At 34.9% G+C, this 144179-nt stretch overlaps 1 protein-coding gene across 1 annotated transcript; it reads left to right on the forward strand.

Annotated features, from left to right (window-relative positions):
- Positions 1–51293: 51293 nt before the first annotated feature.
- LOC149538593 (ubiquitin-like-specific protease ESD4) lies at positions 51294–106222 on the forward strand. The gene is made up of 13 exons (XM_089799897.1): positions 51294–51523; positions 51637–51902; positions 62907–63042; positions 93617–93678; positions 102916–102995; positions 103109–103202; positions 103356–103454; positions 103616–103705; positions 103798–103929; positions 104049–104152; positions 104994–105066; positions 105197–105369; positions 105457–106222. Exons 2-10 carry the CDS (start codon positions 51750–51752, stop codon positions 104115–104117), a joined length of 915 nt encoding a protein of 304 aa, XP_089656023.1. The 5' UTR covers positions 51294–51523; positions 51637–51749; the 3' UTR covers positions 104118–104152; positions 104994–105066; positions 105197–105369; positions 105457–106222.
- Positions 106223–144179: the final 37957 nt, after the last annotated feature.

Below are 144179 nucleotides of genomic sequence, written 5' to 3' on the forward strand. Positions count from 1 at the left end.
CTAGCACTGTGCCACATGCCCAAGTCTAGCCATCTTGATATATAATCTTATAAAGCTCATGATACATGTATGCTAGGATGGTGGGTCCCCATACCATCTATCTCAATTGACCTATCAAATTAACAACTAGTTGACCCATCCTAGAGGGAAGCCCTTTTGGCCCCTATCATTGACAAGTGCCTAGACAACTAGTGAAAAAATGAGGTAGGGAATGGATATTGGTCTCCATACTCGTCTATGATTCTCTCCCACCTCAAGTGGTAGTTTAGGATGGTGACATCCTCAAATAGTTGTTGTACTACCAACCTCCCCTCTATCAGGGTCTGATCATAGTAAACCTGTGACATGATCAAACTCACATTAGCACACCTCATATGGCTAGCAAAAACTTGAAACAAATGAATATCAAAACATAATGATCATACTCACAGGGTCTCTATGGCATGGCATGTGAAGGATGCAGTATACATCCTCTAGAGTAATAGTGGCCTCACTAGTAGGCAAATGAAAGGTGTTATGCTCACTATGCCACTGTTCATCTAATGAGGTCAACAATCTGTTGTTCACCCATATATGGGGTATATGTAGAAACTGCCTAAATCTCATGCTATTAATAGAAGCCTTCTTGTCATCCTCTAGGTGAAGGAGGACTCACAACTCCACCACCTTGGGGGCTCCGATCAATAGTGCGGGAAAGACAATCTGGATTACCAAGTCAAGCAAACATGGATGCATTAGTATCAATCCTAAATTATCATGTGACATCATAAATAAATCAAACCGATAGAAAACAACAATACACACCCAAAATCTACCTTTATACATACAAAAATGCTTTAAATATACTCATGCGATTTTTTTCCTAATATGCAAGCAATACAATTTGTTTCTTAAATCTCGTGTGACATTTTTTATTCTATACATGCAATTCTTTTAATTCATGTGATAGTTTTCATAGTGTTGTGTGACACTTAGGTGTGCCTGATACTATAAACTCTTACATTATGTGTGATACAATTTGTGTAGAAGAAGAATCATGCGATACTTCTCAGTATAGTTGTGCGCTACTTTTAAAGTACCACATAATAATTTGAAAAGACTAAAAAAATACATTAAAAATGTGCTAAAATGCCTCAAAAAGTCCAAAATTTTTGAAGACTCGTTGGGGCCTCATAGTCAGGTGGTCGGTTGTGCAACTGGCTGCACTCAAAACAATATCTATGGGTCGGAATACTAGCTAGAGCCATGATCTCTCTCAAAATCACTCAAGAGCTCTCTAAAATCACAAAAGACAAAGAATTTAAAATGACCCTTGGACCCCTTATATAGTCCTCTAACCTCATTTTGGCTCATTTTTTAAACTCCTTAGGATCTTACAAAAATTGCACCCCTAATAATTTTGATGTCTTGGATCCATTTTCGGGATCAAAATCAAAATTTGAGTTCATCTTGATAGTCAAAATCACATTCCAAAATTCTATCTTCTTCTATGTAATTAGCTAACCTTTTGAGGTCTAATCTTTGAATCCTTGCTAGGGCATCTTCATTTCTTCATATCCTCATCATTTCTACACTTTGTACCACTTCAATTCACATCTATCACTTCTAAATCATCTTTATACTTTATTTGACCTAGTTTTTATGCTTTATCCTTCTTGGTCAACCCTAGCCAAACTGGGGCATTCTATACTTCTCTATAGTCATTCTTTAGTTTTAATCACATATCTATCATCATCAACTTTGCTATATCTCAATTTTCTCATATCTTGCACATTTTTGTATTCCCTTTACCTCATTTCGATATCGATCCTGAGGGGACAAAAATACTCTATCATTGCTTGCTATAACTATCTATTTCTTAGGAGCATATGCTTGATCTCTTCATTTCCTCTAAATCTATCTACTTTTCCTGACGTTAGTCCTCTTCTTGATTCCTACTATCATCTCTCTCCTAGTGTTTAGTACTATCGATATCAGGTTGTGCATTAGGGTTTTGCTACCTCTTTCTGCATTTCGTTCTTCAGAATCAGATCTCTCTATCTATTTTTTCCTACTTGGCTCCTATATTATTTGAAGTAATGTATTCCCATATCAAACACACATTAATCAAAGAGGGGCAACTGTAATCACCTAAAAATGGTCATGTAGACTATTAGGCTCCTTCTTAGCATTTTGGCTAAATTAATTAATTATTTCCCTAGGCCAAATTACTAAAAATCAAATCATCTAATTTTAAGCTATAGTTTGACTATAATATCCTAAGTCCATATTTGATTAAACAAATATGTCCCCCTTTAAATTAAATAAAAGACCCCATTCTCCTAACCCACTCAATGTGCACACATAAAGTATTTTTCCTATTTTCAAATTAAAAGAAAAGGCTTTTGTCTCACATGAAAAGTCAACTCATTTTCATTGGTTGACTTTCTCTTACACATGGATCATTCCAAAAGTCAACCTACACCCTTTGTAGTACTTGCCCCTAGTTTGCATTTTTGTTATCATTGCCAAACTCTTTTAGGCCAATTTTATGCTTGATTATTAGTAGTGTTGTTTAGAGATTATCATATATTATTTCAAATTCAATTTGTATATGATGAGATTACTTGATACTCCTTACTTCATGTATGTATGATGATTATTACAGTGTTTTTAGTTATTGATGATGATTAGTTAGATGGTTTATTATACGTGTTTTCTTATGGATACTTACCCCATACTGCATGTGTATGGTGTGTGTGTTTGTTTTCTTTATGTATGGTGTTTCTGATGTGGTTAAGGAAGGGAGTCATAGTCACTTGCTAGTCAGGATCTACATAATGCACCACTTCTTGCCATTGCCTATTTAGCTTAGAATATTGTGTTTGTACATGCGTGGTTTTTATGCAGGTTGTAGGTATCGGGTATCAACTTCCCTAAATTTCTAGGATGAGTGTACCCTATGGCATTATCTCAATGGTAAGAGAGGGTAGATAAATTCTTAAGTCCAAATCCTAAACCTTTAAGCCATTTGTCCTAGAAGATTAGGACAAGTATCTGAGTTGACTGCCCTTTGAATGCGTTGAATGATGTTAATTCGTGATTATAACCCTTTGGTTTGATTTTGTATGTGTTTTGCTATGATGGGTTTTTATATTTAGTTTTATGAGTCTTTGGTGAATTTTCCATTAAATTAAGTCTAATTAAAAGATTAAATTAATGATTTAATTTAATGAAAAATTGTCATGATATTTTAATATTTAATTATATTTAATTAATTGGGAAATTAATTAAATAAAAAGAATTAAATTTGAACATAAAAGTTATAAGAATAAATTTAGAACATGATAATATTTATTTAATTTAATAATAATATATTTAAAGTTCATTTTTAAATAAAATGCTAAATAATATTATTATTTAAGTTAATAAATAGTTTATCAAATTAAACATTTGAAAATAAATTAAGAAGTGGAAAAAGGAATTAATTTATGAAAAAGTTTTAAGTTCGCATGATGCGTGCATGAGATTAAAATATAAGAAATTAATTAAAAAGATAAAACAAGTAAATTTAATAAAGATATTTTAACTGCATAAAGTGCGCATGAGATTAAAAATTAATAGATTAATTAAAAGAGAAGTCAAGTGAAAATTAAATAAAGTTATTTAATAATGTAATTAACGTGCATGGAAGAGATAAAGAAAAGATTAAGAAAAGTTAATATAGAGTTCGAGTCTGTTGAGCAAGGAGTTCTCTCGGGTGAATGCACAATTAGTGCCCCGATTTGAGGAGAGAACTCCATATCACAACTTGGGGGGGGTTCATTTTCAGGGGATGAAAGTCTTGGGAAGGACTGCAAATTCTCGAAGAGGAAGGAATTTTTTAAAAAGAGAAGGTTCTGTGAGGAGGGATTTCTCTTCAATCTTCTTGGGTGTAGTGATTAGCATCAATGTCCAAGTAGATGCTTGTGATTATTCCCACAATTTAATTATGCAATTTTCTTTACATCTTCTTCGTGCCTATGAATTGTAAATCTGAATTTCTCTGTGATGAAACCTTGAACATATCAATGTTGTAAATTATTGAATGCATGTCAATATCTTCTACATATGTGGAGATTAGAAAAGTAATCAAAAAACCCTCATTTTGTAGATTAAAGGATTTAGTATTTTTATTCGCAAAGGGTTTGAAATAAAAAGAATATTAAAAATTAAAAATTTGAATAGTTGATTGTATTTCTCCTATCAGACTAAAATTGTAAATGTTTATTTTAAAAAAGAGAAAATGAAATTATTTTAATTAAATTTTATACTAATAAAATTATATAAAATAAATTTATTAAAAAAAAGTATTACAAAAAAAGATATAAATATAAAAGAAATTTATTTTTTAAAGGGTTGGGGGAAGACCCCACACCCCACCATCTCCTTTATTTCTCTCTTGCATGTGTACAGGTAGTGGACTCTGCTACTGACGCAGTAGGTATGGCTATTGACACAACATACTCTGTTGCAACAGCAATAAAATATTTGCCAAGACAACGTGCATGGCAGATCATAGGCCTTTATAAATGTCGAATGTTTAAAAATTAAATTAAATTTTTTTTTTATAATTTTATTAAAGTGTTAACTTATGTTATGATTAGAATTTAATTCATATAAAATTTAATTTATTAATATAACTATTAATTAACAATATTATTATTAAATGTTAATTAATTTATTGTTTAATATATTAAATATTATTAAATGTTAATTAATATATTGTTTAATATAGTAAATATTAATTTATGAAATGTTAATAAATCATTACTAATTAGCATTTTGTTTTTTATTAGGAAAACAGGTTTTGAGAGGACTTGAAACCCCATATAGATGGATTTTGGTGAGGATCCAGAACCCACAAGATGGGACGATTCCTAGGATAGGGACAGATTCCCAAATCTAGAAGAAAAGAACAACAGCCAAGAGAAGAAGAACATCTATAGAACAGACTGCAAATAGAGGTAATAAAGGAGCCAAAGACCCCAAACTATTACCAGATCAGCATAGAGAAACAACCACTAACAAACTGCTCACCCGGGCAGCATCCAGGGCCAACAGACAAGCTAACCACTGAAACAACTGCACAAAGATAGGAAGATAAAGCTAGAGCAACACGTAGGGCCAGGAGGAAAGAAACCCCCCTTTCACACTGATACAACTTGCCAGACAATGGATGAGAAAGTTAGAGATCACTGGCATACACACAACTCTCCAAATTTGGACAAGCCCAAAAGGGTTTTGAAAGGCTCCCCCAACCTTTAATGAAGATGAAGGAGAGAGGAACACTCCCCTCACCACCTATTCACGGCCAGCTCGACAAAAAATAATACGATCAATGATCATAGGCTTTAAAGAAAATCTCCAGCAGTGGCCACCCAAACCTCCAAATCTCCAGCCCACCTCTTCCAACCAACTTCTTGCCACCTCTATAGGTTGAGCCTCCACCTCTAAAAGAACTTCCACCTCAAAAGGAAGTATGAAAGAGGAGTGAAGATTCAGGGAACAAAATCTAAAGGTCAGGAAGAACCACCATAGAAGCCAGGGGACAGCCCCGCAAAGGCCTCCCCCCGAAGGGATATGAGAATGAACATCTCCTTCCAGCAAAACAAACCATAGAAAAAGATAAATAACAAGAAATGGAGCAGCTGCATCATAACACTTTGGGCATAACCCAGATAACTTCCCCGTAGAAGAAAACTCACCTGGACACAACCAGCCACCAAAAGACAATATGAAAAGAGGAACCTTCCAAAGCAACTGAGATCCCTCCTACAACAGCAATCCTCCTCTATCAGACTTGTGTCCACCTCCATAGGAGCTTTCACCTCAAAGAAAGCCAGAGTAAGGGAACCAAGTGGCAAGAAAAGCACCCCCACCATATTGCTTAAAGAACAAAGCCCACCTCTAAAGGGTTTGAACCCACCTAAATAGGGGCAAGGCTGGAAGAAATCCAGGAGGAACACAATTTTTAGGACCAACAAGGAGCCCGAGCCAACAGAAAAATCCGAAAGACCAAGATCCACAAGCACCCTTGCCCCAAAAGCCACAACCCCAACAGCCTCCTTCACCCCTGCAGCGTCTGAGGCTAAAATCTCTGCAAGAATGGCAGAGGACCCTGTGAAAAGGAGCCCGAGCACAAGCAGAGAGAGAGCAGCCACTGAGACCTGATGAGAGGTAGCCAACCCACTCTCCAACTCCTCGACAACCCAAATAATAGGAAAAGTAACCTCCCCACAGCAAATAAAATCTAGGAGAGCAGAACCCCCTGCATAAGGAGACACAGAGGAGGAGAGAGGAGATCCCCAAACACAAAGCCAGCAGCCCCCATCCTCAAGACCACCCACAACCCCATCTCGGTCAACGAATACAATGGCGATGCCACCATCACCAACGGAAAAGCCAGGGAAAACTCCTGCTCTGCATCCTCCCACACTGCCATCTATGTAGTCAACAGACAAAGGGGGTGCCCACAAGGAAGTCCCAGTCGTGAAGCAACACTAGGAAGGCCAAGAAAGGGCCTGCAGACCCAAGCTCCTGATGCTAGACATAGCAACAACCTGGGAGACCAACCTTGTTGCATCTTCATCTGCCTCACCATCATCTTCTTCCTCCTAATCAACATTCAAAATCATGCTCCCACTCCCGCTCCCGCTCGCCATCCCCGCACTAATTTTTGTTTTAACTTCTTGCACATTAAAAATTTATTAACCCTTCGTTGTAAGCACTACAGGAAAGAAGCCCCACTATTTCACCAAGGGTCAATGGAAAAACATTCTCAATTAAGATCCACAGTAGAGAATGGCCTTGTGGGGACTTGAACCTTGGTTGTAGGCCCTACAGGCAAGAAGCCCCACCATTTCACCAAAGGGACAAGCCTAAATTTATTAACCCTTGGTTGTAAGCACTACAGGCAAGAAGCCCCACTATTTCACCAAGGGTCAAGGGAAAAACATTCTCAATTAAGATCCATAGTAGAGAATGGCCCTGTGGGGACTTGAACCTTGGTTGTAGGCTCTACAGGCAAGAAGCCCCACCATTTCACCAAAGGGACAAGCCCACTAATTAGCATTTTGTTAATAAACTAATAATTGTATAGTAATAGTTTAATGTAAATTATTTTTTTAAATAAAAAATTATTATCGATAATAATTTAATGATTAAGTGGTTTTATTTTTAATAATATTTAATTAAGATTTTATTTAAGTTATTATTAAAATGATTTAAAATTGTAAATTGTGAAAGGGTACTAGAAAACTACTTTTATGCTATTAAGGAGTTGTTAATCATTATTTAATTACTTGAATAATTACTATTTAATCTTGTTCCATGAGCCTAGGAGGGACGTGATATTAAGAATTATGATTTGGAAAAAGACGTTCAATTTTGAGGAACTTGAATTTTGCCCCAGAAAAGTCAATTTTAAATATAAAGGATGTTTACCAACATTAGAGGAATTTATGATTTGAAAACCCTAATAATTATTATATTCTATATATACACATATTGGTCTCTGTTTGAAAATGAGAACTTTAGTGAATCTGGTAATTAGCAACATAGATTCTTGAAACCTATAGTAAAATTAAACCTTTGTGTTTTCAAAACGTAATGTATTAAGAAAGCTACTTGGTTTATGTTTTGTATGTGATGCGTATTTTATGATTTAGGTTTCAGAGTTTGACCTAGCTTTGACTAGTATTAGGATGTTACCAGAGGCTCGGAGGTTATGTGAGTGTGATGTTATGATGATTTGTTTTCAATCATTTTAACCCAACCATGGTAATGTGTCTGGTATGCTCTATGATGTGTGTTTATCTTTTGATTATTACTGTTTTCCAATGTTCTTGTGTGACGCTAAGGTGAATGTATGATCTACTTGACTTAACCATTTTTGAGTCATCAATCAGTTATAAGTGAATTGCTTTCCAGTCACTTTGATAGGACTAAGATGTTTTTTTTCTTGTTCTTGGAGATGTCATGTAGTGACATGTATGACTTAACCATTATGAGTCTTCGTTCAGTATTACTTTTGGGATGCTTTCTAGTTGCTTTTAGAGGACTGATGTGATTATTATGATTATCTTTTTTATTCTTTCCAGTCACTTGTATAGGACTGAGGTGATTTTTATATGATTATTTGATTACTAATTTTATGAGCCTGGGGTAGGTAATCTATATGTAGTGTCGAGAAGTGGCTTGCAATGGGGGTTGGGGCCCTAAGTGGTTCCCAGGGTAACCCATTGTAAGTTGTTTAATAAGTGAAAAAATTAAATTAAATGGGGATTAAAATGAACCTAATAAGAGTCTTTGTATGTTCTTGCCCATGCCTTGAGTGCTAGTATAGACTAGGATGGGAGTAGAGAGAATGTTTGGTTGTGACCTTGCATTCCGTAGTATGCTTTGTCAGTACGAGAGGATACTAGTGGCCACATAGGGATCACTAGGGGGTCAGGGTCTTGAGAGATTCCTAGGGTAACTCTAGCATGATTCATGCGATGATACTTGCCCACTTACATAGTAGGTTTCCTATGTGTCTTTTGTGCCTCTGGCAATTAGATGTCGATCTATCTTAGAAACTTTGAGTTAGAATACTTTTAGGATTTCCTAGACTTAGAGTGTGCTTTTGATATCTTATTTGGGACTTGAGACTATCTCCTTAGTACGGTGGGAGTGGGCCATTTAGGTTCTACACAGTCAAGTGGTAGTGCTTTTTCACTCTTACCATTGAGATCTGTCTGTTGCTACCATGGCTAGAGTATCCTTGTCTACATTTCCTTTCATTCTATCTATGTATCATTATGATGGATGGTTATATTTTATGATGGATGTTTATATCTTTTATGATGGATGGATATATCATGTATGGTGCAAGGTTTCATTTATTTTATTGTACTTGTATCATGGATCCGAGGAGGATGATGTATTTCTAGTTCTACATATGTATATTCTTTTAGCCTTTCATACCTTATGACATGTATAGCAGATGATTGAGGATTTCAAATTTCATTTGCCAAGAGGCATTTAGAACAAATGTATATTATTTAAATGGACATTAGACTTTTTAGTTATTCTTTCATGTGGATGTGACATTTATTAGACTTAGTATTAATTAAATTAAATGTGATTCAACGTCTTGGGATCCTTAAAAAATATAAACTATTATGTATACTTATAGATGATTGTATGTTATTGCTTTCACTACTTTATGTTTGATGTGTACGTTATTCTTCTTGTAAAAAAAAAGTTTGGCAAACTTAGTAAAACTTTAGGTTATTTCTTTTGGATCCCTTAGTGGGGCGTTACACCTTTGATCATCCACTTCTTGATCTTGATCTCAACCATTCGTACATCTTTAAAAGGGAGATCTTTATCCTTCTCAAGGGATCCTGAATTTGAGCTAATGTTATGTTGTAGGTTTCTTGACAAGTTTTCTTGAGAATATTTGTGGAGAAATCCTTTCTTCTTGTCTCATTCTCTCATTATCATCCTTAGATTAGCTTAGAGTCATTTACAATTAGTCTAGTCTCTTTTGTAATAGCTTAGATCACCTAGTTTAAGTAAAATGGTTGTAATATGCTCATCTTGCTTAGTTTAGTTGTATTCTTGTATTTCATATTAGCATAGTTCATTCTTTCATTCCATGCTCAAGAACTTCTTTGGACATTTACATTCTTGTTCTTGTCTAAGTAATCTCCCTTTACATGGTTTACTAGCAAGGGTTGTTCTCTAAGGCTTAGATAAGAGCTTCTCGTATGCACAAACACACACCCTTTGCACTCCATGGATAGGGAGCTCTAAGCCAACATTCAAATTTTCCAATCGATGGGATAACTTGGATAGAAGAGTCTAGAGAAGTGAACAAACTAAGTGTACATTATGTTGCCCCTACATTCTTTAGTATGAAGGGAGTCATAATTTAATAGAAGGTCATCCATGGGGTTTTAAACATTGTATTATGTTTATCTTCATCTACTATGTAGATCTAATTATGTATTAAAAATATATCCATGAGAGACAACATCTCATGTCCATTTGTGAGGTCTATAATCGTGTCAATATTTGGTAATGGAAAATTATTCTTTGGATGCACTTTGTTGAGATCCCTAAAATCACTCCATATCCTAATATCACCAGATGGTTTGGTGATGGTAACCCTATTTGAGATCCACTTTGAATAGTCGATGGGTCTAATAATTTTTTCTTGGAGCATTTTCTCAAGTTCTACCTTCACTAGTAAGGCTACTTTTGAATACATCTTCCACAACTTCTATTTGACAAGTTTAGCATTTGGATCTTCTGTCAAGTTATGTAAAACTAATGTTTGATCCAATCCAGTCATATTGTTATATGACTAGGTGAATCTTCCATTTTTTTCTTGAAGGACCTCGACAAGGTCCTCCTCTTATGGTTAAGGTAAGTTTGTTGATATGTGGGTGATCCTAGCAAGCTCTATATTAATAATGTTAACTGGATGGATGATACTTCCAATGTATAATCATGTAGTGGAAGGAAGAAAACTCCAACTTCAAGTGCCTCAACGAGGTTTTCACCTTCAGTTACGTCATGTATTTTGCCTTCTTTTTTTTATTGGGTCTAATGGCACCCAGAGAATTTTTTTACCAAGAGACTCTTTTGTTTTGTTTTTTGGCTTTTTTAATTTTCATTTTTGTGAATAGAGATTTATTCTTCCCCAAAGTATCCCTTTGGGTCTAGCTTATAAACATATGTGGATGACAGTTTTTCTTTCTAGTATGGTATCTCTTCTCCCATGAATATTAGGAATGTGTCCTTGTGAGCGAACTCATCAATGTATAATACACTTAGTTGGCCCCAATCTATGTGTTTGGGATGTACAAGTGGGAGGTCAAGTAGCTTAATGGATAGTTCTCAAAGGAAAAATTCTCCTAGGAAGATGTCATTGGGGATATCAACATAGGCTACCTCTTCTGGGATGTCTTCAACTTCAACGAGTTCATTATGGATGTTGAGGAAAGTGTGGTCATTCTTATTAGTTCCCCTAGGTGTGGGCAGCCCCAAACCAAGACCTTTGAATTTTTCTTGATTATATGCCTCTATATTTTATGCAATTATTGTTTATTTTCAGCCTAGGCCTCCTCCTTGATAATCCCACTATTCTATTGCAAGTCGATGTGAATGGGGATATTTATCTATTAGATAGTCAAGCATGCCTTCTTATTTTGGAGGTGGTTCCTTGTATAACTAGGTTTTGATTTTTGTGGTTATTTATTTCCAATTTAATATGCCATTGGAGATAAATGTGCAAGGTCCAACATCCTTGAGTTTTGGTGTGGTGTCCTTCTCCAATCTTTAATACGATGGGTGCCCTTGCATATGTGGATCAAGGGGCAAGGAACTAACTGAAAATGCATATGTTAGGCTATATTTATCACATTCTTGGTGATTGATCTTAATGCTATATGGGGTGGTTGTAAGGATGGCGTATGAATCATGATAATTAATGTAAGAGATGACATTAGAAGTGTCGATCTTGATCCCAGGAAAATGATTGGTATTGGATGTTTCTAATGCATGTAGTATATGAAAGGTTTAGGATCAACATGGATGATTATATCAGTGCCCTGATGTAGAAATTTTATACAATGATTCAATATGAAAATGGTATGACCTTCATTATATGATTCCAAGGTTAGAAGAGGAGGATTTTGTATGGTAGGTTCAAAGCAACCATGTAGAACATTGTCTTTTGAATAATTGGGCAAACTTTTATAGGAAATATTATAGTACCCTCTGATGTTTTTTTGAGGTTATCATATGCCTTGATTGTGATTATTTTGTTCATGATTTCTATCTTAGTGTATCTTACCTATTTGATGAATTTCAGAGTGCATAAGTTTAGGGTTGATCCATTACCTATCATAACTCTTTTAATGAAAAAGTTGGCAACCACGATGGCTATGCAAAGTGGAAGTATGTGATCTAGTTCTACTTTAAGGATGTTAGAGGTTTCTAATGAGAGGGTGCATGATGAAAATAGATGTTCCATAAGATTCCTAAATTTGATGGCATTGATGTCTATGGGAACAAAGGATTCATAGAGGGTGTTATTTAGGATTTTTTGATGGAGTGGGCAACTGCAAAGAGGATCTAGGATGGAGATTTGGGCTAGTGTCTTCCCAACGTGTTCCAAGATGTTGTATTGGGCTCTTAAGGGAGAAATAGTAGGTAGACCCACAACATTTATTCGGCCACATCAAATTGTAACAACACATTGGCACTCAACGCATTTGACATGTATGACAGTGACTAAAGGTTCTTCTTGGAATATACATTTGATTGAATTTATATAATTGATATAGCATGTGGCGTAATCTTTATTGTCTCGAAAGTTTCCATTTTTGTGTAAATAATTATCATTATTATTATTTGTAATGATGTTGTTGTTGTTGTTTTTGTTGTTGGTAGGTGCCTTTCTTGTGTTTTTTATGTGGTGGAAAGGTATTTTGTGTTAGGATTAAAGAGAGAGAAATAACAATTACATGCTAATATAACCAATATCAAAAAAATAATAAAGCTCTAAGAAGAGAATACAAGATGTAAAGATTTAATGTGGTTCACCCAATCCATGGGCTACATCCACCAACAATGAGTCCATGGGCTACATCCACCTAACTAATTTCTATAATCCCTTACAACTCAATATTGTTGCAAGAGGATACAATGTCATCACACATCATAAAAACCCTAACCCTAAGCCATTTTATAAAAGCTTTTTATTGCTTGCAAAATTAGGGCTAGAATAAGTTGACCAATAGAAAAATATACTTCCAACACCTTTTACAATAGTAAATTCATTTTTTGGCTTTGGGGGAGTCGCCTCTCGACCCCATAAGGATGTGTGGATTGCTAACCCTAGGACTTTGCAAGAAGCCCTACTCCTTGATCCTACCTAGGATGCTACCCCATGACCCCCCCAAGGGGTGCTGCCCCCAAATCCTCGTAGTAAAATCTAGGGGGGAACTATGCCTAATGAACAAGGGAAAAATTAACCTTCAAGTCTGATTAGGCTCCATATAACTGTTGTCTTGCATTTTCTCACCACAAAATGTAAGTAATAGTAAAATAAAATTTCAACTTAGTTTTGCATTTCTCTAAAATAGTTCACTATATAATTGGCCAACATTGATCAACCATTCGACTCTAATTTGTATAGTGAATCATTTTTCTGAAGGTTTTCGTCAAGTCCTTTTTGTTTTTCATTTTATTAAGGATATGTTTGATTTTTGAAGCCTTTAACATCCTTTTTGTATTTTTGAGTGTGTTTTTTATTTTGGTCTTTTCATTTTGTTCAATCCCTTGCTTTTAGTTTTCTTTTCAATTCAATATATCTTAGGGCTTAATTGGACTTGATAGTCAAAAGATGTGATCATTTAGGTAACCAAAAGGTGGATTCTCTAGATGCAATTGCATATTTAAAATATCATGATATATTTTAATGTTGACATTCACTTTTTGAAAAATATAACATAAATTAACATTATGTTATGTTTTAAAGTTACTTTATCATTTAAATTTATCACTTAAGTGACTATAGAGCATTTTATGTTATATTTTCATGTTGAGTTATTTTTTGATTTTTCATTTAAGTGACTTTATTAACTATGTAATTTGATTTATTCTTTTTAGTTACTTTATGTTTTATTTCAAAACATCTAAGTTAAATTTTGTTTTTTGAATCATATTTGCACATGATATATTAATTATCTAGTGTAAGTGTTAATCTCCTTTAAAAATAATTAAACATGTGCTTAATTGATCACTTAAGTTATGCAAAAACAACTTTCAACCCATTTACATGTTTACATGTATTTGCCTTGAGAGTGTGATTTGCACTAAAAAGACAATTCTAAAACACTTAAAATAAGTAAAAGCCAAGTTTTTAAATCATGTAATGGACCTCCAAGAGTGCAATTTGCATGAAAATGGCCTTTTACATGTTAAAGTGTTACATGTAAATGCATTTAGTCCACGATTTTGCCTTCCAAGGCCAATAATTTCTCAATACATATTTTTAAAATATGTAATGGAGGCTAGAGAATGTGCATTGCATTCTTATTCATATTACATGTTTTTAAATATGTAATGGAGCCCAGAGAGTACGATTTGCATTGTTCGTTATATGTGTGCATTTTAAAACATGCAATAGCACATGGAGAATGTGATTTCCTTTCATTCCCAAGAATGCCTCCATTTTAAAACATGTAAACTCTCCATTACAGTACAATTTTCCTCTTGACTCCATTTACATACTTTTTAATACAGGCAAAAGGGCCTAAAGAGTGTGCTTTGTCTTCTTGACCTTCAAATGTATGCATTTTGAATATGTAAACTCTTCCATAGAGTGATTTTGGGAATTTGAATACATGAAAATATTATTGGAGACCACAATTTTGCATTCCCAAGCCAAAAATGACTCAAATACATGGATTTTAGGGCACATTTTTGCTAAAAACATCTAGAAAAATAGATTTTCATCCATGTTTTTGTATCTTGGAGCCACATTTTTGCTTTCGGATCCATGTTTTATCATTTAGGGAAGATGTTTTTGCCCAAAAAATGGCATTTCTAGCCCATGCATTTGGATCTAGATAGTACATTTTTGAGTTTTAATGCATACTAATGCATTTGAAATCCACGTTTTTGAACCTTTTATTTAAAAATGACCCATACTCATGCATCTAGAGGGAACTTTTTTACCCAAAAATTGTCCCGTAAACACGAGTTTATCAAAAATGTTTTACACTTGGAGGTTTTAAGAATCACATTTTTTTAATCCACATGTAAAACACCCTATATATTTGACATTGGAGGATCACATTTATAAGCTTTGGAATAGTCAAAGAGTTGTTTAGCGAATTCAAATTTGGAGGAAATTAATTCATTCCAACTTCTTAATCTTTCACATTTTGCTCTTCGAGATCCAAGTAGAATATTTCAACTTTCCTTGTCTTTTCTTACTTACTTTGCTATTTTTTGCATATTTTAGCTTATTTTTGTCCATTTGTTCAAAGTCATGCCATATATTTTACAAATGTTCATTACATAAAATGAAATTTTCTCTATTCAAGTGCTTGAAACTTCCCCAAACTCCAAAAATAAAATTACATGTAGAGAGCATCTTGGTATTTGTCATGTCCAAGTCAATAGCCAAAGCTATGTTTTTTTGTTTTGTGCATAGTTTTTCTTGTTGTTTTCTTTCTTGTTTGGAAGAAAGTTGAGGATTCTTTCCTGAGAATGTGAGAGTATTTCACATCATTTCACATTCCATCTCTTCATACAAGTACTTTCAATCTAATTACATGTTTACATCGAGCAACAATTACATGTAAATTACTTTCTTGTAATTACCTCCAGAGAACCCAATTTTTGTAAAAGGCCATTCTTTTAAACACCAAAGTCGGCATTTGCACACATCCATATGTATCCCAACTTGCATTCTTGGCCATACCCATAAAAGCCCACCTTTTCTCACATGCAATCCACCCTTGAGAGTCCAATATTGGCCTTTTTCACCCAAATACATATGCTTCCAGTTCATTTCAAGCCATCATATGTGTTTCATAAGTATCTAATCCATACTTTGAAAACTAATCCCTCATGGATTCGTCATTGCAACTGAAATCCCAAAAAAATTATGAATCCAATCTCATTGGAATTTTTTTCATATTCATGTTGTAGTGCACTCTTCAAGATATGTCAGAACTTCTTCAAAGGACAATGACATCTCGTTAATAAGACGTGCTTCAAATTCAAGGAAGAAATCATTCATGTGGTCTCCACTTTCGTAGTGGCTAGCCTAGAACCTGAGTTTGTGTGGGAATGTGCCAAGCACTTTTCTTCAAAAAAAAGTTAAGGGTGCTAATGAAAGTTATTCTAAGTTTACATCCAGACATGATCAAGAATGTTTTAAAAGTGTTAGAAACTACTAAATGTGCTAATCTAAAAAGGAGAATGCACTAAAACCCAAATGAGAAAAAGATTGATAACATCAAGTTTTTAAATAAAATCTAGAAACTCATAAAGAGAATGCAGTAGTGCAAAATACAAGAATTCTCGATCCAATGATCATCACAAAATATAATGCTTTCACTGATAGTCTACAAGATTGATTCATTCATAATCAACAGTTTCAACATTTCCTTCAAGTGTTTTCCATCTTTGTAGATGCAAAAGACGGATTCCATTTAATCGAGTTGCATGTCACTCAAATGCATATAATGCAATCACATGTACTCTAATTACATGTCCTAATGATAATCCAATAATTCTCCTCACTTAGCTTGTTTTACCGGGTCAACGTTGGTTGAGTTACTCCCACTTTTTCCTCCTTCTTTCTCTCACTTCTTTTCCTATAAAAGGAGTGCTCTGCTCATTGTAAAAGTCATCATTGGTTGTACATAATAAATCTTTGCCAAACTTGTGCAAGCATATCTTTGATTGTGTAGTACCAATTTGGGAGAAAAGTGAATAAAGGAAGCAATTGGATTTGAAGCTTTGACTTTAATATGTGCCTATTGTCTCTTATTCATGTTATTATTGTGTTTAATCATTGAGCATAGTGAGTTGAGAAGTAATCAGAGTCAAAGCTTTGACTAGGAGTGGTTGGGGTAATACATAAACAGAAGCTTTGACTGTATCTTATATTACCTTCTCAATTCACAAAAATACTTAGAATTCCCTACTTTTGGAAGTCTTTGTGTCCCAATGATAGAGGTTATTCTTATAGAATCGATTAAGTAGGACTTAGAGCCAAATCGATACACTTTCAAATACCCTCTAAGTTAGTTTTGGTTCAACAATATTACCATTTCCAACTATTAGATAGAAGTGTAGTTAGAGATTTCGTCTTGCCTATTACTCACTCTCTGGGTAGGTGAATTTTTTCTTGAAAGATAAGATGAAAGAATATTGGTAACACCCCTTACAAATATCTCAACTTCTTGCTTACCTTGAGTTGATCCAAGGAACAGTGAGAAGGAGGAGCCTTCCCTTTAAGGTAGGAGAGATTGTGTCTCATACATTGTGTCTAGTCATCCTATTTTGTGACTAGAGTTTAATAGAAATATCGATTGCAAAATATCCACCCAAAAATAACAACATTTTGGTAGATTTTTAAGCTTGCATTCAGAGAGGTTTTTGCATTTCCTCCCACCATTATTTCTTTGTGTTTGATAAGTTCCTGCACATAGTCTTTGATTTTCAGGCATTTGATTGTCATGTGTCATTTTACTCAATGATAGGCACATTTTTTTTTCTCTATACCAAGTGGGTTTAGGTACCTTGTCATCAAGTTGTTGTCTGTGTGGGAAGACCACAAGAATATTTTTTACTATCGTGTCAAATAAAACATTCAGAGGTTCACCAAGAGGAGTAAAAACTCATTTAAGATTGTTTTGGATGCATGGTTTTTGTCTTGCTATGATAGATATGGTATTTTTTTGATTTATGGGCACTTATTGAAGGTGTGCCCGCACATTTTGTTGACATTCTTATTTTTGATATGTATGTTGGTGATATGGTTGTTGTTGTTGATATTGTTGTTGTTGATAAGATTGTTGTTGTTGGTTTATAGGATTTGGTTGATTTTAAGCAATGCTTATCACATGAATATGCTTTTTGTCAGTAATGTCATTAGACATTGTGCTCTTTTTTTTTTCTTGTAAGAAACGATAAGATAGAGCAAGGAAAGAAAATAAATCCAAGTAAGTTAAGTGTGAAACAATGTTACCATGAGATAAGAAAAATCCAAGAGCATACACCAAGATAGTTCAACAATGGAGACAAAGATTTGAAAGGAGAAAGCAAAGAAAACCCCTTGTGAGTATTATGAATGAAGGCAAATGCCTAGAGAAGAGAGAAAAGAGAGAGAGGTGGAGCAAAATAGCTCAATACAATAACATAAAAATGATGTGTAAAGAAAAAAGAGAAAGGAGCATCTCTTTTAAAGAGATGAGAAAGGAGTTGCATGTGTTTGCATGTGTAACTCCCATTTCTATGAATGCCACATTCATAATAGGTGTGTGCAAAGTGTCAAGGTCCTCTTAAGGAGGATAAACTAAATTCCTTAATAAAGGAATTATAAAAATGAGTTGTCCTCACATGTGGACTAAAGGATAAGTAAATGATATGTCCTCTACATGTGTACAATAGGACAAACTACATTTAGGGATCCTTGGAATATCCCAATTAAATACATCCAAGGGAAGATTAATATTTCTAACAGTTCTAGTGTCTAGATTTTTCATTGGGATGACTACGATCCTATGTATTCTCTTTATATAGTTTTATGACCCCATCTTCAATGAGTCCCTTCTCTAGGTCCATATCTTTCTCTCCAATGTCCTTGCATATTTGTAGATAGTTCATTTACATGTGATGGATAATTTTTGGGTGTGCATTACTCATAAATATTTTAACAAGTTATTTTTTCGACAAGTTGCATGATACTTGAGTTGTGAGGGCTTTCCTCCTCTATAAGAAGTCAACAAGGATTTCAACTCCCTTATGTTTGGTGTGGACTAGGTCCACCATTGACAATTCTATCTCAACTAGGTATGCAAGTTGTGCAACAAATGTCTTAGAGAGTTTGACAAATGTGTTTAAAGTTCCATTAGGTATCTGATAGAACCATTCTATAGAAGCCCCCCCCCCCCCCCCCCCACAAGACTCTTCAAGAATATGTTACTATATGCCACTTCCTATCAATGCATGTATAATTCTTTCACATGTTTTACAAGGTCTCTCGTCCCCCTAAATTTGTTGAATTTTGGTATCTCTTAATGTTTTAGGAAGGAGGTCGTTGTGATAGACCTATCGAAAGCACAGGGGCATACATTCTCAAATTTGAAAGTCTTAGTTCCATTGCCCACTTTTAATTCCCTAATGGCATTCCTCAATTCTTCCCACTTAGGATTTATAGGTGTTATAGGAAGTGTCCCTAGTGTATGGTACATATATGATAGAACTATTGAATATAGCTTTTTTTTTTGGAATGAAATGAGGTGATTGGGATGATTACTAGCCTACAACTTGGAGATAATTTAGCATTTTCTATGAAGGTGATTGAATGAATTGTTGTTATGGTGGTGGATTTTTTGCATACTATGGTGCCAGGTAATTAGGGAGTGTTATGTAGATGGATGGGTTTTTTTTTTTTGCACATATTGCATGTATTGTTTGTATAGATGCTATTTGAGGTGGATGTTGTTGCACATTAGGTTGAGAGATTATAGGTTTCCCACTGTATGATGGTCATGTGCCCGCATAAAGAGGTATGTGGCTATTAGGCAATGCAAATTGGTTGATAGCAGGGGTCATCCCTATCTATTGCTAATGTGGTAGGTGAATCTTGTGGTTACTTCCAAGTAGTGACATGGTCAAATAGTTAGCGATAGGTGGAGGTAAACTTGCAAGTGGTGGTGGTGGTGGTTGATGTTGCACATGGAAGGTTATCTACAATTGAGTTGGTACAATGAGAGTGAAAGTAGGGATGTCTACAACATACATTTGTGATTGACCAAATCCACATGGTACAGGTGGAAATGATGTGGGAATTCCTTAGGTTATCATAAATAGATCGGTAGCAGTATTAGACGGTGGAATGGGATGAGTAGTGGGCCCTATAGATGGCATCCATGTAGTATATCAAGGTGTGGATTGTGAGCCTTGTTGAGATGTGATAGTAGTACTGCTAGTAGGTAGGATGTTGGATGGAAACATGTTTTATTAGATGGTGATATTTTGACCAAGTGTTTGGTTGATGGTAGGCCCTGCAATGTTAAATGGTGTGGATATAGGTTGTTTAATAGCAATGGTGCTAACAAGGATACTGGTAGATGTGACGTGTGGTGTGATACTTTGTTGTGGTGTGGTATGGATTACTGATCATGTGATGGAAGATGGGTTGTTTTGGGGTATGGGGGCACTAAGTTGTGTAGATCCTACAATAGGGTCTAAAACCTATTGTACCACTAATTTAATTTCTCCTCTAGGAGTGAAGAGAGGATTTTTGGGTTCTATGGGTCCCCGTGATTTTGGCATTCCAAAATGTGTATGAGTGGTATCTATGATAGTGATGGGTGGTGGTGTTTTCCTAAAGTCAAAGGCCCCAAAATTGTCTCTTTGCAAATTTTTCATGATATTATCCCTATTCCTATCAATGATTGTGTTGACAAATGTTGCATTCCCAAATTTATCCATGAATGCCTTTATGACCAATGACATAGGTTGTAAACTCATGATGTTTTCAATGTTTTTTCTTGGGTTTTGAGATGTTGGGTCATGCATGTTTATGGTACTCTTGGGGTCAAGATGTGACCTAGTTGGTCCACCGTTGATATTTGGATCCATGTACTTTTTCTCCTTTTTATTTCTATTTAGATGTGTGGTTGGTGGCATGAAATGACAATATACCTAGATGTGGGAGTAAGAATGATATGATGATGGATGCAAGATGTAAGGTGAAGTCTAAGATTTTCTAGTGATGATAGGATAATGTAACAACCTAAGATGTGTGTATTTTCTAAGAACCTAAAGATGATGGCTAAAGTGAAAATAGATAGGATATGTAAACGATAAACTAAGGATGATGGTGGAGGATTAGTTCTAAGGAAATGATGTTGGTAATTTGGCTAGGTTAGACATTTTGATGTTGTCATTTATGGAAACATATTAGCTATATGAAGTGAGAAAAACATGAAGATAAAGTTATGGCATGTATACTTAGGAATTTCTCTAAGTATTACATAGTTTATCTATCATAACATATCAAGCTTTTATCAACATGGTTTTTAGAGGCCATATTAGCATGTGCGCACTTGAGGACATATAGTACAAGGTATGAGGATTCTACAGTCAAGTTTGGAAGATAGTACGATCAATACAAACAAAGTTATGACATATTTACTAGTTACAGTAGTATACAGGAAGAATAAAGCATGAGGAGGAAATGAGTATTTTTGGGTTACGAAATTATTTTGTTTACAAAATAATTACTTAACTAATTAGGGATGACATCCTAGATGTTAACCCTGAGAGTGTAAAAGTTAATTTTGTATTTTGATAAAGTATATAAAGGTATGAAGATCAACTGGGAAAATATTTAATAATTACCAAGGTATAAAGGAAGATTTCTAAATGTGAAGTTATGTCTGAGTGAATGCAATATTGGTGTAATGTTTTGTGATGCAAGTTCTGATGTATGATCAAAGGAATGTGAATTGAGATAATTTTTTGAAGAGTAGTAAAGGCGGTATTAGATATTGAAGATATCAACAACAATGTAAAGAGGTTTTGTATTTATCTCTTTTTATTGAAGAATTTGATTATGCATTGCATGTTTGGGAAGTGGGCTCATCTTGCACATATTTTGCAATTGTATATAACAACTCCTAATAGATTTGATCTTCTAACAAGGAACAAGACACTTTATGGATGTAATAGACTCCTAATAGGGTCAATATCTTTAACCAGATACTTTTGGTTAGTCTACTTTCTTATGCAAGTTATAAAGTTGTTAAAGATATCCAGTTTTGGGCTAAAGTTTATGAAATACCGATTCATCCCTTGCCTCTTAGTATTTTCTATTTCTAACAATTGGTATTAGAGAAAAATTACTCAAATAAGGCTTAACAACTTGACAAATATCCCTATGGATATGGAATAGTTACATAAGAACCTAAAAGAAGATCTTAAGCATATTGATATTCTTACTAAAGAAAGAGATGCCTTGAAAGAAATATACAAAGATGTTAAAGACTACATTGGAAAGTTAAAAGATAAGATAGATCATGTCAAGTCCAAGAAAGAGCCTAAAGATCAAATCAAGTAAAGTAATGAAGTTTCAAGACTGAAGAAAGAAAATGAGATCCTGAAGCATGAACTTAAGATTACAAATCTAAAGTTGAGCTTGAAGGATGATACCTGTAAAGTTGAAACATATTTGAAGTATAAGAATGTAAGTCTGAGATATAACCTCACCAAAGTGACATTTGAGCTTGATTCTACAAAGTAGCAGTATGCAGAACTTGAGAAGTATAACACTATTGTGAAAGGAGAGTTAACCTAGTCTAAGAAATGACTTGACAAATTGTATTCTAGCAGTGAGAAGCTTGATGATTTTTTTTCTCAAAGACCTCATAATAAGACTAGTCTTGGATATTACATTGAAGGAAAGTCTGCTAATTAGTTTGAAGCAAGAAAGGAACCTAATCCTAAAATCATCATCCTATGCAAGAAAAGGTATATCTTAATATGATTGAGTTGATGATACACCTAACGAGGTTGAGCAAGTTGATGAACCTAAGTAGCTTGAGCAAATTGAATCACCTAAAGAAGTGAGATATGAATTCAAAGGTAAATGTTATGCATGTAATGAAATTGGTCATATGAAAAGGGACTGCACACGTTTTTCATTAAAACTTGTTACTAATCTTTATTGTTTTAATTATCATGGTTTTCGTCATAAAGCAACTAATTGTAAAAAGCCTAAATTTGATGATAATAATAGTGAATTTTTAGAGGTACTAACCCCATAGGAAGAAGATATGATGAAGGAAATAATGTAATGTGAAACAACATTGTATGTTACAAATACAACAACTTTGGACATATTGCCAAAGATTACATAGCACCTGTTAACTAGCCTGGACCTAGATTTCAAAATAATGCACTGGTATGCCAGCTATGTAACAACTTTGGTCATATACAAAGATTTTTTTGAATGGACATGAGGAACAATTCAAGGAATTCAAATTTTAGAAGGAACATGAACAGGAATGTCAAAATAAATGATAGCACCAATAACAACCATAAAGACAATATAGTAGAACATGTAGAAGAAATTAGAGAAGTATTTGTCAAAGCCAAAGATCCATCAAGTTCACATGTGGTGTTGGAAGAATAGTCAAAGGAAGCACTTGAAAATAGATTAAAGTTAGCTGTAGTGATTGATTCATCCTACTTGAATTAAGCACTTTTATAAAGGAATTAGCATCAGAAAGGTAGAAAAAGAGTCAAAGGAAGAGTAAAGGCATGCATAGTTAGTATGAGACATAACATGATGTGTTGAAGCTATGGTTAAGTGCACAAAAGATCTAGAATTCATATGTGAGTGCAAAAAGGAAAACAAGTCTTCTAGTAATCAGAAACAAGTTTTGTTAATTGTGCACTTGGACAATTAATGCAGAATTGAATTGGATGTGATTTAAGGGTCAAAATTGAGTTATTGAGAACCATTTGATCATGCAAGAGTTAAAGGAGAGCTTTGGAGTGAATTTGATTAAGGTGAATTTGAGGAGTCTTAAGAGAAATTTTAAGCAAGCCCTAGTTTTGTGAAACCAAGGTATTTATCATGTGCGTAGTCATGATTTGAAGTTTCAATTTGAAAAATGGCAAATCCTATATAGTGTGATGTAAGTGAGAGGCCTAGGTACAATTTCAAGAAACACCCATATATTTCTATGAAATATTATACTCTAGGAGCCTTTTCACATGTTCCCCAAAATGTTTTACACGTTGAGGATGTTAGAGCATATATTTACTATAAATTTGAGAGCATTGGTGACAGTGAAATCCATAAGGACTTAGACCTAGTCTGTAATAGTGACATGTCATTAAAAAAAGAGTTTGAGCATTTGAATGAGTTAAAAAAAAAATTAAAAAATTATCATGTATTTTGATAATCATGAGTGGACCAAAATCATACTGAGCAAAATTTATGAGGATATGTTTTGGGTAGGTGACATCCCTGTCATTATTGATAATGAGCTAATTCATAAGCTTATTGGTTTGAGAAATGAGGTCAGTAATCTAGTAAATGAGAAAACATGAAGAAACTCATAGAGGCAATCCTGAAGACTAAATTTGATGGAAGGAATATGAGATTAGACATGATAACTAAGACATAAGTAAGACTAATAAGTAAAATCATTGGTTACAAAATGAATTATAGTTCAGGACTAAATTTGGTTCCTACTGGATTTATCCATCCAACCTATTTGATGACATTGAAAAGGGAAAAGGTAAATATGTGTAAAATTCTAAGACAACAGTTGTTGGACAACATAGATAGATTAAAAAAGACTAAGAATGCAGTGTTCAAATTTGAGTCCTTGATAACACACTTATTCTTTCAAGTAATCAAAAGATTCCCTGAAACACCTATCATGAATGGGATATTTATAATTGCACAATGAACATGATTACCTATCACTACACAAAACAATCAGAAGATAAGTTGACAGAAGATATTTCAAGGATGAAGAAAAGTTTTCAAGCAACTATGAAGCAAAGGTATAGAATACCTCCATATTTGGTGAAAAAAAATAAGAATGACATCTATTTCATGGTTGAAACTAATGTAACATGCATGGATTTAGTTGAACCAAGGGTCAAGTTCATTGATCCTATGGGATATGAAATGACATGAGAGCTGATAGAGGGTTATGCAAAGATAATCTTAGAATTTGAGAGAGACAAAGAGTTTCCTAGACGGGGCACTTATGAGGAGAAAGTGAAGGAAGTTCATGGTGAACTTCATAGCAAAGGGATAAAGAAGAGAGTGGAAAATAAGATTGATACAATTATGAAGGAAACATGTATGACAAGAGAAGAATATAAGGAAGCAATGGGAATTACTCTAGAGATGAGAGCAAGTGGTCAATCTAAGATAATGATGGCTAAAACTTTGGAAAATAATGTTGGATCAACATAAGGGGTCATAGTAACTAGACCATCAACTCGTGCACCTTATGCAGCAGTATCACAAGTACAACAATCTAGAAATAAAAAGATGTCAGCATCACCAAGGTTCAAATAGCTACCCCGCCTAGAACTAGGAGGTCTACGAGGTTAACCAAGAGTAAATGGAATCTCTTTCACATAACAAAACAAAACAAATAACAAGTGGACTAGGAAAGAAAAGGAAAACCTTACATGGCACACAAACAAGGAAGGCTTAGGTAATTGAGTCTAAATCAGATGAATCTGAAGAAGAGGAAACAAAGAAAAGATAGGTTGAGAAAGTAAAGGAAGAGATGAAGGAACCTACTTGAAGGAATCCTTGGAGACCTAAGGTAGAAACACTTAATGTTGCAATCATAAATAATGGTAATTTTGTATAGCTAAATAAATTTTATGACTTGTATGATAGTATGGACATACTACAGTTAGAAAATGTTGTAGTGACACACATGATTTTGTCAAATAAGAGGTTTGAAGATATACAAAAGAAGATACCTAAGTATTTGTATGATAGATTAATAAATAGAAAGAGAAGAGTAGTTAATGAAGATAAAAAAATTAGGGAACATATGATACATAAACTATGTGAAGTGAAGAGTGATGAAAATTGTGAGAGCATAATGAAGGGTATTGAGCCCTTATCGAGGAATAAAATAAGAGAAATTTTAATAATGGGAAGAAATTATGAGGAGGTGAATGAGGAAACAAAGCAAGCAATTGTAAAATTCATGACCCTTGCACCTGGCCAAGAACATGGAAGCAAAGACTTAGGGAGAGCAATCACTATAATTACAAAACCAACAAAGAAAAATGATAAAGAGACACCATCAATAGAGCTAGTAGCAACAATAACTTTTTCAGAGGAACAATCTACAACACCATCAATGAAAGTATTAGTGGTAGAGTATGGTAAAGACACAGTGGTGCCAAAGTCTACACCGTAGCTAACTATTGTTACTAATACCATGCAAGTGTTAAGTACAAGAATTACCTTAGACACAAAAGAAGAAGATCCATTCAAGGATTAAAGACCATCCATTGTTGGAAATTTGGTGAGCACCATCATCTATAAGGATCAGGAAGAGAAAAAGAGAAAGAAAGATTAGGAAGAAAGAAAGAAAGAAATAGAGAAAAAGAAGAGATTAGAAGAAAGAAAGAATCAAGAAGAGGAAAAGAAGAGAATATAAGAAGAAGAGAAGAGGAGAATAGAAGAAGAAAAGACAAGAGAGGAAGAAGTAAATAGGAAGGAACAAGAGATATTGAAGAAGAGAGAAGAAGAAGAAAAGGAATAAAATGAGAAAGAAGAGGAGGAGAATCAAAGGAGCAAAAACAAGAAAAGAAGATTAGAAGGAATTTGATGATAGTAATGAAAGAGTTAGCATTCTTGCCCCAACTGAAGTATACTAAAATTGAATTTGATAGAATTGAATTTCAACGTGAAGAAGAAGATGTTTTACTATAGACCGATGTGAAGACCAAATATCCATTAGAATCAACATTGGAGAACTTGTCTAGAGATGATGATGATTAGTTAGTTTGATATCACCTTTGAGTAATTTTTTTGAAAAGAACAAGAAGGTGAAAAAGTCTAGAAAATACCTTGGAAGAAGTTTATGAGAAACTACAAAATGCAATATCAATAAACATAACAGAGACAAAACCCTAATTAAGAGTAAAGGAATTGATAACAACTTTTGATAATGAGTTTTCTCATTTACTAGAAGTGGCAGTGATACAAGCACATATCAAGCATGATGCACAATTATTTGTTATAGTGTGCACTAATATTAGAAATGACATGTTAACAGTTGATGCTTGCATCAAGGAACTAAGAAGATGCTTGACAGAAGGAAAGAAATTGTGTGGGTAGTGCACTCTATTATACAATTATGTCAACAACATAAATGATGAGATAAATGGAAAATTGAATGACTTGTAGAATCTAGTGAGCAAACTCCAACAACCTAACACAATGATTGAAGATCTTGAAGCAACCATTACAAACATTCATGATGACATCAAGATCACTGATCTAAAGGAGAGAGTAATAAAGAGGTTCTCTTTGTTGAGAGAACATTTAACTCTAAAGATAAAAAATGTATATAAGTAGTTGGATGAGTGCCTTGCATCAAAGACATCTTATGAGAAATTTGTGTATTCTGATCTTATTGCAGTTGAAGTAGCATCATATGGATTATGTGCTCTTATCAATATATCAAAGGAAATGAAGGACACATTGAAGAAAGAGTTTGAGAGTTTGAAGTCAAACTTTGTAGACCATATCTCCAAGATGACAAACTCAACATGAAGAGAAAGGTAATACAATTTTGACTTGTACATAAATTTTGACACCTTTGCCATTGATGTCAAAGGGGGAGATATAAGGAAAATTGTATGTGTATATATGGAAGGGGGAGTATTGTATAAAATTGTATATGTATTGAGGAGAAATATAATTAGGATAAATAAGGAAAGATGGTAAACATATATGATCCACAACTTTTTGAAATTTTGTAAAGGCCAAATTTTGAAGATTTTGTTTAGGACTTAGCCAATTTTCCCATATGTGGTCATCAATGCCAAAGGGGGAGATTGCTGGAAAATTTTCCAAGTTAGACATTTTGATGTTGTCATTTATGGAAACATATCAACTATATGAAGTGAGCAAAATAGAAAGATAAAGTTATGTCATGTATACTTAGAAAATTGTCTAAGTGTTACATAGTTTATTTGTCAGAACATATGAAGCTTTGATCAATGTGGTTTTTAGGGGCTATATTAACATGTGCACACTTGAGGACATATAGTAAAAAGTACAAGGATTCTATAGTCAAGTCTGTAGGATAGTACAGTCAGTACGAACAAAGTTATGATGTATTTACCGGTTGCAACAGTGTATAGGCATAACAAAGCATGAGGAGAAAATGAGTATTTTGGGGTTAAGGAATTATTTTGTTTATGAAATAATTACTTAACTAATTAGGGATGACATGCTAGTTATTAACCCTAAGAGGGAAAAATTTAATTTTGTATTTTGATAAAGTATATAAAGGTATGAAGGCTAACTGGGTAGATATTTAATAATTAACAAGGTATAAAGGACGATTGCTAAATGTGAAGTTATATATGAGTGAATGTGATATTGATGTATTATTTTGTGATGCAAATTTTGATGTATGATTAGAGGAATGAGAATTGTGATAATGTTTTGAAGAGTAGTAAAGGCAATATCAGATATTGAAGATATCAACAACAGTGTAAAGAGGTTTTTGTATCTATCTCTTTGTATTGAAGAACTTTATTATACATTGCATGTTTGGGAAGTGGGCTCATCTGGCACACATTTTTCAATTGTATATAATAACTCCTAACAAATTTGAGGCTTCTAATAAGGACCCAAACACTATATGGATATAATAGACTCCTAACAGAGTCAATATCTTTAACCAGATACTTTTGATTAGTGGATTATTTTGTGGGTACCATCCCCACCAGGGTTTTCCCTTGGCAAAGGTTTCCCTAGTTCACAAAATATTTTGTTATGAGTTACTTTATTGCATGGTTGTGTTTACTATTAAGTATAGTTAGTTTACTTTCTTATGCAAGTTATAAAGTTGTTAAAGATATCCAATTTTCGGCTAAAGTTTATGAAATATTGATTCATCGCCCCCTCCCCCCCTCCCCCAGTATTCCCTATTTTTAACATGTTATTCTCATAGGACCATAAGGATTATCTTGGTAAAAGGATGGATGTGATTAGATTCGTGTGGTAGCTTCAGAAATGATGATAGATGTGTCAACCTAAGGTAGACTAAATGACCTTTTGGAAGATGTGAGATAATCAAAGATGGCGATGAGTGGCATAAGTTATGAGATAAAACACCTTAGAAAAGTGTATTAGCAAATGGATAGTCATAATAACTTCATGGATATGAGATGTACGATAGATGTTTCTTAGGATAATGATACCAATGATAGGATGTGATGGATGATGTGATTCAAGATGTAAGTGCACGAGGATTTTGGATATGATTCTAACAATGATACATCTAACAATTTTTAAAGGATGATAACCTATATGATGGTTCCTAATAAGAAATCTAAGGTAAAAAATAGTACAAAGTGTGTGAGGAAGGAAAACGGGAATATAATCATAGTGGTTTTAGGTCATGTAGTTGATAAGCTTGTTAGGATTTGACAGATTTAGAATAATATACAAATAAACAGTTAAATGCAGAAACAAAAGAAGAAAACCATAAGAACATAGATAACACATAGATTTAACATGGTTCACCCAAATTGTGGGCTACATCCACCTACACAACCATCCAACCTTTCTTATTATTCAGTGATTATAGTACAAACCCTTACAACTCAATACTGCCGCAAGAACAACCTATCTCATTATACATCGCATTACCAAAATCCCTAACCCTAAGCTATCTTATATAATATATTCTCACTTGTTGGTAAACAAATTTGTCAATTAAAAATGGCCCAATGGAGTGTATGTGGCAAATTTTTCACGACAGTTGGATAGGCCCTTGATATGTGGCCTTCCTCTATATTTAGAGGGACATCTCCCTCATATGATATAATTTTTGAAGTTTTTCAAATAAAAATGAAATTAAACTTTAAAATATCAATAGAAAGCCATTGATGACGAGTGCATTAGACGACTTCAAAGCTTTCCTAGACTAACGTAAACCACTAATTATAACAATCAAGATCTATGCTTAAGAATTATCACTGGCACAATGTTCATCAAAAGATTCATACACATCTGCACAATACCATGAAAATTCTCCCTACAAAGAGAATCAATATTTCTAACAATTTAGATTTTGAAAGAAGAGAACTTGAATAGCATTTTCCTTTATTTCTTGCACCAAGAACATAACGAAGATTTTTAATACCAAAGACAAAATATGTACGTACTTTCCAAAATTTGTCTTCTTATCAAAATTGTAGCATAGGAGTTCCCTTTTTCTAAAGTCCAAAAAGTCCCCTTACAAAGCCAAAAATGACTCCTTATATAGACATGGAGGTTATGAACTGCTCCTTTGTGGTTAATAACTACCTCAAAAATATGTAATTCGGGAGAGGTTAATTAAACTCACTAAAAATAACCTATACAAGGAAAACTCCAAAAACATAACTTAAGCTAAAATTACTAAGAATGCATATATATCCAATCACTAGTATTCTAGCTATGAACTCTATCTATCTGGACATGATTGACTTATCCCAGAAAGTCCTATAAGCATCAAGGATGATCACCATTGAATCATAATTGGGAATGAACACATTTTCCATCCTAATTTTGGTCGTAAACTATTTATCCTAGATCTCTTATGGCTCTTGTTAATAGGCTGAAATGTTGCAATCTTCTAGAGTGACTGAAACTAGACTAAGCTTCATCATAGTTTCAGCATCTAACACTCAATTCTCCATTTCTGAAAGAATTTTGATACTGAAGGAATCAAGAAGAAATTGGCAATCAATATGTTGAAGATCATTTACAATTGTTCCACCTATGATAATAGAGACTAGTTCATTCGCAACTTTCATTTTCAACTATTCACATGAAGATATTAGTTTTTCAAATTCAATGATTCCTTTGCTGATATTTATCATCTTCTAGTTAATACTTTTACTATAGATACATTTTTGATTCTCACTTGGATCAGCAATAATTTTCTCAAGAGTCAGGGTGTTTATATCAAACTTAGACATTTCTTGTAGTTCATCAACTACTTTCTGCCAGATGACTTTCTGCTCCTTACTGCTTTCTAGCTCTTTAGACATCTCTTGTATCTATTCAATGGCTTTTCCACATATTTCCTTCACCCCAATTATGAGTTTTGAAGCATCTTATATCATTCTATTTATCCAAGCTTCAATTATCATACTATGTGACTTGTATTTGTTTACTCTTTCAATAATGACATGATCAAGAATACCATCAAGGCCTGCTAAGGCCGGTGAAGTAACTATTGCCTTCACATTAGAAGAATTTCTAATCGAATTGATGTAAGTCACTAGCATCTAAACTTGTTCTTTGAGTTTCTCCTTTGATATTTTCTCTTTCTTTACTCTTTGTAACATTTGGGCAATAGTCACTTCAAATTTCTGAAAATCTCCTTCGGCACTAAATGGACCAAGATCAACCTTATTCAGAATGAAATCTGACTCTGATGCTTCATCAACATTCTTCTCTATTATGAGCTTTGTTATTTCTATGCATAAATTGCCTGAAGTTTTATCAATAGCCAACCTAGACATAACTTTAGTCTTTTTCACTTTAGGAGCTTGCTTAAGAAAACTAGAGATTACTACAAATGGAGTTGGGATCATCTGAACAACTTTCTTCTTCTTTTTAAACTAGTTTGGAGCCATGAATGTGTAGTAGTTGAAAGTGAAACTTGCATGTCACCTATTTTTCAGTAATCAACATCAAATATTTTGAATTAGATAATTGATTATCTATTTGCGTGATGTCTAGTAATGATATCTCAAGAGGAGAGAGACTTGAAGGGGAAATTACTATGTCATGTGAGGATATAACTAGAATGTGTTGTTTAATAGTTTGAGGGGTTCTTTGATCCTTCTCATTAGGTTCATTTCCTTCCTGATTTACTCTATTAGATTTACCTTTCAGTTTTATCCTCCTTCTTTTGACTGTAAACTTAGCTGGTTGATTTAGATCTTCATCTTTATCTAGATCACTGGTATCCAATTGATGCATTTTTACACTTGAAGTTACCTCCAATTCCATTCGAGATGATTCTCTTTGATTACTTCTCCTCCCTTTACTTTGAAATTCATCAGTCACTTTTTCTGCTATGATTCTACTGACCCATTCCCTTGTTCTTTTAAGGACATAGGCAGTTCTTTCCTTCAGGATTTTTAACTCCTAAACTGACCAATCAATAGGGGGCAGATCTAGTAATTCAATTTTCTCATAGTAGAAGGGATCGACCAAGGAAGCTTCATCATCATTTATACCTTTCACATCGATATCCACCTTGAAAGCTATCACTTGCCTTATAGTAAGTTGCATCCAATCTCTCTTCCTGACTTTGAAATCACTCTCACAATCTTCCCAAAAATATTCTAGAGCTAGAAAGTGACCAAGGTTGGGGTTAGCTTTAACTCATTAATTTCATAGCCTTTACTATCATAAGGGAAATGCATGGTATAAGGATGTAAATTAATTGTGGTGACAGATCTCTCTATGTTCCTCACATCTGATGCAATATCATAACTATAATGTCTAATGCCGATAGGGAAAGGTATTTCATCTATCCTCCTATTCTTGCAAAGCTTATTAACTTGACTAATCTATCCGCACATTTCTATCAAGACTAATTTATCATCGAAAAATCTAGGTAGCATAAGGGGATACCCATCATAGGTGGCTAACCTGATATAAGTGAACTTCGAGAACTGTATGAAAACACTTCCATACTTTTGTACTTCCATCACTGCTTCTAGTGAAATTTTGAGTCCCATGTTTCCCTGAATTTCTCTTGCCATCAACATTGTGAATGCATCATTCACTCTCCTTAAATAGTGCAAACTATTGTCATATTGTATATGAGGAAGATGGTTGTAAATAATAGCCACATCATCACATATACCCTTTTAGTTAAGCCCAGACCAACTTTTGGTGCTTGCAATAGTGTAGAAGAGATAAGAAGTCATGAAATAATAATCATTTGCTTGGAGTTCTATGAGTTTCTTATGCAGTGAGTCACTGATAATTTCAGCCCAATCAATGTGTTGCTTCCCTTCGCAGACCATGTTAATAAATAGGAACATCCAACCTTCAAACTCATGTGAATCCCAAAGTCCTATTATCCTAATTAATAGAGTTACCATATTTGTTATATCTTCTTTTAACAATGATCTGTGGATAGACTTAGCTAGTTGAGATTTCCCTTTCCTTGGTTACGAGAGCCATGATCTGGCAATGATGTTTAAACAATGAGTTTGATTTTCCATATAGTACTCCTTGGTAGTTCTTAAATTGATGTTGGCATATTGCACTTTTGTAGGTAATCAAAAAGCAATGGCAATAGAAATAGGATCTAGATGGACAATCACTTTATTATTTGATGAAATAACTTCCCTAGTATTTGGATGATAGGCTTTCATGCATTCCAACACTAGATCAGGATACTGTGCTGAGATGGGGTGCCCTCCTACTTGAGCTATGATGCTTTCTAATATTTTTTCGGCTAAAGGGGTCATGTCCTTGTTCTCAAGAGATGACCAAAAGTCTTGAAGGAAAACACTTCCTAAGATGGTATCACCAATATCATGAAGTGTACTTTTTAAAATGGGAGCATAATTGGGCCTTTGATATTTATACTTCATGATCTACCAGCTGATCTTTCTATGGATTACTTTAAATGCTTTCAACTTCCTCAATGTACTTTGCAAATTGGAGACTTCACAATTCAATGAAAACTATTCATAAAATATCTATGCATCAATCAAAGTTTCCTATTGAGGTAATTTGATGAATATTTGTGGCTTTCGGCATGTACTAAAGGTTGGATTTTCCTTCAAGATATAACTTCTTCCTTTATTTATGATTAAACCAAATTTGGGGTAAGTCTATGGTTTCAGGTCTAATGTATATTAAGTTGCCACTTTATTTCAAAGCATACATGTCTACATCACATTCAAAGTATACCACTCAATCCTTCAAAAATTGGTGTGCACATTTACACAGATATTTTGGCAAACAGTTTGTGTGCTTTGTCTATGCCATGCTTTGCATTTATGTTATGTTCCCATTGAGTGTTGTGGGTTGGGAGATGAACGAAGGTTGATCAGACAAACCATGCACCTTGTCTTTGCTAGGATGAGGATAAAATCAAACAATTCACATGCTTTGTCTATATTTCTATTCATATATCACTGATCCCCAGATGTGTGGGCTAATCAATAAACATTATGTCAAATAGTTAACATGCCTCTTTATTGTTGTATCCACCACCAATTTGAATACTCTGGGCTTGACTATGTGGGTTGTCAAATCGGTGGTGAAAGCCATTAACAACTTCTTTACTTCTTTGTGTCAAACCAAGACTCAATAAGCACACATTTTGGAGCTCATATATCTCATTCAAGGATCAAAATTTTTGTCACATATGGCCTGAAATATCTAGCTATACTAGAGTGCATACATGCCCTATCTTTCCCTTATGGACATTATTATACCATTGTTCCTATCCATGTGGAGTGTCTAGGTATGTTGGAGATTATTATGCTACTGACTAGACCAGTTGAGGTTTTTGACCAAATAGTTCACATGCTTGCCTATGCTTCCAGATCTCGCATTTACAACTACAAGCAATATGTCAAGCAATTACCAACCAATAAAATGTCATTTCCTCAAATAGATTGTATGCTTCATCATTTACTATGCTTTATGGGTTCTTTATAGAGAAATCTTCTAATACACCAAAACCATCACAAATGTGAATTTCCAGTAATCTGTAGCATGTAATATCATAGACTAGAAGAATTCCTTATACCTCTGAGATTCCAAAATCCTTTAACAATATCCACTGTTTGGACACATATCCATAAAGACAACTCGCAAATACATTGAGACTATTCAATGTTTGTATTGGAATAAACTTTTGACTGTGTGGAGCATTAAATTTAGTAAGAAGGTGTTCCAATCTTGTGAGGTCACTGCAATTATTCGAAGATTGGAAGGTGCATTAAATTTATCTGTCTATTTGTTTAAGGTAGCTTCACTTTTGAAAATCTTTCATAACATCTTGTGATACCACGACTTCCAATCTTTGAACTATCAATTTTATGCTTTCATGTCTATTATGTAATTTTCCACCTTACACCTACCTCTATGATGATCTTCCTTCCAATTTTTGACCTGTATTAGCTAAACAAAGAGGTTGATAACAATCTTAGAGATACATGTTTTGAGCCTCTAACCTTAACCTTTTTGGATGAGAGGCTAAGGTAAATGGAATGGAATTCGTATTTTGGAAATTTATCTTAACCCTTTTTACATGGAGAGGTTAAGATTTCAAACTGAAACACGTGTTTTGGGCCCCAAACCTTAACCTTTTTAAAGGTTAATGGTTAATGATTTGGTTGAAAATACATATTTTGGTGTCTTTCATTAACCATTGATAATTTGAGACTCTGGAACTAGCTTTTAAAAATTCAAAGTATTGGACAGAACCAGAGACAAAACAGATGCATCAAGATCAAGAAGTCATTAAAATACAATAGATAATGGGCCCTTTCAAGGCTTGAATTTTGATACAATTGAACTTGTTTTCACTCAAAATAGAGATGAAATTTTTGTGATTTGGTAGATATAAGAACCATGGAAACCCACTTTAGGGTTATAATATGCCTATCTAAATAAGGCACGATAAAATTATGGATTATGAAGTATGTACAGTACTTCTCTGATTAGTCACCACAAACTAACAATCTCCCACTTGGGGACTAATCAAACTCCACTTCTAGACAATAATCTCCCACTTGGAGATTGATCCTTCCACATGGGGCTCCCACTGGATAAAAGCCTTTGTTGTGTATTAACTCCATGATCATCAGTCAAGAAGCCCAATAGAAGCTAAGTAAGAGACCAACTTCTCCTTGAGGACTATCTTCGTGAACATGTCTACAGGATTATCACTTATGTGAATCTTTTGAAGTCGTAATTGGCCATCCTCCAAAATAGACCATATAAAATGGTACCTGAGCTATATGTGCTTTGTCCTTGAATGAAAAGCAAAATTATTTGCAAGATGAATGGCACTCTGTCTATCATTGTACAAGGGGTGTTCTTCCTACTTCTAACCCAATTCCTCTAGAAAACATTGTAACCAAATCATCTCCTTGCTAGCTTCCATAACATCTACATACTCAGCTTTGGTGGTTGAAAGTGCATTAACCTTCTGCAACCTAGAAATCCAACTGACTGCAGTACCCCCAACAGTAAAAAAATACCCTATAGTACTCCTCCTTGTATCAACATCTCTTGCCAGATTAGAGTCAACAAATCCACTCAAAGTAGAACTGGATCTTGTGAAACATAATGCCTTTGTAGAAGTACCTCTCGAATATCAAAGTATCCATTTGACAATAGTCCAATGTTCCATACCTAGATTATTCATATACTTGCTGACAACTCCCACTACATGGGAAATATCTGGTCATGTGCATACCATTGCATACATTAGATTGCCAACTAGTAATGAATAGAGATGTTAGATATTTTATCTACCTCTTCCTGTTCCTTTGGGCACATTTCCTTAGTCAATCTGAAATGACTAGCCAAAGGTGTACCAATTACTTTTGCATCCTATATATTAAATCTTTTCAACACCTTCTTTATATTAACACTTTGGGACAAATTCAAGGTTCTTATTTTTCTGTCCCACATGATCCTCATACCAAGGATTTGCTTAGCAACACCCAAATCCTCCATAGAAAATGACCTTGCTAATTTTTTTTTAAAGTTCATTTATCTGTTGCATATTAGACCTAGCAACAAGCATGTAATCAACATAGAGTAACATAATAATGTAACTCCCATTATCCGATCTATTAAAATATACACAATGATCGGAATGACATCTATGGTAACCTTGTTTAGCCATGAAACTATCAAATTTTAAATACCATTGTCGAGGTTCCTTCTTTAGGGCATACAAACTCTTCCTTAACCTACACACCAAATTCTCCTTACCCTTGACCTCATATCCCTCTAGTTGCTACACGTAAATTTCCTCCTTCAAATTTCCATGGAGAAAGGTTGTTTTCACATCTAGTTGTTCAAGATGCAAGTCATCTGCAACAACAAGACTTAGTACAGTTCTAATTGAAGTCATTTTTACAACAGGGGATAATATTTCATCAAAATCAATACCCTTTATCTATGCAAAACCTTTACCACAAGTCTGGCCTTATACTTTTCTTTCCTCCATCTTCCTCCTTTAGCCTATAATCTCATTTTTTAGGCAAGGCTCTTATTCCTTCAGATAAAGGGGATAAGTCCCAAGTCTTATTTTTAACAAGGAGTCCATCTCCTCTTTCATGCCCAGTTTTCATTGTTGTCTGGCATTTACCTATATCGCCTCTTTATACTTCTCTGGTTCACTAGAATCAGTCAATAAAATAGAGTATAAAGAAGGAGAAAACCTTTCAAGCAGTCTACTCAACTGAATAGAATGTCAACACTTGTAGGAGTTTGAGGGATAACCTATTGTTGCTAAGCATCAGATATTAGTGCCATTTCTTTTTCAAGAGTCTCATTGAAAACCACATAGTCTTCTTTGACTTGTTCATGCTTCTTTTCTTGTAACTGTTCTTTATACATGACCTTCTCATTGAATATAACATCTCTACTTCTAATTATTTTTAGATTTTCAAAATCCCATAACCAATAACCATAGTCATCTATTCCATATCCAATGAAGGTATATTTCTAAGATTTAGCATCAAGCTTGGTTCTATTTTCTTTATCAACATGGACAAAAGCTTCACAACCAAAATTTTTCATAAATGAATAATTTACATTTTTACTAGTCCATGCTTCCTCTAGAATACCACCATCCAAAGGAGTTGAAGGTCCTTTGTTTATCAAATAGACAATAGTGTTTATAGTATCTATCCAGAAATCAAGTGGCAACCTAGCATGCAATCTCATGCTCCTTGCACATTCCATGATTGTTTTACATCCTCTCAGACACACCATTTTCTTGTGGAGTTCCTATAATAGTCTTCTACCTTTTGATTCCATTAACTAGAACAATAATATTCAAAGTACTTGCTATAATACTCACCTCCATTATCTGATCTGAGACACTTTAGCTTCTTTCCTGTCTCATTTTCAACTAAAGCTTTCCATTTCTTGAAAGTTTCAAAGACATCATATTTTTTCTTCAAAAATACACCTGTGTCTTTTGAGTTGAGTCATCAATGAAAATAACATAGTAATGAGAGCCACCAAGAGATGATACCTGAACTGGTCCCCACACATCTGAGTGCACTAGCTCTAATTTCTCACTATTCTTCTCTTTTCCAACTTTGAGAAATCTGACTCTTCTCTGTTTACCATAAACACAATTTTCATAGTACTCTAAATCAATATTTTTCAACCCTAGCAATAGATATTTAGAGTGAAGGATTTTCATCCCTCTCTCACTCATGTGCCCAAGCCTATGGTGCCAAACAACCAAATCAGTTCTTGCAACATTTATAGTAGCTTTCCCTACATTATCAATATTAGTAGCAAATAAAGTGGAATAAGTGTTCCTAGTAAACAAGTACAATGTGCCAATCTTTGCACCTTTAGCTACTACTAATTAACCTTTAGTTACCTTCCAGACATTGTCTATAAACATGACTACACAACCTTCACTACCCAGTTGTCCTGCAGAAATTAAATTTCTTCTCAAATTGGGGACATGCCTTACCTCCTGCAACATCTAGTCATTTCCATTTGGTATCTTAGCTAGTGTCTCCATCAACTCTATAGGCATTTTTACCTTTGATATATTGAATATTACAGATGGCACAAGGCACAATCGAATAGATCCCAGTGCCTTCCTATCCAAGATTGCCAAATCTCCATCTATGATCATTCCTTGTCTCTTAGCTTTCCCTTCTAATGGCTTCCATAGATCCTTTAGATACAGATAATCTTCCATCTCATTTTCCATAACTAAAAATTTTGGCCATTGAAGTTTTCAATCTTGAATTTGAAATCCTCCATTGCTCCCACTCAAATTTGAAAGTCCTATCAATCTATAGCAACAAACCTCTCTCTGATATCAATTGTTATGATTTGACATATTTGGAACAATATACGAGTAAACAACTAAATGTAGAAACAAAAGAAGAAAACCATAAGAACACAAATAACACATAGATTTAACGTGGTTCACCCAAAACCTGGGCTATATCCACATACACGGTCATCCAACCTTTCTTATTATCCAATGATTACAGTACAAACCCTTACATCTTAATACCACCGCAAGAACAACCTATCTCATTACACATCACATTACCACAATCCCTAACCCTAAGCTATCTTATATAATATATTCTCCCTTTAGGGTTAAAATATGCCTATCTAAATAAGGTGTGATAAAATTATGAATTATGAAGCATGTAGAATACTTCTCTGATTAGTCACCATAAACTAATAAAACCTACGATTGACTCCATACCTAAGGTCATGCTTGTTGATCTCATAGTCCCACTCTAATTGCAAAGCTACCTCAATAATGTTTTTCTCTATTTGGAGCTCTTTTTCTAGCCTTGGTTTAGGTGCTAATATTTTGTGTTCTTATTCTAGTTCTTTGTATGCTAATGATGACTAAAGCTTGACTTTTGTAAACTTAGGTTTTGGTTGGTATGACATGGGGACTCAAATAGATTATTTTTCTTGGTAAGAAAACTTTCAAGTTTAGGTATTAACTATGATAATTATACCCTAACTTAGGTTAGATGATAGGTTTCCTCATAAATAATCTTAGGGTTGTTGCAAATGAACTTTCTAACAACCTTTCAATACACAATGATAAATTTCTTGATAATAAATATGATATGTTAACAAATAATCTCTCAAAGGACAAAGAAACTTTGAGAGAGATAAGCAAGTGGTCTCTTTTGGAAAAAGGTATTTTGAAAATAGAATCAATAGTGTATAGGTTTAAGAGATGTTTTCAGGAGGTCAAATTACAATACTAACACTTCAAACACACATTATCCCTACGGTGAAATTTGGCTGCAATATAATATTCATAGGTGTGTCAAGCAGAGCCCTCATTATGTTATATGGTTCTAGTGTGATATTTACCTCTCAATCTAAGAGGTGAGTCAATACAAGAGTTGATCAAAAAAATTACATGTCAATGAATCTTCAAGGTATGGCAAATAGAAGGCCCATTTTTGTAGGGTCAATGACTCTTGGAGATGACGTCCAAGTAGCCTTATGCTTATACCAAGGAAAACACATATGTCAGGTAACTCCATAGAAGCCTTATATTATCTTGCATTATGAATAAAATACCATGGATAAATGGGGTAGCCACCAGATTGGTTCTTAATAAGATCTGTGGCATCCTCTCAATTAGTTTGTATATTTGTGACTAACTAAAGAGCCTAGTTGACCATGGTAAAATCATAGGGATATTTACCAACCTCAGGCTACCATCAACAAACTTTGTCTGAGCTTAAGGGATAGTTAAGAAATTATTTCACTATCGTTTATATACCAGCTAGGGAATTTACTAGTTTGATATCGTTCTCTAATGGGGAAGTACTCCCAAAGGACATGTCTCTCTAGAAGTGATCCTAGAGTTACTGTGAATGATCTTGCTAACAAACTTGTGGTACACATGTCACTTAATTAAATATATCTAACAGTAAAAAGATAAATGATCCCACATAAGTATCTTTGAGAAAAACTCCAAGAAACACATCAGACATTTGTTCATTCCAAATTGAGATTTTTAAGTTTTTCTAGCTATGACAAGAGATACTCATGATTATGATGTAAGGTTCATTCTTTGAAAGTAAAATATTTGCATGCTTGAAAATGAAATCGTGAAAGCTTGAAAGAGGGGGGAATAAGAGCATTTTGAACTTTAACATTCAAGAGTTGTTTTCTCATTTAAGACAAAAAATGAAGTATTCAATTTGCAATATTCATTAATCGCTTATGTATTCAAGATTTGAAGACCTTTTTTATACCCAAATCAAAATGTTCATAATGTTGTTCATTACCCTTTACCATTAAATATTTATGTGATGTAAAGGTATACATTATTCATTTTAAGATTAAAAATTGATTAACTTCACTAAAGTACCCTGCACAATCAACAAACAAGTCAGAAATTACAAGCAAGTATGTTCTCATAGGTCAAAGAAGCATTTCCACAATTGCATGACCGCATTCTTATAGTCTAGGAAAGTGGAACAAAAATTAGTAAAGAAAAAAATGGAATAGAAAATAGGGTCTTGTATGCAAAATTATTACTGACTGTTCTCGTAGAGGCTCGTTCTCGCAGATTGAATAACACGTTCCTGTAGAGTCAACTCATGTTCATGCGAGGACAAGAATGAGAAGAAATGTCAAATGTCAACAAAATATAAAAAAACATGCTTTATTAATATTTAATATCTTAGGCTTCATTCCCATAGACACAAGATCATGTTCCTACTGACTTGTTGGCTCATTCTTGCGGTCTCAGGATCATGAATCTAAGGATGATTTCTATCTTGCTATGTAAATTATGATCTAAATGTTAATGTTGTCTGAGCTTTCTCCTATGCTTTTAACTTGCAAACCCCAAAAACAACCTTACAAAAGTACTTAAAATGCAAATGTTAGGTGATCTTTCAGTCCTTTATCAAAGCAAGAAACTAACGTAAGATAGAGGAATGACCCTATTATGGGGTCCCACTGGGCATGTCAAAATGTATGGTATGAAAACTAGGTATTCACAAAGTAAGATTCAATAGAAATAAATATAATAAATTGAAAGAAAACCAAAATAGTAGAATTCAAACCTCATGGCTCCTTGTAGCCCCCTTGATGCTTTTGATGTGGTCCAATGATCATGTATGTGTGCTGAAATGGGGTGCTCAAGCTTCAATAATGGATGCAAATGATGGATGGATGTATGAAAATCTAAGTATAATAATAGTGGTTAAATAATATTCTACTTTCAAAATAGTATAATAAGTTTACTCAAAAGGTGGACAAATTACAAGGAATTGAGGGTTCAATTTATAGGCCATGGATAGAGGAAATGGATGGCCAATATGTAAATCAAAAGGATTGTAAGGGAGTGCTAGGATGCAAGGATAAATGAGCATAGGGATTGTGATTTCCCAAATCAATAGCATCATGACAAGTGTTGTAAGGAAATTGAGTGTGAAGAGATAAGTTTTGTGGAGGATTAGTTAATTGAATTCAGTGTGAAATAGACTTGAGTGTTCTTTGGTGGGAGAGGGAGATGTGGCATAAGAGTGGATTTGAGCTTGAGTTAGAAAGACTTAACTCGTGCCTTGATTTGTGCAAGTGATCTGGGAGAGTGAAATAGACACATGGTTAAGGGGGTAATGTGGCTGATTTAGGGGGTGATGTAGCTCAGCTAAGGGGGCTGATGTGGCTGGTAGATGGATTTGTTATAAAAAAAAGTAGGTAGAGGATTTAATTAAGTAGAAGAATTATTTAATTAAATGGGAATTATTGGGATGAGTTAGGTTAGGCTAAATGTTGGATTGAGGGTTAGTTTATGGTTGAGGGATTTAATTAATTGAATTAATTAAATAAAAAGGGGATTTTAGGATTAAATTAAATGGCTTGTGCATTTATTTAAATTAATAGAGGGAGGGGGATTTGATTAATAAACCAGATGATTGGTTGTCATTTGATTATTAATCATACTATAATTAATTAATTAGGGGATAACATAAATTGATTGAATATTAGATATTAATACCTTAGAAGATGACTAAAGGTGTCTATACTAGTGAGTTCGATAAAAGTAGCCAATAAAATAAGCACATTGAATACCAACCACTCTACAATAGATGGATAATAAAGAAGATCAAATATATTGCAGATTGATTTTTATTGGAAAATTGATACATATATATTGTAAATTTATTCAAATTGGTAGATCGATATATTATAGATTGATATTTATCAACATAAAAAATTATATAGATTGATATTTATCAACAAGCATCCAGTTTGGATCAATGTTATATTATGATTGATCGAAAAGCACAAATAAGAAAGTAGCGACCAACAAATCACAAAGAAAAACAAATATGCTCACTATAACCCTGACCCTTTGTTGTAACCAATACATTATAAAACAAATTGATTGGACAAATAAGGTGTGCAAACATGTTTGATGTCCTAGCTAATATAGATAATACATACAAGGAATTTAATAGTCCAAGATTTATCATATAAACCCCATTCATACTTATTAATCATTGGTTGTGTCTGTGTCTGCATATGGGGTTAGTTTAATATTGACTAGTGATGCATAGAACCTATGAATTCTATGAAATACTCAATACCTAAATTGAAGGAATTTCATTCGAAATCAAACATAAGGATCCAATGTATCAAGGGCACCAGAAAATCTCCATTTTTGCAATTACTGGAGGCATAATGTTTTTCTTTCATTCATTATGAATTCCATTTGAAACAAATCCTCATTTTGAGTGGCAAAGTGGAAAATTGGATCACTAGTATAGGGAGTTCCTATTGTGAGTATTTTTTAACTAGGAGATCCATCTTGAAACAAAATTAGAGTGTACTCGTAAAGGTTTGTGCTTGCAATTTTTGAATAAACTATTCACCACAGTTGTAGGTATTCATTCTTATTTATAAATTCTTTGGATCTAAAAATTTAAACTATTAAATTGGTCATTTTTCTAACTACTGTAAAAAGATAGGATTAGTAGTTATGACTAGTAGTAACAGTTTTTAAAATATGAGTCAAGATCCTTGTGGTTGTGAATCACTCTTCTCACTTTGTGTAAAACCCTTTTGTTTCCCTAGAAATAATGTTATTTGTAATTTAATTTGAATAGTATTGGCTTAGAGTTAATTTGTTGTGGAAATTAGTATCAAATTCTTTGAAAATTAGTGATAGCAAAAATGCATCCCACAAAATTTGCATTTTGTTCAATCTATGCAAACCAAATGACTAGGGAATAATTTGACAAATAATGTTTTATCTTTTAGCACACAAAATATGCCCTCCCCTTTTACTACAAATTGATTCCAGACTTGGTTCCCTAGAGTCTTTCTGAACCAATGAAGAATGAGTCTTATGATGAGGAATATTCAAGATGACATGAAGTAGCATTTAATTCCCCAAAGAATTGAATTACTTCCCACTCTTATCCTCATAACTCACATCAAAACCAGCCTCTACAAGAAGAATGGGATCGACTCTATCCAAACACTATTTGGATTCTAATCATTTTATTCCACTAAGAGATCTAATTTTGAGATTGACCTTTCCTAAATTCAAATTAGATCCCATAGCCAAACATGATACAAAAAAAAATCCTACAAGCCAACAGGAAGCGATCTTCCCTGGTCCAGTGGTGACTAATAGGGAGGAAACCCACACTCTAGATATTCAAGGTTATGATATGGAATATATCAAATGATAATGCTAGATGTATGAACTATATGCAAGATGGATGATAATAGGTACAAAGGTAGAATATTTTGTGAGATGGTTAAATGAATCTTATAGAAATAAATTAGAATTAACTATCTTGGAAAATGATTTTCTTTATATTGATTAGCTCTAGTTCGAAAAGAAGATTTTTTATTTAAAAATGTCCTAGTTTTCAAAGGAAAATCTTTTAGAGTCCTTAACTAGAAACCTTTCTTTTACCTAAACAACCTAGGCTCCTCCATAATAGATCATGTTGTTAGTTTTCCTAATCTCCCTATGGAACTACTAATGAAAGAGACTCTTAAATTGATAGGTAACAAGTTGGGAAATATGTGGGTTTTGTAGAAGCTGAATTGAGATTCTCTAGTCCAATTATCATAGTTAGTATGGATGCCAACATCTATAAACCTGAGCCTTCAAAGATCTTCATTAAGAGAAGGTCACTCATGATAGAGCCAAGATTTAAGGTAGGATCTTTCATAAAGCATCCTGCATTAGCTTCTCTAATCCTAAATCAGAGCACTTCTTTTCCTTATCCTCCTTCAAATCAAAAAATTATCCTCAATAAAGAAAAGGGAGGCTTAACATTGTGTAATCCCTTGTAGGGAATTATTTAGAAGAGGATTAAATTAGAAAATTTTCACCCTTACTCCCCTCAGTTATAGTACGAATTGTTATCTCCATAGATCAAGGAGGGGAGGCTTTGGGATTCATCATGAATGCCCCCATTTCGGCCCAACCAAAGTTAGTAATAGTTAATAGACAGAATAAGGGGTAAGGAAAGTTCCAAGAAAGATCTTATAAAAAATGCTTGAGGCAAGGGGTAGGGAATCCAAAAGGGATAAGCCTTATATTGGCATAGAAATAATACTTAATGAGGAGGTAAGAGGCTCCATAATTGAATCAAGTCAAAGGAGAGAGGAAAAGGATTGCAAAGGAGGGGATCTCCTAAATAATAACATAGATATCCAAGAGTACACATTATGTCCATCAAGCTCTTCAAATGAGGAACCTAATAACCAATCTAGACTAGAGGAAGAGAGTAGGATCATTTATGAGCATTTATACAAGTTTGTAGTTAATGAACTAATGAATGAATTTGTGGATCAAATTTGTTAATGTGCAAAAACTAATGAGACTGAAGTGATCATTGATCAAGGAAATTCTGGAAGGTGATGATCTAATGGAGAAAGTGGAAGTGGAACAATTGCTAGGAGAACTAGAAGATTGAGAACTAAATGATCAGGAAGAAATGGGGATAGTCATGAATCAACAAAGTAAGAATAACCTTGATTGTGCAAAAACAAATAAAAAGAGGGGAAGAAAATCCCTTCAAAGACTAAGAATAAAGGATGGATGTGCTCATGATGACTCCAAATTAATCGATATCTTTAATGTAGGGAAGGGGAAGATCCTTCCAAGGCTGCCATGAATGTCCTAAATTGGAATGTTAGGGGGTTTAAATACCCCTAACAAGGTCTTAAAATGTTGCATATTAAAAACAAAAGAAAAACTCATTGTATTACAAGAAATGAAGCTAGATAGGAATAATCCAGAGGGTTTAGAAAAGAAACTAGGATTTAGGGAGACGTGGGGATCTCTAGCTAGGGGAGCCTTAAGAGGCTTAACTTTCATATGGGACCCAAGGCTTCTGACTATACCATATTTAGAAGATCATGATAATTTGATTTGTGGCATAGTAAGAAGCTCCCAAATAAATTTGAGCTTCAAAATTTTCAATGTGTATGACCCTATTCAAAATACTATAACTAAGGCATAAAAAAAATGGGGTGGAACTCATAAAATTCCTAAAGAAACACTGGATTTTAATGAATGGATGAACATAAATGAAATAATAGATATTGTCACTCGCAGAGATAGCTAAACTTGGAATAATAGGATAACAAGATTCAACTTTATTATAAAGAAATTGAATATATTTCTTTTAAATGGGGATATGGAAAAACTGCCCTTTACTTTGGAGTCATAAGTGAAACCCATCTCATGTTCGGATCACTACCCAGTTGAATTATGCATCATAAAGGATAAATGACCAAACAATTGTCCTTTCAAATTTAAATAAATGTGGTTTAAGGATGAGGGCTTTCTAAAGATGATAGAAAAATGGAGGAACAAGATTGAGTTATCTAGGTCTAAACTTTTTCAAGTGGTTAACAAACTAATAATTACTAAGCAAAGGCTTAAGGTATGGAATTATGAACACTTTGGAATAATCTTTGAAAACAAGGAAGAATTGGAAGAAGAATAGGAGAATTTAAACAAGGAGGCTATAGAGAAAGGGATGAATTCAACCTTATATGGAAGACAAAAGTGCTCGATGAAGGATTAGGAAGACATCTTAACCAAAGAGGAACTATTTTGGAGATAAAAATCAAGAGAAACATGGCTAGATGTAGGGAATAGAAACACAAAAGTATTTTATAATAGTACAAAACAACTTAGAATAGCTAATAGAATCGTTTTCATTCAAAATATGGATGGGGAAAAACTAGAGGACCCAAATGATAGTGCAAAAGAGGCAATAAAGTACTTTGAAGAAATCTTCAATAATAATTGTAGCCAAAACCTAGGGGCATAAGAAAGCATCATTAAGAACATCCCAAAGCTTTAATCCAAAGAACAAAATAAAACACTATTGGGAAAATTTACCTTTGAGGAAGTAAGTACGATCCTTAAACAAATGCATCTAGATAAATCTCTAGGGCCGGAATGGTTTCTAGCATGTTTCTTTCAAAAATGTTAGGACTTCATAGGGATGGAGGTAACTGAGGCTTTAGGAGTACAAAATTTGAGAAAACTCCTTAGGGAGGTAAATAATACCTTTATCAACCTTCTCTCGAAAAAGGAGAAATCAGAGACCTTTAATGATTATCATCCCATAGCTCTTTGTAATACTCTAGATAAATTATTTATTAAGACTATGGCAATAAGAATCCATAATCTTCTCCCAAACCTAATTAGCAAGGAATAAACATGATTTGTACAAGGAAAATCTATCTTTGATGAAGTAATTAATGCCAAAGATGCCATACATACAATTCAAAACAACAAAGAACCTATTACACTAATTAAGCTAGATATTAAAAAGGCATATGATAGAGTGGATTAAGGATTTTTGAGGAAATTCCTTGAAACCTTTGAGTTTGCAAAATAATGGGTGAATTTGATCTTTGAATATATTTCCTCCCCTAACTTATCAATACTAGTAAATAGATCACCCAAAGGCTTTTTTGGAATGAGTAGAGGACTTAGACAGAGGAATCCAATATCTTTTTTTTTTTTTTCATATTAATGGTAGAAGTATTAGGAATATCAATAAGTAATGATAGGTATAAGAAGGCTATTAAAGGAATACAGATCACTAGTGACCTGGAATCGACGACCCACCAAAAGTTTGTTGATGACACTATGCTTTATGGACAAAGTACCATATAAGAGGCAAAAGAATATTAAATAATATTAAATCAATATATCAGTGCATCAAGTCAAGAGATTAACCCCAAGAAATAACAAATCTTCTTTAATAGTCATCCTCTTCTAGAGCAACAAATTTGCCAAATTTTGAATTTCAAAAGAGGAAGTTTGCATTGTAAATACTTGGGTCTCCCCTTAAACAAAGGGGCATGTTTGACAAAATTATGGGATCAAACAATATAAAAAGATTAACAAAATGATTTTTGGAAAGGAAAATGACTCTCTTCTGTAGGCAGAGTAATGATGATACAATGTATCCTTTCAATACAACCTATTTATTAATTATCTTGCATTGATCTCCCATGAAAAAATATGGAATAACTTGGTAGACTCCTTAGAACTGTTGTTTGACAGGGAACAGGGAAAAATAAAAAAAGTTCCCTATTATATTGGGACAAGGTATATAGACCAAAAGATGAGGGAGGTGTAGGGACCAGGGACATAAAAATCCAAGGTAAAGCACTAGGAGATAAACTAGTATGGAGAATGTACATGGATCCACACCTTAGGTGGGTAACGATGCTAATTAAAAAAATATTTGAGTAATACTAGTTCAATCACTATATTCAAGGAAAAATCACCGCCTAGAGGATCAAGAATATGGAACTTCATGATAGATTGTAGACCCTCCATCTTGGATAGACTAACATGGAACCTAGAGATGGAGGAAGAATCTCTCTTCTAGGTAGACTCTTGCTAAGGTTATAATGCTTTGGAAAAGGATGGTAAACTAGTCCAATTAAGGTTGACACTTGAAGCTAGATGGGGAAAAAGAGTTATAGATTATGCGACCTTTGAGGATGGAGGAAAATGTTGGAAATGAAAGGATTTCAAGGACATGAACCACCCACCTAAGGAAATATGAGATCTAAAAGAATCTTATCAAACAATAAAGTAACTTTCAATTTTGGCAAGGAAAAATTGATGTGGAATGGAAGAAAGAGCGGGGAATACAAATTGACCTTGGAGGGGTATAGATTTCTCACGTCTCTCTAAATGAGCACAAAGGACTCCCTCCCTACAACACTATGTTGGAATAAATATTGTCTACCTAAGGCAATATTTTTTTATATGGTTAGTTTTAAGTAGGAAGGTCATTACCTCAAAAAGACTTAAGAAAATGGGATACCAAGGCCCTAGTAGATGTCCTTTATGTAAAAATGAGGAAGAATCTATTGACCAAATTTTTTTCCTTTTCCCTTATTTGATTTAATGCTGGAAATAGCTTTGTTCACAATTGGGGTGGGTATCAACATTTCCAAGAACTATAACATATATGCTTCATGCTTGGCCCCTCCTTCAAAAGGATGATATTTTAAACTCTTTATGGATATCTACACTTTCCATAGTCCTATGGGAATTACGAAAGGAACATAATCAAATATATTTTCTAGGATACAAAGATGATTGTAGAACAATTTCTAATTAAAATTGAGACTTCTGTCATTGAAATTACCAAAAATTGAGTTTTAAATAAATAAAAGGAGCCTATAATGTCTCGTTGGGATGAGAAAATGAGAGGCATGTGGATAGGTCTATGATTACCCCACTTTATAGGAATAGGGGAGAACTTGAAAAAGCAAATGAGAGATGTGCCAATGGAAACTATCCAAGGAGTGTTGGTTTAAACTCAATTTTGATTGAGCTTCAAGAGGGAATCTAGGTAGAGAAGGAATTGGTTGTAGTACCCATAACTCAAAAGGCATGGAGATAACAAAGTTAGCATTATATATATGAATAGAAACTAATAATTGGGCCAAATTAATGGCTTTAGTTGAAGGACAAGAACATTGTAAAACTCTTGGTTGCAAGAATGTAGAGTTCAAAGGAGATTATGAAATTATAACAAATGCTACAAGGAAAGGATCCCTTGTTAGTTGGAGTTTGGACTCAATTTTATCTAAAGCCTTCTCACTATCTTAGACCTTTGACAATATCACAATCAATCACATATATTGGGAGGGCAATCAAAGAGCATATGGATTAGCTAATATAGGTTTAGAAGTAGGCCAAACATAAGAAGTCAAAATCTCATCATTGGGACTATATCTGAATTAGGGATGGTTTAGATTTTTTAGAATTTCAACCATAGTTTACATCTCATTATCATGGGCAAGATTCAAGGGTCTTTCTTGAGCTTTTACCCATTGCCTACATCTTGCATTGCAAGACAATATGATTGGATATGCAAATTCATTGTGGAAGATGGTGTCCAAGTTTGAGAAAATGAGTTTGAGGTGAATTTGGAGGTTATGGAATCTTCCAGTTTGGACTCGATGAACATTTAGTATGACGGGGATCCTGTTTACTCCCCGTTTGATGCTAGCGAGTAACACATGTTTATTACAATTATATTTTTATGTAACCAAGCTGAAAAAACACCCTTCGATGTAATAAATTGATAATTGTGCTACTTAAGATATGTTTTCTTACTTGAGGAATGATTACTTCACTCATTTAAGAAAATCTTTTATCACTTTACATTTTATTTCTATACTCTTTCTGTATTCATGTCTCGTGACTTTTTAGAGCTTTATTCTCAACATAAGTGCAAGATGTAGTGCTTAGACTATATATAGATACTAATCAAAGACATAAGAAGAAGAGAATGACAAGGAATGACCTAGAAAGAAGGCATAAAAATGTAACTTGGGACTAAAAGTTGATTATCTAGATGGATCTATGTACTTTATGATGTATCAAGGCTTAGGTTGTTTATCTATCGAAAAAACAAAAAACAAAAATTAAAAGATTAATAATCATGAAGTGAATAATAATTAAATCATAATGATAATATAGAATATAATTATTTTGAACTTTTAAATGAATACTAATTAAATTCTAATGAATACAAATATATTATTTTAGAAAAGTGTTTAAAAAAGAATACAATTATATACTTGGAAATTGTAATAAAAAAGTATTGTATATAATTTTGTGATATTACTCTAAAGTTTTAACTGTGCAGTTCTTGAGTCAAACTCATCGACCCATGTTTCATGAGCAGTGGTTCAAACGAACCCATGTCTCGTGAGAATGAATGTAACTCTTAACATTTATTGGATCTAGGTGATGCTCTCATACGTAAAGCATCAAGACTTCCCAGGAGGTCACCCATCCTAATACTACTCCAACTTGAATGCACTTAAGTACAAAGTTTCCTCCATGGTTAAACTCACTTTGTTTGCAACCTAGGAAGTCCAAGTGCTTCACCTATGTGAGCATCACTTAAATCCAATGAATGCTAAGCGTTCCATTCATTCTCATGAGAGATGGGTTTGTGTGAATCGTGAGTCATGAAATATGGGTTAATGAGTTTGACTCAAGAACTAAAGAATTAAATCCTAATAGCAATATCACAACTTGAATTTTGTGCAAGATATCTCCTACCCATCCATTGTATAATTTATATTTACAATAGTGAAAATTATAAATCATGTTTAATTCTTTTATTGTAATAACAACTCTATAAATAACATCTATTTGAATTAACTTTTTTATTCGAGGAAGATTAAGTGAAGAGAGCAGCGGATTTGATTACCAAACTTTAGAGAAGGAGAGACAAGTTATCCAAAACTTTACAACTGACTAGTTCCGCTCCTGACTCGGGAGGGTGATCGCATGGGTCCCATAGACTACTTTAGTCTCGTGGACGTCATTAAAATCTATCATATCATATCATATCATTAAAAATTTACTGTTAACACATTCTTGCATAAATTTTGAGAATAAATATATTTTATCAATACTATGAAGAGTGCAAATGCTAGTTTTAGTTCTTTACAAATTTTATGCTTCAATCCCACTTCTCCTGTGGGAGCTCCGCAATTCCCTCATGTATAAATGTAGTAATGTTGAAAATCTAATATCTGGTATCACGTGTTTCCACAGAAATGCCAATGTCCTGCCCCTCGAGAATCTCTTCTCCGAAGAATCTCTGCAGTTTTGAATCGAAAGAAAGATTATTGCTCGACGCTCGTTAGGGCAAAGTAAGTAGAAGTGCCTACACTCTCTCTTCCTCTTTCCTTCAGGCCAAATTCTTGCTTCAAGTTTAGTAGCTTTTTCTAATTGTAAACTCACTTTCTTCGGCTTGAAATATTAGAGAGAAGAAGAAATCCATGTATCCCGTCCCCCATTTCCGTTGGCGGGTGAAAGCCTTCTTTAGCCGGATAGCTGCTACCTCGAGGAGGAAGAAGCTCAGAAGAGTCAAGATCAATGCAGACAAAGCCAATGAGAGTTCTGAACAAAATGTCACAAGAAAGAGGAAAAACTATGAGAAGAGAAGGAGAAGATTTAAAGAAGGTAATATGGAGAGTCCCACACTTCCACGAAAAAACCTCATTCATTCTCCGACCAAAGATTACAAAGGTACAAATTGTCAGCACTCTGTTAAGAAAATTGTATTTTTTAATGTAATCTATTCATTCACTCATTTCTATTGAAGAAGTTCAAAGGGACTCAATCTTTGAGCTTACCGAAGCCATACATTTCACATCGACATCTCCTAGCAGCTAACAAAGCAACTGAACTTGAACAACTTAAATAAAGAATGCTTTGTCATTAGCCAAACGAGTATATTTGTTTAACAATGTCTTTGTTCTTTTGCTAGTAATAGCCAGGTTCAAGGGGCGCTTACCCAAAGGAAAAAGTTGGCGAGCCACCAACGCCCAGAGGTCATGATAGCCTCCACATCGATTATATTTTAAAAGATATTGAAAAAATTACAGATCGTAGCATTTCATTCAATGCCAAATCGCTAGCCGCATCTCACAGTCAACAGTTGCTATACCCGATAGCAATTCAGCACCTCAAATTGTTTTGCCGTTGAACAAAGTTTTCAAGTACTTATAAATCAGCAAGACCCCTTGTCTGTATTATATTACGACATATATCCATACCCAAGCCAGTTACGTCTCTTTCTCTTTCTCTCTCTATCATAATCTATCTTGAAAGGACTCTAAAGTTGTTATCAAATGCAGTTATTAGGTCCCAAGACTGCCTATTTTGAACTGCCATCAGTCTTGGTTCTCTTCAAATATTAAAAGCTAAAACCAAAGGATTGAAAGCGAATCAAACCAGGTTGATTAATAAGATAAAGGTGACCACGCATTTTCAACCAATGAAAATCATATTCTCCCTCATATTAGTAACAGGGAAGGTGGGACTATTCAAAATCGAAGACACAACTCTGACTGATCCTCTTCCCTATTATTCAGAATCAGGGATAGAGGACAGGAGAAACCATCTAGACCTCCACTTAATTTTTCTTAGTAGTTCTTTGAATCTTTAGATTAGCTGTAATCTCCCCTTCTGGGATATACCTAATTTTGCACAAAAGAAACAAATCTAAAAATACAACTTATTTACAAGAGTTTTCTTTCACTAGATTTAACAATAGCAATTGAATTCAGGAGAATAATCAATCAATCATCAAACAAAAATGATAATGAAGATTTCAAGTGCAATCATGCATGCTAAAGCTTCAACCATATTAGAAACTTAAGGGGAAAGCACGATATGATGCTGGGAACTGTCCTCCACAATTAAGCCCAAGAGGATTGAACAACTAACCAAGTCAGTCCGACCCCTTGACACACAAGCAACCAACTCAATGGACATCCACTTACTTGAGGGGACTTGTACCTCTGCCTCTTCTTATTATGGTTCCTTTCAAGTTTTTAATAAGATTGCTTTATTAAAATCAATGAATAATTAAGAATTCTAAATCCTTGATGGACTGGCAAATTAATTAAATACATAGAAGTAAAAGAAGATTCAAAAAGGTTTCATAGTTGATAATAGACTTAAACAGATTGCATACCAATTATTCTGCTAAATACAAATGGCTGCATTATTTCTGAATTGAATTTATTCAAAAACTCTGATCCAGTTGATGCCTTTCTCCAAGTAAAGAACTGCCTTATATATCCCTCAAGGGGAGGCAAACGGTCACAACCTTTGCTAATGAATATCCCTCTTCATTAATAGGTGCCCCTTGAAATTAATTGCTGTCTCTTCCTAACTTGTGGCTGCTGGTAAAGAATGCTTGTCTTAACATAATCATCCCTATAACAAATTGCCAATCTTCGCTCAATTATTTATTTCTTCTATTATTTTATTTTTCCCTCTTGCTCTGATGGATAATAGTTGATTTCATGGTGGGGGTATCACAGTCCACCCTTCCTGAGATTTCTTGTACTCGAGCAATTTTAAATTTTGATGTTCAAAGATCTTGGCTTTCCCAAGAGGGATCCTATATGGGTAGACCCTTCCATTTAACTAGATGCTTAGGAATAGACTTATTCTTTAACTTATTTAATTGTATATCAAGAATGACCCTGGGTTCTAAAATCAACTTGCCTTCCATCATTGAGTGGGGGTAATTCTGAGCATGGAGCAATATGTTGTCTCAGTACCTTCTTGACGTGAGATGCATGGAATGTTAGGATTAACCATAGACAGAAATAACAGTTACATGCAAATATAAACAATATCAGAAATTAATAAATCGCACAGAAGAGAACACAAGACACTAAGATGTAACATGATTCACCCAATCCCTGGGCTACATCCAAACAACGAGTCCGATATTATTACTATCCAGTGATTACAACTTGATTACAATCTGTAATCCCTTACAACACAATACCGCTGCAAGAAGCAATTATCGCATCACAGCTTATGAAATCCCTAACCCCAAGCCTTTCTTATACAAGATTTTTGCTGCTTTAGGATTATAATTAATTACAACATGTCAGCCCAAAATTATTGATAAAATAGGCCCACTTTTTTTTCGAACCCCAAAGAATTATGATAAGTGTACAATACATTCCTGATCAGTCACCGCATATCAATATGGAAGATATTATGGATTCTGTTGTTTGCCAACAGTTCCAATTTGTAAGCATTCTTGCCTATCCTTTTGAGGATCTTCTATGACCCATAGAATCTGGGTTTAAGCTTGTTGGTTCCACTTACCTTTATCAATGACTGCTTATAGGATTGTAACCTTGGGAAAACCATGTCTCCAACTTTGAATACCCTCTTAGTTCTTCGGTCAGCATATCTTTTTTGTTGATTTTGTACATGGTATAGATTATCTTTAAGTGTATTCATAAGGTCTATATTTTGCTGCACAAATTCTTTGGCCCCTGGGACGTGATTTCCTAGGGGGATTAAGTTGACAAATGAAGTTGCCTCATACCCATACAAGGCCTTGAGAGGACTTATATTTACCGACATATGATGGGTGGTGTTATAAGAATTCCCCTCGAGGTGTAACCATTTCATCCATGCATTTTGTTGCCTCTAAGATAGTTTCTTAGGTATCCTTCCACCCATTTGTTGACATTTTCCACTAGCTTATTGGTTTGTGGATGGCAACTCATACTCTGTAATACCTCCACTAATAATGAAATTCGATATTAGATCATAATAGTTGGAATATAAATAAATAAACACCTCGTCAATCTATTCATGAATATATTATATAGTAGAAGTCACAAGAGACAATATTTATAACTAACCAATTAAGTAGGGGACTAGGATAACCCTAAATGTAATAAATTAAGAAATCGATTAAAGGGATTGAATATTGGAAGGACCTTAAATATTAGATTACCCAAACCTAAGAAAAATCTCCTACAATGGAACCTGATAAACATATAATTATAATTTATTATATGTATATAGATAATACCTAATATTTGTTAAAATACATTAATAATTGTTCAATATATATATAACTTAGACATTCAACTAAACATATATTTTAATGTTAGAACATAAATGGTAATATTGAAAATATATGTATATTTGTATTAGAACATAACTAATAACTCAATTTAATATGACTAACATCAAATTAATCTAAACTATCATTTTAATAGTCAAATGACCCAACTAACATCTAAGTTAAATTAACGATATTATCAAACCGATTGCAAGCAATTAAGGGTCATGATCTTTACTATACATGCCAACACATGATATAAACCATAGAACCCAAACAACATGACAAGGGATATATAAACCGATGAGGGAGGATGTGCAAAACATGGAGGAATAAGGACCGAAAAAGAAGATCAAGAAAAATGTATTAAAGGGTGACACCTACTTGGTAAGTCAACCCGTTATCACAGTGAATATAAAAACAATTTATAATATAAATGGGGCTAAGATCCTACATACCACCAAAAAGAAAACAAGTACATAAAATTGGGTGGCCTTTTATTGGTTTGACCCATTAATTAATGGAGGAAAGACAATGTAAAGTATTAAAAGCATTGAAAGACTTTATAAGGGAATCGAAATAGATTCCATACACGTTGGCTGAAATATATATTTTTTGGAAATATTCATCTATTCAAAAAGATAATATTTAATGATTAATTAAATTTGACATTATGATCATTAATTAAATATAAAGAGATATTTGATATTCGCATGAAGGAATACTGATGGAGGGTTGGTGTCTAAGTGACTTGATTGCACCTACAGTCTCATTCTTAAATTCAAAAGCAATATTTAACATTGTCACTATTTGACATATGGAAGGAGAAGTATAATGGTGCCAAGGAGGTGCTTGTATAAATCCAATCTAATGGATCTTATCCCAATAGAGGTTAGGGGTTAGTGTTCCGTAAATCTTCGTGAAATGGACTTGGATCTGTAAACTTTGAGGGAGAACATAGATGGTGTCTAGGCAACTTGGATAACATCTATATCCCTCGTCCGTAAATCCCAAACTCAATATCATTGATAATTGAAAGGATTATTATGAACACTTATATACATTATGATTGACGATAAGGGAAGATCGAGTGTTACAAAGGAGGGGCTTGTATAAATCCAAGCTAATGGATTTTATCCCAATAGAGTGTAGGGGTTAGCATTCCATAAATCTTCGTGAAATGGAATTGAACATGTAAACTTTGAGGGAGTCCATAGCTGGTGTCTAGGCAACTTGGATAACATCAACTCCTTCCATCTTGAGCTGAATTAGTATATGAGTGTTAAAGATAACTTAAATCTAATGATATAAATGACTAATCTTGTCATGGACTTTGCAATGCAAACTATAATCAAGAAATCTAGCATAAATTGAGTAATATCCCAAAAAGGGACATTACAAGTGCTATCAGAGCTTTGCTCTTGTCAATTTGTAGGGTAAAGGCAAATTGATCTTTAAAGGAAAGAAATATAATAATCTGTTTTGCCATCCTCTTCATGGGTTGGTAAGTAATTAAACAAAATATAACTATAAACAATTGTGACTCCTTTACATCCTAAGTTATAAAATGAAGAGGATTGAATTTGAAATGAACATTGTGTATCAATTTAGTTAAGCCATCTATGCTGGCATAAACTCAATTGGGCAACTCATTGAAAAATGCAACTTAGTCAAACTGAGACATTACAAAATTTATCTGCAATTTGTCATTGTATGTCATTCAATCCTCAAAAACAATTTAATTGATAAATTCATCACCGATTATGCTCAATCAATAACTGAATATTAAAAGTGACTCAATCCTACATTCGCCAATCCAATTGGAATCACTTGTATCATTCAATATATACACACTTATCAATTTATCCTTCAACTCCTTGTTGTAACATCAAGTTCAAACTTGGAAATAAAGGAAAGTGGTGTAAACAAGAGAATGAAATAAAAAAGCACAATTGCTTGAGGAAAAGCAATTTTGGGAGGGAAGGACTGTAATACCCCTCTAATAATGAAAATTAATATTAGTTCATAATAGTTGGAATATAAATAAATAAACACCTTGTCAATCTATTTATGAATATATTATATAGTAGAAGTCATAAGAGACAAAATTCATGACTAACCGATTAATTAGGGGACTAGGATAACCCTAAATGCAATAAATTAAGAAATCAATAAAAAAGATTGCATATTGGATACTTGGCCAGGTGGTTCACCATGACATATCTACAATCTTTGACTTGAATTTTAGGAAGCCCTATTATAAACCAATGGGAATACCTTCCAATTTTTGGTTTGATATGGTTTGGGGTTTAAGGAGATCTATTGAATGGTTTTGTTCTACCTCACTTCATTGGCATGTCATGCATTCTTGAACATGTTTTAGGGTGTCTTTCTTGAGACCTTACCAAAAATATTTTTCTCTTGCTTATAGGTTTTATAATATCCTTGGTGTTTGGCCAAGGGGTTGTCATGGTATTCCTCAATCATTTTCTCCTTTATCCTTGAGCCTTGTACAAGATATATCTTATCTTTGTATAGAATGAGTTCTTCCACCACTTTATATTCTTCATTTTGTAGATTTCCTCCTAGGATGTCATTCGCTTGTGGATCTTTGGCTCAATCAGAAATAGTCGAGTTCTTCCAATATGTGGAAATGCTTGTTATGGAGCATAAGTAGAGTTTTTGCGTAGAGCATTAGCTACAATGTTGTTCTTTGCTTTCATTGACTCAATGTCTAAATTATAGCTTGCAATTTGCTAACCCTTTTTTTTGATGGTTGTTTTAATCCTTTTGATTTAGTGTAGTGTCCCCTGTTGGAACCTTACCTTATTTATTGACGATTCTTCATCGTAGACTAGTTTCATATATTTTCCTCCATATTTCTGAGTGTCTTTTTTGGGTGATTTAGTATTTCTTTATATACCTTATTTTGAGAAAAGGTGTATTTATTTATTTAATTAATTATTTTATTTATTAACATTAATATTGTTATGTTATTTTTTGTTATTAATATTAATAATATTAATGTTATTATATATATATACTTTATATATCATGATGATTAATCTAAATATTATATTTTATCGTTTTATATAATAATATTTAATTCTCATACTTTAATACTAATATCTTATGCAACATTATAATGTGTTTATAATAAATTATAGCTATACCATTATCAATAATATATTATTATTTTATTTATTTATTATCTATATATTAATTTATATTTAAATTATATAGATTTTATTTTGTTGGGGATATTACAGTCCTCCCCTCTCAAATTTTGCTAGCAAAAATCATTTATATATAACTTTTCTTGTGCAGCCATCATAGAAAGCATATAACTGCATGCAAGAAGATGTAAAGGATTTACGGAGTATATATCATAATGCGTGAAAACACACAGCATACACGAAGTAAACACATGAATGCATGAAAACACGAAGCAGACATATGAATGCACAAATACACGAAGCAAACACATGAATGCATGAAAACACAAATCAGACACAATGTAGACACATAATGCATGCATCCTTATAATTACTAGAGTCAAGAAAATGATTTACAAAGTTTTACTTCTTCAATAGAATCCTGCACCTGCGAGTGATCATTAGTACATATGTGTATGTATAAGTTTCAAGAAAATGTGAGTCATGTTAAATTACTCCAAGCCAGTCCCATACTAAGCCCAAGAGTGGAACTTTGACTGCCGTGGCCTTGGTGGGTGTTAAGCATCCACACGAGGTGGCCTACTTAGAAGGATGCTTGTTTTGTTTTGCTCTTATTATTATTCTTAGTTTAGAAGAACACTTAGGATGTAAAAAGATTGCTTAGGCACCAAACTCAACGGTTTCCCTCAAGGCTTGAAAGATCCAAGTCTTTAAGCCTTTCTTGGACCTGTCCGCAAGATGCTTGGGGATGCTGATCCTATCCTTTCTTGGAATAATCAATTGGCTGGACTGACACCAGCCTCTCCTGGAATACACGTTTGTTCTCTTTCCCGAGGCTACCTTGTAGGTAAGTTAGTAACAAATTATATGTGAATTGAAAAGATCATGCTATCTTGGTTATTATTCCAGTCTATGAGAGTTCTGAGATGCAACAGGTTGCTTAGACACCAAACTCAATGGTTTCCTTCAAGGTTTTATAAATCCAAGCCCTTAAGCCTTTCTTGGATGTGTCCGCAAGGCGCTTGGGGTCCCTGATCTCTACCCTGTCTTGGGAACAACCAATTGGCTGGATTTACACAGGCCTCTCCCCAAATGAATCTCTTCTTTTCCTTTCAGACTTATAAATAACAACTAGTTTTGAGCATGTATGTTTAAATAATGGTAATACTCTGTTGTTACCTGAATCTCTACCCTGTCTTGGGAACAACCAATTGGCTGGATTTACACAGGCCTCGCCCCAAATGAATCTCTTCTTTTCCTTTCAGACTTATAAATAACAACTAGTTTTGAGCATGTATGTTTAAATAATGGTAATACTCTGTTGTTACCTGAATTTATTATTATGCATAATCTAAATAAACAATATTGTATATACCAGTCACAAAGATGTAGGAAGCTCTTCCTTATAATCCGAGTCTCTTCCTTACTTGTCCAATGATGTGCCCTGGCTGTGTAAGAGATTCTGATTGTATTTAACATAAGGTTTTATGTTCTTCATTATTTTTTTAATGTAATTCTTGATGTCTTCCATATAACTCCAACATATTAAATGGATGCCATGCATGAGTCCCTTCATATTACAAGTCTATGTTGGAATGTTATTGATCAGTATTTTTCACATCATTGTTCTACACTTTCTTATTTCTGAAAGACATTTTTTCTGCTTATACTCTTCTCTTTCTGAGAGAATTCATAAACAATTTTGCACTGTCTATTCCTTTTCCCATGTTCTGCTAGGTATTCTTTTTCCTCTGTTCATTGATTGCTGATCTGAATTTATGCTATTTTCTGGGATGTCATATATATATATATATATGCGTGTGTGTATATAATATATATAGTGCTGTGACTAATATTTTTGTGCATAAAGGAGTAATGAGGATTACTAAAATATTTAGGATGGTTGTCTAATGTTTGCAATGTATACAGGAATAAATTCAGCTTATTTTATAATTGATGTTTAATACGTGCTGATGACATGGAAGCAAATATAATTGGTTTCATTGATTCAATATATATTCCATGTATGGGGGCTGCCGATAAATACAAACACAAAAGAGTAAGCATATAAAGATTGGTGTTTATCATTGAAGTGTGAACTACGGCCCTTGGCTATAGTTGAAAAAAAATATTTATCGGGTTGAAAATAACATTGCTGTGAATCCTTCATTGCTGACTTCTGGTGCAGACATTCTTCATTGTTTGTCTATAGGAGCATTTACAGTGCTTCCGTGAAGGTTTTAGTAAGGGAGTCCCCAGGAAGAATAATAGCATAAGTTCACTAAATTGGAATATTCTGGATTGGATAGTATATGAGTACTACTTAGTCTGAGCTCTTACATTCAATCAACAAAAATCTTCTCAGTTATGATCAACATCATTATATGGCTTCCATTATAATTGTATCTTATAAATTGTTCCTAGATATATGGTATTTCTGCTGGATAGACAATTCCCTTCTGCGTTATTATTGCTTGTATAAAATTCCAAGCTTAATCTCAATTTTCCTCCATTCTTATGTTCGTTGTTGGTTTTCTTAATTATCCAAGTGGAATGTATTAATTTGTAATGGCATTGATGCTCCTTTTATAAGTCAATTGTAGTTACTGCCAGTTGTCTTTATAATAATAACTAACGATATTTCCAATCAGAGAGATACTGTTTTCAAGTGATACAGCTGATAAAAATTCTGATATGGGCAATGTCGTTGTTGTCTTGGTGGGTGTTAGTCCTAATCATACAAATATCTGTTGTATTGATGGCCTGAAAATTGATAAATGCTCATTAGAGTTCAATGCAAATTTATGATAAATCTTGAAAGTTCCAATTTAATATGAGAGCTCATATGTGTATGTAAAATGTCTTGGTATATTCAAGAATCGATTCTTCTGGATGACATGTTTCATTTTCATCCAAACAATGAATTGATTCCTCTAAAGAAAACCCAGAAAATTTGTATCTGATACCCCATATAGTGTTCAATGAGAAAGGGGATTAATTAGAATATAAATTTTGTTCTGTCCCTTTGTTATTGCTGACTGTATATGTCTTCCAAAGACCCATGTTGATGAGTGATTGACAGCGCAAGAATAGCAATACTCTTTGAATAATTGCACATCACCAAGAAGGTAGGAAACACATTTATTTATTTATTTTCCGGACCAATCAACCTCCTGACTGTACCTGCCTCTCACTCTGTTTAAGTATAATTCCATTCTCCTCGTATTAACATCATTCTTACTGAATTTAAAGGCTGCAATCGTTGTCATTTACTATCAGTCTGTATCTTGGGATGTACTATGCAATATGTATATTGCCCTCTGGGACATATGTATTATCCTTTGCAATGAGTATATTACTTCTGCAATATAATTATCCTCTGCCATATGTGTAACATCTTTTGTGGTATATTCTGCTATCTCTATTATTAACTTCATGTAATATCTTATGATCGTTGTGTATGTATTTAGTAATTATCCTCTATATTTTCCCCATCAATAGGTTTGCATTCACTATTTTACACAAGATGGCAGGATTACACTCTGATACCATTTGTAGTGTCCCCTGTCAGGACCTTACCTTATTTATTGACGTTTCTCCATTGCAGACTAGTTTCATATATTTTCCCCCATATTTCTGATTTTTTTAAGGTGATTTAGTGTTTCTTTATATACCTTATATGAGAAAAGGCGCATCTTTTCATTTAATCAATTATTTTATTAACTAATATTAATATTATTATTATGTTATTATTCATTATTAATATTAATAATAGTATTACACACACACACACACTTCACTTTATACATAGTGATGATTAATTTAAATATTATATTTTATCATTTTATATAATAATATTATTTCTCATACTTTATATTAATATATTATGCAATATTGTAATATGATTATAATAAATGATAACTATGTCATTATTAATATATTATTATTTTTGATAGGTAAAAGCCCTTAAGGCCCAAGATAAAGTAAATTATAATCCCTCTTATTCGACAACAAAGATCCTAAGTAGATATTTCTTCATATATCCTTTGTGATACTGTAAGCTTTATCATCTGATTATAATTTCCATATTTAAGGCTTTTCTTTTTCGATATCCTTGCACATATCCTGCAACTTAAAATCGACTAAGATCAAATTGTTAGAGAAAAATCAAGAATAGAACCATAAAAATTAATTGATTGTCTTAAAAAAAAGGAATTATTTCATAATTTCTGCTTAAGATGCCTTTTTACCTGAAGCTATCCATATTTAAGTAAGATCTAAAATTATTTTAATTTTATCTTTGAACAAAGAAAATTGACAAGGATTTTATTCAATCTTCTTTTATTAGCCAAAAAGAAGATAGTAAATAGATTAGTGAGTAGGGGACTCTGAATCAGATATTTCATTGTAAGGATTATTAGGCTTAATATATTCAAGGTTGATGTTTTCAATGTTTTCCCACAGGCCAACATGATCCTCCATCATAAGCTGATCTATCCAATCATGCCCAGGAAGATATCTGACATGCAGAAAATACATCAGGAAGTCCACGTTTCTTCGAACAACAGATTTCCATTTGTTGAACCTCCTGCAATCTTCGGTAAAACAATGGGAAAGAGGGGGACATAATTTCTGCCCAACAAATTAATATCATAATTGCATGGCCTAGGGATCGTGCGATCTTTGTTTATGTTGATCAATACCTGTTCAAGATCACCTAAATACATGTTCTTGAAAAGTCTTCTATATAGAAGACCAATACTGAACTTTTTTGCTTCTACTGAATGAACCATGGCTATGAACATTTAACTGAAATCAGCAGGAACTCTGTATCTATCTAAATTGAAGATAAGGTCTTTACCCAAAATACGATACACCACCCTTGTATCAAGAAAATGGGTTGATAATAACATATCAATGATAATAGTACCTGTTACAGGCCCATTGAAGGCTTTTTGAATTGGTGGCTCGCGAAGCTTGATTATGGTTTCCATAATTTATTCCGATAAACTACGAGCCTATATACATCTAGTTCCCAATTGCCCTCTATATAATATTAAAACCGAAATCGATGGAATGTGAAGGGACAAAAACTCAAATGGTCCTGATTGATTGCGACTCCAAGATATAAAGAGTCAAGGAATATTGTAACGATGAAACTGATAATAACAAATGATAGTTTATTTACTAGGATTGATTTTTATTTTTAGATTACCAAAGAGTTAAAACATCTTATTCAAAGAGATTATTAAAAGTTTGCAAAACATAGGAGTGAGGGAAGAAAATATACTCCCTTATTTCAGGTCTCAATCCTTAATCTTTTTATCTGATCCCATTGACAGACAGAAGTAATAACAAAAATCTTGCCACCCTGATCTCACCACTCCCTTGTATTATTTCATGTAGCTCTAAAGTGACAAGAATCAACTCTAGAATGTGTAAAGTACGTCACATGTAAACAAAAAATGTGTATACAATCATTGCATGTCTTTATATAGAGTAAATTTGATTTTAGAATATCATTATCATTGTAAAAGCCTAGCTGTCCCTTCGAGGTCTGCACGAGAAGTCAAAGAAGTATGAATGTTTCTACTGGCCGGTCCTATTACATAACTGAGTGCACTTTGGTCCAAGTCTAGATAAAAGACACTGCAATTTGTGGGGACTACAGTCCACAATGACCTCAGTAACGTCCTGAAATGTGGTTATTGTAGGCTGTGTTGCAGCATCTGTTGCCCTACATTACACAATGTAACGTGCCTCAATGTATTGTATATGCATATTGTGTCTTATTTAAATGAGCAACGGTGTCTTTTTTGCCACATTTCTTGTAACTAAGATTTCAAGCACCAAAGTAAAAATGAAATGAACAAAAAATGCTGAACCATCCTACAATCTGCTTAAGTTATCCAACACATATAAAAAGTAAACAGTAAAGGCTTTTTCTTATTCCAGGTCCAAGCTAGGCACACGTTTGACTAAGCTATTATTTTTCCTTATACCTCATTAATTGTTCAAAGTACTATCCATGGTTTACAACCTCATTAAAGAAAACCGGACCTTACCAAGCAAACTACACTTTAATATCTTTGTGAAGGCCCATTTATGTGCTGCACACATACATCTACACTGCCGATACTTAGATTGATATATAGACATGGGCAAATGTATCTGTACATACACATTGGATAGAAGTTTGACATGTTTGTCGTTGAGCTTTCATGTTTACATATAGTGATGTATGCGCATAAATTTACATGCATTTATGCATATGGGTCGGATTCAGCTAGGTTATAAAATTGACATACATCTTAAATCAAAATTATCTTTGTTGCAATAGTGTAACTAGAATTTGATTGTTGAAATCATGGACAACTATATCTCAGAAACAACATAAACCTGGATATGCTACTGTATTACAAGAGACAGGGATGCCAGAAATTTGAATGAAGTAATGTTAAAAAGTAGGAAACAGCATTCTGATATTCATCAGATAAAATTCAAAATGTCAATGTTTTAGCCAGTACCCACCAAAACCTTGTTGCACTGAAATCCTTTCATACGTGTTGATGAACAAGAGACATTGTTGGTTTGCCCGGAAATATTCTTGTGTCTGAGATATAGACTTTGAGAGTTCCAATGCCAAAACCATTTTCGAAAGGTGGGAACAAGAACCAAACCTTTAAAAATGATATATGCAAGTCACTCTTAAATATCATTTTCTATCTTTGTATTTTTTTGGTACTGGAATATATGCATTTTAAGATGCAGTCACTAGTTCCATTCCTTTGTTTTAAACAACTTTTATGCAAATCTATTTAGATTTTTGTGGTCGTCCATGGTTATGTTCTAAATAACGTAACAAGATAAGAACACTGTACCCATTTTAGTGCATGAAGTCATCCTTTTACACCAGACTTAATTTTTGAGTTCGATGTAATGGGGTTGAAAGTATTTTTGAGAAGTCTTATTTTGGTATTGTCAAGATTCTTTTTAAAGCAACAACTGTTTAACATAAGTTCTTAGCTATCTTGTTCTTCCATGTCCTACTAGATAAAGAAATTCAGTATTATATTTATTAATTGCAAGGGATATGGTCCCATAGGGAAATACTCGAAGATCAATTTCAAGGAAAAAAAAACTTGGAATGTTGCAAGACATTAGTGAGAGGAATAATGTCCTGCAGACAACAAATATGTATCATGAATAGCAGGATTCCATTGGGAGCAGAAAACAAATCCAACAATTTCAATTTTCAGCTTATTGCACATTGGTATATTAAAATATTTGCATAGAACCTGCAATAATCCTTGCTAGAGTTTAATAGTAATTTGATTTTGTGTTTGGTTTAATTGATTACAAATATTTGATTTTGATCATGAGCAATGAGTGCATATAATAAAAAGAGCTGGATTTTTACAATAGAAACACAATAAAGGCATAGTACAGGTATATGCAAGAAATATGTGTCCAAATAAGAACTGGGAATATCTGACCTTTATTGGTGTCTTAGATCTTGAAGAGACGATTACAAGCACATTGCATGACATTATAAATCTGAGTGAATACCATCATCAACAATCTGAGATGCTGCGATCAAAAAGCTAATTGATTTCTGTCCATGCATGCGATTTCTGATGCAAAATTTAGGAGCTGCGATTCATATTGGAGGCTGCGTTTATGAACTGAAGTGCTATCTTCAAACCCTTAACATGTTAAATCAGAATTAGCTGCATCATAATTTAATGGAGTCTTTTCTTCCTCCTGGATTTGGTGATTGAATATGGAGATCCTCCATCTGTGATTAGAAATAATACTGTTTGTCCAAGAGAATCTTGGCGTTTCGTCCAAGTTAGAGCTACCAAGGGTTATGTCCTGAAAAAAGATCAGAAGCTCGATAGAAAAGAAAAGAAAAGTATAAGATGAGTGAATGAATCCTTGTCCTTCCATTGATGACTTCATAAATAAATATTTATGATGCAGTCTCTGGTTGGAGAGACCTCAAAGAGGTCGATCCAATCCTGCAGCAAGAGTAAACACAAAGGAAACAACAAGAATATGGAGAGAACCAAGCAAGATCAACATTCATTCATAGAAAATCAGATGTATAGATGTTCGACAATTGGCTAGACCTTCTTACACGCTAGGCTCATACATGCCTTCTTGCTTACAATCTTCGGTCAGAGTCCTTAGAACCAATATCAATCATTAATATCTTTCTCATGACTAATTATTACCTCTTGTGATACATTACATTACAATATATAGGGAGCATGAAACGTAGGTCGGCCGCAAGATCCAAAACATTCCCTAAGAACAAAAGATGTATTACAACCAAAGAGGTAAGGACCCAAATCCATAAGAATAATCCCAAATAGATACATTGTGCCGTGTGAACATACAAGAGGGTCGATTAAACATATTACAACATAGAATAATGCGTCATTAAGCATCACATGTCGTGAATCTTCATCGCAAGCCACAACTCGCCATCCTGACCATTAGAACAAGAAACCTAGTACAGGACCAGACCAATCTTAAGATAATTTCATCTAGAAACATTAAAACAAGATACAAAGCTAAACATAGGATCTCCAAGATGCCTAGACATGCCATAAGGATCACATAAGAAAACAAGCCAACTGGATTGATCGCAACCTAAAACAATAGGAAAACCATCCAAATGAATAGTAAACAGAAAAATCGAAGGAAATATTTTTGGGTGATGCAAGATTGGCAATGACCCAAGGATGCTTTTATTCACTTTAGTGACAAAAAGCATTCGAACCCCTTCTTTATTTCTGGTCTTTAGACTTGTGTAAATTAATATTCACTTTATATTAATTAAATCTCCATCATGGCACTTACTGGGTGCAATAATGTTATAACTTAAGTGCAGCCCCAACATTACACATAATGAATAATAAAAAATATCACAAACGACTTTAACTTTTTGGGCTATTATTTAATTATTCCCTTATTCTCTTACTATTTCATTAATTTTCTACCCTTCGAGAATGTCAAGACTAAAAATTTCTTCTTCTTTAACCATTGCTAGGAAGGGGACATTATAGTCCTCCCTTCCCAAGATTGCAAGGGTCCTCTAGCAGTTGTATATCTATCTGCTGCTCCACTCTGATATACTTGTCTAAACACCACAAATCATGAAACAACTCAATAGGGCGCAAGCGTGACAATGCATCCAATAGTTCAACACCTGGATCCCACACCACAATCTAAAACCTGCTGTATAAGGTGAAGAAGTACCAACTCATTAAGTTACTCAAATTTAGCCAAACATCTGCTGTCCGTAAAAACAAACCTTCATTCCAAGTATCATTACCCAACTGCAAGCCAATAACAACATTTAGCGACCCTTCTCCATTAATAACAACGACCATACATGATCCTGCATGAGTATCCCTAAAATCAGATATCAAATGAAAGTGCAATTCTTTAGCTGTTAGTGAATTGTTAGAATGTATATCTCTCTTAAATCCCATTGCTAAGCATGACAAAGCTTTATGTGCCAAAGCTGCCATATCATGAGTATAAGGAGATACGTTAGTGCGTACCCTGATTTATCCCCATGCCTCCCATGGGTATTTTCATCATTAAGGTGATTTTACTTACACTTGGCTGCCACAACCTTTGGGCTATCATTTTTGGTAGCCTTCAGTACAATTTGTTTACCTCGACTAGAAAATTCAAGCTCCATGTTGTTGAAATCTTGGAAGCGTCTTCCAAGCAACTTCAACCATGAGACTCCCAATACTATTTTGGCTCTGTCAATACCAACCACATAGTACTCAATAAGATATGCCTTAATCTTACCAAGACACCTAAGTTCTCGTTTCCAAGGTTCTTTTCAATGAAAACAAAGATTCCTTCTTTTTAACTCATGTCTATGCTCTTTTTCTAACTTAGGAGACACGAGCGTGGTTTGATTAGGAGCCTTCACATCTGATTTATCATTTGATTTTCGATTCTTTTGTGGCTGAGAAAAAGGTTCAACTTGAAGATCAAGAGCTAACCCAATGATATTATCCAATGTATTAGGTCTATGTGCTTTGACCACTCCCTTCAATATGTCACTTAGTCCTACAAAAAGCATTGTGACTCTTTTCTGTTGTAATGTCCCCATTTTTGTCAGTATCAGAGTTTTGGGAATTAGCCTATTATTGTGATCCTTGTAGCCTAATTATTGTGGATAGAGGGTCTTTTGAGGCAGTGGCTTGGCTTGGGAGGGTCTCATCTTCTCCACAATTTAGTAAGCTACAGGTTGGTCTTCGTTTGGTTCATATTGGACTTCATTTGAGCTTAGTTTTGTGTACTTACTATTTGTGGTAAGTTGGGTGTTGATAGAGATGGACCCTTTCTATTTTTGGAAAGTGCATTTGGTCACATGGAGAAATAATAGGTATAACTTCTATTTCAGATGACATATTTAAATGATGAGTATTTTGAGAGTTATTATATTTTTAGTGGTCAAATTATAATTAATTTATCAAATGGCTTATTATTAAGTTATAATTTAAATTTATAATTTCAATTAAGTTGAGAGTTGAGTTATCACTGGAAAGAGCTATTTATTAATTAGTTAAACCAAGTCAAGTGAAAGAGTCTAATGGAAGCTTCTAATTAATGTTGTGTGGTGAAGCTTGTTGAGTGAAGTTACATTTGGCAACAAATAGGGCATATGGAGGTTATAAATAGAAGCCCATTTGTTGAGAAAAACATGCTTGAATATTAATTTGCTTTTGTTGCCTTTGTGGCTTTTTCTGAGGTTCTGATTTTCAAATCCCTTGCTGAGGTATAAGGGTTTGATCTGAGGTTTTTGCTCCATTGCTGAAAGTATAGTGGAGATTGGTTTCTTGTGAATTCTGAGATTTTCATGGTGGCTTCTTGTATTGAGCGATTGTTGGTTGGAATAATTCAGTGTCTTCTCTTACTGTATTGACTCTAGTTGAGAAGGCAATTCTATCTTGGAGAGTTTGGTAATTTATATCTCTGATTTCTGGTATTTTCTTATTTGAATTTCTCAAGGCTGGACATTTGTGGTTTTGCTAGTGATAAAATCTTTATGTGATTGCAAGTGGGAATTGTTTGAAGCATATTAAGTTGATGAATAAATTCAGAATTTGTTGTGAGCCATTGGTTGTTTCAGATTCAAATGTGCAAATTCACATGACAGATTTATATACTAGTGCTTGATATTTATTTGAGCAATGCATAAGGCTAAGGTTAACTGAATTTGTGAACAATTGTTGCATTTTCCGATACCGTGTTTGGAATTTTAAATACCATATATTCCGTGATAATTGGGTTGTCTGCCAAGTGTTTGTTGAAATGTCAAATGTATGAATAAGTGGTATTGCTAGAAGCATAACCGAACAGGGTTGTTACATCTTTGGCATAACAACAACCATCACGAAATTTTTCTGAACCTCATTTATGTAAGTCTTCTCTTGTCCTACTTGCTTAATCTAGGCCAATTCGCTGTAATAGACTTCTACGTATGTGTGAATTTTTGTAATCAATAAAGAATACCGGTGTCACTTGCCAATATTGATAATAAATGCTTTTACTGATGCTGTACAATTGAATTCATGCTTTATTATTCTGTCTTGGTAGCCATTCTACATTTTGGCATTGTTGCCTATGTTCAATCCTAGAGGTCATATTAGGTGGGGTGGAGTAATGGGTAGACCATTCTTACCACAAGTACAAGTCACGAACAATGATGGGGAAGAGGAGGAAATAACAAGGGAAGATTTGGTGACACAAGATCTGGTAGTAGTCTAGTAAGTTTTTGTCGACCAGTATGTGCAAAGGGAAGTCTGAGAGAGAGTGGTTCCAAAGAGTGTCGTATGGGATGAACTTTCGGTTCCACTAGCAGTGTACGACTTTCTTAGACAAATACCTTGATTAGTGGCTAGAAACTTGGTACAAGTGGAGGAAGAAAGAGGTGAAGTACAAAGAGAGCGAAGAAGGCAATAATTACTCCAACTAAAATTGCCGAAAGAAGTACAACATCAAGAGCGAGAAAATCCAAGGAGGACAACCAAGCAATAAAATAATTCATGCCCCTAATTCCAAAGTAAGGACCCAAGGCGATTGCAAGAAGAAGAAACCGAGGGGGGAACTGCCTTGTGACAGATTCTACGTAATAGGGAGTAGGAAGAAAGACACCAACACTTACGAGAACTTGTTAACCAATCCCAAGGTCCAAATCAAAATGAAGAGAATTTAATTGAGAACACAATAAAGGGCATAGCGAATTTGGTAATCTCAGAAGGACAAAGAAGGAAGGTGGGGTGGACGAACCCCGAGACTTCGACTTGAAGAGAGCATTGATCTACATAAGAACAAAGCTCTAGTCAAGTAGAGGAGGAACTAGGGGGAGAAGGAGAAGTCACTAGACCAAGCACCCAAGGCACCATCTCGATAGGAGGGAACATAGTCCTAGCAGGAGGGAATACTGTTCTAGTAGGAGGTAACAACCAACGAAGGAGTAGGAAAATGATGGCCGCAGAAAAGGAAAAACTTCTGAGATTTACAGGAGAAGGAACGAAACACCCTACAAGACATTGTAAAACTTGCACAACCATATGTCAGGCAAATTGAGAAAATGACACCGATGAATGTTTTAAGGCATTTTCTGTCTGCCTAAGGGGTATGGCTATTAACTGGTACACAAATTTGGAGACTGGCAAGGTCACTGGGAAGGATCTCCGCACAACCTTCGAGGAAGAAATCAGACTCTTATGGGATGAGGAGGAGATAGTAATGGAGATATACAATACAAGACAAGGAAAAAATGAATCCGTAAGAGGATATAGTAGGAGGATGGAGTTGATAGGTAAACTAGATAACAAACCCAAAGATGGGCTAAAGAAAAGGTGGTTTATTGAAGGGTTAACCCTGTCTGTACAGAGAAAAATGGAAATTGTCCCACCATCATCATTTGTCAACACCTGTACTCATGTAATGGATATAGAGAGTGAAAGCAAAACTTGTAAAGGAAGAAGGCATGGAAGTGGGAGTGAGAGTTATTTAGAAAGTGGAGACGAGTCTAAAACGATCCAAGCCTTGTGAAAAGACATGATGAGGATGATGAAAGAAATAGCAAGAAGCAAAGAGGAAAAAAGAGAAGGAAAAGAACTATGGTGCTCATATTGTGAAAATGAAGGACACAAAGAATACTTGCCCTAGAAAGGCATTCTGTGACATATGTCAAGTATTGGGGCATTCCATCAAGGAATGTCCCTATAATTTGAAAGCATGAAATGTTCAGGTAGTTTTTACTCAAGGAGAACAATCCACACCTCCCTCTACTCCTCTACGCAACACAAACATGGAAGCATCACTTGGTGGGTACCTTAACAACAGGAGGGGTAGTAACAACAATATTAATAACAACACACCAAGAAGCCGAATTCAATATGACTCCAAGGGACACCCAATGATATAGTGAGGGAGCTGTAACCAAAGGGACACTTTGCATGTAACTGTCAGAGTGGAGGACAAAACGGATGGATGCTCTGTAAGTGGTACAGACCCAGTAATCATGAGGATGCCAACTGCCCTAGACAAAAAGGTGTGAGCATGATTGAGGTAGCAGAATTGGAGAAGGAAGTATTAGCCATCACACGAATGCAGGCTTGAAAACTCACATATCCTGATGTAGATACAAAGTAGGAGAGGTTGAATGGAGCTAGGAAGGAGATCCAAGATATCATGGAGAAGGAAGGAAAGGTAAGTACTTCTAAACCTTGCTCCACTAAGCCCATCTTGGAAACTATCGTCATGAAGCAAGTCTTGGAGGCCACTATACTAGTGAAGATTGGGGATCTGTTGGAGATGCTACCACACTTAAGGGTGGCAATAGCACACAAAAGTAGTACTAGGGAAGAACCACTGAAGGAAGAAGTGAAAGTAGGGAAGAACAATAACACTATATTTACCATAGGGATGGGAAGGACACTCGTTGTGGTAGAAATGGAGATAATGGGGTGCAAATTGACCAATACTATTGTGGATGGAGGCTTGGGTGTTAACATCCTTCCTGAAGAAGCCTAGAAGGCACTCAAAAAACCAACTCTTTGGCAACCCACTTTCCAATTGGTAGGAGTAGACCAACATGGGATTGAGCCCATAGGGACATTAATGGGACAAAAAGTGGTGATTGACACACGACAATGCTTCTTGGATTTCGTGGCGATTACCTTGGAAAGGAAAGGATACGATGCATTTTTAGGGAGAGGGTGGTTATTTACAACAAAGGAAAAGCATAACTAGAAGAAAAATACCCTTTCCATCAAATTAGACGGTCGGAAGTACACAATTGACTTAAGAAGCCAGACTGTAAGTTAGGAGTTTGCATCTGATTCAGAGGTAGAGGCAGTAGATGGCAATGAAATTGAGCGAGATGAAGAAGGCATTCTACGGCTAGGAGAATGTTCAGAAGATGAAACAAATTCCCTCAACAACCTATTCCACTGGCAAATGGGGGACCGTGAAGTGTTTCAACCAGGCTATAATATGTTGTAGATCCAAGAAATGGAAATTGAGGAGGAATATCTTGGGTGTTATAAAGAGCACAAAGAGGGTACAACCACAATTGATCACACCCCAACACATACATTCGATAAGGACAAAAAATTAGAATACGAGGAGGCTAAGCTGGAGAAGTTGAATCTAGGGGAAGAGGACCATCCTAAGGAGATAACTGGGATCCAGTACTCAAAGCAACAACATTTAGAATCTTCCTCGAATATAAGGATGCCTTTGCATGAATGTACAAGGACTTAAAAGAAGTGCCACCAGAACCGTGCTCCATTGAATGCCTTTAGTACTTGGAGCAAGATTAGTACGTAGGAGGCCTTATTGAATGAATCAGAACTATGCAACTAAAGTTTAAGAGGAGATCACTAAGATGCTTAATGCAGGCATCATATTCAAAGTATAGACAAGGGAGTGGGTGTCGCTCATAGTTATATCCTTGAAAAAGGACGAAAGTCAAATTTGGATCTGCGTAGACTTCAGATACCTAAATGCAGTTACCACAAAAGACCTCTTCCCAATTCCTTTTACAAACAATATTTTAGAAGAAGAGGCCGGGCATGAGATGTACTCCTTCATGGATAGGTTTTTAGGGTATAACCAAATCAACATTGCCGAAGAGGATAAACTGAAAAAATAACTTTTGTAGTGGAGGATGGGATACATGCTTGGAACAGGATGCCATTGGGTCTGTGTAAGAACATGCCATGTTTTAGAGAATTATTCTTCAAATCTTTGATGGGATGTCAACCGAAATTTCAAAGCCTTTTTGGATGATTGGTCAATCTACAACGGGAAGGAGCACCACCTAAAGGTTATCGGAGAGTACATGGAATGATGCTAGAGAGCTAGGTTGGCATTAAACCCAAAGAAATGCAGGTTCATGGTCCCCCAAGGTAGGCTCCTCAGACATAGTATGCAAAGAAGGGTTGCAAATAGATCTTGACAAAATTATAGTCATTGTTAACATAGAGGCTCCCATGGATGTGACTAGCGTCAAATCATTTCTAGGGCATGCGGGGTACATTAGGAGGTTCATAAAAGGATTTTCCAAAGTATCCCCTACCCTTGGAAAAATTAACGTGGAAAGGAGAATAGTTTGTCTGGGGAAAGGAATAGGAGGAGGCTTTTGAAGAATAAAAAAGGAGGCTAGTGGGAGCCCCAAATCTCATGTACCTAGACTGGAATAAAGAATTCCATGTCCATGTGGACGCTTCCATTTATGTAATAGGCGTTGCACTAACACAAATTGGAAATGAGGGATTGGACCATCTGGTGTACTTCACAAGTAGGCTACTTTTAAAAGTGGAACGCTACAACACCACAGAAAGAGAAGCACTAGGTATGGTCTATGCAGTCCAAAAATTTAGACATTACTTATTAGCCACTCCTTTTACATTCTTTATTAATCATCAAGCTCTCATGTACTTGGTTAACAAACCTATTATCCAAGGAAGGGTAAGTAGATGGCTAATCCTCCTGCAAGAGTTTACTTTTAAAATCATTGTCCATCCAAGAAAAAGCCATATGATTGCAGATCAGTTGTCCATGATAAAGTTAGGAGAACTTGCGGGAAATGAAGTGAATGAGAATTTCCCAGATGCACATCAATTTCAAATTCCCATTCTACTACATTGGTATGAAGGTATTGGCCAGTATCTGTCAACCTCTACTTTTCCCCCCTGAAATGTCAGTTGCAAAAAGGAGAAATATCGCATTGAAAAGCAAGACATTCCAACTTTTCAATGGTTTATTTTATAAAATGGGGCTTTTCTTGCTGTGGCTTATCTACGCACCTCAAGAATGTACCATCAATAGCCTTTTTGAAAAGCTTGCCATCCCAAATCACATACTTGGTTGCTTTTAATCTAAGATCTCTTCTTTGTTTTGTATTCAAACCTTCTGGACATTCACCATATGTTAAAAGGTAAGAAATGTTTTCGAACCATGAATCATAGAGACCCACTGCTAGCACCAGTTGCTTCTCATTCAATTCTTCTAATTCTCCAGTAGTTTTGTTTTTTGCAATTGCTCTACATAGAGCATTTCCTCTTATTAGCTTGGTAGGTTTAATCTCAATATCATATTCCTGTATCTTCGCCACCCACGCTCCTCTGACATTGCAACCTAATTCTTGTTGCGTTAGTACACTTTTTACTGCTGTGTCTGGGACGAAAACAACAGAGTGTGAATGTAAGATATAAAAACGGAAATTCTTAAGTGCTCTGACTAATGCATAAGCATGCTTTTCAATTTGTGAATATTTCAGTTCATGATTTTTCAAAGGTATGCTCATAAAAGCAATGGGAGCTTGTATTCTTTCATCATTCTCTTGCACAAGAATAGCTGATAGTGTATGTTCTGAAGCATATCAGTAAATAATAAAATCTTGCTTGTAATTTGGATGACATAGCACAGGGGCATTAGCAACAACAGTTTTTATACTCTGAAAAGCTTGTTTTCCTTCCTCACTCCATTTGAAACTTGAATTTCCTTTCATCATATCTATTATATGCTTAGTAGTTTTTGCAAAATCGGGAACAAACCTTCTAAGGAAATTCACCTGGCCAAAGAAAGATTTAACTCCTGTTTTGTTTATAGGCAAGCTTAGTCTCTGAATGGCCTCTACTCTGTCAGGATAAATTTTAATGCCTTCATGTGACACTATATGTCCAAGTAGTTTTCCTTCCGTTACATAGAAAACCTGACTTCTTTGGGTTGAGAGAAATCCCATGCTCTCTGCATCTTTGTAACACTCTTCTCAGATCCTCCATATGGTCTTTCCTTTTTTTGGAGAACACGGTGAGATCATCCAAGTATATGACTATTATTCGATCTTTCATATCAGCGAAGGTCTCACTCATACATCTTTGGAACGTAGCCCCAGCATTGATCAGTCCGAAAGGCATCCTGTGATATGCAAATGTACCCCAAGGAGTTGTGAACGCTATTTTATGTTGATCTTTCTTTTCTACTTCAACTTGGTTATATCCTGAAAAACCATCGAGCATAGACATCATCTCAGATCCTGCAACTGTTTGTAACAAATGGTCCATGTTTGGGAGAGCGAAATTATCTTTGAGAGATGCCTGATTCAAATTACGGAAATCTACACAAATCCTTATCTCTCCGTTCTTCTTCCTGACAGGCACAATGTTGGCTATCCAGGTAGAGTGATGAATAGGATAAATGATTCTTGCTTTTAACATTTTATCAACTTCTCGGAAAATAGCATCCGCGACCTTCGGATTATAGTTCCTTTTCTTTTGCCGGAAGGGTACTGCATCTGGCTTGAGAGGAATCTGATGTTTCACCTCTCCTCCTTTGTAACTCTTCAGGTCTTCATAGCTCCAAGCAAAGACATCTCTATATTTTTCGAATAATTTCTTTGCAGTTTCTCTCTCTTCGGGAGTACAACATTTTCCAATATTAATCATTTTGGGACCATGGATATCTCCAATGTTCAATCCTTCATATTCACCCGTGGTAGGTCCCGTTTCTGTTCTTTTCTGCTTAACATAAGCATCATGTCTGTTAAACAACTTTTCTAGAGCTACAAAATAAGGGGGAATAATATTACTTTTCAGTTGGACCTCACCACTTTTATTATGTTCATCGTCTTCGCGAGACTCAGTTTCAAAACTAGCTTTGTCATTTTCAAGAAACAGCTGCAAACTTTTATCATCATTAAAGACTTGCCAGGATTCTATATTATCTGGGACGGCAAATCGATATATAATTTCAATTTGATATTTTTTATCCTTAAAATCTGGATGTGGGAGTAACAAGGAAGCAAAGACTGCAAGTGAGTCAGCCTTTGTATTCATTTCGCTTGGCACAACTCTAATGGAGAAGGCGTCTAAACCTTCTATCTCATCCCACACCCTGTTCTTGTAATTCTTCAGTTTATGATTCTTCACTGAGTACTGTCCTTTGATTTGTCTCACAATAAGCTCTGCATCACCTTGTGCCTTTAAGAATTTTATCCCTCTTTCTTTTGCAGTGACTATCCCCAATATTAAAGCTTCATATTCTGCTGTATTGTTTGTGTTACCAAACTCTAATTTGAAAGCTAAGGGCTTAGCTTCTCCTTCTGGGGATATCAATACTACGCCAGCTCTCGAGCCTGAGGAAGCACAACTTCCATCAAATTTAAGTGTCCAGATATCAGAAGTCTCTTTGTCTTCATTAGGCACCTTCTCAACCTGATTCTCGTTCACTTGTTTACCTGAATCTTCTTCAGTAAATAACATATAATTACTGAATTCCAATTCTTGATATAGAATTTGAGCTTTGGGATCATCCGATTTCAAGATTGTGAATTTTGCTTTTTCTTCAGGTTCTAACTTGACTTTCTTATTACCAATAGGTATCACAGCTTGGGACCATTCTAGCTTAATTTCTCCTCCTAAGTCTCAGCAGAAACTTCTACTTAAAAGGAGTCCATAACTTGCAGGAATATCAGCTACCAGAATGGTTAACAGGAGTTTCTTTTCTGGGTATGAGGCTAGAGCTACTTGTGCATCTTTAATTTGTCCAAGCAGAGGGACTTGCTTGGCATCCATAGAATAACATCTCCCATGCACTTTAGTAAGATTCAACCCCAAGGCTTTAGCTACGGAATATGGCATAACATTATCTGATGCACTTGAATCTATTATGCAATTACTGAGTTTACATCCATTAATATACAATGAAATATAAAAAGGTTCAAGCTTCTGTCCAGGGAAAGCCACTAAAACAGTAGAGTCTTCTTGATTAAACAAGCCAGATGTTAAGGTTTCATTTTCAATTTCAATCGTCACATTATGATTCAAGTTTGAGGTACCTTCTTTACATTTATCCACTAATCTCTTTAGCTCAGAGGGATGTGACTTTAAATAATCAATAGTGGAAATTTGAACCTTTGACTCTTCACAAAATTGAATGAAATCAAAAGATGTATGGTCCTTACCCGTTTGCGAAGTGGATGTTTCCTGATTAGTATGTGCTTTACTCGTAGAAGTACTGGAGCTATCTTTGTGAGTATGATTAGAGGTTTGATTCTTCAATCTTTGTTCACGAGTAAGTACTGTGTATGAGGTTCCATCAATAGTTGCGTAACACTCACCCTTTGATTCAGAATCCGATTCATATTCTAAAAATAAATTTCTAGAGTTGCCATTTGAACAGGAATCAGGTTCTGAACACGGAGCTGCAATATTTAATTCATTAGTAGATAGCAATTGCATCATACGAACAGTCTCCGGACAATTCTCACTGTCATGATCTGTGGTTATTTGAAAGATGCACATATTCCCCTTTTTCGGTGCTGCTTCGATTTGCAACCTAGGTTGTGAGCCTGTAAGCTGCGGAAATCTACTTTCATTGCTTCTACCTGGTGAGTTTTGTAATTCCGTTGATAAGAATTATTGAATCCGGGTATCTGCTTTTTATTGCTACTAACTCGTTAGACAACTTCTGAATCAGTTCTTTTGATGACGTGGTATTACTAGAATTCCCTTTAGTTTGAAGTTCTCGTTTCCATTTTCCCGCGGAAATTAGGTCATCTTCACATTCAATAGCTTTCTTCTGTGCGTCAGCTAGATCAGTAGGGCGTGCTCTTCTCAGATCATAATTGATGTCTGGAGGCATAGCACTAATAAAGAAAGTTTTTAAATTGCCAGGCGTGGGTCTATCAGCAGTAGGAATTCTGCTATTAATCTTATTGAAGTTGGCAACGAAATCTCTCATGCTCATAGTTGGCTGCTTCTTAATTGAAGTCAACTGCGTTAGCAAGGCATGTTCATCTTCTGCAGTCTTGAATCTGGCTTCAAATTCAGTTCTCATCATGTCCCAATCTGTTATTGAACCATCAGCTAAATGATAAAACTAGTCTGCTGCATTATCTGTAAGGGTCTCTACAAACAATCTTACAGCGATATCTTCATGTCCCACCCCCAATATATGGGTAGCTGCGAAGAATGCTTTAATGTGTTCATTTGTTGTGACTTTCCCATCACCTGAGAATTTAGGGAAGTTCTTCCTTGAACCAGTTGGAAGTGGATGATAAGCATTTAGCGCTAGCGGCCCTGTTGCCGCGGCCCATGGAGCAGCCATGATTGTTCTAGCAGTAAATGGCGGAAAGTTAACAATTGGAGGTGCAGTAACTCCGTGAAGTGCTAGCACCTGACAAGTGGAATGCGAAGTGCTGGCGTCATCACTTCTAACAGGGGAAGGGGGTCTGCTCCGACTTTTACCTTCACCTTTTCCGTTTTGGAACTTCTAAGATAGGAAAACCGAGCTCTGTTAATTTATCAAAAGTGGAATCTTACCCACCTTGTTTCTTGGTACTTCTGAGGAACCTAAATTGTTCCAGGATGCTAGGTCTGATTTAACTCTAAGCTTACTGTCTTAATAGTCTTTCTGCTCTCTGGATATCTCTCCTTTGAACAGCTCTCTCAAAAGCTTCAGCTCTTCTTTCTTCTTCCTTTAATATTTGGCTAGCATTTTGATAATGTTCAGTGTTCCTTCTGTGCCTCCAAACAAATGTGTTAAGAGATGAAATTATATCCTCTTGGTCGTCTTGAAAACCAAGGTTAGGTTGGAGCACTGGGATTACGTTTTCATGAGGCAGTACCATTTTTCCTCATGACATGGGCTTTTTGATCAAGCGACTGTTCGTGTCCCCGGCGGAGTCGCCAAAAATCTGTTGGTAAACAGATTTGTCCTTTTTCTTTTTTTTTTAATGTGCCCAAATTTATAATGAAGAACAACTTTACACAACAGTTGGGAAATCATTTCTAAGAATATTTAGTTTCCCTTTGAATTGAGGTACAACTCCCTATGTAAATGATATTCAATGAATTATGTTTTATCTCTAATTCCTACTATGGGGTATGCTCTTAACCCAAGAGCAGGAGAGGAAAAACCAAATTAAGCCTAACTAGAACTTAATTCAGGCAAGAAAAATTTCTCAATATTGAAACAGATCTATGTATCCACACTTCTTATGAATTCATAAGTCCATCCAAGCAAGACTAAAATAAGTTGAAATCTAAATCTGAACTACAACTGATGAATTGGGAAAACTAACAGAATTCTTTCGTCAAATGAAATATAACAATACTTATCACATCCATTTGAATTCCAGAAAACAGGGGAAAAGAAACTCTGTTCTTTCTTAGTTCTCTGTAACGTAGAAAGGAAAAACTAACTAATTACAGTACCTATTGGAACGAAAAATGATTGAAACGAAGTGCCATTCAATTGTCTCTGCAACAGATAGTACTTCCCACCAAAATTTGCCGACCTTTGATTTATCATTGAATTTCATACATATAGGATTTGAGAGATGACCGTTACAATGGGAATTTCAATTGGTTCATCTTCTGAATATGACAAATGGCAAGATGCTAGTTCGTCGGATTTCAAAATTTACGAAAATTTGCAACATTTACATCAAAGAACAGAAAAGGAGTGTTAAATAAGTCATTTAGACTTCTTTCCCTTTTCAGTTTTTGCTCTACATGTTCTAGCAGCCACTATAATTGGGATCATCTCCTCTTGACTAGGCACATGTACATTGGTGAATCTCAAGAGCCACTTTGAATGCTCCCGAGCTAACTCCTTTACTGCACCCAACTGACTTGTTAACTCTCCAGTTGCCACATGCACGCATCCACTCAGTGTCTGCAACTCTACCACTCTGTTTTGACTGCTTGAAGTCATTCGAAATAGGTTACTCAAGTATGTGGAGAAGTTATTCTTCATTACTTCTATCTCAATGGGAACCTTTCCTTGCCCACTGCTTTGTGAGTCAGTGTGTAATCCTCGCATGAGCTCAAATGCTCTGTCTTGGATCTTCTTCACCTTTTCCTTTGTTTCTTTGAGTCCTTCCTCTGCCTCTTGAATCTTCTCCTGCTTGAATTGCATGTTTTGAAGCCATTCGAACAGAGGCTCAGTTCCCTTCTTCAAAATCTTTGCTTCAACTGCCTCTTTTGCTTTCATTTGGATGATCATATTTAGGAGAGAAATGCATTCGTCGCACCTTGCCTTTTCTGCGGCCAAAGTGTTATGATTAGAAGTGATGTTATCCTTCTCAATTTCTAACCGAAGGATAACATTCCCAATTTGATCAATCATAACAGCTCCATCTGAACTGAGCTTCTCAATCCATTCTTTTCCAATCTGACCAAAATGCCTATCTTTCTGGAGCTGTGATATGAAGGCTTGTACCTCTTCTGCTGGAGGATTTTCAATGGCAGGCACACCAATGATAGTTGCCAATGGAACAACTAATTGCCGGATGAATCTTCTCAACTCCTCTATTTCTGCTTTCATTCTGACCTTCGATGACTTGAGATCCTCCAGTTGCTCTTCTATCACCTCATTACTCGATTTCCATAGGCCTACTTTTGTATCATGTCTAGCTTCTCCAAGATCAATTGAGTGCAAAGTGAAGTCTTCTGGTGTCATATCTTCAATTCTCCCTGCCTTGTTTGGTTTTGCTACCTCCATAGTTAGGTGCCCTGTTTCTGGATCTCGTCCCAATATTGACAAGGTCTTCTGCTTTTTAGTTTTTACTAAGGCAGATCCTGAGCGAACCGCTTGAGATACATCCTTTGAAGGGAAATTTTCATCTTTTCTTTTCCTCTTCTCCAAAGTATCCTCAAGCCAAGACTCTGTATTAATCACTTTGGAGGTTGTTCCGAGTGATTCAATGCTGAACATTTTCTTCTTTACTAGAGTCGTTGCTGTAGCTGCAGAAAAGGGGGTCTTTGGATCTCGAGAAAGGAGCCGAGATGAACCGGGAGCTTTCTCTTCTTCTTGAGCTTTCTTGGCAGCTTCATTAGACTCAGTGGATTCGCTACTACTACTTTTATCATCTCCAATCTCTACTATCTGAATAGGAGAACCAGTAGGCTTAAGAACAGGAGGGCTTACAGATGGAGTAGGGCTACGACGGGGGGATAAGACAGGGGCAACATGAAGAGATGGAGTTGGAGAAGCTTGAGGAGATGGGGGAAGAGCAGCATGCGGAGGTGAGACTGGAGCGGGAGATCCATCTTTTTGTTCCTCCGTTTCTTTTTCAGCTTCAGCTTGAGCTCCAATGACTAGTAGTGATCCCCCTTGACAGGTTGGGGTTATTGGAACATGCTTCTCCGGGGGCTGGTCACCTCCTCCCGCAGATTGGGCTGGTCTTTGAGCAGCTGTGGCAGTAGCACTGGGAGTGACACTTTGAGATGAAGCAGGAGTAGCTACAGCTGGAGAAGCTTGAGTAGCTTTGCTCTTGCTTCGGCCTTTCTTAGCTGTCCATTCAACCCACTTCCCAGTTCTTTTGATAATCCTTGCCATCATGACATCAAAATTTTCTTCTATGTCAACATATGGTTCAGAGCTAATGGGAGTATTCCTCAATTTTGTCAAATATGTATTACTGTACATATTTTGACCGTCATCATCCAGCCCTTCCACATCTAAATTTATTCCATATGTCTTTACCTGATCAATTGTAAATTTGGCAAAGGCACGATCTCGACTCTCCAGCTCATCCTTACAATCTGCCCAATAATCCTCCATGGTTGTCACATGTTTGATTATGCTTCCAATCTGGAGTACATCTCTGGCATATCCATTAGGATCAAACAGGGGCCTTACTGCTTCATACTCTTCCAATTTGTATTTACTTTCAAATGCTTTGAGTATATTCTTAGCATCTGATCTGGTTTCGCAACTGTATGCTCCCACTTTTATAGGGAATTCATACCCTTTCTTCCTCAGGCTGGTGCTCAACACATTCACTTGTATTGCTTGCCTCACGATCTCCACGAGCACGATCATATCATCTGGATACCTAGGCAGCTTCAGTGGGAATCCGTCGAATGCTGCAAGACGCAAATAAGAAAATGATGAGAACTGGAGGAAGTAATTGCCAAATTGGCTGATGATCGCCATCGCTTCTGGACTGAATCTCCGCTCTGGGCGCCCCTATAGTTCCCTGCAAATCCTCCTGGTGAATGCATCATTTACATGGATGTATTCTGCATAACTATTCTGTAATTGCAAGCATGGATAAAACTCATAACTTTTTACATTATCAGGGAAATCCTCAATTCTAGGGAGTCCCGGCCACAATTGAAGAGAAGCCAACATGTATATCAAGAATGAGGACATATAAAAAGAATTATAAAACTTAGCTGCACTGAGAGCCCTAGAAAGCTGTTCACTAACCTCATGCGCCCAGTCAATATACTGTGTGTCTGAGCAAATAACTTGCACCAAAAAGAAGTACTGCTCTACAAAATTAAAAGCTTCTACCTCACCTTTGAGTCGATGCAACAGAACCAAAATGTCAACAATTTTTGGTTTGAGGTCCGTGCCGAAAAGAGTTTTAGGGACTTTACTCTTAGCTCCCCTTGGCTTCTAAAACCAAGACTGCATGATCTCTCTCCTCCAAAACATCTTCTTCAAAGAGTGCTCGGACATGGCTCCACTCATCATCAAATCAGAGAACTCCTCCCGTTCTGGAATCCGCAAGCAATTCACTACTGATTGTCGATCGATTGAAATCAACACTGTCTGATCAGGCAATAGAACCTGCCTTGTATCCAGGTTGTAATGATTGATGCATTCTAAAATCAACTCCGGGGCTTGTACTGCTACAGGGAACCCAGCTGCTTCTACTAATCCGCTTCCCCGAAGTTTCTCTGTTATGGGGTGGATTGGCTCTGCTCTCAATCTCCTTTGAAAATCTTGCATATCATAGAAACAAAGTGAAGTATCTGTGATAGTCAACCATGCTGACTTAATTCCACCCAATCCATCGAAACCCGTGAATCTTGTTGCCATTTTATTTGATGCATGATAGCAATAGTTCAAACAATTGCAATTGATACAAGGAGCAAACTCTGTAACTCGAAAATTACTTGAAAGCACTATTTAGTACAACAGTATAACAGTGAAACGGGAGTTTGAAAATCTGTTACATCCCTTTTTATAAAATAACCTTAGATTTGCCCGTTGAATTTCATAAATCGCACCACACGAGCGAAATTAAGGGTAAATCCGGTGGATTGGTGGATGTAAAGGTTCTAATGGATTTATCTTTGTCTTTTCACTGTTTCCGTTGGCTCAATGGTAACTCTCATTAATTAGCGATTTACTTCCCGTTTCATCTGTCTTTCGGGAAAACACGAACGGAGTACTTCCTTGGGCAAAATCCGCTTAGGTCAATTCTACTTGCAAAAACCTAATTAATCCATTGATTAACTTCTATTTATTCGCCCAAAATAATCTGCAACCAAATCACATACTTACCATGCTTGCAGGAATGACTTTCTCTGAAGTGTGGGAAATGGCCTTCGAGGGTAGAAAACCCACAACGGAGAAGCAGATTTCCGATTTTCCCCTTAAGCTTTTTTTTACCTTTCAACCCTAAGCACTTTACTAAAAACGTTCGGGAAACACCAAAGAGGCTTCGCGAATGAAAAATGGGGCCCGTCTAATAACTTTACCTTTCTATTTAGGCCTCTGCGGAAAGTTTACCTCTTGTTTCGAAGTCCGCCAAAGGAGAAGCTACTTTTGAGTTTTCCGCCGATGCTTATTCTTTCCTTGTTTCAGCCTACAGATAACATTTATGGATCGCCGCAGAGTTTCACCGTCTGGGTGCGAAAACCCGCAATGGAGAAGAGGAAACTTGTTTTTCCGCCAAAGCCCATTGTTTTACATCCTTTGCCCTATTCACTTTATTTTAAGCTTCCGGAAAACACAAAACTAACTTCGAAAGTGAGGGGCGGGGCCCATTGGCTTTCTCAATTCCTTTACATAGACCTTTTCGAAAAACTGATTACTGACTTCGAAGTCTGCCATGGAGAAGCTCTTTTCTGGTTTTCTGTCGACGTTTATCCCGATCATTTTCCAAGCTTTAAAATGGTTCTCGCTGTGAGATCATGACATCACTTGAACGATCTTTTCTTAACATGATTCACTTTACTTCAAGGAAGCTTACAAATAGCATTTGCCAGTCTTTGCGGAAATTTGCCTTCGGCGTGCGAAAACCCGCCGAGGAGAAGCCGGAACTTGATTTTCCGCCGATTCAATTTTCTCCAACTCCAGATCAAACGAGCTGCATGGAAATCAAAAGATGTAGCACAAATCGAGAATCTCCATCGAGGATGGCTCTAAACTACCCCTAAGACTCATGACAACCAAGAAATACCCACCCGGGCTAAATGTGATACGGGAGAAGGGAAAAGATAAAAATCCGATGGAGAAACTCAGCACCTAAAGAAGAAAGACCTATTGACCCGACTTGACAGAACATGACATTAGTTCACTCTCCACTTTGCAAAATTTGTATATGGTGAAAAGTGGGGCAACAAGATTGACACCACGAATATATGTTATTTTACAAGTCCTAAAAGTTGCTTAAAGGTGACTGGATATTTCTTAGGGACGAAACCCCTTAAGGAAAAACAGTGAGACGAGACGCAAACCTAGTGTCTCACATTTGCACTTCAGAACTGTGATTCCAGGTTGATGCTTTGAAGATTTACAAGTGGAAGTTCAGCGACATGAGAGAGTACAGGTGTTTGAAGCTATTTCAAGGAACTGGTACATACAAGTCAGTATTGGCATTTTATGTTTGGACGACAGGAAGAGAGGTCTGTTATTCCTTAGTTGAGATAATGGTGGAGAGAACCTTGTGTATATCCATTTTCATATGACATTGGTTTAGACGTTATCAACATTTGGTCTGGCATCATACCAATGGTAGCAGGGATGCAAGGGAGTGTTGAAGAAAGCTGGACGACATAGTAAACAGTCCCCATAGCTGTGTTAATGTTTGGAACCCCTACATTAGTCTGGTATGGTGATATCTGTTGACAACAGTTGACAACACTGGCAACGCTCACTTCAGCAAGGGTCATGGGTTAGTGAAAGGAAGACTGCCGACACACCCAACCTTACCACGAGCACACCCACAGGGCACCATTATCTGCAGTAAAGTCACGGGCCAAGAACACTGTGTTATGACACGTTTTCCAGCAACTGGTGAGCATGCTGGAGCTATTTGAAGTTGATAGATTAGAACTAAGATCACTGAGGGTATACCGTAGACAACAACATAACTCCCCAGTCATTTGTGAATTACACTAGGTTCTACTTATTTCTGTTATAAACTCATGTTGGTAATGCAAGCATTAATAAGTATGTGGTATACATTCATGTAATCACTCCTCTATGTTTTCAGAATAGAAAGTTTTGTAAGAGGACTGCTGTAGTAGAGTAATATAAATTCTGAACTGTCAATTCCTGAGTTTTCACATTGTTGTTTCAAAGTCTTTTAGTCATATTATTGTATCTCTAGAGCCGGATTTCTTGCAGCCATATCAAAAGACCCGGGAATACATGCCAATTGTTTGACAAAATGCCTCTAATCCAAACTTGATTTTCTTTGACCAGAATAAGTATGGATTATTACATTGGGACCATATAGAACAATAGAAGTGAGGGTAAATGGAGAAATAAAGTTGTCAACTTTAGATAATAACCCCTTAAAAGACTTGGTGAATGGGTCCAAATTGAAACCCTATAAAGAGAGGAACGAGACTTTCCATATTTACTCCATAGAAACAAAAGAGAAAGGTAGACAATTAAATAAAATAAAGAGAGAAATAGAAAGAAGGGACATACAAAAGCAAAACCTAGAACACAAGGACTATAAATTAATTACAAGGGCAGTCCATCCACAAAAAAGAGCTCGTACAATAGCAGAAAGAAAAAAAACCCAAGTACGGCTAGACAATTTGGGAGCACGAAGGATTGTTAGCATTGGAGTTGGAGCCATTGGGTGGTGCACATCTCAACACAGGAACAAAATAGGGGATTGTGTTGAGAAGAATAATAACGAGACTCAAAATGGCATACGACAAGAAGGGAGGATAATTGTACGACCTCCATATGATCAAAGCAAGGAAGGAGCTGTTGCTGTACAAGATACAAACATGGAGCAAGAAGAGAAGAATTCTGTATGACGTACAAACAATAAGAAAAGAAACACAGACATCAGACCAAGACAACGTATGAGTAGTGGGGCCGTACAGGTAGGAGTAGTAGGGGCCGTACTAATGGAGGGAGAAGCTTGCCGTACGATGTACGACATAGAAGAATAAAAGGAGCAGTATGCAGTGATTATAAACATTGGAAAGAGCGTCGTCTACATGTAGAAACTTTGTGGAAGATTGAGACATGTGGAAGAAGATAGTCCAAAGACTGGAATCCTAAAGACAACAAGGGTATTTAAAAATAATTACAAGATGGTGAAGACAAGCATTGGGAACCCATGCATAGGAACATTTATTGATTCAAGAAAAGACAAAGCATTGCAATAAAGGAAAATGGTGTATGCTAAGAAGGACAAAGGGAGGGGCACATAAAATATTATTGCTACCATTGTGCAATAAAAGATTACTACTACCACTGTCACATTTGAAAGTGTAAAAGGGAGCGAGTGCCAGATATGGTGGGAAAATGCAGAAGAGAATCATTTACAGTAGGAAGCATTATGCAAAACAAAGGTAGATAAAATAATTTTAATTCCCATTTTTGATTTAAAGGAGTTTGATCTTGTGTTGAGAACTGTGGTTGTTGGATACAACAAGAAAGGGCATAAATCAGCGATTCCAAAATCCTCACTATTTCATATTCTACAAAAGAGATAAGCAAAGTATTTGGGGTTCCTAACATAGGATATGATTTAACCAAAATCCCAACAAAAATGACATTGGAGGAGAAGAAAAACTTGCTGGGACTCGTGTGCAGGAGCAATCTCACTGAACAAGAATGAGACAATATTCTAGGCAAGAATAACAGTTGGGCCTAAAGAAAATATTTATAGCCAGTGAAGAATGGAGGGGCATTGTGGACTTGGTAAAGAGCAAACTCATTGGTGGGAGCTGCACATTAGACATTACCATCTGGATGTTACCCACAGTGAACAGACTGAATGTGGGAATGGTTTACAACTGGGGGCAACTCCTATTAAAAAGGTTAAGGGAATTCTTGCAGTTAAAGCATAAAGCATTCTACATGCCTCATCATGCTAGATCCCTATTCCTAGAAGTAGTTCGAACACAGTTGGTTGAGGAGCACAGAAGGACATTCGTACAAGCAAACAGGGTGGAACCCTTTAAGCTGACCATGGCATATTGGTTTCATATGGATACGTTTGGAATAGGGCTTGGAGGTGGGGAGCCAAAGAAGAAGTTAAGGCACATAGTGGTACCAAAGCCTTCAATACAAACATAGAGCACAAATTAAGAAGATGAAAGTTCAAATGAAGAAGGGACAAGTACAAGAGTATCTTCTTCAGACTCAAAGAAAGGGGAATTTCGACTAAGTCTTATCAAGGGCAGACCTAGAGATTTCATATTCTTGCCAACTTTTCAATTCTTCAAACACTTTCAACCAACAAATTGCAAGGAAATAAAAGCCTTCTTACTCTAGAAATGTAGGATAATATTGATGATGGGGTGAGCCTCTAACCAATCCCTGCTTTGCCAAATCAACTAGGGATAGGAGGCTACTATCATTCTCTAGAGAGAGGAGTGATTTTCAGATTGTTAATGCTCAACCAAACACCCTATGGAAATCTACATAAACATCTCTAATAGAAGTTAAACACTTGCAATTTGTGCTTAGACCAACCTTACACTATTACTTACAATCATCAAGAACCACAAGGTATGGACACTAGCTTCACCAATATCACACCATTCACCAATATCTTCCATTCATCTACTTCTACTTCTACTTCTACTTAGCATGAAACAAAATCTAATCTAAGTGAGGCATTGGAGAAACCATACAACTCTTCAAAGCAACATTAAGTAACTCACCATGAAGACCAGCAATGAATCATCAATTACTTTGACAACATTATGGCAACGATTTCACCAAGTCTCCTCTCCTACTCTACTTGTGCCACTAGTTAGCTTCTAACCCCTTTCAAATGAGAAGCCTTGGCCTTTTATAATTGTTCAATTACAATGGAGGGCCAAGATCGATTCTAGATCAAGGGCCAATATTGACTCATTAGAAACCCTAATTAGGGTTGCCACCCTATCAACCAATCGCATGAAGGCACCACCCCATGGGCCAATAGGAAAATTACAATGATTTTGAGATCCAATGAGACAAATTTAAACTTGGAATAATTTGATTGAATGTGCTTGTAATTGGAATTTTCTGATTGGAAGAAGACAAGTGGATGCCACCTCAACATCCTTATGTTGTAGACTTGATTAACTCTTTGTGATGGGAAAATATCTCTTGATACTCAACATTATCAAGCCTTCAATTGTGATGGCATATTTCTAAATTACTTCATCTTCTCAAAATTTCTTCAGTATCTTTCTAGAAATTTTCTCATTGCTATGGTTTTGTACTTGATTGTACTTGCAATTTTTTGAACTTCTTGAAATGTTAAAGTTTTTAGGTTAGTAATAAAGTAATTAGTGAATAAAATAGACTTGTTATGAAATAAGATGTACCAAAGAGTCACGACAGTTGGTTTCCTTAACCAATTGGAATGCTATATGTAAGGGTTGTTGGGAACCACCAGGGACATGTTGGTAATATTGGTAATGTGGGTTATGTAATACTTTGGTACAATCAATAAAACTGATATTCTACCATTGTCTTGTGACTTCCATATTATAGTTGTTTATGTTATTTTAAAAAAAATCTTGCATTGGTATGTAGCTTTGCTCTAAGGATCACTTCCATATCTGGCATGTAACCATATTGCCATATTGGGCAGGTTAATACTTCCATACTTGGCACATAACATTTCTGGCGCCGTTGCCTAGTACAAACCTGGAGGTCTAGAAGGGACAAGTGAATAAAATGGAAGTATAATGGTTTGTACTTACGTCCAACAAGTAGTGATAACAGACAGTGACATTGAGGAGGAGGAAGTAACTTGGGAGGATAATTGACAAAGGACCCCGTTTAGGCGTGGGAAATAGCAGTAGACTAGTACGTATGGTGGGAGATGGAGTAGAGGGCTTTCCCACCGATATGGTATGAGCTGAAATTACAGTGAACGATCTCTTGGGGAGCCTTCCAAGGTTATTGGCATGTAGGTTGATAGAAGTAGAAGAAGAAAGAGAGAATAACCCAAGAGAACAACGGAGGCAACAAATACTGCAAAGATCCTATGAAAGGAATCGACAAGAGGAGGAACTTTGGGACACAAACAAATGTCACACACCTACTAACTTTAAAAATTAATGCCCCTTCTATCGACTAAGGACAAGAGGCATTACAAGGAGACACACCTAGAGGAAAATGAGGCTAGAGTGAGATGATCCTTACAAATACAACAGATAGAAAGATGACGAAGGTTGCAAAACCTTTTGAAGGGTACTACAGTCCTCACAAGCCCAGTGAGAATAAAGGGAGGGGCGCCACTTGGTAAAACTGTTGAGGTGGAATTAATATTTGGTACAACACAAAATAAAGGAGATATAGATAGTTGGGGAAGTCAGTTAGGTGAAATAGAATTGTCTGTGCATTCTTAAACTAGTGACAAAGAAAGAAGCTTGGAATGAGAGGTGTTCGACTTATTCAAAAGTATGGTACACCAAATAATGGGGTTGGCCATATGCGACGAAGTAAGAATAGGGCCAATAAAGCTGAAGGCCCCAGGAATGTTAGAGTCCTGGTACCACCAAGGTATACTAGAAGAGGGTAGAAGAAGGGAGGTCTTACAACTTGACGGTACAAGAGAAGTACCAAGGGGACATAGAGAAACAAATTTACATAATACAGGGAGGTCAGGGAAGAAAAATGTCAAATACCCTAGACAAACAAAAACTTCGCAAGTTTATCAGTGAAGGGTTGAAAGACCCACCCCGACATTGTAGATCCGCTTGACCGTTTGGGAGGCAATCGGGCAAGAAGGTGAACATTATTGGGTCTTTTCCCGCTATTCTATGAGGTATAGCCATTGACTTTTCTGCCAACCTTCAAGCCACTCAAAAGGTAACCTAGAGCATTTTGCAGAAAACTTTTGAGACAATTTTGGCTATTGCGGGATGATGATGAGTTAGTGGCCGAGAATATGCAATACATGCCAAGGAAAGGGCAAGAATGTTCGGGTCTACCATTAGAGGTTGAAGGAGCTAAAGGTAAGTTGGAGAAGAAACCAACAGATGAATTGAAAAAGAGGTGGTTTAGAGAGGGTTTAACTCTCCCCATTTGGAAGAAAATGAAGATGGTACCCCCTTGCACGTATAAGGATGCATGTGATTAGGAAATGGATATTGAAAGTGAGAGTGAACGTCAAGGAACAAAAGGAAAGTGAGTGATGGCAATAGCGATGGTGAATCCCAAACAATGGAGGGACTCTGTAAGGAAATGATGTGTATGATGAAGGAAATGGAGGGGGGGGGGGTGGGGGGAAGAAGCCAAAGAAAACAAAGAATTCTGGCGCATGGAATGCAGAAATGAGGGGCACACAAGTGCCAATCATCCAAACAAATTGTGGGACACTCCTTGAATGAGTGCCCATACAATCTGAAGGTAAGCAGACGCAAGTTCTCCTAATCGCAGAACCAACAATCCTACCCACCACACCTTCAAGAACCACAACTTCCAATGTCTCCCCAGGAGGCTATTGGAATAATAAACTTGGAAACAACAATAACAACAATAATAACATGCCGCGGAGTCATATCCAGTTCGACGCAAAAGGCTGCCCAATGATACAATGTAGAAGGTGCAACAAGTGGGGGCATTTTGCACGAGAATGCCAAAATCAACAAAGTGGCGGAAGCATGTTGTGCTAGTAGTATGTGCTAGGGAAGTATGAATATGTTGAGTGTCCAAAGGGGAAAGCAGTGAGCATGTTGCAAGTCACAAAACCAGAAGAGAAAATAATGATGACTACCAGACTTCAAGCAAAGGAAGCCTCATACCTGGATCTCTAGATTGAGAAGGAATGGTTGAAGGAAGCATAGTTGGCAGTGGAAGGGAAACAAAGTCAAACTCAGGAGGCAACAAATATTTTTGTATGGTCAGCATCGGAGACCAACATATAAAATAGATGTTGTAGGCTACCATACCGATAAGGGTAGAGGACCTACTAGAAATGTTACCTCAATTAAGGGTAACAATTTCTAGCAGGGAAGATAACCATACGAGCAAAAGAAAAGACAAGGGCATAGAAGAAGAAGTAAGGAGTACTCCACAAAGGGAATCCCCACCCCCAAATCCCATGTTGTTTACTATCAAAATAGGAAGGACCCCTGCCATAGTGGAAATGGAATTCATGATCCATAAACTCACTAATACTATTGCAGATGGAGGATCGGAAGTAAATGTACTCCCTGAGGAGACATGAAAAGCTTTGGCCAAACCGACACCATCGCCGCCTACATTCTACCCGGTAGGGGTAGACTAACATGGCATAAAACTACTTGGCACACTCATGGCCCAAAAAGTGATGGTTGGAACACAATAGTTCTTAAATTTCGTAGTCATCACAATAGAAAAGAAGGGATGCGATGCTTTACTTGGCAGAGGATGGTTGATCATAGCGAAGGCCAACCATAATTCGAAGCACTCTTTATCCATTGAAAGTGAAGGAAAAAGACATCTCATTGATTTGCGGAGCCGGATTGTAAGCTAGGAATTGGCATTGGACTTAAGAGAATGAGGAAGAAGAGTAAGATGAAGAAGGGAGGATGGAACTAGACAAGGAAGGCGTACTAAATCAGGGGCCAAAATGTTCTACACTGCGCATGCATAGTTTGAGCTTAGTACATCATATAGCTGGTGTATTGCCTCTTCATTATGCTTCATAGGCTTCAATGTTTTCATAACACTGAGATTCAGAGTTCAGAATTTTGACTTTTCGACAGTGCTTCAATTTTACTATATTTTATTCAAGAACACAAATAGATATATAGTACTGTCATATACTAAATAATTGGAGAGCTGTTTTATCTCCCAAAACTAAACCTGTACATAGCTGAGTAATTGTAACAACTCATAATACAAACAATACGAATTTAATTCTCACACATATTATTCTAACACACTAAATAACCTAATTCTTTACATAAATAGAACAACTCGTAATACAAACATACTAATATAATTCCCACAGATATTATTCTTAACACACTAACAAGCCTAATGATGTGACATTCCTAACACTAACAAATCATTATTCTTTGATACTGGTTATCTTAGTTAATTTTGAAGGGATCCTCATTTGTCAATATTTAAATTAGTTGTAGTACATACCAAATAGTTTTGAGCCTTCTGAAAGATAATTTCTTGGTCCATGTTTCAATTTATAGAACATGTGCCATTTATTGAAGGTAGCTAATTGGCTGTACACTTGCATTTGTTTATCATTGAACAAATTTTTTTAATATGGTTTATTTTAGTTATTTTGAAGGATCTGTCTGGTACTTTTAGGTTGATTCAAATTTCTTCTAGAATGCAGTGTATATTTTGGGTTTGAATCTCATGTTATAGGAGTGCAGTGCCATTTTTTTCCAACATGGAGAACCATTTATAAATTTCTTAATTATGTAATTGTTTGTGTCTAGATGTGACAAAAGTCATCAAGGGAGCTTTTTTGCAATTTGAACAAGAAGCTCTACAGTTGCGGGTATAGTCACATGCTGCTCCTTAAACAAACTTGTCAACTTTGTACATTATTTAGGCTGATCAAAATTGTGTCGTTGGTTTTAAATTTTCAAAATTATAGCATTGATGTCTTAATTGTTACAGTTTCTTAAGCTCACTAATATTAAGATTTTGGCAGACTAACGATTTTCTTGGATACATAAATTGTGGGAGTGGGATTTCTTCTCTAATATATTAAATAACAAACTGTAGATATATTTCGAGCATGAGAGTCGCAACCTAAACGTGTTTCTACAGCTATAGAAACTAAAAGAAAACTGGACCAGTGAACCTCTACTGAAAAACAAGGGAACCCAACTGATCTGAAGACGAGCAAGGAATCAGAAGCACCAATAAAAATGAAGCTTCTACAATTCAAACACAAATACCAGACACAAGGCTTAGAGCATTTACATCTCTATTTGGGAGAACCCTCCTCATGCATGCTATGTTCCTACCATGTCTTCTCCACTTTCCCCAACAATAACAATTACAGTTCGCATCAGAAATTTAACTGCTCTGAGTCTTTTCCCCTCTTTCACTATTGTAGTAAGGAAATGGAGTTTGTAAAGGCTACAGCAAGACGGAAAAACAAAATGCTGGAAGGGAGCCTTCATCATGATCTTCGACAACGAAAGGCTGCAGCTTGTCTATTGCTTCTACCAAAGCTAAGAATCTGGCTTCAAGTTCTTTGAAGGATGCTATATAGAACACTGCACAAATTCTCCTCTTGCAATGTGTAACTGTGGACATAATTAACCACTGCATAATCCAAAGTGTTATATCCCCTATTTTGTTTACTTTTAAAATATTCTATATAGCCGTTGAGACTTCGTTGGAAGTTAAGTTGATTGGTTAAATTAGTTAACTCGTTATTGTTTCATGTGAAGTTGAAATGTTGGTTATTTGTTATGATTCATGAGAATTAGAAATAATAGTTACTATTTTAATCCTAAGATGACTATTTGATTTTGATTAAATGTTTGGAAATATGTCATTACCATGGTAAATTTCCTTTTTGCAGCAATGTGATGAAGGGGGGAAGATTTGCCAGAGAGGGAATTGGGTACAAGGACACCAACCTACCACTGAGCTAACAGGTATGAGTCCTAACCACCATGGCCAAGGAAATGAACTTGGGAAGCAAGGGTATACCAAGTGACCACCATGAGCTAACTGAGTCAACACACCTAATAAAATAATAAAAGTACCACTTGAGCATGAATTGAACTAAGAACAATTGATACTTTTAAGAAATAGTATGACAAACATGTTCTAGTGTAATGCTACCCATGGTACTTACATGACATTCGTAGATGTACATACATGTATATGTATGTATGTGTATATTCAAATATGACGTACATGTATGCATACATATACTTAAAACACAATGTATACACAAAATACGTATTTTTGGAATATTACATATATATATATATATATTTGTGTGTGTGTGTGTGTGTGTATGTTCTGTTAGCCCTTATTTTCACTATGCTAGAATTAAAAATTAATTTTTGCCCTAGCCCAGTTTGAAATTTTTCCCTAGTATAGGATATTCTAATGTCCTAAGGACTGTGTTTTTTACCTTATCATTAAGAAATTTTCTAAATCTGCGATTAGATTCGACCTTTACCTTAGGTTTTATGTTCAAGTGGGAGATAGCATGTGATATTCAAATTTTCCATTTTTTGTTATGATCTTACGATTGGGGTGTTAAGTGTCTAGTCGTAAGTCTAACTTTTCTTTCTCCCGATGTTACGAAACAAAAGGCTTTCTCATGATCGTAAAGGTAAAAGTTGGGTCTCCCAAAATTACGATATCTGATGTAATCGTAGCATTGCGGGAGTATATTATGAAGGTTTCGATCTTACAATTGTCCCAACATTTTGTCATCGTAAGTGTCTTATGGTGAAAAACAAGTGATACGATCTTACGATTAACTAAAGAGCATATAAGTGTAAAGGCTTATAAGGGGACCCTCGATCATATGAAAGCAAGGAGATAGTAAGATCGTAAGACAAAGTGCTAAGCGTATTAAGTGTCACAATCTTACGAAGTGGGATGAGACGCACGAGCGTAAAGAAATTAAACACATGGCAATTAAAGTCTCCCAAAGATACGAAGAATAGAGGATCGTAAGATCGCAAGGGAAAAACATGAAGACTTTTGAAGCAATGAAGCAATGTTAAGCGTATGGTTGTAAGGGTTAAGGCAAAGTGAATGTTAAGAGTTTCAGAAGCTACGATAAAGAAAGGCCATAGTCATCGTATGATCAGGAGGTAAAGGCAATAGTTAAGAGAAAACTTACGAAGTTACGAAGAAGCTTAGATAACCATGATCGGGAGATCGTAAAACGAGAAAAGGCAAGGTTTGATGCTATGCCAAGCTGTGATCATAAGATTGTAGAAGTTTATGTGTATCAAAGCGATGCTATGAAAGGGTTTATAAAATGCAAAGTGTAAGTTCATGGCTCTAAAAGAAGACATTTGCAATCAAGCGTTCTAATCTTGCGATGAGTTGTTAGTCATGAGATCTTAAGAAGCTTAAAAGGGTTTTTCGAAGATATGAAGCATGGTCGATCGTAAGATCGTATAGGTCAAAATTCTTTCTTAAGAGGATACAAAGGATCTGAAATTTAAAGTGAATCGTAAGATCGCAAGCCCTAAAATAAGACATGAAAGTGCTTTTTGCCCTTTTGTGAGCTGGAAAATGACAGATCTCAACCAATGAAATTTGAGTAAAGTATAGAGAATGCAAAGCTGGATATAGTTATGTCAATGCTCCATTAAGGTGATAGAGAAAACTGATTTTTAAGGCTCGTGCATGCAAGAAATCAATGTGTAGTGATGGTTGATGGAGTATGCATAGCATAAAGAGATTCTGTAGCCAGTAATAGATTACCGTTTGCAGAATGAAGATTTCGGGCAATTGCAGATTGTTCAGTGCGAAGAGTTTATAGTTTTCAGTGCTAGTTGCAAAGTTTTCCAAATTACTAATTCACAATCAAGATGTCGGACAAAGAAGTTGAAGAGATTCAAGCTACAAACATGGGAGTTATGGAGACTTCTAATATCCAAAGGAGTAAAAACCTGGTAGAAGAAACCCGATAAATATGTAGGTGAATGGATAAAGTTGTTTCCAGACTCCTCAAACTCCATCTCTGCAAATGACCATGACTTTAGAGATCTATATACTTTTTGCAAAGATGCTACTTGCCCTGGTGTCAATGGATATGAACTTTTCAGATATTTCTATAACAATAGGTCTGAAAAGATTCCTGTATATAATCCATGAAAGAAGAATCCAGCAAAGCTCATCTTTCCAGAAGTATTTGTGGATGTTGATTTGGTAAAGGCCCTCATTAAGTCCTATAATCCAGCCACTAAATCATTTCATAGGCATGATGGGACCATTTTGTGCACATTGGATCATGCTTCTTTCATTGAAGCCTTTGGATTAGATGGTGTGATGAGGGAACCACTGGACCTGGTTGAACTTCAAGGGAAGTTTGAGAGGAATACCAAGGCTTATATTGGGACAGTCATGATGCAACACATCCCAAAGGACCTCAAGAAGGTCGGGGATTATCAAAAGAAAGTAGATAAGAAGATGCCCCTGGACAAATTTAAGAATTATTTTGTGAAGACAGTATATGGTGTCCACAAGGTGGTAGGCAAAGATGGGTCTGATGTGGTATATGGGGTAGAATACATTGTGGCCAGAGATGTACAGGATGCATATCATGGTGGAGAATATGATTATGTAGATTATATCCTGGAGAAGATGAAAGAAAACATTGGGCTAGCACATATAGGAGAGATGGGGAATTTTAAATTCCACCATTATTCGTTGCTGATGCACTTGGTTTTGTACAAGAATGTGGGGTATGTTAGCCTAGATTTTATTGATCAAACTTTTGATGCCAATGGAGAGATGCCAGTCTAGCTGTGGACACGGTTATGGGATAGATTCTATCACTACTTTGATTGTGTTTCATTTTTCAATAACTTTAGTTCTGTGATTATGAAAGTGCTAGACCCTAGTTTCTTTAGGGCTCCATAGATTTTGAAAAGTTTATTGAGACCAACCCTCCTCCTTGAGAGTAAGAAGTTAGACCACAATTGGGGTGATATATTCTTGTTCCCAACCTTTTCCCTTATGAGAGTCTATGGTTGCTCCTAGCCACCCCATATCCTACCAAAATACATACCCCCTAGATTGGCCATCATTGAATTCATGTGGCAATTGTTCATGGTTAATAGGGAATATGTAGGGCCTAAAGTACATAAGGGCACTTTTTTATGTAGATGCTTTAGAATAGGAGACTTTTCAATCGGAAAAGAATCCTTAGATCAAATTCATTCTTTCCTCTACCATTTTAATCTATCCATTGCCCCTTATAGGATGGATGACCCAGAGGGCTATATGAAGAATACTTTAAAAGAGACCAGGGGATATATATTGCCAAATACTAGGGAGTCTCCCCAAGAGAACTTGATTACGAATATTGTAGCTGAGGGGGAAGATGTAGATAAGTTAGCTAAGTTTGATGATGTTTTAAGAGTTGAGAATGAGCTAAAAAGAGCAGATCCCAACTTCAAGGGTTTTTATATGGATATCCCTTATCGGCAAAGAATAAGGAAGATGGTGGATGATCATGTAGAGATCATAGCACAGATTCCTACAGGCTCAATAGGAGAGGAGGAAAGGGTAAACCTAGATAGCCTTGAGCCAAATGTAATCGTAGAGATTGAAGAGGAAGAGCCTGCTGAAGCATCATGGGTTACCAAGGGTAACAAAAGCCAAGAAGTGGTCCATATACTTGAAAAGGTAAAACAAAAGACACTTCAACTAATGCCTGGAAAAAATCAGTATTTTGCTAATTTAAGGCAAAGTTACATTCAAGACAGGGTGAATGCAATAGAGAATTCTTTGATTGACCTTGAGTTGGCAGCAACTAGACTGGATGATAGAATCATCCAAGCAAAACAGTTCATGGAAGATGTTGACTTCCTTAAATCTGCTGAGTTTAAAAGTTTCCTCTATGAAGTGAAGCATAGTGAACTAGTCTTGAAGCTTAAACTAGGAGAGTCTGAAGAGAAAATACAAGAACTGGCGGAGAAGCTTCATGCCTATGACCTAGAGAGTGAGGTGATGACTCCTGCAGAGGCAAGGGACTTAGTCCAAAGAAGTGGCATGCTCTTAGTATCAGGATGGGATCTGGAACAAACTTTTATGCTTGACCAGATAAGGAGGCAAGAGAACTCCATTTCTTATGAGTCTTTTGGAGTTGGTGGTTTATAGAGGGGATTAGGCTTCAACATCGATTCAAAATCCCTAGCAGTATGGAGCATGGCTCATGAAACTAATAAGCCAAAGTTGATGCATGTGCATAACACTGCTGAAGGTAATATGATAGTATGGACTAAAAATCTTCAAGGCCATGAAGCATTTCTCCTTCATGAATGAAGCCAAGGTAGAGGAAATAGAGACAAAATTGGCAAGGACATTTCATGATTACATAGATGTCAGAAAGCTCTATGAAGAGGAACTCAAAAAGAGTTATGTCCACAAGTAGAAGGTAGAGGAGTTGGAGGCCAAAGCTTAGGGGCTAGAGGTTGAAGTTGCATCCTTGAGGGAGCAACTAGATAATGTAGAGCAAAACAGGGCACATGCCAACGCTGAACAACCAACAAGGATTATACAAGAAGCATCTACTCAGACTGCAGAGCTGGAGCAAGAGGAAGCTGAGCCAAGAAGGATGAGCATTGATGCTCAATCTACACAACAAGGAGGTGAAGTGAGGGTATGTGTATTGACAAGCATGATAGGCCATAGAGTAGAGACTTTGAAGAAAATTTCTCAACAGGCTCATGCCCTTTATATTTCTTTACAAGATGCTGGGCATGTTTGCAATGAAGAACTTGTATGACTATCACCCACATTTAATCTATGGGGGCAATATATACAGTTCTTAGAGAGGCTAATCATGTTAATGACAAAGAAGCTAAATTTGCCAGATAAGATCATCACAATTAAAGAAGGCTTGGAAATAGTAAAAGAATTAATAGGTTTCTTTATTGGTAAATTGCAGATGATACAAGGTAGGATGAAAATCTTGTCACAATGGATTGAGCCCTATATCCCACCAATTTTGGATGCTGATAGTAAACTGAAAGGCTGGCAAGAATGATCAGATTCTTTTAGTTCAATACTAACACAAGCAGGAACAACATCAGTTTTTGAGGATGACAGTGATGTTCCCTTTAACAAGTTAATCGATTAATTGTTTAAAGTTGAAATACACTTAAATAAATTTTCAATAGAATCAAAAGACATTACAGATGCCAGGTGGAATAAAGCAGCAAGAGACTTAGATGAAGTTAGAGGCACTAAATGGCCCACCAAAAGGGAAATATATGTATGGGAAGTGGTGGGAGAAATCAAAGCTTTGCCAACAGGGAGTAGTTAACGAACTACAATGAGATGGTAAAAGAGGCAAAATGAAGAAGAAGGCAAGGAAAGCGACAAACAGTTAGAATACAAACAAAATTATGTTGAAGACGCATGCAGAAAGTGCCACCTGCTAGTTATGGAACTGTTTCCCTAATTTTGTCTGAATACAAAGAATATTTTGTAAAATAAGAATATCAACAAGTGTCTTTGTATTTACTTTCAAATCAAATTTTGACATGTGTCCTCTCCTCTAAAGCTTGCTACAATCCTTTCTTATAAAAGGATTTCCAAGATGTGGAGTGGGGGTCCGGAGTTTGTAGAATTTTAGTGCTTTTGCTATTACAATCGGTCCAAATTTTGTGTCAATTGTATGTTGTATTCAATTTTGCAAGTCTAAGAACACAATAAATATTGAATGACTAAGTTTGTCAAGTTTTGAGTTATATTTTGAGTTTTAGGCTAGTAATGTATGGTTTTCCAGGAAAATTAATACAAAGGAGAAGTTCTGCATATCTGTGTCTCTGAGTTTTTATCTCCATTTTCATGTATCTATTATCTTGAGATTGAAATAAGCAAGGTTCTTTCAATTTAATGCAACTTGGATGAGTTGTATATCTTTTCATTGATTGCTTTTGATTCAAGGAATTTCATGAATTGATAGGGTTTCTAAGTATATGGGAGGTATATCATAAGAATGAAATTCAAGGCTAACAGCTGACAAGTTTAATTGCAAGTCTATTAAATAGGTCTAGATTTACTAGTTTGACTCTGTATAACAATGGATAAGGCACTGGTCATTAATTCAGATGCAAATTGATGTGGTCATGTGGTTGCATAATACATATATAAATCAAAATCAATTTTCCATTTCTGTAATAAAGAACTAAATTTCTGGTCATTCCCTTGTTGTAATAGCTTTCTTGGAGTTTATAGTTAACTGTTGTAACACATAAGTTGATTACAATATCAAGAAGATTACTGACCATTTATCTACTATAAGGGATATATCTAAAGAGAAGAATATTAGTGAGCAAATATTGAAGAAGAAAGTCAAAGAAGAAGCCATCTTAATCCCTAGGTGCACCTGCCTTGGCCCTGCAGAGCCTAAAGAGTAGAAAGCTTTTGTGTGCTTTGTTGAAGTTGGTCTAGGTCTGGGATAATTTCCGTTGAATATGGGAATAAGCTAATCCTTCGGCTTTTATTTATCTTCTACATCTTGGTACAGGGTTTTTACAACCTGTAGTTTCAAAACACCAACATGTTCAGGCTTGACTATTATGCCGACCAAAGTTGCCCAAACTCATCTCTTTGGCTTGGAGACTCGAAAATTGCTACCAAGACTACCAAGGATCACCTAAGAGCATCTAAGATCATAACTTCTACTGCCAAAGCAAAAAAAAAGGGGGTCCCCATTTGCAGTGGGGCGATGATTTGAAAACCTCGCAACAAGGATGAGTAGAGGTCTCCCTTCACTTCATTTTGACATTACTTATTTTGATATCATGCTACTCATTGTAATCATCTTTAAGATATTTTCTATATAATAGAAATCTCCAATTCAAAAATTTCATTTGTCAAATTCTATTTAGTATTCAAGTATTTAAAATCTAAATGGAAATCTTAACTCTTAGTATTTAGTATTTGCAATTTTCGTATTTAACTAATTTGCCAAGTTTCATTAGAAATGTAATTCTTATACATCTTATTATATCAACTCTGTGCTGCCACCACCACCTCCCCCACCTGCTGCCATTTCACTGCCATCCCTGAACTCAGGTCCATTGTCCTCTTGTCCCCAAAACCCATTGCCCTGTCCCCTTGTCCCAAAACTCAGTGGAACACTGAATAAGATTTTTTTGTCTTCATTTCTTCTTTGTAATTTTTTATATGAAATGTGAAGTTGGGTTTCAATAATTGAAGCCAGAGAGAACAGTCATTTACTATACCTACTTCAAGCTAACAAAAGAGGATGATCGTGTATTTTACCTTATCCAGGCCAGCAAATGATAGGATACTTGTGTGTTGTCCCATTCTCCACCATTACGAGGAACAATCATGTGTTGCACCATCCATGTTTTGAGTAATATACTTGGGCAGAAGAGCAGTTGCCTCCACCAACTGGGTTTTTCACCCCACATTATTGTGTTATTTTGCAGCACTTTGTTTTATAAGCAGCCCAGCCTAGGCTTATTTTCAATAATTGTTGTCATTTAATCATGAAATAAAGGAGCACAACAATATTTCTAGGTTTTGTAACTTATATAATCACAGGTCCTGAGATTTTACGCTTAATAGACTGTTTAAGGATGGTTGTTTGATCAACTGGTTATATTAATTTGCATCTCACTGGCATCAGAAATGATCCAATCTTATATTAATTTGTATCTCACTTCCCTTTTGTCTGTTTTGGTTTTCTTGCAAAACTGACTGTTAGTGTTTCAAATTTCAATTGAAGTTTTGGACAGGTTCATTGTGTACTGTAATACATTGAAATCTTTTACAAAAAAAGAGTCTGCTTTTGATCGAGTGATTCTCTAGCGTTGCTTTTCTCATCACACTTTGTGTAACAACTGTTTTTCCCAATTTAAAAAACCTGATAATAGTATCCTGAATTTTGTAGGTATTCTACCCATTCAATGGACAATGTTTTGTTTTGAAATGTTAATGTGCCATTTGCGCTATCAACAACTTATTTTCTCCCTCCCTCTCTCTATGAGGACGATTCATTTATAACTAATCTATTTTTGGTTAATTTTCTTAGATTGCTTTCAGAAATGTGTTTTTACCACTTACTAAGCAAGAGGAGGCCATTGTCGAAAATGCTCTTTATGGATCCAACAGGTAATATAAATTCTGCATTACTGCAACAAATCTGATGACAATTTCCATACAATGTTAGCATGTAACAGAGATTAGCTATGGACTAAGCTTATTTTATTGACATATTTGTATAGCAAAGAAGTGCTTGTGATGCATGAAAGTTCAAACATTCAAATTACCAGAGGAATCTTTCAATGTCTGAAACCAGGTGGAAGATTAAATGATGATGTAGGTCATTTTGAAGAGTTGGTATCTCTGTTTCAATTATCGATGTTTATGTTCCCTTTTAATGTTGGATACTATTAGTTGAATTTTTTCTGTGGGATTTTTGGAAGCAATATTTCCATTGTAAAATATTGAATGTGTGTTTTCTACTGCCAGATTATTAACCTGTATCTAGAGCTGTTAAAGGAAAGGGAAAAAAGGGAGCCCACAAACTTTCTGAAATGCCACTTCTTTAATACATTCTTCTACGTGAAGGTGCTTTTGCAATTGGATTTGTAGACATCTTTGTGATTAAGATGATAAGTGGTTACGACAAGATTTGTAAGGCTGTATATTGTAACATATTATTTAGAACTAATGTGACCTTCACAAATGTGTTCTTTTGATTGATTTAATGCAACACTTTGGATTGTCAGCTTACAAATAGGGGAAATTACAGTTACAATGCTGTAAAGCGATGGACAAGGCACCAGAAGCTTGGTTATAACCTACTTGAATGTGACTCTGTAATAGCTTTGCTCTTCTTTCATTTAAGTTTCAAATAGTTTAATGCCATAGGTTGAAATTAGATTTATGATCCCTAATGTTGGTAATGCAGATTCTTGTTCCTATCCACAAGTTTTATCAACAACATTGGTGCTTGTGTATCATCAATATTAAAGAAAAAAAAATCCAGTATTATGACTCACTGAGAGGAAGAAATCATGACGATTGTGTTTTTAATGTCCTGGTATGTATAACTTCCCTTGGCAACTCTTGCATTTCACCTCGAAATGGTGTAATGCTAATCCTATTATTCATGGCAAGTGTACTGGCAAATGTTTCACAATTGGTTCTTTTGTATTCCAGGCACAATATATTAAGGATGAAGCAGAGGATAAGTGTAGGAAAGATCTGGATGTGAATAAATGGAAATGAGAATACGTGGAAAACCTTCCTAAACAAGGGAATAAGTATGTTAAAATACAATCAAAATAATAACGATTAATTTGTTCTTTTAAAATTCCCTGAGGTTTGTATGATCACTGTTTATTTATGAAGTGTCCAAATAATACTGATGAGTCTTCTACCTAGAAGTTTAATATGTTTATTTTTGTAACATTTCCCAAAGCAAACATTTATAAACAGCCCTCTTTCAATGCCATCATTATTCAGGATAATGATAACAGGAAAGCAACATGAAAAGTTGAGTGATATGCTGCAGGAAAATCAAGCAGAGTAAACAATATTTATGGAATTATCTAATAGAATTTTCACCTCTTGGATTTTGAAGGTGTACATCCTTTTTATCATCGATCTGTGTAAAAATATATCAGATTTTTGAATCTGTTACCTGCAGTGTATTTGATTGACCTGAATATGCCCTGCTTCAGCTACCTTATTCCATTAAAGATTGAGCTTTTGAGTCCTGTTCAAGTTCATTCCCAGCATTCTTCCAAATATATGTGGGTTTTGTCCCATATTGTCTCCTATAATCTCATTCTCAATAAATTTTTGCCATTTCCAACAATCGTTGCATTACCACACCAGTAATTAAACATCTTCCAATATTATTTGTTTAAGCTATATGCAAATGCCTGCTTCAACAATTGTTATTTCTCAGGATGTCTAGGTCTATGTTGCTTTGGAAATGTGAATCAATTTTTGTAACCGAATTGTTAAAAAACATGAAAAAATAACTTGGAAAATCAATACTGCTTCAATCAATTGTGACAACTCAGGACCCCTCTAGTATCACTTTATGTTAATGGAACATTGACAGAGCCTGATATGTGGATTGTTTTCTTTTGACAGCTATGACTGTGGAGTGTTCTTGATTAAATTTGCTGATTTCCACAGTCGTGGAATCTCCTTCAATTTCACGCAGGTAACTCATGCACTGTGATTTCCGATAAATACTTAATTGTAATGGAGTGTGCTATGAAAGAGTTTTCAGGACAGAGCACTTGGATAAATCATTTGAATAAATTTACTATGCTTTATTCACTCTTTTTCAGGCAAACATTCCTTATTTCCGCCAGAGAACAGCAAAAGAGATTCTGAGATTAAGAGCAGAGTGAATGCTGTGCCTGTTCAGATATAAGTCTTGTTGGCAGGGAATTCAATATGCAAAATATGTTTTGGACTTAGTGCCTGGATAAACAATTTGGAATGAATTGACAAGCCAATGGTAGAGCAGTCCCCACCAGTCAATAAAATATGCTTTCAGACATCAGTTTGAGAAAGATATTGAGATGTTTTATATGCTTCTTTTCAGGTTGAATTCCATTATTTCCGCAAGAGTCGAGCAAACGAGATTCCTAGACCAACAACATAGTGACTTCTGTGCCTTCGCAAACTAAAATCTTGTTGGCCAGGAACTCAGCCAGGGTTATCTACACTGCGTGTTCTGATAAGACATTTGTTGATAATTACAAATGTATCTGTGATCTTCAGGACAAGTTGAAAAGACATGATCTGACAATGGTTACATATGTTCTACAGAAGTGACGTAAGGGTGCTTGGTTGGCAAAGACGGATTTTCATATATGTTGCATAAACACGTTTTGCTTTTGTAGCAATAAAAGCTTTTGTAGTGATCAGCGACTGATTTTATCCCAATAATCACTGTGGCAATGGAACAGTTTTCCAGACTACCAAGCATGTCATGTTTTGACAAATTGTGTTAAATCAGCTGTATGTCAAACTGAGCTTTGCAAGAGCCAATGTTTGGTGACGCAATGTTGGTCCTCCAGATTTGACTCTATATCCAGCCAATCAAGATCCTGGCAGTTTATGATAATAACTTTGTGAAAATAATCTCTTGCATTAAGATCGTAAGAAAACAGTGTCATTTCCTTTCAATGTAAAGAATAAAATACCTTTAGGTCTAAACTTTGCCGAGGAGACTTACTGAGAGGTCTGTTGGGTTTCAGTCAATTATTTTCTGCTTCATTTATAAACAAGCTAGTGTCAGTCTTAAGTTTACTTCTACCTTATTCATTCCAAATATCATAAATGAACAAAGGGAAGATTTATGTTCACTCTCCATGAGGTATGCTTTCTTGTAAATTATGTTGGATACAGTTTATTATATATCATGTAAAGTGTTTAATTCATGAAGGCATTATATGGGTAAAATTCTGTGAAGTCCTAGACAACTTGGGGCTCATAGGAATAGAACAAATTTTGTGTAAGCTGCATTTTGGAATAGGGACTTTTTCTTGTTCTTGTGGTGGCTTATCTGTAAAATATTGGAAATACTCTCCTAGCAGTTAACATACAATTTTCCTAGTGTCAAATCTCTAACAGATCTCTGATAGATCATTTCGTAGCAACCAATGGAGACTTTATGCGGGAATCAATATGGTTGTTGACAATACATTTGTTTGCATTCATTAATTAAACTAAAATTAAATATAAAATTTTAATTTAATTATTAATAAAAAAAGAAATGTCTTGTGAACAGCCATTTTCATGTCTATAGCCAATTCCCTATATGCCCAACTAGAGATGGGCACTACTCTATAATGTGCTCACTGTCCTATCACCTCAACACATTTAAAACAAAATTGAATTTTCTATAAATTTTTAGTTGTGTCGTTTCTCTAGCTTTAAGTGCAAGTGCATAACAACAATGAGGGTTATTGTATCCACATTGCAAAACATTATGGCTGGTGAGTATTTTTGCTATGTAAAGGTAAATAACATGTTATGTTGAAACCAACAAAAAACATGTTGTGGCAATTGATATAGGGATATAATGCACAATAGGTATGGTTTGCAATAAGGTAACCATTCAATCCTTGTGTTATTTATTTCAGAACTTAATTGGAACCCCCCTCCCCACCAGAACCATAAGTGAAGGAGGTCTTATCCAGTTTGACAATCAATGATTGGTTGGCTAACGTAAATATAGGTTTGTGATTTTCTTCCTAGGTTTGACAGTTCTAGTACCTAGGAAAACAACCAACATTAGGAATTGTTGGTATCTACAACTTTGAGCAATAACGTTGGTTTTAATAGATAGCCAAGGAATTTAATAGTGAAAGGGGATTTTTTTTTTTTTTTTCTATTAGACAGTTCATTGTATTAGTTGAAGTGAATATCTAGGTATGGTGTCCAAAGTTTTCTCAAGACATTAAATATTGAAAAAAAATGGACCAACTTTTTTTCCCACATAATAGAAGTGGTATAACAGACATAATAGATTGACTTGGCCAATTTTTTGCTGTCAGCCCATGCTAATAATTTGGCTTCCACACCAAAATGAAAATACAGTGATACAAGTGGAAGACTTGATGTTATAATGAGTCACCGAGTTTGGCATCCAAAAGAAGAGTTTACCTTATTTGCATCTCTATTGAATCACCATCCAAGTTTTATTAAGCTATGACAAGCATATTTGAGAGGAATTGACTATGTTTAAGACTTTATGATCTAACATGGACTATGAATTTAGTTTTGGGTCCCAAATCCCTTCCAATATCTACCCTCTACTTAATAACATGGATAAAACTAACTACACATCAACTTTCAACCCTTTCTTGGTTTTGGGACTTGTTCCAAATCTTAGGTTTCTCCTGATATTGGTTCTTACAACAACATTAATGATCCTTTGCATGCTTAGATTCACATATAGACTTGGGACTTGTTCTTGGGTTCTTGCCAACTTTTGCTCTTTATGACACATCAAAAAATAAAACTTAGTAACACTTCTACAAGTGTCAAATCTCTATTGGGATTTGGAACCTTAGTTTTTGGGTCACTATTTCCTTCTAGTCTTCATGACTTGTAGACATGCGAAAAATAAATATATTGTAAAATTTAAATTCTGTTGTGCACTTTGGACTTGTTCCCAAGTTTCAAGCCCTCACAACATTCAAAACCCACCTAGTTCTTCAACAATGTAGATTTCAAACTTAACCTTGGATTTACGACATTGTGTAAGTCCTATTTTCATTTTGATTCTTGCAACTTGCCAACATGGGTTTCTAGTTTCTGCAACCAATAATTTTAATTGAGGATTTACCTTAGATTGGTAGAGTTGTCCTATTTCTAACTAAAATTAAATGAAAAAAATCTCAGGAAGACAAGAAGGTTATTAATTTCACGAGACAAGGCATAACGTAATCATTCTTTGAATTGTTTGTAATTGATCTTGAGTATGCATTTGTGAGGTGTGCACACCAACTTATAGCCACATAAAAGCTTCCCAAAGAACATAGATCCCAAATAAATGGAAGATCAATAATGTAAACAATTTTAACTAAAAACAAGTGGGAAAAAAATGAAATTAATCAAAGTAAGTTGAAGCCAATACTTATCATAACAACAATATAGTCAAGCTCCCAAAACACAATCTAATAACCTAGATATTTATAAATCCCAAGTGGTGGTACAATGTCACCAATGTCATTCATCCATGTGGCACCCTTAAAGCCACCTTATTATACTCGAAAACAAATGCAAACATATTCATGTATTCACACCAAACAAGATGTATGGAAATACTCATACACAACAAGTCTAATCTTCCTAAAATCACATTCCAATTGACAAACTTATCAATTGGTCCTTAATCAAATTGATCACATAGTCTTATCAATTGGTCAAGTCATAATGAGTTCTTTTGTTTTATGGACATTATTTTTTTGTACAAATAATGGATATACTTGAAACCAAACATGCGAGTCTTATACGAGGTACATAATTCCTAAATCAAGATGACATTATCATCATCAATGTCAAAGTAAAAAAAAAAAAAAAAAACATATAATACAAACACAAAATCAACATGGTTGTTGACTTGTTCAAATTAGTCATATTTTAATATTTGCAAGCCATGTTCTTATGCATCTCCAAGTTAGGGATGTCAAGAGGGTTCATGGCTTTATTGTTCTTTGTTTGTTGTTTGTGTGGTATTTGTCAGGAAGCCTAAGGAAATATATTTTCTCAATCTACTTAATGTGAACATAACCATTTTGCTAAATAAAATGGCTCAATGATGAATATTTGCTAAAATCTAAAGAGTTCAAAGAATGTGGCATAAAAGAACTATGGGTTTCAATTAGAGTTCACTATCGTATTATTTGATCTTTTCATGTTAATTACTACAACATAATGCAAAAGTAAGTAGACAAGTTGTAGATTTGCTAGATAAAGGATTGGTAAGAAATTTTTTTGAGTCCATGTGCATGTCCATCAGTGCTAGCATCTAAGAAGGATGGTAAGTGGAGGCTTTGTGTTGATTCAAAGGCAATAAACAAGAACACAATCAGGTATAGGTTTCCCATGCCTAGAATTGAAGATCTAATGGATTATCTAGGAGAGTCATGTGTTTGTTTCTAAATTAGATTTAAAATCAGGATATCACCATTAGGATCGGACAAGGAGATGAGTGGAAAACAACCTTTAAGACTAATGAGGGATTGTATGAGTGGCTAGTAATGCCATTTGGTTTGAGCAATGCACCTAGCATATTCATGAGATTAATGAATGAAGTTTTGGTACAATTAATTGGCAAATTTTTATTCTGATATTTAGCAGGAGTAGAGAAGAGCACTTGTAACATTCGGGAATGGTGATTAAAAAGTTGCATGAGGAGAAGCTACTTATCGATTTGGAAAAATGTGAGTTCTTTAAATCTAAATTAGTGTATCTTGGTTTTGTGATTTCCAAAAGATGCCTAAAAATGGATCGTAGTAGAGTAGAAGCTATACTAAATTGGCCAAGTCTTAGGATAGTAGGAGATGTTAGAAGTTTTCATGGCCTAGCTACCTTTTATAGAAAATTTATTAAGGGTTTCAGTGGGATAGTAGCTCCTATACTGGATACCATAAAAGGAGGAGTCAAATGCCAGTTTAGGTGGACTCAAAATGCAGAGAAATGTTTTAAATTCTTGAAGAAGAAAGTGGCAGAATTACCTACCTTAGTGCTACCTAATTTTGACAAAGTGTTTACTGTGGAGTGTGATGCTAGCAAATATGCCATTGGAGTAATTCTTAGCCAAGAAAGTCATCCCATTGCATTTTTTTCAGAAAAATTGAATGAGGCAAAACAAAAATATTCTATCTATGACCTTGAACTATACTCCATGGTTCAAGCACTAAAAAAATGGAAACAGTACCTTATGCCCAAGGAATTCATAGTGTATACTGATAATCATGCCCTCAGTTTTTTGAATAGGCAAGATAAACTCAACCATAGACATGTTAAGTGGGTGGAGCAGATTCAAGCATTTACTTTTTCAATCAAGCATAAAAGGGGAACAACCAATAAAGTGGCAGATGCCTTGAGCAGGAGGGTATTAGTAGTCCAAGAAGTCAAATTACAGAGTGTGGGATTGGAGTAGATCAAAGATTTATATAAAGAGGATTCGGATTTCACGAAGGCCTACCATATTTGTTTGGAATATACTAACACATTTCATGTTGAATTTGCTGATTATGTTTTGCATGATGGTTTATTGTTTAAGGGCAGTAGATTATGTATAGCTAAGTCATCTATGAGGGAAAATATCATCAAGGAAAAACATAACGGGGCCCTTGGGGGACATTTTGGGGTAGATAAGACATTGGAACAAGTTGCAAGATTCTATTGTTGGCCTGGATTACAGAAGGAAGTCAGGAAGTATGTGGAAAGCTGTTTAATTTGCCAAAAAGCTAAAGGTACATCATCTAATGCAGGTTTATACTAGCGCTTGCCAATACCTACCAAACCTTGGGACAACATAAGTATGGACTTTGTCCTGGGATTGCCTAAAACTGCTAGAGGAGTAGACATGGTTTTTGTAGTAGTTGATAGGTTCACAAAAATGGTTCATTTTATACCTTGCAGGAGCAACCATGATGCATCTCAGATTGCCAAAGTTTTTTTCAGAGAATTAGTCAGAATTCATGGTCTTCCCATGACCATAGTGACTAATAGAGACACCAAGTTCATTGGGCATTTTTGGACAACCTTGTGGAAGAAACTTGGCACATGTTTGGCTTATTCTTCAGCTTATCACCCTCAAACTAATGGCCAAAATGAGGTGGTAAATAGATCATTAGGAAATCTACTTAGGTGTCTCACAAAACAACATGGTTTGGTTTGGGATCAAGTAATCAGTCAAGCTGAATATGCATATAATGATTTGGTTAATAGATCAACTGGTAGAACACCTTTTGAAGTAGTATATGGATTCCATCCAAGAGGACCCTTAGAACTAAGGGATTTGCAAGACATGAAGTCTAGAAGTGCCACGGGGAAGACACTTGATGAATTGATAAAAATAGTACATGATCAAGTCAAGGTCATTTGGAAAAATCAATAACTAAATACAAGGATAAGGAAGATAAGAAGAAGAAGAAGAAGAAGGAGATTCAGTTTAAGGTGGGTGACCTAGTGATGGCTTTCCTAAACAAAGATAGATTACCTAAAGGACTAGGCAACACACTACAGATGAAAAAGATAGGTCCCTGCAAAATTTTACGGAAATATGGGAACAATGCTTATGAGTTAGAACTACCCCAAAGCATTGACATATCACCCATTTTCAATGTTGCTGATTTGAAATTGTACAAAAGGGACAACAATAGCATAGATTCTTGTGATAGTAGCAAGGCAGATATTGAGGTAGAGTGGATAAAGGATCTTCCATTGAACAAACCATTAAAGCTAGAATGCATTTTAGATAACAAGACAGTCAAGAGGACTAGGAACAAGATGTAAAAAGAGTATTTGGTGAAATGGCAGGGTTTGCCTGAAGTAGAAGCAACATGGATGACCGAAGAAGACATCATCAAGCATGGCACAAACCTTCAACAATTAGCAACTCAAGGGATTTGAGTTTCTCAAATGAGGGGAGTATGGTGCAGGGGCCCTAGGTCCTGGTGTAGGTAGTTAAACACTGAGGAGAAGGGTGTAAAGATCAATAAGTGCACAAGATGACACAAGTAGTTAAGATTTTTCTTTTTGTGCATTTGTGACTTCTAGATTGCATGATTTCTAAGGTTTCTTCCAAAGTCAATGGGTGGTCAAACATGATAGTTGACCAAAAATCATCAATTTTATGTTGCATAAACTTCATTCATATTTTGGTATGGTTTCATGGTCTTAGCAAAGTTTTTTTGTCATGTTTTTGAAAAAATGTAAAAAATTTGCAAAATTGCAAAAAAAAGTTGTCATGCAACTTTTTTACAATTTTTTGCAAAATTTAGGAAGCTCAATAATTTGAAGCTTTATTTTGATAATATTGAAGGTTTGAAGTTGAAAAGACATGAGGGTCATTTAAATAAGATCTGGAAATGAAATATACCAAGTTTTTTTTTTTTTGGACAATAGCCTGTACACTGTCAACATCTTTCCTAATTTGGGTAGATATCAACTATGAGTATCTATTATTGTTTTAGAAAGTATCTTTTACATTACATGAATGGGAAATATGGTGTGGTCAAATAAGAGAGGATAGTTTAATTTTTTTTTGAGTTTTTGTATACTTGTTGTTTACCCTAGTCTCTGAGAGGATTTTGAAGACAAAAATTATCTTTCTCCCTTCTCCAATGAGGAAAAACCTTGGGGCTTGGTAAAATGAATAAGACGGGTTTATGGAACCTTCTATGGGATTGGTTTACTAATTCAATGCCGATAAAGAGATCAAACAACAATTGTTTTCACTGTATTCCCTATTGATCACGTGTTGCAAGTCTAAAGAATAGACTTAGAGGCCTTGGAGAGAATGCTAGAAGGTGGAGTTTCGATGGGAAGAAGGAATCAGTGGTTCCAATGAATTATCAACAGGAAAATTATCTTGGAATTCGTGGATTTGAACCTAGAAGGCCAAACAACAACCTTAAGACTAAAAGCCTTGAAACTAGGGCTCGTTGGGAGAAGGCTTGGTAGTTGAGATCTTAAATCCATACTTAAGATTTAGAAATATTTTTTTATGTATTAAGAGATTCTACAATTGGTTTGGGTGGCTGTATAGAAGTTTAAGGAGTTTAGTGGTATTTAGGGTAAAACAAGGCTACAAAGCTTGAGCCCCTTTTAGGTCTCTCACTACAACTTGTGGATTAGGAATATTCAGAAGGGCTAAACTAGTCAGTTGGAAAAGAAACCTTGTAAAAGGCCAAAGAAATAGTTGAAAGGGTGTATGGTGACTCAAGATCCTGGAGGATGTAGGTGAAGAGGGCTGTTAGAGTGATTGTTGTTGAGTGTGTGCTCTAGGCTACTTGGAAGAGAGGGTGAGTTGAGGGTGTGAAGTTGGTGAGTGGGATAAGTGGACCATTTCACATTTACCCTAAGCTTGAGTAGGTCTAAGGAAGGCTATTTGGTTATTTTTTTTGGGTTTGTGTTCTATTCTTACTTATATCATTAGCCTTTCGGGATATATGAAAATGGGCTAACTGAGTCTGATGGTGAGTCACTCTTTGGAAGGGGACATAAAAGTCCTTCCTTCCTAGGATTTCTAGATCTGAAACAATTTCAACGTTGGATGCTACAAAATATACTCACCTTTCCAAGTTGCATCCTCTATTAGCAAATTATTCCAACTCACAAAGTACTCCATAAAAGATATGTTTCTCAGCTACCTCTCCTCATTTCCAACACCTTGGCAGGAACCAATTCTAATTCACTACCTCATTTAGTGGGGTGACTTGGATGAACTCAAAATATGTTATCCAAGGGCTTTCACGAGACACAAGATGTGAAATACATTATGAATCTTGTTATCATCTGACAACTAAAATCTCATAAGTTACTTCCCCAATCCTCCTCAACGCCCTGTAGGGTCCGTAAAATATAAGGTTGAGATTTTTTATGTATAATCTTTAATTGGAAGCACTCCAATGTAATGAAGGTTTAGCACCTATTTCATGCAAGATCATCAAATCCTTTCATCCTTCCTCTTCTCTTCCCTCTTCTTCTCCTTTCTCCTAAGTAGATTTGGGGTAAGACCTAATTGATCTTCTTTAAAGCTCCTATATTCATGACGTAAAGATCTAGGTAGGATCTAACCAATTAAGTCCTCCCTTTCCTTTATTCAATCACTTAGAATCTCTTATCTACATTGAAATGACTATATCATGAGTTTTGCACTCAATTTCCAAGATCTGAGACCTGTTTTAGGACCTCGAGGGAATTCTAAGGGTTTGGGTGTTAATTAACAAAGACAAAGTGCTCCCTTGTTAATCAGAGATGTAGTGCACCCTTGATGAGCCAATCATGGACACAATGCACCCCTCTTTGGGCCCTATTTTGGGTCCATTTTTTTAATTAGTTCTTATTTTGGGTCTATTGCTTGTGTCCCATGTCTGGATTTTTCTGGGGTATTAACTTCTAGGTGGTTCAACCTACAGGAGTTAATTAATTGTCAGGCCTTTATAAACCCATCCATTTCCTCCATTTTATATATCATCTATAATTTATCAAGCACTCTCGTGCACTAACACTCAAGTATTCAAGTTTCCAAGCACTCAAGCCTTCAAGCATCTAGCTTCAAGTGATTCCTCCATTGAAGTTGAAGGATTCAAACATTCAAGAAATTGAAGGAGTTTATTTTCAAGATCTTATTCGATCCATTCAAGATCCTTTGTTGCATCTTCTACATTCATTCATCCACACTCTTGATCCAAGTCAATTGGTAAAGAGAGCTCATTGCATTCGATTCAAGAGATCCTACTATTGTAAGGTGAATTTGTCTATCTACTTTACATTTTTGTAATTCAATTACTTCAATTCAAGGTTAATTCCTAAATTGAGGTTTGATTGAGGCAAAACCCTGATAATTTTCTTTTTTATATTGTAGGTTTCAGATATCCAATTAGTGAACATGTTACAAATTTAGATACTCTTTTCAGTTCTTTTTAGAATTATGAAATCAGAATCAACATCTTCTACATTCTTCCAAGGCCATAGAGATCACCCTTGTTAAACAAGGCCACAAAGGTTGCCCTTGTAGGCATAAGTCACCCTTGTTAGAAAACCAAATGATTTTTGGGTTTTGCAAATTTTGGCATTTTAGGCTTAGATCCATCATTATTTACTAATTTTGGACAAAACACCAATCATAAAATCAGATTTAAAATGTCTGTCTTCTATCTTCTTTCTTATTTTAAAATGTTTAGTTATTTCATTTATAAATCTTGCCCTAGCTCCCATTATAATAAAGGGTTTTCAAGGACTTTTGTATCTTTTTCCCTATTCTACCCCTCTAGATCTAGCTTGTATTGGTGCTCCTTTCTCATTTGGCTATCACCAATCGTTTTAGATCTAGTCTTAGAATTGTGATCGAAAGGATCAATTTTATTAACTTCCTTTTTGAGTTATGTAAGTGTGGTTATGTGATGAACTTAGGGTTTCATATCCTTGATTCACATTTCCCTCTTAACATATTTGGCAAACTTGACTTCTTTCCCCCTTCTTTTGATTTTGAAGTTAGATCATTGTGTACTATTGTGTTATCTTGTGATCTAACTTTGCATGCTTTATATTTTCATTAGATTATATTTTTTGCTTTGTGCTTTAGTTCATATCATAAGGTTAGATTTCTTTTGTGCTTTCTTACCTTGTTTAGTGTATGAACTTTATTACCTTAAGTTTTACTTATAGTATTCCTATTAGAAGAAGTTGTAGACTTATGGCTTACTTTGATTTGGATTCCTCTTCTCCTCTCTTTAGGAACCTTAGTGATCCTATGGTTTTTCGTGATCCTAATCCTTCTATGGAGCATGGATCTTCTCACTCATGTCATGATGAGGACGAGGCTTTAAGAGTTTCTCCTAAACAAGTTGATAAGATTGCTGTTGAGATTGATAAAATGTATGATTGGCTTCTTCAAGAGAATCACAATACTGATGTTATTGCTTCTTTTGATTCTCTTAAGAAAGTGATCCATAAAACAATGAACATGGTGTTAATCTTTTGTGTGGTCTTACTCACTTTGTCCATTCTTGTGTTATTTGGATCAAACCACATCCAAAATAGGGATGGATTCACCTGTCACTACTTTGCAACCTTCCTTTCCTATTTTCACACCTATCTCTAGCATTCCTACTTATGTTGCTCCCATTGTGAGTACTCACATTCAACTGTCTAATTCTCCCATTAGTAGTCTTCCTATTCCTTCTTTTCCTATGAGTATTCCACCTACTTGATTGCCTACCTCACAACCTTCATACAATAATGTTCCTTTCAATTATCCTAATCCTTCTACTATGGTTCCTAGTGTCCCATCAGTAGTTCCTTCTATTCCAGCTAATTCATACACTCTTCCTAGTGTATCGAATGTGTCAGAGCCACCCATTTCCTTTGATGATTCCACTATTATCAATCTTTCTCAAATTATTTCTTCTTTGCAACAATAATTTTTGTCCTTCACTTAATCTAAATTTAATGTGCCTACATTGATATGGGTAGTCCTTTGTCTTTTGACATTATCTGTACCATTTCTCCTCAACAAGATGCTATGCCTCACCTTGATACTTATAATGGTAAAGGTGATCATGGCACACATATTTAAACTTTCCAAGTTCTATGTAGTGGTTATGATCATGATCATAGGGTTTTAGCTAAGCTATTTTCTCGTACGTTTTGTGACAAAGCTTTGGAATGGTATTTCTCTTTGTCATCCTATTCTATTGACTCCTTTCATAATGCCTTTATCCAATAATTTTAGAATAACATTGGTCCTCTAGTGTCTTTGTCTGATTTGATGCATTATAAATAAGGTCCTAAGGAAAAAGTGATTGATTTTATTCGTAGATTTAAGCATTTGCATGCTCATATTTATTATCTTGTTCTTGCTATTGATATTCAACATATGTGTATTGAAAATTTAAAAACATAAATTAGAGATAAGATTTTGCTTACTGATTTTACTTCCTTTTCACTACTTTGTGCAGTGCTTTATCATTATTAATTGCAAGTGAGTTAGTTTGAGAGCACTACCCCAATGGCTCTAGTACTTTTTGATAAGAGTGATGCCACACCTAACCATAACAATTTCCAAAAACCTAATAACTATGTTAATTTTAACAAAGCCACGAATATAGTAGATGAACAAATAATTTTGGCATCCCTAGGTGTTGTTGCTTCTTCCTCTATTTTTTAGATGAATCGTTAGTTTAATCCTCTTTCCATGTCTTTACAATCCATTATGGGAAGTTTTCTTAGTGCTAATATTATTACACTCCCTCCTATTAAACCACTTCTTCCTTCTACTACATCAAGTCTACACTTTGATCCTAAAGCCTTGAGTCAATATCATCTTTAGCCTAGCCATGATACTAAGGAATGCTATACTCTAAAACATAAGATTCAAGATTTTATTAATTCTAATCCATTATCTATTGATAATCATGATAATGAAAAAAAATATGTGGTGTCTCCTAATCAAAATCTTCAAATCTATACCAATCCTTTACCTCAACACCCAACTTGTAATACCCCATATCATTCTAGACTTAGACTCAAATGTAAGAACTTGATTAATGTATGTATGGTGTTTTGATACATATGCTATGAATTATTAATGTGGTTATTATTCTTGAAAAGTTTGTAATTAGAGTAGTTAAAGTAGAAAGAATGATACGTATTTGTAAATGAATTTCATATGCAAATGATTATAAAGAAAATGATGTTGGAATATGATATTGATCTAATGGGTTGATCTATGGTTAATTCAGTGATATGTATTAGTGTTTATAGTCTTATATTTATATGTTTGAGTTACTGATGTTAAATTTGAATTTGTGCAGCAAATGATTATGAAGGCCTTCGACATTTCTTATGATAATCAAATAATTATGAAGACCTTGAGAAAACTATGCCAACTCTTGTACAACAATCAAAGTCGACCTCAATGCAAACTTCTTGTAAAATCGGATATGAACTAAAGTTGGACTTTAGAGGGGTTAAAATGGATCCTAGTGTGCATTTTGGGTTAAAATAACCTAACCCACTTATACTACCTAGGGTTTGGGGTTAGTTGAAGGTCAAATCATGGTTAAAACTTCCATTATGATACCTCAAAATGGCCCCACTTAAAAGGTGGCGAAAAAGGTAAGTGGGAGACGATGGAGGACATGGAGCCTTGTGCCATCATTAAAATAATGGGGATAGAAAGTGATAGTTAGGGTTTTAAGAAGAAGGTAATAAGATAGATGGGGGGATTTTTTTTTTTTTTTGGGAGAGGTAGGAGAGAAATATGGAGAGAAAGAGGAGGAATGGCTCTTGGTTTTAAGATGAAGATCTATCTAAAGGGAGAGCTCTTGAAAGATAAGCATCTTATATGCATCTAGAGTAGTTCTTATTGATCATGATGAAATAATATGTAGAAGGATTTTTTCATAATGTGATAGAGAGAGAACTCTTAGGATTGTAACCAGGACCTCTTGGTTGAAATTAGTTCTCCTACTCGGGGGTATGGCTAGGGCACAAGCGGCCTCATGATGCCATTATGATAGGGTGGAAAAGGGCACTTGTGTGAATGGTTTAGATAATTATTGTTGTAATCTTGCAAATAAATATGAATGAAAATTATATCTTAAGTTTTTCTTAATATGTTTAAACTTGTGCATGAGAGAAGAAGTGTGTGATAAAAAATTATAGAAATGATGCTATTGTTATTTTTGGTATGGTTTGTTAAGCTTTGCTAATATAGAAATTGTTTTCGATGTTAAATTTGTAAGTTATTTCATTAGAAACAAATGGCTAATGCTTAAGATCATGTTATCAAAATATCTACTACAGATCTGAAACATTGAATCTAAATCTTGTCTTTTATTTATTAAATTTTAAGTATGCTTTTTTTTGGTAGGAATAGTGGGCATGAAATTCTTGTATGAGAGCGAGGTTTCTCAATACTAGGACCTAGGCTCATTATGTTTCTGGTTTGATTTAAAAGAAAAGGGGAAAATAAACAAAAGTTGTAAATGTGTAACTTTTATTACTACATTCATTTAGTAGTTATTAGAAATTTGACTTATTGATTTATTCTACAAGTGGTATGTAAATTAGAAATCTGATTTATTACTATTACAAAATTTACATAACATAAAAATAACATAAATATGTTAGTAGTAACAAGGACTTCCTTTGTGAAAAAGATAGCAATCATTTAAAATAGATTGCTATTTTGATTTATCATTCATGCAGATTTTACATATGTGAATAACTATACAACTGGAAAATAGACAATCTTCAATAGACCTTGCTATTTAAAGATTAGAAAATAAAACCTAACCTATTCCAATGAAAAGGGTATTATGTAATGATCCCATCTTTTGACCTTCACGTTCTTTTAGTAGTTGACCAAGTGTGTGTGCGTTAGCCTTGTTCTACATGGTCCCAAGGGCTAACGAAGGGTTTCCCATATGAGTTGAGCGGACCCATGGGAATAGAATAAAAGGAAGCATTTGTAGCTTCATTAGACAAGGTTGACTATGAGAAGAAATTGGTGTGTGAGTTGCAGCTTTGTTCTTGGCATTTGAGGACGTCTATCCTCTCTTGTAACATTTTAGACGTCATTCCCTTGGGGTTTGGCCTTTGGAATTCTTTCTTATTGGCTTCATTATCAGGCAGTTTAGTTGCATTTCCGGCTACAGGAAAATTTGATATTTTGCTCATATCTTCTTCACTACTTGTCCGACGCTTATGCCGCTTGGAGGGAATGGTATTATGAAGGTAGTGGACTGATTGGAGGACAAAGTATTGTAGCAGCAAGTTCGTAAGCATGGGCTGGAGTATTATGACAATATTGCTGAAGTAATTAGTGAGTTGATAAATCTGCCATGTATTTGGTTTTATGAATTCTGAAAATAACATTTTATTAGCAGCAGTTCATTTCCACTTTGCATATTGTTGTAGTTTCTTTCTTGTTTATGTTGTATGATACCAATTCCATGCACGAAACACAACAAAAAAATAAACGTTTGATTTTCGAAGTTATAAGGGGTTTTAAGAAGTTGAATGCAAACTTTTTGACATAATTCCTTTCAGCAATTTGGTTTAGTTTTTTGGGACATCCAGGGGTGCCCATTACAGTGGTATCAGAGCTATAAGTCCTGCCATCCTGTGGAGATCATATTGATAGCTAGATAAAGATGTATATTAGTCCAGATCAAGATGTGATGTTCAAACAGTTATTGGGTACATTAGAGAAGGGGCAACATATGCAACAGGAGCAGAATAGGCGAATGGATATGATGTTGCAACTTATGGCTAGACAGATGGGCATCAACATTGATGATTTGTATGTTGCTCCAAAGCAGAAGGTAGTCGATTTCTCAGATGGGATCGAGACACGTATAGAGCCAGCCAACTATGATGTTGGTGATGTGGGCATTTTGGCAGAGTCAGTAGAGACATGCGTGCGAAGTCAGGAGACCACATATGAAGCCTTGTCAGGGGATGATGACGTAGCAATAGTGGAATTAGGAGAATGCGAGGAGACTATCATATCAGCGGCCACTTCTATGTCAGTTGAAGCATCCAATGAGGAGTTTAATGTTAATGTTGTTCCTATGTCCATATATTTCGATGCGGCAACACCTATTGTTGATACAGTTAGCATGAGTACATATGGTTCACCTACAACTACATCTTTTTCAATGCATGATGGTGATAATATGCATTCTAGTCCAATATATATTATGTGGATGGATAAAGGGAAGAAGACGTTTCATAGATCTTCCATGGAGTTGCCTTATGGTGACATTCTGACTTCATCAGCACAAGTTTTGAATGCTAGGCTACAGGGGTTGGTCCTGATGATGCGGGTTTGGAGTTGGTTTAACTTCCATATGGATATCACATATTGGGATCCAGGTGGAGGTTGGAGTCCATTATGTTACTTAATTGCTTGAGGACAAGCAATTTCAAGGAGGGCGGATTTGTAATGATCCCATCTTTTGACCTTCACGTTCTTTTAGTAGTTGACCAAGTGTGTGTGCGTTAGCCTTGTTCTACATGGTCCCGAGGGCTAACGAAGGGTTTAATGGGATCTTGGAGTGTTTTGGCCTAGTCATTTCCAGTTTGGGCCAAAACGAAGTTGATTTACTTAGTTTCAGGCATACTTACTATATTTAGTAAGTTGGCAGGACACAATGCAGGTCAATTTTGGTGATTGGATTCGATACTCCTCGATGAGAGCTTTTCGATGAGCTATCACTCGCATTATTCGGAGTCCGATTGCTAATAAATTTTAATGCCTGAAATTTTATTAAAGTAACGTCTAATTTAATTGTAAAATATTAAAGTGTTACTTTAATATTTATTTTATGGTGATGTGTACCCAAGGGAGACATAAGGGGTATTTTAATATATGTTTTATATTACACATCTTTATCCCACATTGCCCATATGAGTTGAGCGGACCCGTGGGAATAGAATAAAAGGAAGCATTTGTAGCTTCATTAGACAAGGTTGAATATGAGAAGAAATTGGTGTGTGAGTTGCAGCTTTGTTCTTGGCATTTGAGGACGTCTATCCTCTCTTGTAACATTTTAGACGTCATTCCCTTGGGGTTTGGCCTTTGGAATTCTTTTTTATTGGCTTCATTATCAGGCAGTTTAGTTGCATTTCCGGCTACAGGCAAATTTGATATTTTGCTCATATCTTCTTCACTACTTGTCCGACGCTTATGCCGCTTGGAGGGAATGGTATTATGAAGGTAGTGGACTGATTGGAGGAGAAAGTATTGTAGCAGCAAGTTCGTAAGCATGGGCTGGAGTATTATGACAATATTGCTGAAGTAATTAAGTTATAAGGGGTTTTAAGAAGTTGAATGCAAACTGTTTGACATAATTCCTTCAGCAATATTGTCATAATACTCCAGCCCATGCTTACGAACTTGCTGCTGCAATACTTTGTCCTTCAATCAGTCCACTACCTTCGTAATACCATTCCCTCAAAGAGGCATAAGCGTCGGACAAGTAGTGAAGAAGATATGAGCAAAATACCAAATCTGCCTGTAGCCGGAAATGCAACTAAACTGCCTGATAATGAAGCCAAAAAAAAGAATTCCAAAGGCCAAACCCCAAGGGAATGACGTCTAGAATGTTACAAGAGAGGATAGACGTCCTCAAATGCCAAGAACTGAGCTGCAACTCACATACCAATTTCTTCTCATATTCAACCTTGTCTAATGAAGCTACAAATGCTTCCTTTTATTCTATTCCCACGGGTCCGCTCAACTCATATGGGCAATGTGGGATAAAGATGTGTAATATAAAACATATATTAAAATACCCCTTATGTCTCCCTTGGGTACACATCACCATAAAATAAATATTAAAGTAACACTTTAATATTTTACAATTAAATTAGACGTTACCTTAATAAAATTTCAGGCATTAAAATGTATTAGCAATCAGACTCCGAATAATGCGAGTGATAGCTCATTGAAAAGCTCTCATCGAGGAGTATCGAATCCAATCACCAAAATTGACCTGCACTGTGTCCTGCCAACTTACTAAATATAGTAAGTATGCATGAAACTAAGTAAATCAACTTCATTTTGGCCCAAACTGGAAATGACTAGGCCAAAACACTCCAAGATCCCATTAAACCCTTCGTTAGCCCTCGGGACCATGTAGAACAAGGCTAACGCACACACACTTGGTCAACTACTAAAAGAACGTGAAGGTCAAAAGATGGGATCATTACATATTATGAGATAAGACTGAAACTTAATGTGAACATATAAAGCCTCCAAGTTAGAAGTTACAATTATTAGTGCAACAAATATGTGTGTGTGTGTGTACAAAAAGCTGAAAACTTTATTCTTGAACAACACTTAATGTCGAAATACTAACTCATGATAGGAAACAACATAAATGAGGTAAGTATATACAAGTGCACGCTAATAATTTGGCATAAAATTACTATAATATCTTGATGTACCTTGAATATATGAACTTTTAAAGAAATTAATAGAACAATGTATGTTAGTATGCTAAAGTATACTAAAGTTGGAAGAATTAAAAAAAAAAAAAAGAATCCCCCATCTATCTTCTTACCTTCTTCTTAAAACCCTAACTATCACTTTCTATCCCCATTATTTTAATGATGGCACAAGGCTCTATGTCCTCCATTGTCTCCCACTTACCATTTTCGCCACCTTTGAAGTGGGGCCATTTTCAGGTGTCATAATGGAAGTTTTAACTATGATTTGACCTTCAACTAACCCCCAACCCTAGGTAGTATAAGTGGGTTAGGTTATTTTAACCCAAAATGCACTCTAGGATCCATTTTAACCCCTCTAAAGTCCAACTTTAGTTCATATCCGATTTTACAAGAAGTTTGCATTGAGGTTGACTTTGATTGTTGTACAAGAGTTGGAATAGTTTTCTCGAAGGTCTTCATAATCATCTGATTATTATAAGAAATGTTGAAGGCCTCCATAATCATCCACTGCACAAATTCAAATTTAACATCAGTTACTCAAACATATTAATATAAGATTGTAAACACTAATACATATCATTGAACTAACCATAGATCAACCCATTAGATCAATATCATATTCCAACATCATTTTCTTCATAATCATTTGCATATGAAATTCATTTACAAATAAGTATCGTTCTTTCTACTTTAACTGCTCTAATTATAAACTTTTCAAAAATAATAACCACATTAATAATTCATAGCATATGTATCAAAATACCATACATACATTAATCAAGTTCTTAATTTGAGTCTAAGTCTAGAATGATATGGGGTATTACATACTCCCCCTTTTGTCCTTGACTTCCTCCTGGAATTCACCATTGTTATGACATCATTCCCATCTTGAGATTATTATTCACATCAATGATCTTTTCTTTTAAATTGATTGGCAATTTCTTACACATTTATAAATTCATCATGTATAAGTACTTATTCTCACTAATTATAGGATTCAACTCATAACATCTATTAGAATAAAATAATGAGTATTACCAATATTCACTATGTTATCTACATTCAAATCATTTCTATACTTTATTTTGAACTAAAAATGATACATAATTCAATTCAACAAAATAATCGAATATCATGGCAATATTTATAGACAATCACATACAGATCATGTTATTGGAATAGGCATGTAATATTTTCTAATGACAAAAAAAATATGATTTTTTTTCTAAGCCAAACAAATTATATTGAAATCAAATTAACAATCTTTTTTTTAAAGTTCTTACATGGACATGACCTTACACAATTAATACCATTATTCAACCTTCTTGTTCTTCTTCTTGTTCCCCTTCTGTGAATGTTGCTTATGATAGTTTGTAGGAAGAGAATGATCATACTATCAACACTGTTGAATGTGTTGATTAACCTCCACCTGTAGTGCCTACCCTCGTTCACACATTTTCTGGACATATTGTTGCTATTATTATCAGACTATGATGGACTAGTTTTATGTTGATAGATTAGTGGTATTGTTTTGACACTATCAGACATTATGTTATGGATTCAGTGGTTATGTGATGAGATCATTTAGACTTTACATTTCATGCATACATGATGATCATTATATTGTTTTTAGTTATTGTTGATGATTAGTTAGATGGTTTATTAACTCATGTGTTTTATTATGGATACTTACCCCATACTTGCATGTGTATGGTGTGCGTGTTTTCATATTGTATGGCGTTTCTGATATGGTTAAGGAAGGGAGTCATAGTCACCTGCTTAGTCGGGATCTACACAATGCACCACTTCCTACCATTGTCTGTTTAGCTTAGCATTATATATATTATATGTACATGCATAATTTTTCTATAAGTTGCAGGTACCGGGTATCGACTTCCCTGAATTGCTAGGATGAGTGTACCCTATTATACTATCTCAATGATAAGAGAAGGGAGATAAATTCTCAAGTCCAAATCCCAAACCCTTAAGCCAATTGTCCTAGTGAGGTAGGACAAGTATCTGGATATTTTACCCACCGAATGTGTCGAATGACATAATTCGTGATTTTTAACCCTTTAGACCGATTTTGTGTGATTTTCTTTATGATGGGTTTTCATATTTTATCTTGGAGGTCTATGGTGATTTTTCTATTAATTAAGTCTTAATAAATAGATTTAATTAATAAATTAATTATTTGAGAAAATTAATATAAAATATCATGTTATTTGATATTTTGATTATAATTAATTAAATGAGAATTAATTGAAGAAAAAAGGTTTAAATAAAAGAAAATTAGAAATTAAAAATTAATAAAGTAATAAATAAATAATAATAATAAAAGTTATAAAAATTAAAATGGAAGTTATAAATATTTAAATAGAAAATTATATAAAAAGTAAATTGGAGTTATAAGCTTGCATGGGAGTTAACGCACCCTTTTCATTTCTCATATGTCAACAACACGGGAGTTAGTGCATCAATTAAGCACATGGTGTCTACAACCCTATGGCTCATCTAGAAGGTTGGAAAAGATGCATGCTTAGTTGGTGACACCTTCTAGCTATTTCTAGAGGCATTCTAGATGTTTCCAGAGAGCTCTTTATATTCAGGCATTCTTAGAAGCTTAGACATAGCATTTGGAGAGCAATTGGAGCATTGGAGGATTCAAGAACTCTGAGGAAGGGAGCTTGCTCTGCGGGTTTTCTGAGGAAGAGCAATTTAGCATCAAAATCCGGGTAGATTCTTGTGATTTTACTTATGCTATTTCTGCATCTTGCATTCCCTGTCTTCTTTGTGTCTTCCATATGTCTTCTGAAGAATTTCATATTTTTATTGTATGCATTCTCAATATGGGTAGTTAATTTATTTGAGAATATTATATGCATAGATCTGAAAAGAACACGGGGCTAGGGTTGAGATTCGTAGTCCAACCCATTAGATTAATTATTGGAATTTTTTTTGAGATTAATGGTTTATAGGGAAATTCTGAGGATTGAAATTTATATATATATATCTTGTGTCTATATATGTCTATGTTGTCAATTTGCATAAACACACACACACACACACACACACACACATATATATATATACATATACCTTCATATATATATATATATATATATATGTATATATATAATATATATTTGTTAAAAACCAAATAATATACCATTAGTCAAAAATGTTTTAAGAAACGTTAAGCATTATAAAAAAAACCAAATTGCATACTGAATGGAAATCGCATAAGCGATTTAAAAAAAAGGTATTATACATAAGTGGGGGGGGGGGGGGGGGGGGGGACGAGACCCGTGCCCCTGTACCACTGCGGTCGCAATGTACCGCCGTCGTAGGTACTACGACGACAGGGGTACGCAGTACCTGCTGACGCGACCGCAGGGTCCTGCGTACCGACGATTAATATGTTATATATATTTGTTTATAACACTCATAGTATATGAAGTTGTTTTTATTATTATATGGTAATAATCGAATTTGTTAATTCAATTTTGTATAATGTAATAATAATTTATATATATATATATATATATATATATATATATATATATATATATATATATATATATATATATATATATATATATATATATAAGTATATATATAATATGTAAATATGTTAATAATAATTTGGATTATAATTGTATAATTGATAAATGATTTATACCAAAGGTTCATTTCTTTTACAATGGTTTAAATTAATTGTTTTATTAAGTATATGAAATTTAATTGTTAGTTTGGTGGGGGACGTTTCTAATCAAAGTTTATAATTGGGAGATGGATTTTAAAGAATACTTGTATTCATCCAAAACGTACAAATGTTCCTCCAATTCATTCTCTAAACTTGGAAACGTGAACTAAGACTTTTAAATTCAAGTTTGTAAACTTAGCAAAACCAAAACATGTGTTTACATTGTGTATTCTTTATGCTATTGTTTTGGGTTTTGGGTTGACTAGTGTTAACCAGTTATAGGACGTCTACCAAAGGCTTGGGAGTTATGTGATTGTGATGTCATGATGATGTTTTAATCTCGATCTTTATAAACCCAACCATGGTTATGTGATGGAATGCTCTATGTATTGGATGTGATTACTGAATTGTTATAGTTGAGATTCTTATGTATGAGACACTTCACTTAACCATTATTTTTGGTCATCGATCAGTTATCTTTGGTTATTTTCTAGTTGCCATGATGGGATTGTAATGTGGATTTATTCTTGATGATGTCATGTTGTGACATGTTTGACTCAACCATTTTTGGAGTCTTCGATCAGTATGATTGAGATATATTTTGGTTATTGAGAACCATTGGATACTTTGATTATTAATGATGCTTCAGTTGCCAATAGAGAGCTATTGTGATCATGATTTTCTATGGATGTTTGCTCATGGAGATTTGATGCTTTTATGCATATTTGATGATTTTATTATGGATTATCTTTTGTGATTTTGAGATTTATGATTCCATGAGCTTAGGGTAGGATATCTGCATGTAGTGTCGGGAAGTGGCTTGCAATGGGGGCTAGGGCCCTAAGAGGCTGCCAGGGTAACTCATTGTAAGTTGGATTAATAAGTGATAACATTCACACCTAATACTAACTGAATGAACTTAAAAAGATAAGAGTTTTTTTCTCGCCCATGCCTTGAGTGCTTGTACAGGCTAGGATGGGAGTAGTGAGAACACATGGTTGTGACCTTGCATTCTGTAGTATGCCTCGTCAGTATGAGAGGATACTAGTGGCCGCATGAGATCAGTATGGACCCGTGGAGTTTAGCTAACTGCCAGGGTAACTTGTACGTGATAAATGCGATGACACTTTCCCGCTTGCATAGTAGGTTCCTACATGTCATTGTGTGCCTCTGGGATTAGATGTCAATTTTGTGTTTGGAACCTTTGAGTTAGCATACTTTTAGGATTCCTGGAATTATAGAGATTTGTGCTATGTGATTTTGGATAGCCTGTTTGGGACTTGAGATTATCTCCTCAGCATGGTGGGAGTGGACCACTTAGGTACCACGCGGTCGGGTGGTAGTGTATTTTCCACTCTTATCATTTGAGTTTTATTGAGACATCGTGGCTGATGCATCCTTCATGATGGTGGATATGTATCCTTTCATTGATGATTAGCATATGTTAGATGATGTTATCTTATGCTCATATTTGCATGTTAGTTTACTTTCTGCATATGATATAGTATATGTTAGGAGTGACATTCCTACTATGTTAGTACCAATGATCTCTTCGGTGATTTGGAATGTTATGCATGGAGAGATGGCTAGGATCCACGATGGTCTAATGATGCTATTAACAGTTGGGAGGAACCATGCACTTAGTTTATTATGTTTGATCTTTATGATAGATGTATATCTTCTATGATGTTTTATCATGTGATTATCTTTACTTTGATGTATCATGGATTAGAATAGGATGATGTACCATAATTCACGTATGTATATTGTTTTGAGCTTGTCATACTCTGTGACATGTACAGTGGATGATTGAGCATTTGAAAATGTAATGTATAAACATTGGACTTATCATTATTATTTCATGTGGTTGTTGTACTAGATGGATTCATTTATGTTAGTTAATTTGGATGTAATTCAATGTTATGGGATCTTAAAGAATGTAATCTGTTATGTATGTTATGTTTACTTTCAGATGGACATTGCTATTGCTTCCGTTATTGTGCATAAGTTATATGTGGTTTTTACTTTAAAAAAAAAATGCTACTAAACTTAGTGAAATTCTAGGTTAATTCTTTGGATCCCTTGGCGGGGCATTACACCACCTCCACCTAAGAAGAAAGATCCATCTACATCTAATGACCTAAGCCTAAACCTAACCATAAACATACTAGAACCCTTGATATTGTATTTAATGACTCTAATATTTTTAAGGCTCATGATGGATCCTCTTTATATTGCTACTCATATTGCCAAGTATTTTTCTTATGGGTGTCTTGTTGATCCTAGTTTGATGGTTAATGTTATCACTGAGGAACATTTATATGCTAAGAAAATACATCATGCTTTCTATGTTTCAATTGTTACTTGGATTCAAAATTTTAATGGGTTCTTGTATCCTCCTCAAGATTCCATTTCCTTGCTTGTTGAGCTTTGTTATTATATGATCATATCGACCCTAAAGTGAGTATATCCCTCTGTTCTCTCTATGTTTGTTATCTTTTCATTTTCATTGATTTGTCTTCTCTTGGCTGTATTTTGTAGTGGTCACATCTCTCAGTGGATATACATATACTTTGTTAAAGTCATTGCTCCTATTAAAGTGTTAGCAATGACTTCAATGGATTCTAAGTATGAGTTAGGGTACTTTATCCCTAGATGCTTAGTATGCTCCCTAAGTTAGCCAAAAATTTATGCATTGCTACTTCATCCCTTCTTTTTGCACACATCTTGTGAACCCCTTTATGGATTATGCACAATCCTAAAAAATATATTCTCCATGCATACCTTCAATTTAGGAAGTGATCATCCTTGACATTTGGTCTTTCTCTCCTTTGCACATACATATGCCAAATCTTGTATGTAGGTAAAGCATATGAGATCTCTAAGTCCCATACATGGGTAAAAAATACAAATATCTATGCTAAATCTTATATATGAGTAACACACAAGAGTTTTCTAAATCTTATATATAGCTAATGCATTCAAGCACAACATGCCAAGTCCTATTCATTGGTAACACATTCATTTTCTTTGTGATTCACAATGAGATGTAAATTTCTCATATGAGAGTTATTCAAACCCCTTTTGTCTTTGCTTCTTTCAATAAGTGATTTCTCACTTATTATGATCTTGGGAGTTGGAAAAGACTCAATTCCTTAGGGGCTTGATGGATTCTTTGTCTCCTTAATTGTGATAAGATTATCTTATGTCTTGTGCTCTAGTTTACCAAGAGTTTGAATCAAGTCCATACTATTGCTAAAGTGGGGGCTAAATCTATTGTCTTAAATTGGAAGCACTCCAATTTAATGAAGGTTTAGCACCTATTTAATGTGAGATCATCATCTCCTTGCATCTCTCCTCTTTTATTCCCTTTTCTTCTCCCTTCTCCTAGCTAGAATTGGAGTAAGATCTAATTGATTCTCTCTAAAGCTCTTATTTTTATGGTATAAAGACCGAGGTAGGATCTAACCACCTACATTCTCTCTTTTCTTCATTCAATCAATTAGAATATCTTATATGCATTGAAATGGCTATAACTTGAGTTCTACACCTGAGTTTTGGTATTCAAGACCTGTTTTGGAACCTTGAGGGAATTCCAAAGGTTTTGGGCCTGATTGGCAAGGATACAATATACCCTTGACAATCATGGATGAAGTACACCCTTGTTGGGCCAATTAGGGATGTAGTATGTCCCTACTTGGGCTCTATTTTAGGTCCATCACTTGGGTCCTATTTTCAGATTTCTCTTGTGTATTAACTCCTAGGTGGGTTGGCTTGTACGAATTAGTCAATTTTGAGCCCTTTATAAATCCATTTTTTTCCTCCATTTGATATATCATCTATGATTTATCAAGCACTCTTACACACTAGCACTCAAGCATTCAAGTTTCCAAGCATTCAAGTCTTCAAGCATTCTTCAAGTGATTCATCCATTGAAGATCAAGGATTAAAACATTCAAGCAATTGAAGGAGTTTATCTTCAAGATCTTCTTCAATCCATTGACTATATTTTATTGCATATTCTACATCTATTCATCCAAATTCTTTATCCAAGTTAATTGGTAAAGAGAGCTCATTGCATTCGATTCGAGAGATCCTACTATTGTAAAGTGAATTTGTATATTTACTTTACATTTCTGTAATTCAATTACTTCAATTCAAGTTTAATTCCTAAACTGGGGTTTGACCAAAGCAACCTCTCACCATCAACAATAAAAACCATTTTTAATTGCATGTTTTGTATTTCAGATTGGTGAATAGGTTGTAGATTCATATACCCTTTTCAACTATCTTTGGAACTATGAAATTAGAATCAATGTCATATATATTCTTGTAAGGCCACATAGGTCACCCTTGTCAAACAAGGCCATAGAGGTCACCCTTGTAGATGGAAGTCACCCTTGTCAAATTATCAAACAATTTCTACGTTTCACAAATTCCAACATTTTAGGCCTAGATTAAACATTATTTACCAGTTCTGGACACCACAATAAGCATAAAATCAAATTTAAAAGGTGTTTCTTCTATCTTATTTGTTATTTCATAATATCTACTTATTTTATTTATATATCTTTCCCTAGCTCCCATTATAATCAAGGGATTCCAAGGACTTTTCTATCTTTTCCCCTATTCTACCCCACTAGATCTAACTTGTATTAGTGTCACTTTCTCATTTGGAGAGCACTAAGGGCTGTTTGGTTCTTGGAAGATGACAAGAATTGGCTTTTTCAAAATATGGATTTGAAATTTTTTGCATTTGTTTCAAAATTGGCAAAATGGAATTAGCATACCGGACTTCCAATTTTTCCTCAAAACCTGGTTTTCCAACTTCCTACTAGCAAGTAGGAATTGGAAATCAAAACCTGGTTATGTTTTTTAAGAAGTCTAGAAACAATAGATTGGACTACTTTTTGAAATTTTCCTTCAACTCCAAACTTATACATAAAAACGTGTCTTCACAAAAATCTTCCAAGTGAAACAAACAATTCAAGTAAAATCCCAAAAATTAGAATGAAGATTTGCAAAACCTTTGTCTGGCTAAACCAAGTTTTGTAGAAATTCTAGTTTTTTAAATTCCACAAACCAAATGGACCCTAACCTTTTTAGATATAGTCCTAGAATTGAGATTGAAAGGATCAAATTCCTTAACTCCCTCTTTGAGTTGTGTAACTGTGGTTATGTGATGAACTTAGCATTTCATATCTTTGATTCAAATTTCCCCCTTAACACTTTGTTTAACACTTATTCAATGGACCATGTCTGTAGAGACAAAAAGATAGTTATACCATGTCCCCAACCTCAAAAGATCGCTCAACCCTATGATAATCAACATACATCTTTTGTTGATTTTGGGCTTTTTGTATGTTTTCTCTAAGAGTTGTTAGGATATCATGTTGCTCCTATAACCAACGTTTTACCAACAAATTCCTACTATATGCAAAGGCTAAATCTATGAAAGACAATGGGTCTAAAAGAAGACATGTCAATAGACATATGATAAGTTGAACTGTAGCAGTAATCATCCAAATATTTCCACTTGACCCAAGCTTACTAATATTCTGAAATTTAGTTTCAAAGATAACCTTCTACCCATTTATTTATGATCTCCATTTGTCTAAGGATGGTATGTAACACCCCTCCAAGGAAACCAAGAGAAATCAACCCATAATGTCACTAAGTTTGCTGAACATTTATTTTTGAAAGATTACCACAATCAAGAGATAATATAGCAGAAGTAATAACTGACATACATACATAAGAAATACAAGAACAATTACATCTCTCAAGGGTTTCATGAAATTGAATCATACACATACATTTTATTAAAGATTAAATATGATAAATAAATGAAGTCCAAGTCATATGATAACGATAAGTACAAAATTACATGAAAGAATATACAAGTAAATAAGATGCCACAAGGCATAACCAGAGTGCATACTCATCCTTTGCACACATTGCAGGGTATGAAATACTAATAGAATATACATCATGATACGATACATATCATAAGATCTCAAATAATCAAAGTACAATATAACAAGATATGACCATAGAAGATAATCACAAGATCAAAATAATAGAATAACTACACAAGGTACATCCAATATCAACATCTAACTATCAAATATTAACGGTATAAGAAACACTACCACACCCAACCTCATGGAACCTAAATGGCCCACTACCACCATGCTGAGAAGATAATCTCAAGTCCCTTATGGATAACAATCCAAAAGTCATAACAAGGATCTAGGTCAAGGAATCCTAATAGCAATCTATCTCATAAGTACCAAGTACACAAGTAAAATCTAATCCCAGAGGCAACACAGACACATAGGAAACCTAATATGCATGTAGGAAAGTGTCATCACATGATTCAACTCTAAGGTCACCCTAGAAGTCTCTCTAGACTTTGACCCCTTAGTGACTCTATGTGGCATTGATATCCTTTCTTACAGACAAGGCATACTAACTAGGAAAGGTCGCAACCAAGTATCCTCTCTATTCCTATCCTAGCCTGTACTATCACTCAACGCATGGTCGAGGTAATACATTGACTCTTGTTAATTCATTTTAATCCCATTAATGAAATGTTATCATTAATTAATACAACTTACAATGGGTTGCCTAGGAAGCCTCTTTAGGGCTCTAACCTCCATTGCAAGCCACTTTCCAACATACACATAGATAACCTACCCTAAGCTCATAACATAATATCTCACAAAATCACAATAACCACATCAGTCCTATACAAGCATCTAAAAAGTACAATAGATAACTGATCAACTCTCACAGGTTATATCATGAAAATCACAACAACATGAGCTTACATAACAGAACTAGTTCTCACCATAGAAATGCGTGAATGCATCAAAATGGTTGGGAATGAAACAATCATGGCTAAAAAAACCACACAAAACATTATAAAACAATCACTTCCCAAGCCTTTGGTAAACATGTCTAACTAGTCAAAATACTAGGTTTTCCCAAAAACCCATCACAAGATAAATCACGACTTTTCAATGTGTATTTAAAAACAAGTCTAGTTATTTAGTCATTTTGGGTTTTTTGATATAATTCCATACAAATATATTTGCATCAATTCCAAGTTTTAATTTCATAATCGTCTCATAGTTGGATAACGATTTCAAGTTTAGAGTGATCAAAATATAAATTTCATGTTTAGAACTTATTCGTTTACGTTTTCCCAAATAAAGTAAGTGCTTATTTCAATCCAATTGTAATCCCCATAGAAATCTATTTCATCTAAACTTTACCTCAATTCCCATTTAATAAAATTTTAAAAGTCCAACTATAGAAATCAAATAACTATTATATTTAATAAATATTAAATTCCATTACAAGAATCAATTTTAATATTAGTAAAATATAATTAAAATTTAATTCAAATTAAATGTAATTTAATTATATAAAAAAAATACATTAAACCTTGAACAAAACTATTAAATATATTATTAACTAATTTTAAATTAATTACGTAAACATTTAATAAAAAAATTAATAAAAAAACTTGCCTTTTTAATTTTTTAGGCCTAAAGATTGGTTTCTACGACAACCCGTGAGGCTACCTAGCAATGCTCACAATTGTTGTCCAACACATGAGGTTGCCTAGCATCACTCACAACTATTGTGTAGCACATGGGGCTACCTAGCAACACTCACAACTATTACAACAACAAGAGTTGCTGCTAGGAAATACTCATGACTACCATAAGTAACGTGAGCTACTAGGGAAGAGAAGGGGTAGGGGAGTTGGTGGCTCTCACCTCGCGAAATCATTTTTTTAAAATAATAATAAAAAAGAAACAAAACCCTCTTGCATAAAAGCAAACCCCATTTCCATACCTATTTAAATTATCATAGTATAAATACTATGGTAATTTAATTATGTGTGTGTGTGTGTGTATAACTTTTCCATAAGAAAAGTGATAGAGTAATTATTGACAATCGATCGATTTAATACAATCATAATCATGTTTGTTCTTCAAACCCTACCCACAAGTCAAATTCTAAATTCAAGCTTTTGATTAAGGATTTTCAAATTCATTTTCACAGATATTTCACCATTGGCGAACAATTAATTTTCCAACAAGGGTTTCAATTAAAGATATGTATTTCATAAACAAAAAATGATATAATAAACACAAAGAAGAGAGAGGTTTTTCAAGGGGTCTACTACAATAAATTCTAAAAGATTCCTACCTTGATCTAATGCTACAATCTAACAAAAGCTCAATGATTACCAAAAATTCCAGTCTCCCAAATCCTTCAGAAATACCACCTATTTTAATCTTAGAAAATTGCTCCTCCAAAACCTCTATGTGTAGGAATGAGCTCGAATATCTTAATAAAGAGTTTAACTCTACCTAGGGTTTCCAGTTTTCAAACATGCAAAAGCCTCTCCTTATAATAAACCTTTATTATTTTAATTTATTTAATTCCATTGTGCATGCTTTTTTTCTTTTAATTAGAATAAAATTTATTTAAATTATTACAACTTTATTTTTTAATAGAAAGACATTTTTAGAAAAAATATTTACTAATTTAACTAATAATAATATTTAAAGTCCATTATAAAATTAAAATTGTACTTAGGTTAAAAAATGGCTCAACCAAGAAAAGCAGAAGAAACAACAAAAAGAAGGCGGGTCACTTTTTGAAAACCAAATACGCTCAATCTTTCCCTCTACCTACGATGACCAATTTTGACATTCTTAATCAACTTACCTTGGAAGACTCAACCCTAAAGCATGATATTGCTCGAAGCCTTGAGCTAGAAAATGATAATATTTTATCTCTAGAAAAATTGGTATATGGGCCAAAATATCTTGAACCTCAAGGATAGAGGATTCTGGATTTGAAGAATTCAAAATTTGCCAAAGAACAAAGATGGGATTATCAGTCTAAGAAAAATATGATCATAAGACTCGGCAAGGAGAATCTACCTCTCAATACCAAAAAACACAACTACTCTTTCACATCGTTGGTCAAATATCATAATATCAAGACAAAGAAGCCATCAAAGGGAAACCCCTAATGATTCACAGATTTGAAAAGCTAGAGGAATGATGGATTCATGTACAAAACTATAAAAAGCATAAAAAATAATGTAAATCAAAACCCAAGATCCACATATATCTGATTCACAATCCTTACAGGCTTAGTATTGACAAGCGTTTTAGCAAGCAAGATGAGATTTTTGCCCACACCAAATATGCATTTAATCCTAGCTCTTCCTTGATACTGAAAACATCTATCTCATATGTTGTAGATCAAAGTTCCAACCCTAGCTCAATCAAGCCATTGATCGTCTCTGCTGCAAATAACATTTCCATTGGCCATAAGAAGCCCACCTGTATCCCTAGCATGGCCCCAAACCCTATCAACCCTGTCATCCTTTCTAGATGTCCCCAAACATATATCCCTCCCCTTAGGAAACCAAATTATAAAAACACTTCCTGTAAAGATTTTACAACCACCAAATCACATCCTATCTACAATTCAAACAAAAGTTTACCCAAACTAGAGAAAAATGATTATAAAGATTTCCTGATTATTAGTAATGAAGACATTGAAGACGGATGGAGGGAATGCCAAAAGTTAGGCATCTTTTCAATTTGGAATGAACCTCAAGACAAATCTTAGAATTTTATGAGATGGTTAAGAAATTATTGTAAGGGGCAGGTAAGTATTTCTTTCTATTCCAATTATTTACTATATCTGCATTGTCAATTTATAGAAATTAGAAATGATTTAATTGCAGTATCATATTTACATTATAAAGGACACTTTGTAAATTTTTTAGCCTAGGAACCTAACTTAAATGAGAAAAATCTAGAAAAAATTGTAGTCCCTTCAAGGTATGAATGCAAAAATATTCCACTTGAATTAAATCATAGTCAGATCTTGCATAAAATTGGTTTAGATCTACGTAATCTTGTAGGAATAGAGAATAACCTCAACCAATCTAATAATGTCATCTTTCTAATTACCACATAATTTGGGCATAAGGAACCTAAAATAAAAAATATTGTCATCAACATATCCATTTATAATCTTAGTTTTAATAGGTACAGGGGTAAAATAAAAATAATTAAGGGTTTTAAACCTAATAGGACTTTGTATCAAATAGAAAGGACTTCCAATCTTAATAATATTCTAAAGAAGATAAACAAGCTGAGTAAGAATTTAGAGGATAAAATATCTAAGATATCAGAGATAAGGAGGGAAGACACAAATACTACAAACTAGTACCAAGAGAAAAACACTAAGAAAGGGAATTTAGTGGTATCAGATGTCCAAAATAGGCATCCATCAGGAGATTTACCTCAAATTAGTATGATGATACATGAGGAATTGGAGAATTGGAAAGAAAGTGAGCTCAATAAGAGTAAAGAAGATTTAACCAACACTGTAAGCACCTTTAATCAATGTAATCTATGCCAAAGTAGTAAGGACTTTATCAATGACTTAAATTCCAGTTTGAAAAACTACTACAAATTATCACATGATTTTATTCTAATCCAAAATGATATATATGATCAAATATCACTAGGACATTAGGAACACATTGTACATATTATCCAATTCCAAGGATCAACATCTGAAGAGAATCACATTAAGAAAACCAAGAGCTCATAAATTTTAGCAGATTGTCAAAAGGCAACTAGAAAATACATTTTAGATAAATTTGATGGATCCATAGAAAATCATAAAGAGACAAATAACTCAGACATAAACACAACCAACAAAAATGTGCATCTTAAAATGGAGGAAGAATAAAGACAAGACAATAGAGAGCAAAATATAGAAGTTAATGAAGAATGGTTGAAAGATCAAAATAGTGCAATTGAGAATTTGGACACTATTAGCAAGACCCAATAAGTAAATCACACACCAAGCTACAACAAAGATAGTTGAGACCCCTCTTTAAATATCGCTACAACAACATTAGAGATTTGGAGTAATATTACCACTCACACAAAAGATAAGAAAAGGTCACTAAATTTTTGGAAAACACCATATAATGGAGATAATCCCTTTGAAGATTTAGATCTTTGGAAGAAACACAAAGAGGAATGTAAAGGATATTATGAAAACCTTAACATTCCAGTAGAAGTTGAGTGCATATTAAAATAAAATAAGCTCAACAGAAACTAAAGATCAAGAAAATATCAAAGCATTAGTATCAGAAGAAGAGAATGAACTAGAAAACAACCAAACTTGGGAAGAATTTGGAGTGCTAGAAGCTTCTGATCAGGATATAGAAGATGATGGAACCAATGAAGTTGTAGACCATCATACAGAAGGAATTATATCAGAAGTCTTTGAAGCAAAGGTGGGAGAACAAATCATTCAATAATTGGAAGATGAAGAAGAAAGAGTGGGGGAAGAACTATCTCCCTCAATTAATGAAAATATTAATGGGAATACAAATAAACTAGGTATTTCAATGAATCGAGATGATCTTAAAGTCCCAAATTGTGACAAACATAAAATGAAGTGGGGTAGAAGTCCCTAAAAGAGCTACGAGATACAACAGGGAAAACTAAAATAAATAAAAAAGATCGAGGAGGTCCTAAATGTAGGGAAGGGGAAGGTCCTTTCCATGGAGAAATGAGGACCACTTCATGGAAAAATAGGGGTCTCAATACCCCTAGTAAGAAGCACTTATTAAAGCATAATTTAACATTATTTGAATAAAAATTAATACTAATTCAAGAGACCAAATTAAATAAAGAAGGAACTAAATTGGAAAAGAAACTAAGAAATTGGAAAATAGATTTCATTGAGTCAAATGGTGCATCAGGAAGAATCATGATTATAAGGAACCCAAGAAAAATTGAATTCAATAAATCAATTTTAAGTAGAAAGTGGATGGGAGGTATAATAAAAAACTTTAGACACAATATCTAGTTAACACTCATAAATGTTTATGGACCCATACATAGCATAGACAAAAAAGAAGTGTGGATGGAAATCAATAGGTTCATAGAAGATAATCCTAGAGGAAACTTCCTATTAGGAGGGGATTTTAATGTAATTACAAGCCTAGAGGAAAAATATGGGGGATCTCAAAATGTCTCTCAAGAAAATATATATATTAGGGAGTGGTTGGATACTAATAATCTTATGGATATCCCCACCAAGAACGAAGTTTTTACTTGGAACAATAGAAGAGTAGGTTTTTGCAACATAGCTGAAAGATTAGATAGGTTCTTATTTAAAGGTGATCTTGGTACATTAGGCCTATCCTTTCAAGCCCACATTCTCCCCCACGCTAGATCAAACCATTACTCGACCAGATTAGAATTTTGGGACATAGTTAAACCATCCAAAAACCCCTTAAAATCTGAAAAGATGTGGTTTTTAGATGACAAATTTATGGAGAATATAAAAAAGTGGTGGAATGAATCCTCACTCAAAGGTTCAAAAATATTTTGTTTTGTGTTAAAACTAAAAAAGCTTAAATAAAATATTCTAAAATGGAATAAAACACATTTTAACAATATTTTTCAAGAAAAATTAGATGATAGAGAAGAGCTTAAAAAACTAAATGAAGAAATTATTAGACATGGTATAGACAATGGCAAGTACTTAAAAGAAAATAAACTACTAGGAAAACAAGAGATCATATTAGCAAAAGAAGAGATATTTTGGAAATAAAAAATCAAGAGAGGCATGGCTATCTGAAGGAGATTGAAATACATTTAAAAATAATAATAACACATTAAACAAGTGTAATATCAATAGAATTATTAAAATTAGAAACTCTGTGGGAATCATCGAAGAAGAACCAAAAAGAATAATGGAAATATTGGTAGAATACAATAAGAACATTTTTAATAATTATGAGAGCTATAATGGGACAACAAAAAAAATAAAAATGCTTAGTGTTATCCCTAAATTCATTATGGACGAAGATAATAAAATGCTAAACAAGCCTTTCTCATTGGAAAAAGTTAAAACAACCCTATTTAAAATGAATTTGAATAAATCACCAGGCCCAGATGGTTTTCAAGGATTCTTTTTTCAAAAATGTTGGGATATAATTGGAGAGGATCTATCAAAAGAAATAGAGGCATTTGATGACTCATAGTTTCGCGACTCTCATCCCCCCAAAAATAGAATTTGATGAACCAAGACATTTTAGGCCTATAGCTCTATTTAACACCATTTATAAAATCTTATCAAAAGCCCTAGCACTCAAACTAAAAAGAGTCCTCCCTAAACTCATATCATAAGAAAAAATAGGTTTTTTCCTCAGAAGATCAATTCTAGATAGAATTATCAACATTCAAGAAATGATCCACTCAGCCCAATGTAATAAAGAAGCGTGCATGCTCATGAAACTAGACATCCAAAACTCTTATGATACAATAGACTGGAGATTCTTATGTAAATCCTTAGAAGTGTTTGGATTTTAACATAAATGGGTAAAACTCATATTTAATTATATTCTACTCCCAAAATATCTATCCTTATTAACGAAACTCTTAAAGGATTCTTTAGTATCTCAAGGGGTATAAGACAAGGAGATCCTATCTCATCCATGCTATTTATTATCATGATGGAAGCTTTTGAAAGATCTATAAAAAAAACCTTAGGAAAAAGGGATGATTAAAGGAATAAAGGTAATAGAAAATATCCCCAACATAACCCATCAACAATTCATAGATGATACCATCTTACTGGGTATCAGTTCCTTAGTAGAAGTCCAAAGTTTCAAACAAATCATTATAGACTATACAAAAGCATTAGGGTAGAAGGTAATTGCTAAAAAATCTGAAATCTTTTTCATCAACACAATGCCTAAACTAGAAATTGATATTTTTAATACAATAGGATATAAGAAAGGCACATTGCCATGCAAATATTTAGGTATTCATTTAGAAAAGCACACTAGGAATCTCAAAGCCTGGGACCTGATTTTAGAAAGAATTGACAATCAAATTTCCAACTAGAAAGGGAAATGGTTAACCAAAGTAGGTAGAGCTACAAAAATCAAAGTATTTCTCTTGGCCATACCCTCTTATCAAATCTCTTGCCTCCCTCTCCCTAAAGGTATTAACTAAAAACTTGAGAGAAAACTATTTTTTTTGAACGGTATGGATGAAAATAAAAATTAGCCTTAATTAAATGGGAAAATGTGTGTATACCCAAAGAACAAGGAGAATTAGGAATCAAAAACCTAAGTTGACAAAATAAAGCCTTTGGAGTAAAGCTCATTTGGCATATGCACTAGGAAAAGGATAGTAAATGAGCAAAGATCATTTATCATAAATATTTAGGAGAAGAAGATCCTATTTCACTATTTCAAGTCAAAAACCCACTAAATGGATCCATTAGATGGAATTTTATTTTAAATTGTCAACCAATCATTAGTAAAAATATTACCTAGGACATTGGAAGAGGGGGAAAGTTCTATTATGGGAAGATTCTTGGGACGATCATCCCCCTGATAATTATCACCTAACTGACAAAAATAAAAATACTCTAATTCAACTGTAGGGGACACATGCAGCTAACTATAAATGTATTTTAGTAGTGAATGGAGATCCTATATGGGAAAGGAGATCCTTAGAAGAAACCAGTCCATCTTGGGTTGAAACAAAGAATTTTTCAATGTTTTTTGGATCAAAGACTAGTCTCTAATAATATTAGGTAGGATAAATTAATATAGGATAAATTAATATGGGGACCTTCTAAAGATGGGAATTACAAAGTTAGAAAAGGCTATGAGATTCTAAATAACACTAGGTATTGGGAGGAAACATATATTCCCCTCAACCTATACTGGGATCCAGTTTGCTTACAAAAAGAAGGTATTTTCTTATGGGTTTCTATCCAAAAGAGGATATTAATTGCAAATAGATTCACCAAGCTAGGTTTCAAAGGACCTTCAAGATGCATATTATGAAAGGCTCATTCATAAGACTCAAAATATTTATTATATTAATTCTCTTATTCTATGCAATGTTGGGAGTGGTCTAGGCAGAAACTAAACTGGTTAGCTACCCTTCATGAAAATTTAGAGAAACATCTAAAAAGATGGCCTAATTATAATAAGAAAAGAGTATATAGTAAATTATGGAATATCTTTCCATCTATTCTATTATGGGAAATATGGAAGGAAATAAAATGAAGAATCTTCAATAATTTGTATATATCCCTTCACTTCTTAATAATGTGGAGACAATCATATGAGAAGTTATGAACAACTATCTAAGAAGAACAACTCTCGAAGAAGGATCATTTTTGGAATGGGGTGCATAGATGAAAAAAATTGGTCTAATCAAATCAACCCCCCACTATTATACTATAAGAAAAACCTTCAAGCATGCAAACTATGTAAGTGGGAACCACCTCCAATAGAATGGAAAAAGCTCAATTATGATGGAGCATCAAAAAGGAATCTAGGCATAGCAGGAATAGGTTGTATCATACATGAAGATAATGGAAATTGGATAGTAAAATGATCAAAACCTATTGGTAAATCATCAAATAACATGGCAAAATTTGAAGCTCTTAATGAAGGTATGAAGCTAAGTCTGGAACATGGTATAAGGAAGATAATAATTGAAGGAGACTCCCAAATTGGTCTCAATGCTTTGAGATAAAGATCTACCCCATATTGGTATATCAATAATAAATTAAAAATTATTTTTGCCTCTATTAGACTCGTTCGAAGAAATTAGATTCCAACATATTTATCGAGAGGGAAATAGAGCATCTAATCAATTAGCCAACAATGGAGTGTGTAGTGCCTCTCCCATTTGACTTCTGTAACTCATCCTGGTGGATGCAACCTTGCTGATCTTTTGTTGAGATGGGATCATGATTGTGACCCTGAGTGGTCTACACCGTCGAGGTGTTTGGATTTATGTTTCTGTATCAGTTGCTTTGATTATGCTTTTGATTTATCTATGAGATTATGATGTGATTTATGGTTCACTGAGGTTTGTGCCAGTGGTTACCAGGACCAATGTGGTATCATTAGGTTGTTCTGTGATTACCTCAAGATGTGTGCAGAGATTGCACTATGTACTATTACCATGCTACACTGGACTAGGTTCCTGTAGTAGTGGTTAGTCATATTTATGACTATGGTTGTTTATGTGTTTTAAATGCCTTTTTAATGTAGAGTAATCAATCATTATTTAATGCTTAAGTAATTAGAAATGGATTATTCATGTTGGATTATTTAGTTATGTGTTGCAGACATTTACCTTGTTATATTTCTGATTAAAGCGATATTTTTTACTCATGTTATGTTTACTTTTAAGACGACCCGAGGGTCAGATGTTATACTTTAATTTAAGTATCATAGATATTAGACTACTATGTTGTTCAGTTAATCATATTGCATGATGATGCCATTTTGAGATGACAGTGTGTTTTATGATGATATTTGGTTATTTGGTATTTGGACATACCTCTAATTATCTTATGTGATAGATTTAATGCTATGGTTATTTACTTCATTCCTGCATTGTTATACTTTATGCGAATGTGAGTGATGTAAATAGATTATTTTAATATAATTAAATAAATGGTTAAATTAGGTAATTTAATGCATTTATTGCTTTGGCTATGTTATTATATGAAATTGAACTTGATCGTGTTGTTTAGTGTGCAGGATTTATATCCCTGGCAGTGACACATGGAGTTAGTGATTCAACCATTCATATTTTACCAATGTTGTCCTTATATGGTTGACATATCCTTTATTAAATGTTTAAATCAAACCTTTCGGTGATTATTAAATCCAAACTCATTTGCATTATGTGATTAGACTAGTAAGCGTGTCTGTGCATTTTGAAGTTTGCATTATCGCGAAAGTCATTAAGGAGATTTATGTGTTTTTGAGTTTTTGAGCTTTTAAATTGATTTATTTTAATTTCTGGCAGCTTTGCCATAAATGAATTCCTATTTATAGGAATAGCTTATTTTCGTTTGGGTCGATTCGAGGTTTAACTAGGCTGGTTATTTGCCCTAATCGATTATTCACTCGAAAAGTGAATAAGTATCCAGAAAGGAATTTAATTCCTCACTTCTCACTTTTGAATTAGAAAGTTGGAGAGTAAAACCCAAAATCCTCTTCATGAGGATTTATTGTTTTGTTTGTTGTGGGAGCTATGGGCATGGGATCGTCATGAGGTTGGGCTCATTGGATCCAGCTCGGGGAAACCTTGGATTGCCGCAATTTTTAGCTACTTCTTCGAGATATTTATTTTATGGTTTAGATTCCCATTTTGCCCTTTTGGCTGTGAGGTAGGGCTTTCCTGTTTTATTGTTTCTGCTTTTGTTTTTGGTAGCCGTTTGTTTTGAGGCTGAGAACTAGTGTTCCCCTCCGTTTCTGTATGTTAGTTCTACCTGGT

Source organism: Cupressus sempervirens, chromosome 9 (genome assembly GCF_028749045.1).
Source record: "Cupressus sempervirens isolate cs-2001-9-10 chromosome 9, ASM2874904v1, whole genome shotgun sequence".
NCBI classification, from domain to species: domain Eukaryota; kingdom Viridiplantae; phylum Streptophyta; class Pinopsida; order Cupressales; family Cupressaceae; genus Cupressus; species Cupressus sempervirens.

What these genes read in the sequence shown, in the direction of transcription:
- LOC149538593 (XM_089799897.1), top strand. Translation starts at nt 51,750, where the DNA reads ATGCAGACAAAGCCAATGAGAGTTCTGAACAAAATGTCACAAGAAAGA. An exon ending in AAGAAGCTCTACAGTTGCGG is followed by an intron (nt 93,679 to 102,915) that starts GTATAGTCACAT and finishes TAATTTTCTTAG; the next exon opens with ATTGCTTTCAGAAATGTGTT. An exon ending in GTGGAAGATTAAATGATGAT is followed by an intron (nt 103,203 to 103,355) that starts GTAGGTCATTTT and finishes TTCTACTGCCAG; the next exon opens with ATTATTAACCTGTATCTAGA.